General features: G+C 41.4%; 7 protein-coding genes across 18 annotated transcripts in view; 4 read left to right on the top strand and 3 right to left on the bottom strand.

Moving 5' to 3' along the window:
* Positions 1-3,642: 3,642 nt before the first annotated feature.
* Positions 3,643-22,866, top strand: kitb (KIT proto-oncogene, receptor tyrosine kinase b; the record flags this gene model as incomplete). The annotated part of the gene is made up of 21 exons (XM_080463340.1): positions 3,643-3,697; positions 5,790-6,065; positions 6,142-6,426; positions 7,971-8,110; positions 8,328-8,496; positions 9,002-9,191; positions 9,281-9,396; positions 9,777-9,891; positions 11,769-11,956; positions 12,429-12,535; positions 13,267-13,393; positions 13,479-13,583; positions 14,792-14,902; positions 15,674-15,812; positions 15,922-15,989; positions 16,105-16,196; positions 18,257-18,379; positions 19,243-19,354; positions 19,594-19,693; positions 20,482-20,587; positions 21,499-22,866. 21 exons carry the CDS (start codon positions 3,643-3,645, stop codon positions 21,640-21,642), a joined length of 2,868 nt encoding a protein of 955 aa, XP_080319466.1. The 3' UTR covers positions 21,643-22,866.
* Positions 22,867-26,046: 3,180 nt separating this feature from the next.
* On the bottom strand, positions 26,047-46,061 carry clockb (clock circadian regulator b). Of its 5 annotated transcripts, none has more exons than XM_080463906.1 (24): positions 45,924-46,028; positions 43,658-43,748; positions 43,156-43,314; positions 42,615-42,703; positions 41,711-41,770; positions 40,840-40,988; positions 40,073-40,164; positions 39,747-39,836; positions 39,409-39,529; positions 38,891-39,004; positions 37,944-38,062; positions 37,769-37,851; positions 37,340-37,446; positions 37,071-37,218; positions 36,861-36,936; positions 35,132-35,276; positions 34,842-34,945; positions 33,982-34,077; positions 33,569-33,727; positions 30,461-30,661; positions 29,330-29,655; positions 29,041-29,173; positions 28,577-28,708; positions 26,047-28,224 (listed from the first exon to the last, which is right to left on the bottom strand). In XM_080463906.1, the coding sequence occupies exons 4-24, from the start codon at positions 42,629-42,631 to the stop codon at positions 27,931-27,933; spliced, it is 2,766 nt and encodes a 921-aa protein (XP_080320032.1). In that variant the 5' UTR covers positions 42,632-42,703; positions 43,156-43,314; positions 43,658-43,748; positions 45,924-46,028; the 3' UTR covers positions 26,047-27,930. The 5 variants fall into 5 exon arrangements, with proteins under 5 accessions (XP_080320032.1, XP_080320031.1, XP_080320028.1 ...); XM_080463905.1 differs by having other exon boundaries at positions 45,459-45,937; XM_080463902.1 differs by having other exon boundaries at positions 26,287-28,224; positions 28,577-28,711; positions 45,924-46,061.
* A 4,968-nt stretch (positions 46,062-51,029) lies between these two features.
* On the top strand, positions 51,030-52,366 carry exoc1l (exocyst complex component 1 like; the record flags this gene model as incomplete). Its single annotated transcript, XM_080463907.1, has 3 exons — positions 51,030-51,150; positions 51,363-51,541; positions 52,097-52,366. The coding sequence occupies 3 exons, from the start codon at positions 51,030-51,032 to the stop codon at positions 52,364-52,366; spliced, it is 570 nt and encodes a 189-aa protein (XP_080320033.1).
* A 1,386-nt stretch (positions 52,367-53,752) lies between these two features.
* Positions 53,753-63,023, top strand: smc2 (structural maintenance of chromosomes 2). Its single transcript, XM_080463203.1, has 25 exons — positions 53,753-54,053; positions 54,168-54,317; positions 54,796-54,918; positions 55,012-55,050; positions 55,128-55,238; positions 55,321-55,365; positions 55,464-55,697; positions 55,861-56,010; positions 56,146-56,379; positions 56,652-56,811; positions 56,934-57,051; positions 57,631-57,769; positions 57,862-57,981; positions 58,117-58,321; positions 58,415-58,550; positions 59,774-59,898; positions 60,049-60,242; positions 60,503-60,646; positions 60,997-61,071; positions 61,268-61,387; positions 61,477-61,677; positions 61,768-61,884; positions 62,084-62,244; positions 62,359-62,506; positions 62,606-63,023. Exons 1-25 carry the CDS (start codon positions 53,886-53,888, stop codon positions 62,789-62,791), a joined length of 3,603 nt encoding a protein of 1,200 aa, XP_080319329.1. The 5' UTR covers positions 53,753-53,885; the 3' UTR covers positions 62,792-63,023.
* Positions 63,024-63,718: 695 nt separating this feature from the next.
* ecpas (Ecm29 proteasome adaptor and scaffold) lies at positions 63,719-80,940 on the bottom strand. The gene is made up of 49 exons (XM_080463202.1): positions 80,885-80,940; positions 80,038-80,168; positions 79,679-79,795; positions 79,185-79,303; positions 78,839-78,988; positions 78,551-78,722; positions 78,128-78,267; positions 77,824-77,902; positions 77,603-77,722; positions 77,219-77,304; positions 77,054-77,129; positions 76,919-76,968; positions 76,765-76,831; positions 76,517-76,639; positions 76,327-76,430; positions 76,089-76,212; positions 75,905-75,985; positions 75,554-75,770; positions 75,238-75,329; positions 74,941-75,075; positions 74,673-74,835; positions 74,319-74,491; positions 74,079-74,180; positions 73,660-73,783; positions 71,835-71,980; positions 71,417-71,471; positions 71,192-71,306; positions 71,013-71,081; positions 70,749-70,866; positions 70,476-70,643; positions 70,310-70,389; positions 69,662-69,767; positions 69,411-69,458; positions 69,194-69,312; positions 68,681-68,831; positions 68,512-68,577; positions 68,300-68,389; positions 68,131-68,197; positions 67,955-68,046; positions 67,775-67,841; positions 67,435-67,632; positions 66,987-67,198; positions 66,848-66,891; positions 66,551-66,743; positions 66,304-66,451; positions 66,030-66,135; positions 65,844-65,932; positions 65,689-65,760; positions 63,719-64,989 (listed from the first exon to the last, which is right to left on the bottom strand). Exons 1-49 carry the CDS (start codon positions 80,904-80,906, stop codon positions 64,850-64,852), a joined length of 5,526 nt encoding a protein of 1,841 aa, XP_080319328.1. The 5' UTR covers positions 80,907-80,940; the 3' UTR covers positions 63,719-64,849.
* A 3,300-nt stretch (positions 80,941-84,240) lies between these two features.
* kdm4c (lysine (K)-specific demethylase 4C) lies at positions 84,241-117,731 on the top strand. 8 transcript variants are annotated; one of them, XM_080464261.1, is made up of 22 exons: positions 84,241-84,363; positions 86,170-86,336; positions 86,758-86,933; positions 89,269-89,383; positions 90,279-90,472; positions 95,463-95,512; positions 96,243-96,346; positions 96,602-96,739; positions 97,000-97,193; positions 97,372-97,598; positions 97,818-99,814; positions 99,917-100,028; positions 101,113-101,318; positions 101,879-102,122; positions 104,147-104,223; positions 104,910-104,965; positions 105,094-105,202; positions 111,119-111,313; positions 112,548-112,718; positions 115,382-115,501; positions 116,369-116,461; positions 116,647-117,731. In XM_080464261.1, exons 2-22 carry the CDS (start codon positions 86,193-86,195, stop codon positions 116,812-116,814), a joined length of 4,890 nt encoding a protein of 1,629 aa, XP_080320387.1. In that variant the 5' UTR covers positions 84,241-84,363; positions 86,170-86,192; the 3' UTR covers positions 116,815-117,731. The 8 variants fall into 8 exon arrangements, with proteins under 8 accessions (XP_080320387.1, XP_080320389.1, XP_080320388.1 ...); XM_080464263.1 differs by having other exon boundaries at positions 116,369-116,446; XM_080464262.1 differs by having other exon boundaries at positions 97,818-99,805.
* A 6,367-nt stretch (positions 117,732-124,098) lies between these two features.
* ptprdb (protein tyrosine phosphatase receptor type Db) overlaps positions 124,099-143,439 on the bottom strand; it is a 168,477-nt gene continuing 149,136 nt past the window's right edge. Inside the window, exons 31-40 of the mRNA XM_080464251.1 lie at positions 142,231-142,406; positions 138,772-138,891; positions 137,987-138,141; positions 135,947-136,232; positions 130,758-130,936; positions 130,526-130,652; positions 128,932-129,057; positions 128,621-128,775; positions 127,693-127,828; positions 124,099-127,591 (exon numbers count right to left, since the gene is read on the bottom strand). Of these exons, the coding sequence (XP_080320377.1) occupies positions 127,523-127,591; positions 127,693-127,828; positions 128,621-128,775; positions 128,932-129,057; positions 130,526-130,652; positions 130,758-130,936; positions 135,947-136,232; positions 137,987-138,141; positions 138,772-138,891; positions 142,231-142,406 (1,529 nt within the window). The 3' untranslated portion in view covers positions 124,099-127,522. The remainder of the gene's footprint in view (positions 127,592-127,692; positions 127,829-128,620; positions 128,776-128,931; positions 129,058-130,525; positions 130,653-130,757; positions 130,937-135,946; positions 136,233-137,986; positions 138,142-138,771; positions 138,892-142,230; positions 142,407-143,439) is intronic.

The following is a 143,439-nucleotide window of genomic DNA, read 5'->3' on the forward strand; positions in this document are numbered from 1 at the left end:
GAGTGAGTCATGCCACACACACACACACACACACACACACACACACACACACACACACACACACACACACACACACACACACACACACACCGAGTCACGGTGAGTCAGGCCAGATCTGTTAGACGCTCACCTCTACAATGAATAATGGAATAGGGAAAGGCATATAAACTGCTCAAATGACATGTGAACTCGGCGGACAGCAGACATATGGATGATCCTGATGAGACAGACACACAGCGACATCTTCATGGAGCACATGAGCAGCTGGACTGTGAGCAGGTGAACAGGTGGATTGTACGTTGACACCCTGAGATGTGGGTTTTGTTAGAGACGACCCATATTCATCATTATAACAAAACACTGACATGGTCACAAAACTTCAACATTTTTGTGTAATACTTTAATCATCGTGTGTTCTGCAGTTTGAGAGTCTGTAATGACAAGCTGTCAGTGTCTGTTACTTTGCAAAAAGACTGTAAACAGCAAGGAACACCGGTTTCAGCTGTACCTGAAAACCAAGACATCAAAACCTTATTTATTGGCTTGCAAATGAACATGACTATAAAAATCTCCATCTCAGGCGACACTGTCCTCAGAAACATTCTTCTCAAGCACTTTCATGGCCTTGTGACCCCGCTCATTAACACAACCTCCCACCCCCTTGCTACCATCCCCTTTCCCCAGAGGTGAAGGTCTGAGAGTGATCATTACTAATCCTCACTTTAAAGTCCCTTCACACACAACCTGAGCCAACAAGGTGAGGCAGACACTGTAGTTCCACAACCACAAACAGCTTGGTGAGCGAGCAGCTCGCCCCGCTTTTCTGCACAAATGATAGAGAGAAGCAGGGCAAGTATAGCTGAAGGGTTTTTCACACAGTAATTTATCTCTCTTTTCTATTCTAATCTGGGACCACCGTCACTAGTCACATTTTTCCCGAAAATTCTTCCACAAACAAATTATGGTTTCAAAAATCTCCATGGAAGTGATTTTCTACTTCCGTTCTAGTTTCTGCAATCATGTGCTGAGGAAGGCATGAACAGCTCGAGGGTGAAACAGTGAGGTTAGAGAGCGATCCCGTGTGAGTGAGAAAGAAAAGAAACAACAATCCCACTGTATTCCTTTCTCATATTTTCGGAAACGTGGACGTACACAGTCCAAGAGATAAAAGCACACATGAACAACTATCACACACACACACACACACGCACATGCATGCATGCGTGCACGCACACCCCCACCCCCACCCACACACACACACACATTTAAAAGCATGAAGCAAATTATGTAGTTACTTTGGGTCTTTTAGCCACAAGGGGACGACAAAATTATTTCAATCTGCAAATGTGCGAAATTTAGTAGTATCCTGTATTAAAATGGCCAATATGGCTGCTGTTTAGGAATGTAACATTTAGAAATGACCGACTATGTTTTAGATTTATTTACAACATGATATCGCCCGCTTCACCACGAGACAGTACAATTGAGCAAAATTCAGTTTTTTTTAAAGTGCGCAGGGTTTTCCAGTTTGTAAACACCTGTCTTTCAGGTTTGTAATGCACAAGAAAACAAAATTGGAAAGCTAACATTTTAGATCTGTAACATATGAGACTTTAGACTCTCATTAATTTGTAACTATAACTAGTGATAGATGATGGAGGCCAATCTGCTGTGGAGGCGTGTTTCCCTGGCATTAATCCAAGAACAAGTTCCCTTAGGGGACAATGAAGTGTGATGTATTGTACTGTATCATATACATTTCTAAAGGGATATGAATAATTGTGGCACTGTAACCAACAGAAGGCACAAAAAAAATTTGGTGAATAAAGCGCTATGTAAATGTTGCCTAAAGGCTGTCAGATAAGTGCTTTTGCTTAAATTATTTTACCAATCTTTTGATCAAAATGTGTAATTTCTGTTATAAATTATAACAAGGCTTTTATAAAATATATGTTTTAAGTCTATGTTAAAACAATCAGCTTATTTTACTATTCTATATTCAGATGACATGGGGTAGCAGTGGCTGTCAAACACAGGGCAAATACAGAGGGGGGAAAAATTGTTCACACATTTTTGACGGTATGTAGAAAAACTGAGCATGCAGAAGAAAAATAATACACACACAGGGAGAATATGCAAACTCCTAAATGTACTTCCGATGAGGTGCGAGAGTACGCTAGTGTGTACAGGAAAATGGAACTGGTATGGAGTTTGTATGTTGTCCAATTTTCCCTAGATAGTTATTGTTCCTGCCATAATCCAGATTAGTCATTAGTTATAACTGGACATGTGTGTGTGTGTGTGTGTGTGTGTGTGTGTGTGTGTGTGTGTGTGTGTGTGTGTGTGTGTGTGTGTGTGTGTGTGTGTGTGTGTGACTTTGTAAAGTCATTTCAAACAATCTTAAACAGAAATTCCCACTTTGCATTTTCCTGGATCATGTTCCATTTGAACCACATCAATATTAAAAATGTATATATACTTGTATATGTTTGAAAAGACAGCTGTGACTACAGCAAATAATTGAAATCCTGTTATATCTGTTTGATACAGGGGGTCAAATACGGGCCATCTCCTGCACAGTTCCATCTCTCTAAGAGTTGTGAAATGCTGGATCCGACCTGACCAGGGCCAAAGACAAAGAACACCCCCTGGACATGTTGACAGTCCAACACGGGGCAAACGCAAAGAGACAAAGACAAATTGTGATTGATTATGAGTCACCTCAAATGCACATTATTTGGAATATTGGAGGAAACCAGAGTACCTTGAAGAAAATATATCATTGGTCCTGCAAAATAAACATGTTCTTCTTATGTCGGTGTGTGAACTGTCGGTTCCTTCACCTCTGACCCTAAACTGGATAAAGCTCGAAACCCCCTCCTGAAAAATGTACATCCTGCTCATCACTACATTTTGAGGGTTTATTACCTCATGCTGAGACACAGAGTTGATTAAATCTGGGAAAAGTGAGACCTCTATAATGCTGATTACAGCTGGGAAACCTGAGACTGAAGTGCATCACAGCCTGAATGAGCCTCTGCAAGGAAACTCCTGCCTTAAAGGAGAGCGAGAGCTGTCATAACCTCCACAGGACACACTTGTTCCAGTCCAGAAGTGTGAGATCTGCTATTTTCACTCTTCACTGTGATGTTTTTTGGTGTAGATCCACAATCCAGCTACACAACGGGGCTCATTTTCATGTATATTTAAGTATTAGTCAGCAGTTTTGTTTCTGGTGACTCTCTTTACAATATTTCTGTCGCAATGACTGCGTAAGAAACGACGAGGATGGCTTGGAAACAAGCTTCTTTTTTTTCCCGGTAATAACAGACTCATCGTCCTGGCCAGTGTCCAGCCAATGCGGGATACAGAAAGGAGTGGCAAGGATCCAGGGGAGGGAGGAAAGGCGCTGCACTGTGTCTTTAAGCTCCAGTGAGATCGGTCAGGGGGAGTCGCATCCTGCAGGATCGTTGTGTTTGTGCGCTCATTACGCTGGAGGGACCTGCGCTGTGGTGTAACCGTGGATGGGGTCTGCCGTCTCTTAGCACAGGATGGTTATTTTTGCACTGGAAACGCATGGAGTAGAGTAACCCCCCCCCCCCCCCCAAAAAAAAGAAGAAAGAACGAAATAACTGCCTGATAATGAGGTCCGAGTGGGCTGTTCTAGCCTCGTATTTTATTTTGCTGCCACTTGCAGGTAAGAATTCCACTTGTTTAATTATTACTGTGCGTGATGATGGACGTGTACTCACTTTATTGTGCCCTATTTTTAATCTTTCATTTCAGTTGGGAGGTTAATTAACATGTATTCTCATGATAGGAGCGGGAAAACTTTATTTTACGCATTTTTTACGCATGACGTTTTTTCCGGGGAAGTCTGTGTATTGTAAGACTTTTAAAGTGTATTTGTTTCGTTTTGTTTGTTTGTTCCACTTCTGTGCTGTATATTCTCTGGCTTGCCAATAATAAATGCATTTTAGCATTCAATTAGTGTAAACAGCCGAGCATGGATAAGTACGTGTTTTTGGAGTACATTTCCTGTCTTCTGACTTCACGCGGTTTGTGAATAAAACGTGGCTGTCGATAACTTTAAGTGAAGTTTAACGGTGCTCAGGTTCAGGTCCGCTCATCATATCCGGGCTCATTTGCATAACCACAGTTTGTTTGAGATGCCTCTGTGCTGCCTCACCCTGCAACAGGTGTGTGTGTGTGTGTGTGTGTGTGCGCGCGCGCGCGCGCATGGCCCAGGTGTGACTTCTGTGTGCGTGTGCTGGTGGTGTGTTTTTGTGTGAAGATGATCAATTATTTACTCCTGCAAAATGAAAGGGAGTAGGTCTTACCAAGGCAGTGGAAGGAACAAAGAGAGAAACACGTACACACACGCACACACGCACGCACGCACTCTGCACCACCCTGACATCCAACAACTCTCTGTGCTGTGATGAAAACTTTTGTTTACAGCCTCAGGTTTTTGTGCTGAACCTTCAACTCATTCTAATGACACTCACTCTTGACTGCCAAATATCCACTGTAAGTCTGCACAAACACAGATATTGATGTTTCGGGAGGGGGAGCATCCACATGCTTCCCTTCTTTGCTCTCTGAGCTGCTCTTGGAGCCCCAAGGCACAACAGTCACATGAAAACCCTGTTCTTGAAGAGGGATTCATCATGTGGGAAGAACAGTGCAAAAAAAAAAGAGTTGGAGGCTTGCCGGGGAATTAAACTGGTGCAAAAATCTTTATTTTAGTTTACTCATCTTAAAGGACTAGATATAGGGGCTTTAATGCATGATTACTAAGAGGCTGGTCAGCTCATATCTATTGATTGTTCAATTGAGCTGTGGTGGTTAGATAGCACTCTCTCTTGAGAGGCTCTGCACCAATCATAACATCCAATTTAACCATCACATAACACATGTGCTGCATTCTGTTCACGTTTATCATCTTATAAACGTGAAATGAATAATCAATTAAATGGTTTGTCAATTAAATAGAAAATAGATACAATTATAATTTTTCCATCACCTTCCACTCAAAATACCAACAACTTTTGTTTTTTAGATGCTTTTTTTTTTTTTTTGTCTTATGTGTTTTTATTTTGGTGATTTTGAGTGTCGACAATGATAATTTGAGTCGTGATGGTGTATTGGTTATAGCACTTTACCTGATAATCTGTCAGAAAATCCCTGCTTGGAGTTTGGCCTTGAGAGCAGTTTGCATGTTCTCCCAGTGCATTAGTGGGTATATTCTAGGTATACAGACTTGCTTCCATAGTCACAGTAAAGTGGATTAGTATCTCTAAAGTGAGTGAGTCCGTGAGTGTGTGTGTGTGCTATGTCTCTCTGCGTTTGAAGCTGTGATGAATTGCTGAATTGAGGGTGAACCTTGCCTTTTACCCATTAGCAGCTGGGATTGGCTCCAGCACCCTGCAACCTGGGATGGATGGATGGATGGATGGATGGATGGATGGATGGATGGATGGATGGATGGATGGATGGATGGATGGATGGATGGATGGAGTCCTGATCAGCCATATAAGACAAATTGATTGCCCTGCACTAGCAACAGAATTGTCACTTAAGTAGTTTGAGCACAAACTTGTAATCCAAAGAATATTTTGCCGCAGAAAAACCTTTCATCTTAATCTGTTTTTACTGTTCTTATCACTGTCGTAGAAGGCAGCAGTAGCTGTGTTCCTTTTGTTTTGCATATTTACCCGGACAGAACCCATCTCAGCCTTCAGAAACAGAACCGCCGTATGTCAGCTTTACTGTTTCTCCTCTTCCAGTGTGGGCCGAGCCAGTTATCTCCCCCAGGGGGCCTCACATTGTGGTTCCCAAGAGGGGCAAGCTGGAGCTGCGTTGCTATGACAACAGCACCACGTCTGGATCCCTGTCCAGGTTGAGGTGGCAGAGGGAGAAGGCTCGCAGACTGGAGGGAGAGGTGGAGGAGGGCGGGGTGGCCTATGTCAAGGTGTCCACGGTGCAGCCGTACCACATGGGACGCTATGTGTGTGTCGACAACAGCACGCTGGAGCGCAGCTCCATCTACGTCTACGTGAAAGGTGGGCCGACGTGCAGACGTGCGTGCGTGTCAGTCACACCACCAGTTTATTCACATCATGTTTTTAATCTCATTAGACCCCCAGAATCCTTTCCAGCGCACCATGGTGAACGTCATTCTGGTGCGGGAGGGTGAAAACGGCATCATTCCCTGTCTTGTGACTGACCCCGAGGTCACGCTGCTGAGTTTGGAAACGTGTGATGGACACCCCTTGCCCTCTGGTATGAGTTATCGCAGCAGCCTTCAGAGAGGGATCATCATCAACAGCGCCAGAAAGGAATATGAGGGCTGTTACGTGTGTGTGGGACAGCTCGGTGGAGTCAAAGTGACATCCAGCCAGTACACCGTGGATGTTCGCCTCGGTAAGTAAGATGGAACAGAGACACCTGTAATTTTCTTGTGTTCACAAACTTTGGTAAATGTTTGTAAAAAGAAAAAAAATGCTTCCAGGTGAATGTAACATTGAGATAAATAGTGACGAAGACAAAAGGAGTAAATGCTCGATGCCGTTGACAGGAAAGAGTAATCTCTGTATTACTTATATAGCTAACTTTACCACTTCAACATTATATTTTTTTTCTATACGATCAGTGTCATTCAGTCATTCACACGCACGGTCACACATTCTTTCAAACACTCCCACTCATGTGGTGACGGCATCAATGCAACTTGTCATTCAGTGTTTTACCAAAGAGCACTTTAACCAATACAGAACTGGAGATGAGGGATCAAACCACAAATAATCGAGATTGGGAAACAACTTATTCAAAAAGGTGGTAAAGTTACAAACCCTCTAAACTAAATGTCCACCAAGTATCAGAAATCTTCAGTCAGATCAGTATCGTTTGTTGCTGCCTTGGATGATCATGGGACACTATTGGGTTTGCATTTATTTTGTTAGTGTTCATCTAAGTTCATTGTTGTTTTTACTGCAGTGAAAATTGAACATTAATATTACAGTTGCTGCTTAAAAACTCAAACGTTCAACAAAGTATAATTCCTCTTTTGGGCTCCGAAACGTTTCATGGTGATATACAGTATCAATAATATGTCGAGTTTAGGATTGACCACAGTTGTCTTCTGTGGCGCAGTTTTTATGTTAGAGAATTGACATACAAGTCTATACAAGCCCTCACTGATCAGGGATGCAAAGTCCAGTCCTCTTAAGAACTATGTGTAGTCAATAAAATATAGCATACCAGCCTGTCGAAGCGATGTCAGTGGAAAGTGTTGGCATTTCTGTTGTCTGCACTACCTCAGCATTTTCATGCTCGTCTGCAGTGGAAGACTAGACTCTCTGCAATGTCCTCTGGACTGATGGAGAGAGCGAGAAGAGAAAGAGACACAAGGGAGGGGGAGGTAGGATGGAGCTGAGGGATTTCAGTTTCATACAGAACAAAGCCTTGTAACGGAGCATGAAGCCTGTGTTTGGGTTAAATAGAATTACCGCAGCACAAACACAGCAGCTGAAGTGACGTCTGCAGGCCACTAATGCTGGAGATTAATCATGTAGTGGATGTGCAGGCCAATATCTGCATATGTACATACTGTGTATCTGTGCACAGTCCTGTGTGTATAAACATGCATCAGTGTGTTTGCACAGTGAAGCATTTCTCACAATTGAGAGCCTTTTTTTCTCCCTTTAATTTAAAAATCAGCTTTTTTCTTTCAGATAAAATCTTCACATTTCGCCTGGCTTTTGTTTTAATGAGAATTAACTGGTCACTGCTGGAAACCGATTTAATGTGTTAGACATCCAGAGCACGCTGTGAAAAACAATGAAGTGATCTCAGACTCATAAATGACACGCAGTGAGAAGAGTCTCTGTGCTGTGATATGTTGGTGTAGTCGATGACCTCATCAATAGACCCCCTGTAATAATTTTGCTTTTGCATCTTTGATCCAGTGCCAGAAAAGCCTCCAGTGATCTTGTTATCCAGAAAAGACACCGTCATCCTGAGGAAAGGAGAGCACTTTGAGCTAACCTGCAGCTCCACCAATGTGAACCCGGACTTCAGTCTCACGTGGGATTTCCCTTCGACAGCGGTGAGACGACTGATGCCAGGATTTATTTGCATTTCTTTGTCCAATTGTCAGTTTACCCATGTCAAACACGCCGCTCTGCCTTTTGTCTTTCTAAGAAAACTTTAGAGTCAATATTTAGATTTCTACTGGCCGTGGAAAACACTTTGACACCATTCACACGACGGGAGGAATATTTCCCTCAAATCTTCACTCACCTTTGCTTGCTGTTGCTTGACAGCGTCCCAAGGAGTCGCAGAACTCACACATACTGGCTGGCTCCCGTGGTTACCATCGCTCCACGTCGCTCACGATCGCATCTGTCAACCAGTCAGACTCAGGCGCTTACCGCTGCCACGTCCACAATGAGCGAGGCCGCAGTGAGGCAGAGATCCTGCTGGACGTGCACGGTAAGAGTTACAGATCGTTTGCGTGAAAGTCCTATGGTCCTACAGGCAAGACTGCTAACCACAAGGGCTGCATAATGTACTACATTTGCATTATGGTGATAACGCCATCTTACATTGTCATAGAAAAGAAGTTGTATGCAAAAAAAACTAACCAAGAAAAAATGACCAAGAACAACAAATTTGACAAACTGCTTTGTTTTTGAAGCAGAGTGGTTCATACAGGTGTCGCTGTGCTGAAGGTGCTCAGAAACATGCTCAGAAAGTGTCTCAGGTAGTTTTTGGAGCCTTCATAAGGATCAAAGTTGTACATTTCTGCCCCAGGAAAACTACCGTTTCTATTCTCTGTGGGTTATTATAAACTGCAAACGATACCTGCACCAAGGTTCTTCTGAAGCTCCCAACTTTCCAAACATTAACAAATAGGTGTCACATTTTCAAGTATCATCGATTGATTGTTTATGGAGAAAAATTAAGTAATAAACCAATAAATGTCTGCTCTTTTCAGATAAGGGGTTCATCAGCATGTCCGAGGGTCCGGGTCCAGTCCAGGCAGAGGTTAAAGAAGGGGAGAGTCTGAGTCTCAGGGTGCAGTTCGAGGCCTATCCTTCTCCGAGCTCCATATCCTGGTCTTACAACGGCAAACGTCTCCTCAACACCTCAGAGCACGTTATCACCATCCATCGCCACAAATACAGGTATGGAAAGTTTACAAAGTGCTAATACTACACAGTCACTGCATGAGAAGATTTTTTTCCTCTTCATAAATGTGTATTTGTTTTGTCAGATACAACAGTGAGCTCCGGCTTGTGAGGGTTCTTGGCTCAGAGGGTGGGATCTATAACTTCTCAGCCAGCCATGACGATGTTTCTGTTATTCATTCCTTCTGCGTGTATGTCAACAGTGAGTACTTCTCACCATGTTTGCATTGCGCTACCTTGTAGAAACTCAGTTGTTTGTTTAGTTATGTCTATAATTATATCCACGCCTGTTATTGTTTTGATTTCCTGACTGTAGAATTGTGAAAAACATGTGTGACGATCGAATCGTTTATCCTCCTTTCTCAGACAAACTTCAACTTTGATTATCTGGGAGTTCTTCAGCATAACTATGTTTTTGATTCTTCGTATTACAGATGCATGGCAGGCTTGTGAAAGTTGCCTGCAGATTTTCCTGTGACCACCATAATGATTCTTATATAGTCGCAAAGCTCTGTTGTGTCGCTTCACACTGATTGTAGCTTGTTTTTTATTACTAATGTCAGTCCATTGTCTCTCTGCAAGGTAAGCCTGTTATTGTTGCACAAGAAGGACCTGTGGACGGACAGGTGAGATGCATCGCCGCAGGTTACCCTGTCCCAAAAATCAGCTGGTACTTCTGTGAGCTGCCCCACACGAGGTACGTCACAGGACTATGATCAGGAACGAATCCTCCTCCGTGGCGTTTGATTACATTTTGGTTCCAGGACACAAGACAGGACAGATGATGAACTGTTGCTTTTATTGTCTTTTGATTATGACTCATCTTTAAAATGGAGCTTTGTTGTTTCAACATCATCTGTCTGTGTTTAGTCATTTCTTTTTACAGTGGGATTACAACAGAGTCAAGTCTAATGAATTATTGATGAGTACAATAATTGAGAAAGTTGTGCTGATAAAGAGTAATAACTGTCTATGTAACTTTTAAAATCAGTTGATGTTATAGTTTCCCGCAGTATCTTGATTAATATTCCTGTTTGTCAAATTTACTTGTAACAATCAAAGTCAGTGAAGAAAGCAGAAGTACTTGTTCCCATTGTATTCCATCGTTGGTTTTCTTATCTCCTGCTGGTTCTTCACTTTTTACTTTTCATTTTGATGTCTGTTTAAAAAAAAAAAAAAAAAAAGCTAACAAAAAAAAAACCTGTTAAATATGGAAATTGATACGCTGGCCATCTGACGACAAGACCATTTTTCGTGCGATGATCTCAAACATGACTCATTTTCAGCTGTTTAGTCTCGCAGTTCTTCTGAGAGCAGGGCGATGCTCTGAGGAACAAACTGAACAAGTCGATTAACAGGTTTATGCTGCTTAATGCACTCATTAGTATTCAGACAAACAAACCAGAGCCTGTTTTGACAGTTGGTCAATATAAAGAAAAAAACAATGCGGGGGCATTGAAGGCTGGACGCGTAGGAATTTGTCTTGATTGGATGGATTGATAGAAACGAATCAGCAACTTGAAATAAATTCAACACATATATAGTGATGATTTTCCTCAAGATCACAAGCAGATTATGATATATTTTCATTTTACAATGCACAATGAAAAGGTATAATCTAATGATAAAGATGATCTTCTCATGGAAACACGTTTGAATAATGTATGATAATATCTACTATATCAACGAAAAGTAAGAACAGCCAATTGGAACAGAACAACACATTTGGGATTTAAAACCATTAAAGAGAGACAACCACATCAATGCTTTATAGGGCACTCATCAAAACACTTAGGAATTAAAGAGGGTGTGATTAAATGGTATTTCAAGACTTTTGGACCACCCTTATGTGCCATTATATAAAATAAAGCCTCTTGAAAATCATTAAAGTTGCCGTCAATATACAAATGAACATTTCTACTGGATACACTCTATTAAGCACCTTGTACCAATGATAATAACAAATGAGCCTGAAAATGAGTTTCTAAAAAAAAGGCCACATGTGTGAAAAGGTACTCTTGGGACCCCTTTTTAGTGCCAAAGCATGGGTTTTTATTTTCTTTTATATTTTCAGTTTAATGCATCAATCGAGTGCAGACTGGGAGGAAGCACAGTTTGTTTCACCAAATGGAATGGGCCAAAAGATTACAGCAGCATCTGTCCCAGTGCTTAGGACAACCACTTCATCATGTTGTCTGTGATTGTCATGCATTGGCAGTTATTATTTGGAAGAAACACAAGAGTTACCAAATATAGTCACTCACTCAATAAAGGCTAGACCAAGTAACAGCATCAGGCACAGACAAAAAAAAAAAAGAATGACCTCTACAATATATCGATATTTATGAATATGGATGGAGAAGATGGCTAAAAGGAAGAGGAGAAAATGAAATGAAGAAATGTGAAGAAAAATGTTCCCCTGAGGATTCACATTCTGTGTCAGCTCACCTCTCTCTTTGATTTCTTTGAATTGTGAGTGCTGAGATCTGCACAGTACATGCTTTAAAATACTTTGTTGATCTTTTGAATCGTTTGCCAAAGTATTTCTGAAAAGCTACTTTAACCTGTCAACAGGTGTTCCCTCCTTCCTAATGCCACCCAGTGGGAGAGCCCAGAGGTGGCCATGCTGACGGAGTCTCCCTTTGGTAAGAGCGAGGTGGAGAGTCGACTGAATGTCAGCAAGGAGCACGCTCACTTCCACACCCTGGAGTGTGTGGCCTCTACGGAGGGGGAAGAGGCCTACACACTGTTCTCTATCAGTGGTACGAAACACACACACACACACACTCACTCACACACACACACACACACATACACACACACATACAGTATAGATTATATACCCCCACAGACAGAGCTAATACTTTGTGTCTGTTGAGGGGGTTTATCTCTTACACTATACCATAAACACGTTGCATTAGTACACACAGACATACAAACCCATTGACCCTATGTCTGCTGAGGCCAGGTGTGTGCTAACTGGGTACAGATTGAATGAGATTAGAGCATGCTGACTATGCAGGGTGGGATTATATGGCGTAGACTTGTTAATCCCTGTCACACAAACAAACACCACTGCTGCAGATGTCTGTCTTAATTGTGAAAGAAGGGGATGTGGGTGTTTCTCTCCATGCATGCATGCATGCAGAAATGTTTGTGTAACTGCCAGAGAAAGCCTGCTCGTACTCCCAATCCTCCAAGTCATTTCTCAATGTGGGTTTGTTGTGTGTGCAGAACGCATCGTCCCCCATAAACTCTTCACGCCTCTTCTCATCGGGATGGTGGCTACTGGCGCTATACTCAGTCTCACGCTGGTGGTGCTGATCTATAAGTACATGCAGGTAAGATAGAGAAGAAAAAAATAACACACACGCTATTCAATTACTGTTATTTTAACCTGAGTGACCGTACGGCCATAAATCGAACCTAGGTTGTAGAATTCTTTGGCCGTCAATTTCTTTGAAACCCATGGATTACCTTTAAAGCTCAAGACATAAATATTGGATCGGGTTCATGGAGCGGCATTGATGTTCAATTTGCATCATGGAAAAGTGAATGGCTGCACTTGTTTCTGGCAACGAGCCCATTCTCATTTACTAATGACTCATGCCTCTGTCCTGTTAACAGCAAGGTAAAGTTAGAGACGCCGTTCTTTCTGCATCGACATTGTACGGAGAAGAGTTAATGCGTGTCTTTTCCATCAACATGAATGTGTCCTAATGAATTTGGAACGAACCAATCAACCATTTGGAGCACACTGTATTTAAAGGGCGTTTTGACACTCCGATCGCGCCTCGAGCCATTAATTCACTTACGTTAATGTATCCCCCTCCGATCCTGCCGCTTCCACTGCACCCAGATGAGTCAGACTCCTTGAGAACTGGTTTATGAATCTGCAGATTGATCATCGGGGGGAAAGTCTCAACATAGGCAGACAACTGACGCGTACAGGGTGATATAAAATGGGCTGAACGAGACACGGGAAAATGTCATAGACATGAATTGTCCAATAAATTGTCGCAATCCAGGGAAGTGTAAATCTGCATCCTGTCGTCTTCCATATCTTCAACAGAAACCAAAGTTTCAAATCCAGTGGAAGGTCATCGAGAGTATTCATGGGAACAACTACACATACATCGACACCAGCCAGCTGCCGTATGACTCCAAGTGGGAGTTCTCCAGGCAGAAGCTACGTTTTGGTATGACAGATTCCATGTGTAGTTATATGAGCAACTTGTACAGGGATATTTCACTAACAACCCAGTCCTGTCTGTCTACTTCAAGGTAAAACCCTTGGCTCAGGAGCGTTCGGGAAGGTTGTGAGGGCCACAGCGTACGGACTGTGCTCTGCAGACACTGTTACGACCGTCGCTGTTAAGATGCTGAAACGTAAGTCTGAAGTTCAGTCTGTCCCCTTCACTGCATCCCTGTGTGGGAAAATAATAAAGACAGTGTGTGATGTTGTATTCAGCAGTTGAAAGTTTAATTACTGCCACGGTGTCCTCTCTGATTTAACGTTCTCAGCCTGATTTGCCCCTGGCAGTTAACTAGCCAAATATGACTACAATGTATTATTAAAGTCAAGATTTAGAATTGAATAATGGTGCTTTAAGGCCAAACTAATCACTTTTTGGTCACTCGAAACACTCGGAGCCTCTTTTTCTTGAGGTTTAATAAAAACTTCAATTGGAGGAGACAAATGAACTTCATGTTGTCTTCTTTCTAAGCCCATTCTTCCCCTCACAAGGCAACTGCTCTATCTTGTGACAGTGTGTAGGTGCTCGGGGCAAGGTTAAAGCAATGAAAACTAATCAGCTGAATATGTCTGAATGTAGTGTAGTGGTCAGAACTGCCCCCTCATAGCGAGAATGGTTTCCTCCAGGTATTAATTAGCCAGGGTATTTGAATCCAACTGTCTCTATATGTGGGCTCACCACCTGCAGGAAGGTTCTTAATCGGTGCATTGTGATCTGGGTGACAGTGCTCAGACTGCCACCCCCGCGACCCGGAAACGGATAAGCGGAAGAAAATGAATGAATGGATGAATGTCTCTATATGTTTGTAATGTGATGGAACGGTGCAGACGTACTCTGTCTTCACCTAGAGTCAGCTTGTTTTAAGCCATACAGAGGATAGATGGACGTTTGAACATTTATTGACGTGTAACACCTTGCGATGATTCGTCACATTTTCAAAAGCGGCCTCTCCTGAGAAACACAGAGCGTCTGATCATTAGATAATTGAAGGATTGGAAGTTAGTTTAACATCAATAGACTAGCATAAACAAATGTCGCAATTAAAAGGCACAGCTTTACGTGTGTAATAATGACATCAATAAGGTCTTTTCAGACTAAAATTGAAGAGGTGATCAATCCAACAAATATTAGTAAGCTGTTTTAGTCTGGAGGATTTTGTTTTCTTTTTTTTCTTTCTTTTTTTAATGGCAAGTCTACCAATCATCTGTTGTGACAGTCTCTACCACTATCTGCTCGGTGGGACTTTTCGCATGTGTTCAAAACGATGCTCCTTGTAAGAGTTTGACACGGTTGTATTTTGACCAGTTTTTGCCACTGAGAGTGTTTGTGTTGTGACTCCAGCCAACGCTCACTCCACGGAGAAGGAGGCGCTCATGTCAGAGCTGAAGGTCCTCATCTATCTGGGAAACCACATGAACACCGTGAACCTGCTGGGAGCGTGCACCATCGGAGGTGAGGGCTGTGAAAACACACCGCAGGAAATTCAGACATGAGATGTTTTTGATTGAATTTCTACTCTCGGTTGAGAGGTTTGGACTTCTCGCATCAGCACTCTGATGTCATCTAAGCTGTTGTTGGTAATATTTACCGATTGACTGTTTTTAGTATCATCTGCGAGACCGACGAGCAACAGTAGACACAAATATGCCCATGTGCTGACTTGCTGCTTTGCACAATCAATGCAGGCCATTTATTAAAAGCCAGATATTGGACAATCAGTACCATCCGACTCTGGACGTAATGCAGTTTGTCTTGTCAAAATTTTACAGTACTGTCGGTCAATATTATTTGTCTGTCTAGACAGCGGTATTGACGATAATGCAGCATTTTGATTGGATTCAACACAAATGTATGCGAGAATGTCTTTAACGGGCTAACACTTTCCCACTGTATGGTTGTTCTGTGGCGACAAGGCATGACAAATCCTGATTCACAGGTTTCAAAGACTGATTGGTATGTTCAGTGAGTAGCAGCAATAGTATTGACGAGCCTTGAAACAGCGGCGATAACCAAGCAAAGTGAATCTCTGTCACACCTTCTTCCTTGTGTCGAAGATAGTTGTTAAAAATCAATTGTTTCCGTCGTGCTTTCAGCACAGCTCAGCAGATACAGTACTGTCATGTTTTGTGTCATATCTCATTGTTAGACGCTGTCATTATTTGAAAAACCCAGTGCCTGAGGTTTTTTCTTTTTTTTGTCTTTTTTTTCTCTGCATCCTGCCAGGCCCAATTTTGGTGATCACCGAGTACTGTTGCTATGGCGACCTCCTCAACTTCCTGCGAAGAAAACGAGAGTCCTTCCTAAAGTCCCAGGTTGGAGATGGTTACTATCGCAACGTCCTGAACCAAACGGAGAATGCAAGGTGTGTGCACACGCTTGAACCCATGATGGCAGCTGAAAGTTGCTCCTTTCATTACTTACGTGTGTGTGCGTGTGTGTGTGCGTGTGTGTGTGTGTGTGTGTGCGTGTAGCCGAGATGTGGCCGGTTCAGATTATATGCCCATGCATCCCTCTGAGAAGGAAAGGTCGTCTCATTCAGGTACAGATTCTCCCACTCTGCATTTCCATATTCCAATACAATGCACGGCAACATTAAGACGTCTACATGAACCCTGGGTTGGTGTTTCACTGCTGACTGTGCAATCTTCATCTAGACGACATTGATGAGCTGTCTCTGGACTCTGAAGATCTCCTCAGTTTTTCCTACCAGGTGGCCAAAGGGATGGAGTACGTTACTTCCAGGAATGTAAGGCTTTTACACACTCTGTTAATATTTATAGAGTAGTTATAGAATAGATTTTAAAGAGCTGCTGCAAGTATGTAAATCATGTTGTGGCTTAAAGCCAGTGTTCATGAAGAAACCCTGCAGTCAGCACATGGTATACTGTAGAAACAGCCAGTGAAGATGCATTCACGGTCACTCTCACACTCCACACTGAAAACTGCTCAATTTGATTATTTTTAGAGTAATAAATATGATACTTCTGGTCAAATCGACATTAAGAGTATTAGTACAGTAACGGTTTGGGGATTCCTATAGCAGATGTGTGGCTGTTTTGTAGTTTGACTGCTCTCATCTCATGAGAAGAGGTCTGATAAACCCGCTGTGCTCTAAATGTTCAGCTCCAAGCAGCCAAAAGATAAAATTAGCAACTATCTGATGAACATAATGGAGCATTTGGCCGCTAGAGAAGAACTGGTGGAGATCCAAACAGAGCTATAGTAGGAACAATACTGTGAGAGTAAAGCCCAAATTGTGAGAATAAAACTGAAATACAATTTTCTTAGCAAAGCCAAAATACTTGGATTTTACTCGTTCTCTACAAAATGTACACTCCATTTCATTCTCCGAATGCAAAACATAAATCTTTATAAACGAGAGCCAATTCATCAATACACGTTGTTTCTTCAGTTAAAAGGAGATGTATGGATAGTTTCTGTTCAGTGCTATAGTAAATATGTATTAAACAATTAAATAGATTTACATAAATAGAAGGCACAATACACACAGGATAAGTCATCAGTCCATCGCAGGACAAACACACACTCTATATAGAAATCAGTCATTAATTAGCCTGAACTGCATGTTTATGGTGCTATGGAACTGGAGTTCCTCTCCATTGACACACCCGGAGGAACGACATGCAAATTCCACACAGAAAGACTCCTCGGCCAAACCACAGTCTCACAACATCAAAGTGATGCTGCACACATCTCAGTATTGTGTTCACATCTTACACAAAATTTCTTAGTGAAGTTCTTTAAACTTGAAACTACACCTGAAAACTTTGTCGTCTCCTCTGATCCTGTCATAAATTGGTACTTACATTTCTTTTATCGATCGCTGAACAAATTACGTGTGGACTGATTTCTAAGTGTTGTTTTCTTTGGCTGTCGGACCGTTTGTATATTTCCCCCTGATTTCCATGTGAGACAGGGAGGCCATGTATATTCTTTATTAACAGTCACCACCCCTTCTAGGAAAAATCATGTCATATTATGACCTCGTAACATTTCATCATGACTCCTTTTTGAAGAAAGGCATACAATCCTTGGCCGCTATGCACAGATTACAGTGCAGGGAAGCTGAATTTAACACTCAGGCGAATACCTCTGATTAGTACTCTGACCCAGTCCAGGCAATAAAACTGACGTTAGCTACTTTATTCAATCGAACCAAACCAGATTTGTTTCTCACAGACACAAATGGGCGGCAGACGTAGAGAACTGTTGAGATTTTTATTTTTTTTTTGCTTAGACAACAGCCCCTTTATTAAACAGTGTGAGAAACATCCTCAGTCACAGAGCAAAGAACAGCACACATTTATGGTTTTTTTGCCTAATGAATAATAAACAAAAGCTGCTAAAATGTTTTACTTATTTAATAATTTGAAGCAGCTTACCTAATTACTACTTGCATATTACAGTTGGCCTTAAAAAAAAAACAGCCCCGACACTATTCTCAAAAGCATTTTATATTGTTTTCAATTATGTTTGTATCTACTTTCTTCCTAATCCACTGCGTAACAATGAAAATACACAGACAAACCTAATAACCGGCTTCACTGCTTCATCTAATTTATTTTTGCTTTTGTGGTCACACCCGATGTCGGTTTTTCTTCTTTTGATAAACATGTCAGTTTGCTTTTTGTGTTTGTGGGGGTTTGCAGCAGCCTCCTCTTGGCTGACCGTTAGTGTGTCAATACTCATTTCCATGTTTGTTTTGCTCCTATGTGTGTGTGTGTGTGCGTGTGTGTGTGTGTGTGCGTGCGTGCGTGCGTGCGTGCGTGCGTGTCTGCGCCACAGTGCATCCACAGGGATATCGCAGCCAGAAACATTCTGCTGACTCACGGCAGGGTGGCGAAGATCTGTGACTTTGGCTTAGCTCGAGACATCAACACTGACGCCAGTTACGTGCTCCGCGGCAATGTGAGTCTGTCCTTTTCTCCCCTGTCTCCCCCTTCAGCTTTCCCTCTTCCACCGCCTCTTCCTTGCTCTCTTCGTTCAGTCTCAGTCAATTGGGGAGGGGACACACATTTGTGTTTGCAAATCGAGAGTCAAACTGTTTCACCTCGCTGGGCCTGAGCAACACTGCTCGCTCTCCTTAGATGCAAATAATTGCACATTCTTGCTGCTAAACTATCACAGAATAGAGCAAAATCCATTTAGTCTTGTCTTAACAGCTTCGTTTTGCTTGTTTTGTCGTTTCAAATAATGTCTTTCCAATCCCAATCGACTAGAGGTGTTAAATTCATTTAATAATGCAGTAATGAAAACTAACTTCATTACTGGCAAAATAACATCAAATCCTTTCTATGGGGGGGGGGGGGGGTCTGTCAAAACATGCATCCAGGCTGTGTGTCCAAGGAAGTTACAGCTTTAGTACTTTAGAGAAGTACTGTGATAGATACGAATTCAGATTACATTTCTTCTTTCTCTGAAGAAATTCCTGGATGTTAGTGTTGGGTTAAAAAGTTGATGAAATTCAAGCATTTTCAGGAAGTAATTTTGCACATTTGCACAAATATCAAGAGAGAAAAATTCGGAGTTGTCATTGTTTATTGGCTATCATGCCGTCTTTTAAACTGAAGTTTAATGTGTCATTAAACTAAAAAGAGACAGAAAAAAAGAAGCACATTTTCTTTGTCCTTCTAAAGGTTGCAATTAGCAACTCTATTTTACTTAGAGAGAGAAGCTTTATTTTTCAGAACACTATTTGCAGAACATCCATGTTTTAGACAGTATACACTGTGTATTTCCATGAGCCATGGTTAAAGCTCTCGTTCTTGCAGGCCCGTCTGCCGGTGAAGTGGATGTCTCCCGAGAGTATTTTCGACTGCGTGTACACCTTTGAGAGTGACGTGTGGTCCTATGGCATCCTCCTCTGGGAAATCTTCTCTTTGGGTAACATTTCCCATTAGAGATGAGCTGTTCAGTCTGTTTCACATTGTCCGAGCTGACGTTATCATCCATAAGCGCTGACCGGGGCCTTTATTAGGGGCTCTGCTGCAGCATCACTTTGTGAAGTGAATCATACAAAATCACATTAGGCAGCTGCAGAAACTAGTAGCACTCTATATATACACATACAAATATATATATTTATAATGCTGTTCCTTCATGAAGTGTGTGTTTTTGTTCAGGTAACAGCCCATATCCTGGGATGCAGGTGGATTCTGCATTTTATAAGCGGATTCAAGAAGGCTACAGGATGAGCAGACCCGAATTTGCTCCCAATGAGATGTAAGTTTATATACATATATCAAGTATTTGCAGCAAGGCATACAGAGAGTAATTTCTACCATTCTCTTAATCAGTTAAGTGGGTGTCATGAGGGTTGTTTACACCCAGGGATTTAAAAAAATTCACAAGGATGCAAATGTCTTAGAAAATCTAAAACCTTCATTAGGATGAAACCAGCAACATGTTGAGCTTGGAACGTAGTTAGAAGGATTGATTGGTTATAAAGTAACTGTCAATTAACTTTATTATAATTAACTAATATAAAGACCGGTTGTCATTGCATTTCTAGCCGAAATAGGCCTATGTCACATAAAGAATTTAATTTCCATTTTTAACCTTGGATTAGGATTTTCACCAGCTGGATGTGTTGTAGGACTTTTAGTGGTGTGACGACAATGTGCATGATGCAAATATAATACACAGAAAGTCTAAAACAGTAGAGCTCCAACAGCTGGATGACTCGGTGAATCATAATTCAGATATAAATGTCTAAAAAAGAAAATTAATGTGATGAATTTGACCATTTCTGGCATGTAAAACAGGACATTTGAACAACACTTGTGTGGATTAATGTTTTTTGTGATAATTAACAGTCATCTTAAATTGAATAATCCCTAATACCTGTAGATGGCGTATCAAACAAACATCATGTCCAAGGAACTTATACAGTCATACATTGACATTTACCGGCTTGATTTGATTGTCTTTGTTACTTTTGTGTCTCTGTGATGAGTGGATGCCCTCACATTCCCAGATATGCAGACTCATGTATTGTCTCTCCTCGGTAGATACGACATAATGCTGTCCTGCTGGAGCCACGATCCTCTCAAAAGGCCTTCCTTCAGAAAGCTGGTGGAGAGGACGGAACTCCTGCTGTCAGAAAACACCAAGAACGTAAGAACTACTCTGTTTTAGCAGTTTGTCAAGCTAATAAGCAGTTTTTGTTAAGAGGCTTTTTAACCCTTTTAACCCCGACCAGTTATACTTTTCATAACCATAACTCCTAGACCAATGATATCTAGAAAATAAAAAATGACCACAAATCAAAGGAGTAGTGTTTTCTGACCATATTAGTCATTACAAAAGCATTAAAGTCACAAGACTCGTGCAAGCCACACCATTTTTCTCTTACATAGTTATAAACGTTTGTTGGATTTCACTTTTCAAGACAAAAGATATTCTGTGTGCTAACCGCCACTTGACTCATTGCGAGAATGTCGTGGGTTTAAATCTGGGCTGTTCCTGTCTGTGTGGAGTTTGTATGTTCTCCCTGTGCGTGCACTGGTCTCCTCTGCGTACTCCAATATATTCCCACAGTCCAAAGACAGGCATTTAAAGTTACCTGGAGACCCTGAATTGCAGAGTGAGTGTGAGGTTGTGTGGTTATCTGTCTCTCTTTGCCCATAGTTAGCTGGGATTGTCTCCAACGCCCTGCCGCCATAAACATTGGTATAGAAGATGGATTAATGGATGAACATATCATTCTCAGATGCACAGACAACAGATGCTTGTTAGTAACTTTTACTCCTAAGGCTGTCACCGCCGAAACAATTTGCCCAGTGTATTTTTTCATATCCATAACCTTTAGATCGTTTATGACATCTAGAATATTCAAAAAGTAAAAGAAAGCATAGAAACTGAGGTTTGTGCCCATTTATCATTTATTACAGTGGCCTCCAATAATGAATAAGATATTAAATTAGATATTAAATTATTTTAACAGCTATAAAATTGAAATCTAGCAATTAAAAGGGTTATAAAAAAAAACCAACATGCCTGCAACATAAGCCTGTGTTCTTCTCCAGGTCTACCTGACCTTGAGCAATGCCCCAGGTCACCCGGAGCAGCAGAGGGCGCCGTCGAGACGCCTCAGCTCAGTCTGCAGCACAACAGCCCCCAATCAGCCTTTACTGCAGCACACAGCCGACGTCTTCCTGGACTACGTCTGACATGAACACACCCCGCCATGACACAACCCTCCCCTACCTCCCCGATCGTTCTCGCTGGCTGCCACACCAACACTAGACCCCCCCCCCCCCCCATCCCCCCGACACTCCACTACTAACAACACTCGGACTAACTCCTGAAGGCCGGCCTTGCTCCATCTCTCACACAAACACGCACATAACACGAGCCTGCACGGGGCTCTCAGTCTGCATCTGCTCCTCTCATCGGTGTATTGATGTCTGTGGTAGGTATTTCAGGTGCACGTCTATATATAAAGCTGACTCCTCACGCGCAGCGTCGCCCATCAGCAGTGGGAGGAGTTCTGGCTCACGATCGGCCTTAGGTGACGTCTATAAGATGCCTTGTGGAAAACAAAAGGCTACAAGTACTTGTACATAAATGACTGAGGAGAGATTGAGGAGTGCGGCGATGACAATACTGTATTATATGTCTGTTTTGGATTTCTTTGCTACTGTTTAAGAACGTTATTGACATTTTTGGAGGTATAAACACACATGTTGACACTCGGGTGAGAACATGCAGTCTCGTATTATTGTTCTCGTCGACCTCTCAGTGGAAATATTTCCCTAATTGTCAGAAATGTGGTTTTGTGTTCATAACCGAATTAGTGGCCATTTTCGCACAAACAAACGTAAAAAAAATGTGCTTTTGTAAGGCCATGAAAAATGAATAGCTTCTGTCATATGTCACCTTCAAGAAGCTTAAAGTGGCTTTGAATAGAAACAAATGAGCCATAATAAAGAGGCATGCACGTGATAATCAATAATCAAAAAAGAAAAAGAAACACCTATAGAGCCGTAAGTTACATGAACACTGAATCCCACCTGTGTGCTGAAGCTTTAAAATGCTGTGACTTATCGTAGGCTAACTGGCTTATCGCTGTATGTACAGTATGTTATGGATAAATTTGTTGTCTTTAGCAAAGCCACCATGGCCAGAGGATTAGGACTGTTAGAGTGCTTTTTACTTGATTTACATGTTGGACATGTATGCAATGTAAATACAATAGAAATGTGCCTTTAGATTTTTTCTTTTTTCTTCTTTTCGTTTTTTTTAAATATTGGGTCCGTTCGTGACTGTAAATGTTTGACAGGGTGGGAAGAGGAGCGCTCCTGCTCTCTGGTTTTGAGGTTCCTGCAGTTTTGATACGGTTGGTTTTGACTTGTAATAATAAAGAAAGTGCCTGTGATGGTAGAAAACAACTGAAAAGTGTCTGCTTTTGCTGTCATTTTCTCTTTTCCGTGAAACAGAAGAGGCTCTCTTTGAATGATGTTACCGTGAATTATATACATCAGCACCATAACATGCTCGCAGTGATGCACAGATGTTTATCACTTTACCACATTTGTTAACTTACTCATTTCTCCTTGTCCACGTGCAAGTAGGTTCTGGTGACTTTTACACTTTCCAGCAGATTTTTGTATAAATGGCAGAGAAATATGTTGATTTGAGTTGGAAAAGTGACAAAAGTCCTAAATGTACACTTAAACAACTTCAGGGTTGAAATTCACAAGTATTTCAAAGAGTGACCAATAGAAGACTGATATATCAAACTTAAAGAGCTGAGGTCAGGATGTTGTGCAGGAATATTTCCATTGAATATCTGCATCAAACTCAATTAGTTATTCAGGAGAAAATTATTAGAAAACGTTGTGGGTGTCAATATACTTTTTTTTGGGGGGGGGGGCTGGAGCTCTCAGTGAGCAGTAACAACAATCGAACTGCCAAAACTCTGACAAGCGTCTCAAAGGAGCTGGACTGAAGAAAAGCTGAACACTGCAATGACTCACTACTGCCACCTAATGCATCAATGTGGCTACTGAAAGTTTACATACTGCACCTTTAAAGCATAATTGATTAAAGCCTGTGAATATTTCTGGATCTATATGATTGAGCTCATTGGATTTTGATTCGAATTATATTTTAAAAGTGTTATTACAGGCCTCTTAACAAATAAAGTGAAGCGTTGGTGAATTGTAAATAAAACCATTAACTGCAGCCTTGGCGATTATATTATTATTATTATTTGATGCAATGGTGCTGCAAGAACAAAAGTCGAAGGACCTTGTTGTGCAATATTTAATGTGCTTTCATTCATGCAGCAGAGCCAAACACAACAAATTTCAAGTTACACGATATATTATGGGCCCCACCGTGGTGTAGTGGTAAGTCTATTTGAAAGGTTGCTTCTCCATTTTTCCAAACAATTATTAGATGTTTGTTCCATTTCATTTAACACGAAGTTGAGGATGGAGCGAGAAGGCTTAGAGTGTGGGCTGGGCTGGGGGGGGGGGGGGGCTGCTTTAAACTCCACATCATCTTCATCACTTGTCAGAGAGTCATTGGGCAAGATGGTAAACTCTTTAAGATGGTTCAGAAAGTTTAGAAAGATCTATTCCAAGCGGTGAACAGGTAAAGAAATGCACTTTGTGATTTCTTCTAAATCATAGTCTATAGTTTTATAGTTTGAAATGTGTGTGCAGAACGCAAACTCACTGTGGTGACTGTGGAAAAGAAGCTAAATCCTCTTCGATTAACCTCTGGTATAACAGCAGATATGTATAATTTGACCCCTTTCTTTTCTTCATAATCCACTCCCAAAACACACTTTCCCTTTACCTGAAGCTCTCCTGCACCCCCTAGAGGAGTCCTGCCCCACAAGAGTCAATTTACTGCAGTTCAGCTTCACAAGCAAAATACCACTTGGCACCCAAAACAATGTACAATATCTCACCTTTTGACGTTGTTCCTACACAATTCCACGACTTCAGTGCTGCCAAACGGATTGAAAAACGCAAAAAAATTTAAATAAAAAACATCACAACTGCAGCAAATGTCACGTTTAATATTTGCAACTGTTTTTATTTTTCAAATTGACCAAGAGGGGAGGGGAGGGGGTTATAATAATAGCAAACATTTTTGCTTCAAAATATTGATTATTATGACATTTGACTTTGGGGTAGATAAAGGAGCACAGTCGAAGAGCATAAGAAGGGATTATACATACATACAGTACAGGTAAGCATAGCACCATTTTACACTGAATACTGGTGTTTTTTTTTTTTTTTAGCTTTGTGTATGTGTACAGTATTATACTAGTACTAGGACTTTTTAGAACCAAACTGTGTAGTGGAAAGGTGATCTGTGTATCTGTGAGAGAGGGGAGGACCTCGGTGTCTCATCAATGGCGTCCCATATCAAATGTCCTAGACCTTAACGTTCAACAGTTTCCGAGCTCTTTTCCAACCCGATGTCGTCAGAAGCAAACCGATGAAGCTTGTAATGGAGAAACATGCAGGTTCTATCATGATGTAAAGCCCATGATTACCATTGCTTTCAGGTTTTTTTTTTTCGGTTTTTTTTCATGTGGAATCTTGCAGAAAAAGTCCAGTTTGTTCTCCTCCATAATAATTTCACACCCTTCTATTTCCTTCATCTTTCCTTCGCCTGTCAAATGTTTTCCATAATCAACAGTTACAACATCCATTAGTCTCTTTTATAACACCTTTACATTCTTTGGGCTGGGTATCAGTGACACAAAACATTTCAACACTACCCATTAGAGTGACACCTTGAACACAAACTAGTCTATATAGAGGATCTATATTCGCTATGTGACGGGTGGAAGACCTGGTTTCAAATAAAAAGACCCTCCGTGTTAAATTCCTTTACAGGTCCTGGTTTGTGGACGAAGCAGCGATGATGATTAATCCCTGCTTTGTCACACAAACGGCCTTTCAATCTGAACTGAACGCATCTCCGAGGGTTAGTATTTGAGACTTGTCTGATGCGTCGTTGCTGTGATAAATGTCCAGCGGGCTGGCGCCCGTGTTCTCTATTATGGCCTGACAGGTGAGCAGTGCTCCGCATTGCCTCGCGTCCATCCTCTCCCAGGCACACATCTGTTTCCATATGAAAATAGAATGGGTTTCAGTGACAGCTAACACACAACCAAACTTAATTTCACACACACACACACACACAGACACACACATGCACACACACACACATGTATTTAGGTTGAGCCGTCCCTCAAACGGACTTGCACAATATCGAGCTCAACCCAGGAGGACGTTTCATGAAAGTTACAATTATTTCTTTATACTGCAACGCAAGAACTGATTGGCTATCGCCAGGGGAAACCAACGCTGACACCCCCCGAGTGATACAAGAAGTAGGATCAAGAAAAGGAGATGCTATAATCACACTCACATTAATCCATTCACACCATCTTCACTACAAGCCGAGACGGAAAAAAAACAACACATTCGAGCTGCTCCTTTGCCAAACCGTTCCCCTTCCTCCAATCCAAGGCTTTTCTGTTTGATATGGCTTATCACTGTAGCACACAGGCTGAGCTCAAACCCATTTCTGCTTTTATTTTTGTAATGAACCTGGAACCCAGTCCCGGTTTCAACTGCTGTTTGAGAACTGAGATAGATGAGAGAATCGAACTGCATGAAGATTTCTGAGGCCAAGGAAGAGACGCAAGGATGACACACTGATGATACAGCAGACCACGGGGCTGTTAGTAGAAATGCGCAATTGCTGGTATAATGGAGTCAGCCGACTCCAGTCAGGGGGAAAGCTAAAGGGTTTTGCCTTTTTTTTTTTTTTTTCCTTTTCTGCTCAGCTGTGTCTCAAAAACTCCCTCCACCCTTCACAGAAAAGCATATGTTTTTTTGCTCCCGTCAGGTAGACTCTGCTTCTATTTTGATAAAGGAAACAAGAAAGGCTTGGGGGGGGGAAACAAAAGAAAAAAAAGTAGGTCAAATTTGATTCAGTCGCCACACCCTTTCTGACACTTCTTCCCCTGGTCTTTGCAGCATCACTGTATAATCCTTCGCAGTCTAGTTCCAGACTGAGGCAGAAGCTAAAACTTTCCACATTCCTGAGAATACAAGTACCGTCCAGCAACTTCAAACCCTTACTAAGTCAATTATTGTAAGACACGAAGGGGCGACAAACACACACACCCGCGCACGCACACACACACACACACACACACACACATATATACACACACACACACACACACACACACACACACACACACACACACACACACACACCCACACACACACGCATACACGCGTCAACCTCAGACACACTCATGCATACAAAGATTGTATTCTCAAAAACTCACAGAATCACACCACGGATTACAAACAACTAGGGCTCGACAGTGATTTACTGTACACAACCACATCAAGTGCTAAAGTTTCAGGAGGTTGAGGATATACTGTTTTTTTTACGTATAGGGCTCTCTGAGTGTTAAAAAATAATCCCTAATATATACACACGCATGATCTTCATTAGGGGTAATATCTTGTTGGAAAATATATACGCCTTTGAATAGTCTGTTTGAAATTAAAAAATCATAATTGACTAAGTTATTGGCACTTGGAATCACTAAACCCGTTATACATACAGTAATCATCCTGCAAATAAGTCAGTTAAACTGTTATCTACTTTCTTGCCAAATATAATTTGTGATTAAAAAGTTAAAAGAGCCATATTTGTCTCAGAGACACAGTGTTCAAAAACACAACTTCCACAGAGTAAAACCCAAGCCCAACCATATTAGTTTTTTTAAAACACACGGACAGAGCTTTAAAGCCTCAAACTGGACTTCTCTCTTTCTTTTTTCTTTTTCCAGCATGGGGGCGGGGATGGGTATGGTCGAGGGGCGCACGCCGTTGCGCCACCTCTGACCGGAGAACACTTGAACCAAGTAAAAATTCAATTTTCAAAAGCAACTAATAAAAGCTTACACAGTTATTCTTTCCATGCAATCATATAAAATACTACATTTCTGTTTTCTGTTAGGCTATGCTGGATATTTACATGTTGTGTTTGTTTCGTTTTGTTTTTTTATCATACAGTCAATCTGTACAAGGTCAGTCCACTTCGCCTTCAAAAAGTATCCATTGTTATCAGGGGCAATAACATAAGTTTTTTTTTTTTTTTTCTTCCCAGGTTTCCACGGAGACCGGAGCTCTCCCCCCACCACGGGGATTTTAAATCCATTCTGTTGCCATAGTAACAATCTTTGGTGAGTTCCTGGTGGGCTCACAGACGTTCCTCGTTCCTATGCTTCACTTCTTTTAGATGGAGGAAGGAGGGTAACGACTCCGGGGAAGAGGGAATTTGCTTCAGCCACACGAGCAAACAAGCCTCTGCAGTGATCCCCCATGAAGAGTTTTAAAGCCCTAAACCCCCCCCCCCCCGCGCCGGGCTTTCTCACTCATTGTCTTCTCCTGCTGGCTTCACTGTGGCTGGCTGCTCACGCTGTCAGTCCTGTGTGACGACGAGGCTTTCTGCTGTTTCTGCGGCTGCGGCTTCAGCTGCTGCTGGTGCCTCTGGTGGTGGGACTGTTGCTGTTGTCGTTGTTGCTGTTGTTGTTGCTGCTGCTGTTGTTGTTGTTGTTGTTGCTGCTGCTGCTGCTGTTGCTGCTGCTGCTGTGGATGCGCTGCCTGCGTGAAAGTGCCCTGTTGTTGGAGTGGGAAAGCTGCCTGCAGAATCAGCTGGGTAGACTGGTTATTATGGAGAAGACGAGTGCCCTGGATGGAAAAAAAAAACAAAAAAACAACAACAACACAATAATTAGAAAACTTATCACCAATTTAAACAACCATAAAATGTGCAACAGAATACAGAATATCAAACTGTAAAACTTGCTGCCAGTCCAAACATTAATCCATGATTACTCACTGTTCATCGCTGAACTGTTCATGCAATTCCGGTCATAGTTTTTGCAAAAAGTTGGTAGCACACATACAAACCAATAAATAAATACACGCGGACAAAAACATAATTTTCGCCCAGAACTTTCATTGGCAAAGGTAATTAGACGTTAAAATAAAGACCGAATGAGCCTCCAAACTCCCTGAAGCCCCTGCCCCCTCCGGATACCTGTAGGAATTGTTGTTGTTGCTGCTGCCCCTGCTGGCTGCTCTGTGCCACCACAGCAGTCTGGTTCTGGCCGTCAGCCTGGCCTTGGGGAGGCTGGGCAGCTTGCAGAGTCAGAGTCTGAGTCTGCCCTCCCTGCTGGAGTGACACAGGTGGTTAACAATGAAGAAGAATTCACTCCACCCTCGTTTTGTTTTTAGCTTCTCTCGGCTAGACAGACAAGGTTTTTTATGATCCCTTCATAATGAAATCAACTTTTTGGACTTTTTGGAAAGATCAAAAATGTCAATGAAGACAACACAACAGCTCTGTTTTCTTTGTTCTATTACTATAACTTAAACAAATTTCCAAACACTTTAACCCAATTTCTTCCTATCTCGAAAACATGTATCATACTTTGGCATCAAACTTTTCATAAATAATGCGACACATCATGAGACGACATTTCCTTGTTGAGACATGCTTACCTGCTGGCCACCGAAGGGGTTGTATGCAGTAACCACCTGCCCCATGAACATGGACGTAGGCACCATGACTGCACCACATGCATGCATAGGAGCCGTCACTAGCTTGGTTACAAGCTGCTGCCCTGCTGGGAATCTAAAGAGGGTGAAATCGGCATAACAAAACAACAAGAGTTCAGAAAATTGCCAGTGGACAGTTATCCTTTGTCAAAAAGCACTATTCTAAAATGCCTCAACAGCCTCAAGTGTGAGCAGTTTCACCATGTATCAGGTGCAATCACTGTGTACTTGCCGGATCTGTCGGTCCTGTGTGAATGTTGCCACTGCTGTGCCTTGCTGTGCGTTGTTCTGTGGTAGGCTTGTGCTGATCTGCAGCACGTTTGCCTGACCGGGCTGGGAAATCATCATGGTGTTATATAGTGGACCAGATACGGAGCCCTGTGCTTGAGGCTGAGCCTGAGCAGGCTGCTGCTGCTGCTGCTGCTGCTGTTGCTGCTGCTGCTGCTGCTGCTGCTGCTGCTGCTGCTGCTGCTGCTGCTGCTGTTGCTGCTGCTGTTGTTGCTGCTGCTGCTGCTGTTGTTGTTGTTGTTGTTGTTGTTGCTGCTGCTGACGCTGCGGCTGCAAAGAAACAAGGGGGAGGAGAACGTTAATCAAAAATTACTCGGAACAATTAAGATGATCACTTTGTAAGAGCCTGTGGTCTTATACAAAGATCGCAAATCCTATTAGAAAGAACAGTTAAGAAAATGAACACAAGTGAAGCCACTCTCAGATTATTGTGTGGTTACTACTGATACACAACAATGATGCTTTTGTTAAGCAGCCTGCTTTAAAAAAAATTACAATTGTGAAATGTTAACTGTGGAGGGTCATCATAAGTATGGCTGGTATCCGTAACCACAGCAAACATGGTCTGTGTTGTCTTTGTATGTTTTATGATCCTTGACTACCACACAGGATTTCCTGTGGTTTGACATGATTATGAGCTCAAACCTCATGCCCTGAGGCTTTTTTCTCTCATCTGAATGAATGTATCATCACAGTGCAGTCCCGCACTGTGGCGTTCTCTACAAAAATGCAAACTCAAGTATAGAAAGTTTGAACAAGATTAGTGTTTTCTGCAGACCTGGAATACAACTCAATTACAAATTATTAGACACTTTTCATATACAAGTGACATTTATGAGGGATCTCTCTCTGAATTCATGGACCTCTTACATACAGAAAATTCAGCTGTAACTAGACTCTAATGATGTTTACATTCTATAAGAGGACTTGGAGTTTTTTTCCACACAAGGAATACACAGTAAGTCATGAGTCATTGACACACTCTTTCTCTCGCTCTCTCTCAAAAAACAAAGTAAAGACAATTTTAACAAAACTAGGAACATAAGAGTGTGTTTTGTATGCTTATGTGTCTCACCTGTGTGAGGGTGTTGGTCTGCTGCTGTAAATTCTGCTGAGGGGGAGGAGCCTGCTGCTGGATGGTCAGCTGTTGGCTTCCCGAATGGACGGGGTTAATGGTGGCTTGCTGGACCTGGTTGGTCAGAGTATTTGTTTGCTGGACCGACCCAACCTGAGGGAGCTGTACGTTCATCGCTCCACCCTGCTGCTGCAGCAACATCTGTCACCACAAAGACATCAAATGTAAGACAGGTTGACTTTTGGACATTTCTCTGTCCAATCCACTCGGTGTTTAGAGCAACAACATGAAGGCCACCTGTGAGAAAATAGACTCAATGGATGAATATTCAGGCTGTGAAAGTTTATTATTGCCGTTTCTTCTAAATACATAATGCATGATTCCAGTCCTGATCTAGGTCACGCTAAATAAGTACAACACAGCAGGAAGAGACAAAGCACCATACGCCTACTAGTCTATTAAAAGGAAGAGAGGTTGCAACCAAGTTTAGTTGGCTAAAGAGATTTTCTAGATCTGGAAAATACTCTTAGCAAGAACCTTCATGTTTGCTGTTTTCAAACCTTAAAGGGGACATATCATGCTAAATCCACTTTTTTAGCCCTTAAATGCATTTTGTTGTATATTTAGAGTGTTTAGAAGTACAGAAAAGTTCAAAGTAGTCTCTTCAGGTGCTCCGTTGATATCTTTATATTCTGTTTTGGTCATATTTTGCGATCGGTTTCGATTTTTCTATTCTCTATTACGTTTTTTGAACAATGACGTCACATTATTCTCAGCGGAACTGCCAAATTAGGACATCGACATTTCGAGCAATCCGCCATTTTTGTTTCTCGCTGCGATTTTGTAGTCCAACCGAAGTTACGAGAGGATAAGTCGAAATGTTCGGTTGTTGGATGTAGTAACCCACAAGCTTCGTTACACCGTCTCCCAGCATCAGAACCTTTTCGAAGTGCCTGGTTGAGTTTTATTTTTCACAGAAATGTACCCACATCTGTGGGTAAGGTCATTTTTGTGTGCGCGAATCACTTTAAGGACGACTGCTTCAGCAACCTCCGCCAGTATAAAGAAGGATTTGCCGAAAGACTTGGTCTGATTGAGCGGTCAGATCCTTCTATCTATGGAGACGACGAACAGAGCACTTCGGTAAGCTGTATATAACGCTAAAAAGTGTGATGATAAGACGTCCCTGTCATTGTTTTGTTAGCATTAGCAGTTGCACCGTCTTCATATGTTAGCGCTGTGTGCTCGTTTTAGATTATAATGTAACTTCTGTGTTAAATAGTCGTTGTAATACAGGCAGTATTGTAGTAGTGGGCATGGATGGAGAAGTTAGTGTAAATATAGTAACACACCATTGCGTTACATCCATATGAAGACGTTGTTCTGTAGGTGCATCATCGTCATTTTCATCTCGCTCCGCCGGGTCCGACTCTGGCTCCAACATGTATGGCTGGATGGACAAATCTTCCGTTGTTGACATTTTGTAAATAATGTGTGAATATAAAGTTTCTGCGCCGCTAGATAATTGTATCTGTTCTATCAAACTACAAAGATGGCCGAACTGGGTGACGTTGAACCGAGTGTCACCTCTGCAACCTGGAGAGGAGGCGGGGTATGAAGTGTCTCATTTGCATTTGAAGAGACCGCCCCAAAACGAGTTGCTCTTAGAAGCGCATCAGAAAAGGGGTTGAAAAGGGGCCTGTGGAGCTATAATAATGAGGAATTCAGACCCAAGCATTGCAGTTTCGCGTTGTATAGACCACAACTGTATGATTTATATGTAAAAAGGAAGGATTTAAAAGCATGATATGTCTCCTTTAAATATTACAAAAACAATCAAATCAGAACAAACCTTGCTGGTTTATTGATTTCTGCACCAGTATCAGAAGTGCAGTTTTATCCAATACAACCTTTTATAAATGAATAAAGACAACTAATCTGTAAGAGGAAATATAGACAGAAGGATATAACAGTCAGTGTGAAGCCTTTAAGACTTAATTCAATAATGAATTTATTTCTATAGCACTTGGCCAACTTGAACTGTAGCTCAAAAGGAAAAGAGGAATTCTGAACTTTAAATCATAAAAGCTTTTAAGAGACATGATCAGAACAAATATACATAAACAACTACAATCAAAATAATATTTAAAATCTATTTGGCTGCTCCCAATTCTTTTACGCTGGCTGTGTTTATATGGCCACTTTTTTGTCAATCTGATTGAATTCTTTGATGGTACTATTTACATAATCACCGAATGAAATAATCGGAATGTCATCCCAGTTCATACGCACCAAGATGAGACCCGATTCATTTCAGTGGATCAGTCCCATAATGCTGTAACATTAGTTGTCTATGACATGCACGCAGGATCACACATCCGGCATTACCTGGAAGCCCGCACGTATCAAAAACCGAATTAACTAGCGTGAGTATGCTTTCAACGAATCATTCTCTGGGCTGAAAATATTATCAGGCGGAGGCAAAAACCCTTTTTTGCGCGATATGGCACGGATTACATGTTCCTCAAAACACCAGCGTATGTACGCAGTCACATGGACTATGATCGGATCAAAATCCGAACTACACCATTGCCCGAGATCCAATCATATATTCAATTGAATGGTGACTTTATAATCAGACTGAAGTGTTTACATGGTGAAAACTTAATGGGGCCGGCAGATTACAACAGCTACTGGCTGAAAATGTAAGCAGTTTAAACTGACACAAAATATTGGCTGATATTTTCTACACTGGGTGCTTGTTTCTGCAACCAGGATTCAAAGGAGTCCTCCAGGCTCAAGGACATGATTTAACTAAGAAAAAGCTATTGCCAATAAAGAAAAGATTTTAGCTCCTTTTTGAAAATACTAACATACGGTGCCTCGCAAATATCAACAGGTAACATAACATTCAATAAAGCTGGATTGGCAGGGCTTTAAGAGGAAGGCGTTAATTCATTGTGATCTATAGGATATCATGTAGCCCACGGTCTAATTTAGTCCTCAATACTGTAATCATAATGTGCAGAATCACATACAGTAAAAAACAATCATCTGCTACAGACTGTTGAGACGTGCTGAACCTGTTTCTGTGTGTCCACAGCATACCTGGATGCCTTGTCCCTGGACTCTCTGCAGCTGATCCTGGATGTGTCGGAGCTCATCCTGCTGCCGTTGAATGTTGGCCTGGATCAATCTGGTCCTCTGCTCTAGCTGGTCCTTTAGGTGCTGCATTGCATTCACCTGTGCTGAGAACTCCATCACCGGCTGTGGGGGGAGAAAAGAAGAAAGTGAACCTTTGATGCTGTCGATCAATTCATTGCCAATGATTATAATAATGTTCGAACAATAATCCCAAGGCATAAAAGTTGCGCTACTTATGAAACTAGCAATCATTATTACATCTGAAGCCTTTTTTTATTGAAAAAAATGCAACATTGGTGAATAATTTGTTGTCAAAATCGTTGACAAAAAAATCAGTCAGCAAACCGTAAACCTATTCTTCCATGTCATTGTCTCACCTGAACATTAGTCTGGAGTTGCTGTGCTTGCTGTGGCTGCTGTTGAGTGATCATGCCCGGAGTCACACTCTGTCCGGTGGTCTGGGAGCTCATAGACTGCAAAAAAAAGAAAGAAAATCCAACATAGGAATGAGAAGTTAAGTGCTTTAAAATGCCTTGATTGCCCAAACAATCCTTCTTTTAACGGCGCACCTTTACACAGATGGTATATAATCTAGCAACACCCATTCATGTTTTTCACAATTAACTTCTCATCCTGTATGTTGACACAGCAATGAAACCCCATTGTTGGCTTCTGGCCTACTTCGACATCATCAGCATACCATCCCCACCCGTCTCGTGACTCAGGGTTGAAAAAAGGGACGGCGCAGTAACTCGCAAGCTTAGTTTTCATTTGACTTTAGCAGAAAGAGTTTTTATTCCGTTTCCCAATCATTCTCTGCTCATATTTCTGATTTATTTGTTTAGTATAGTAAAAACATTTTCTACACCAATAAAAAAACCACAAAAAAAACCAACAGTGGAGACATGTAGCTATGTTGACCTCATCGGTGGGAATGCAAAAGTTACAAGAGAGTTTTGACATTCTGAAAAAGAAAGAAAGAAAAAAGTGTGTCTAGTCTTTTCTGATGCTTTCCAGCAGGACTTTGTAGTAAATTCTGTACATTAATAGAAATTCTACAAATAGTTTTTTTGTAGGTCAGACTTGTTCTCCTCGGTCTAGCAGGTCCTTCGCCCACAATTACAGGTGATTTGAACTAAATCTCTATTCACATTGCTTGTGTCTCATACAAAGGTTTCTGCGAAGTAACAAATGACAGGTTGCTATGCAACACTGTTTTAAGCCAATCATGTCTCACCTGGCTGCTAATGGATGAGCGACGCTGTGATGTCATCTCCATGGTCGAGGCCAGTGACTGTCGGGGCGGCGTGGCCGTGTCCATGTGCAGCTTGGAAGCTGTTGCTGCAGAGACAGAATCATTAATGGGTCTTTTCCAGAGCCTGCTGATCACATCGTATCGTCTTACTGCGGGACTTAGTCGTCCCAATAGACACCAAGATGGACGAGTTACTCACTCATTTTTGTAATATACGTCATGGATAATGCATTAACGATGTGCATGTGCATGCAACTGTGTGTGTTACTTACAAGTGCAAGTGTTGTCAGAAACATGGGATGAGGACTTGCGCGAACTTCGCGAGGAAGTTGAAGGCGTTCGACTGCGGTCAAATCGCTCCAGAGCCTCTTTTAGGCTGGATGTGTTCAGCTGTGACTCCGAGCCAGAGTCCTGACTCTGGAATGTAAAGACAGCATATAATTGTGTCAATACTTTTACTCAGTATACATACATATGGTGGAACACAAATAAAGCAAACTGTGACTGAGCCAAATATCCTCCAGTATAAAGCCTGTGATGGATGAACCTATTCAAACATGTAGACATATATTTTAGCCAACTGTTCAGCCAGCTATGATAAATAAATAAGTAAAGATTAAAAAAAAGCAAAAAACCGTTTTTTTAAATTATGGAAGATTTTTCTTTTTACCTGTGAATTCTTCCCAAATTATAATTTATGATTTATTTTAATTTTTTTAAATTTAAATAAATCATTGACTTTATCTGTGATTCAAAGAAAAAAGAAAATTCACTGAGACTATAAAATGGAACATTTTATCATTGGTCTTGGGCTAAATGGTACACAAGTAAGAAAATGGACATTGTCGGTGTTGGTCACATCTTGGATTGGTGGGTATTTTCACTCGGTCTTCTCCTGGTCTCAGATCAAAAGTCCCAACTCCGCATACATTCCGCTTTTTGTCTGTACCTTAGCGATAAGATTACCAAAGGACCCCCAAAAACAGCTAGTAACCCTGAAAATGTGTTCAGAAAGTTTTAGGTCAAAAACTGCATTGCACTGTAGGCCTTCAAAAAGTTTTTTTATTGTGAAAATTTGAAAATATCATTGTATTGAACCTGCAGAGGAAATGCTCGTGAGAGCAGTTAATTACTTAATATCTGCCAACTCTTTATGACTAAGTTTCTTTCAGTCTAATCCAGTAATTTTCTTTCAATTGCTTGTATCTTTGATCTCTGAGGCTGAGAACTTGAAGGACACCAAACTGAGATTCACCCAGTGATTCACCTGCAAGTCAAATTCCCACACCTTATTTCTCAGTGCCAGGTTCTCAGAACAGCACAGCTCAGGCCACATTTCAAGCAACAGAACAGAGATCAGTAAATAGTTGGTGAGATTCTGACGTTGTACTTATCTTCTCAGAATAAAACCATGACACATGTTGAGAGGGTTGTTAATAGAAGAGGCATCACTGTAAAACTCCACAATGCTCCAGTCTCCAAGTTTCAGAAATGCAACTAAGCTTTTCTTTAAATCATCATTTCTTTTAATAGAATTGGACCTTGCAGTCCTCTGCAAAAAGCCCTTATGGTTTTCTTCCCGGTGTAGCATTCTCTCTTTAAAGAGTGTTTATTAACCACATGTTGTTTAGGCTTTGCATTAAATAGTTTTCAATTCCTCATTAATTATTTCAAAAATGAAAGAGTAATTGTTGATAAAACATTGTTGAGATAAGATTTTTTAAAAGCAAACTTAAATTTCTAAATCACTGAACTAACATGGTTCATTTTGATTTTCCTTTAATGAATTTATTATGGTCTTGGTTTTGTCTGGTGTGGTCGCGACTACAAAACTAGTAGAAACTAACAGGTATTTATTTATTCCTTCAAGTTGATGATACCAATTCCTAAATGACAAATTTCAACAAATTTTTAAAATGTTTTGGGTTTTTTTTGTCAGCATTTGATGAGTTGGGTTCTTTTAATTCATAAGACATGTGATTATAGCTGTAATTTTCTCACCTTGTCAACAGTAACTTCTGGGTTAGACTCTTCAATGCCCAGCTCTCTGCGCTGTTCAGCCCTCACCTCTGCATAGCTGCAATTTAAAGAAGAACAAGGTTTTAGGGAGCAGCCGGCAGACACAGGACTGTAGCAGATGCAACAGATAAAAATTAGGTCACAAAAAAAAGATTTTGTAATTGTACTGTTGATTACTACGTTCAACTCTACCTGACTACTGTGTGTGTGCAGACAATGAACTCGGGTCGCGAGTTCCACTGATGGTAGGTGATGTAGTAGTGTGTCTGCAACCAGATCCACTGTTGACCTTTCGTTAGGAAACGGTAGTAGCATGACTTCCCTTTACCGTACTGCATCACTACAAACAAGAAAAGAAGGGAGAGGCGAAAGCAAACACATTACACACGACAAGAAGAAAAAAAAAAAAAAGGTTTCAACAACTAAATCCAAGCTGAATTTGAATAAGTGTGAGTACTGACAGTGTTCGTGGCATTTGGCTAGCGTCTCGAGGTCATCCACATGGTAATAATCGTACCCTGACGTTCCCAGAACCTCAAAAGGAAGGTAGCCTATGATTGGCGGTGCTCTGAAACAAAATTAAGGAGAAAAAAAAAAGAGATACGAGTTAAGTTTCTATTTCTTTTTGTAAGATTTATTAAGAATCAACTGTTACTGAAGTTAGCAGAGGTTGCATAGTATCAAAGATGTTTGTTAAAAAGATGGAAAAGAAGCATAAATCTCCCATGAGGTTTATGTTTAGTGTATTTATTAATATTAATAGTGTCTAGGATGCTTTACGTAACATGAATCTTTTTTTGCACCTTTTCTTTCAACTCTTGTAGATACTTCACTTAACGGAGAATCTTAAGCAGTGACGGCCATTTAAATATGTGTGTCTGTGTTTTTACCTATGGTCTAAGAAGAGGAATTTCCATTCTAAACTGTGCCGAGAGGTAAATTCTTCATTGGGCTCCTCCACCGTACACATTTCCTATAAATATAAAAGAAGTAAGACCAGCTTGTAAGACATGTGTTAAATCAAGTCAAATGAATGAAGGAAGTGGGAGCAATTGTCGACAATACCTTGATAAACTGGGGTTTGGCCAGACGGACGGTGGCTACGAAGCACACCTGGTCATCGAAGGCAGGTTGTAGCGACCGCTGTAGCACCCCTGCCAGACCATTCCTCGTCACATTGGGAACTGCTCCGCAAAGAGTGAACGGATGACACAGAAGGAACACGTTATCAAAAATAGGTCCACTCACGTTTATAACTTAGGTGCATTTGCAGCTGCATCGACTTGTACATAGCAGCTTGAGTAAGAGTGTGCGTTTCTGCTGCTCCCTGACAGATCGCCACAGGTTTTACACTGGATGCAGTTTTTTGATCCAACCTGAGCAGTTGGGAGTTGAGGGCTAACCTCGAGACCACAGGTGTCAAACATGTTAGTTCAGGGGCCAAATGCAGCTCAGTGTCACCTTGAGTGGCCCAGACAGGGGAAATAATACCATAATAACCTTTAAATTTAAACTTTAAAGCTTTTCTTTGTTGTGGTGCAGAGTATAGGTGATGAAAATGTCCATATTTTTGCAAAACCAAACATTTACTATTGAAAGTCTTAACATAAAGCTATTTTTAATGAAACTTTCAGGTGCAAAATACAGTGAAATGTCGAGAAAAAAATGTCTATAGCTGTTGCACTATGCATGTTTTTACAAACTCACCCTGACAAACATGGCTTTGAGCAACGAGACAGCTAATTTTCATGGCAGCATCACCAATATCTCAACAAGGGTTTTAGTGTTGTGTTCGCTACACTTAAGAAATGTGTTAAAAAACAATTGCGTTCCTTGGAAACACTGCTGGCCAGTTTTGGCCCACGGGCCTTATGGTTGACACCCTTGCTCAAACCAGTTCACACAAGATTTTCACTTTTAGGTGAGTTCTGTCTTGTTGTATTGGAATTTAGCAGAATTCTACAAAAGAGAGGTTCAAGTAAATCCCATTACCGCATGACTCCGAGACATACCGTTGTTAAGAGACTTGAAGTTGCCGATGAATTTAACATATTCATAGACGGGAGGTTCTTTAGGGTCGATGGCTCCTCGCAGCATATGACAGCAGAACTCCATGTGATTTTTAGCTGGAGACAAAAGAAAAAGTTTTAAAAAAGCGTGTCATGGTGCTTGTAAGGGAATCAAGACAAACCAGTGACAGTGTCATTCAAGCATCAGGCCAGAAAGTAAACATAGTATTTTCTATTGCTATAGTTTGACCAAATATTGCAGCCTTTTGTTTAGCTCCCCCAGTCTCAAAGAATAGAAGAGCACATGTTGGGGTTTTTTATTTGTTCAAATGTGTTTTTGAAAAGACATCACCAACTAGTTTTATTAAGTAAGATTCCTTGATTATTAGTTCTCTGCTTTTGTTTCCATCCCTTATGATAAAAAAAAAATAAATTGTAGAAAAAAAAAAAGTGAAAAACAAAAAATCACATTGCATCATCAGATAGATGAGGTAGGAACAAAATGATAGGGTGTTACTGACTCTTCAGGTAATCAGTGCTAAGGCTCTCCGAGTCGGAGGGATGTGTGGACAGAGCCTTATACACCTCGGAGTGTTCCCCAATGGGCAGGAAGTTTAACAAGTTCTGGTCCACCAAGTCCGCCTGTTAAGCACATACAGAAATGTGCATGAGAACGTACACAAGTCAAGAAAAAGCCAATCCCTCTTTTCTTTGCATGTAGGTCATTCTGACATATTTAATCTCAGCCACACAAAAAAAAAGAAAAAATCCTGTTTAAGCTTGTTGTTCCACAATGCAATGTATGACTAATACGTTGACTAATTCATCCCACACAGGAAGAACAACATGAGATACTCACTGGCAGGTGTTCTAGTAGAGAGGTGACACTCTCAGAAACATAGAGGATGTTCCCATCAGTCATTATTGCTATAAAGAAGCCGTCCAGAGCCTAAGAAAGAGGGCAAATAGTGAAACATGCTACATATCAAAGCCTTAAAATTGGATCTCACTCACAAGATTAAGTGTTGCGAGGGTGTGACATATCTAACCAACCCCTATCTAAATACATCTGTTATAATATATAATTTCATTATTTAATGAAATTTAAATAAATTCCCATTGCATTAACATAACAGTAGCGTCAGTAAAAAAGCAGGATTACAAACAAAAGATGACATTTCTTACCTCCAGCATGAGCTGAGTGAATTCCTCATTGCTAAGAAACGGAGGCTTCCAGTCCTGCCTGATTTCACTCGACTCCGACTGGGCTGCGATTTCTGACGAAGGAAGCAAACAAAACATAGCAAAAAATGTCAGCGAATATATAAAAGGACTTTCAGGAAAATGTTTAGTAAACTAAATATGATGTGGTGAAAGCGGAAACCATAACAAAGTAGATGCAAGGCCCACAAAGAAAAGACAGGCGCGAAACTGAACAACCAGATATCAGAGGGCATCAAGAGCACCGGGGCCGAGCGGCTGATGTTTAATCATTTTGCAAGGCAACAATAACAACTTGAACCTGAGGAACTAACCTCGGCCCAGGCCTGCACAATAATTTTTTATACTTGAATAAGGTTTTTTTCAATAAAATGTTTCAAGTAAAAAAAATAATTTATCAGTAGTTTAGGAAAAAAAAACCTGTAAAAATGGTTTTCTTCCTCCACGCCTGGAGCAGAGTGAAGTGAGCATCTGTGTGACTCGAAGGGACAAACACTCTACTCTTGTTCAGTGGATCTAGCAGAGTACACTGCACTCTGTTGACATCTCGGAGCGTTATATTTTAACATGCCACCTGTTTATAGAGTTTTAATGACAAAGGTAAACAAGTTCTAAAAACCATGTGCACCAAAAGTTACCAATCCACCTGATTATGAACAAAGAAACCTCGACTCTGTGAGTTGTTGGACATAAACACAGGAAGAGATGTGAGGACAGTAGGGAGCTCTAACCTTTGTGTTTACACAGGAAGTCGATGCTTTTCTGTAGGATGGTGGACTTGTCCATCTTCCTGGTGTTTCCCGGCAGCATTGTGCCGAGTTCCTTGATGAGGACATTGAACTGGTCTCTCCGCTTCTTCTCCGACTTGTTACGGGACACGCTGTGAAGAAACAGACAGTTAATCTGCTGCCAACAAAGCCAAGACCGCACCTAATAATCTTATAAAACAATCCCAGCAATATAATATCAATCACATAATCCTTGCAGTGATGAGCTTCCTTAAGCAAGCCACCGAGCTCCCCTGATGAACACTGACGTTAGCCACTGTCACTGATATCAATGTTGCTCACTAATAAAGTAACCTAGGTGAATAAGTGCTGTCTAGCGCCTGTTGTGGTTTGGTTTCTACACTGACAGCTGCCAGGTAAACATGCAGTCAGTCACGACAGCTTGTCCGAGTTAACAACGGGGGGTGGGGGGGGGGGGGGCTCAATGCATGAAATTAGAGCCAGAGGAAACATGCAAACTCCACAAAGAAATGCAGGGACTGGACTCGATTCCATGAACCTAGAATGCTAATGACTACGCCACTATATAATTCAGTTTCCACATATTTGGGTTAATTACAAATAAGTAGATATATTTTGGGCCTTTTTGCTTTATTCCTCATAAGTTTACCTCAAACGTCATAAAGATACAGTATCTCAGACATAATTAGAACAATTGACATGATCAGATAGTTTTTCTTTTTAAATCGAGGCACATAACTTTCACAATTGGAAAAATTGAAAAATGCTTGAGATATTTCAGTTATTTTCTGAGAAGTGTCAAATTGAATGAAAAGACAAAAATTGAGATACACCTGTATAGTCCTCCTCTTACCGTTTTGCTTTGTCCTTTTCATCTTCTTCCATCAACCCATCAAAGATGCTACAATCATCCCTAAAAAAAAAAAAAACACACATACACCACACACACACACAGAGTCACGTTACGTTTTCCTGTGGGCGCGTCTCTTGACAGCACATATGCACTGTTAATAATAGCAAACGACGAATGTTGACTAATGAGAGGATTCCTACTACACATGCCAAAAGCCGGTTTATTTTTGGGTCAAGTAAAAAAAAAAAAAAGAGTGAAACAGAAAGAGCAGGAAGGAATGCATTGTGCTTGCCAAGAAGGTTAATCGTATTTGTATAACTGGGTGTGTTCTTACGCATGTTTTAGTGAATACCAAACAAAATGCTATCATTTGTACTGAACAAATCGATGCGAATGTAAATGTTTTCAATGTCTGAAAGCGAAAGATTTGAAGGAATGCCAGAGAAATAATAATTGTGTTACTTAATCCAACAGACACTCAAAAAGCCGGTGCAAGATAGCGTAGTATTGTAGTTTACGCAACATCATAAGTCAAGTTCATAAGTGAGGTCTTTCCTTTGAAGCATTTGCAGTTTTGTAACTGATCCATTTTCACACACCACTTTAGTGCGTCTCTTTCACCCAATCACACACTGTGAGGCTATCAACTGATCTTTTAAAAACATACGGTGATATTGGTTTTTTAACTCATATTCCCAGATTCTCCACTAAAAGTCGGAGGCTTCCCCGAGGCGACTTCACAATTAACTTTTTTCTTTCTTTTTTTTTTAAGTCAAAATATTGTCAAAGAAAATCTGTTAATGACACAGTAACGAAAACACTTTGCACGATCACTTAATGTTGAGACAAACAGCTTGTATTTATGAGAGCGTGATTCTTCTTTGAGAGTGTGCTGCAAGCATACCCTATGCTTGATGTCATGGTGGCTGCTGATCAGGGCTGTGGCTGCAGTGATTTGTTCTTTAGGCGTGAGGTAGGCATTTGGAAGACCACCTGGAGGGAAGGAACAGCGTGAGTTTGAGCATTAGCCACAAGTTAATGCTCCATCTCAGGGGACTGAAAACACGTGCTGTCACGCAATGCACTGCAGAGAGAGTAAAACAATGGTGTCTCTTTTCTATCCATATCACTTGTAATTGACTATTTATCCTATCATGATCTTGTGAAAATTGACAGCCTAAGGTTTTAGGTTTTATTTTACCTTTTTTTTTATGTGCAGATGCACTCTAAAACCCATTCTGGAAAACTGATTAAGATGAAGCTCAAGATTCAAGTTGCAAAGTTGATTTAAATGTCCATGCTGACAATGCAAAGCATTCATGTGTGCATTTAGAAGCTTTGTATCTGTGAAATTAAAAAAAAAACCCTAAATGGATTCACTCACTCAATAACCATCAAATGCATCACATTACAGTTCTATGTGTAACGACATGATCACTTCTCACCCCACTGCAGCTTATGCACGCGCTCAGTTGGGGTCTTCTCTCAGGGGTTGTACAAAGGGTGCGGGGTCAACGCTGACTTGAGGGTCAAAAGTGGTGTTGAGGTCATTGAGGTCACGAGAGGGAACCAGAACACGGGAAAGACATGGTGGTCAGTTGAACCTGGGGGTTGAGATCAGAGCAGAAAAATTCGGTCAGTCACAAAAAGGCTCATCGTGTCAGGATGGTCCAATGACCATCATTCTCTTACGTCCTCTTGTACAAGCAGAAAAGAATTAATGATTTCACCAGGAGAAGAAAAACTCCTCCAACTCCACTTCTTGTATGAATCAAGATGTGAAAACACAAATTATTGACATGAAGTTCCCCCAAACAAAGTCCCTGGGTTTTCTAAGAACTCTGCTGCAACATGTTTACAGTGAGACTGACGTATACCCCTGCAGCAATGGGAACAAGTTATGAAAATATTTATTACGTGAAAACCCAGTTTTGTGTTTTAACTTACTTTGCGGAATGCGTTTTGTCTGCCAAACGAGCTGTTTCAGGACCTGGCCTTCCAGGTACTGACAAATCCTCATGTGCAGGCCACACCTCTCCTACGACACAAAAGACCCAGGAGTCATTCACAAACCCGCCGCAGGCTTCTGTTTAACGTTAACCGTGCATGGAAATACTAACGATAAATAAGTCGCTGAATTGAATGTAAAGATGGAAGAAATGGCAGCAATTTATTGAGTGTGTAAACGGTCAGGTAAACTGAGACCTGGTAACTTGGGAAAGTTGGCATTTTTAAGCTGAAATGGAATAATGTATCCGCAACAAATAGTCTGATGCCTCACAAAACTGTCTATAAAGTTACTGAATATTCCAAAAACATATTTTTCTATCTTTAATCAAACCGATTTAGGTGGATTTTCTTTCCAAAACGAACCTTTTAACTGTTCATTGTGAGAAAGTAGGAAAAAATGTACACACTGTGGGATAGTTTATTGTTCTACAAAAGAGCTAAATGTAATGATTCTTTTGCAACTCGGGTGGCTACAATTAAACTGTCAGACATCACCAACATGTTACATTCTCTTGCTATTACGCTTTTCTATATTATTCAGCTTGGTGACAGGATCCACTCGTTTATAACTAATGATCACATCTCAACTATTCTTGTCTTTTAAATCTCTGAGAATCTGAGATTTCTTGTTTTGGCACAATGAACAATCCATAACAGAAACACACTTCATTTATCAAGAGAGATTTAAGGAAGTGGAGAAAACGAAAGCCATTCAGGAAGAGACTACATGTACTGAGCATGTGTACAGGGCCCCCTAACCTCCAAAGGTGGCCCCATTCCTCACATGCTAATTCGAACTTGGGGCACATGTTCCACTTTTTAAACCACTTTTTTCTCCCTCGTTTATAAACCTATTTGCAATGTAAATAAACCTCTCTAAAATATGTGCAGAGCATCATTTGGTATTCCACATATGTGGCACACTATGCAGATTATTATTTTCCTCATGGATATGGACAATAACAAGAAAGAGAAGAAGATCCACAAACAACATCTTTGAAACGCCAAGTAAACAACCCTTCTGGAGTCTCAAGACACATAATATAAAAAATTAACCACTTAAATAATAATAACTATCCATAATGTCTGACTGATTAAGACTCTTGTCAATTACCATTATCTGTACAGGCTCCTGTACAGCATGTAGAGACCATCAGCTCTCTCTGCTGTCTTATTATGATGATATGATGGTATTTTGGCGTGTGGGGGGTCGTGGTGGTGGTCCCGGGGCTCTAATTCGGGATGCTGACCTATAGTCGAGTATTCCTGACGGCCAATAAGTGCAGCCTCATTAGACTGAGCTCCTTCATTGGGTGAAGGAGAAGCTCTACACACTATTGCCAATGAACCAATTCTCATGTTTAAGCAGCACGGCCACGGTGTGGAGCCTTGCAGTGGGTCCAAATAGCCGTTTGGCTGCCCGGTACCGTTAAAGAAACCTTTTTATAACGCCACAGGTGTGAGTTATACAACCGACAGAGAGCAGCCGTGTGGCTAGCTAGCAGGCTAACTAAGCTCGCTGCCGAAAACTGCTCATTTAACTCGGGAGATTTAAGGCTCTTACTGCCCCGGTTTTCCTCCCCGCTAAACTCCAGTCGGCCCCGAACGGCAGGTAAAAAAAGGCATTTCTCGAAAAAGAGAGGAGAAATGAGTCCCTATATCACAGCGGGCTGGCGCCGAGCCCGAAGCTGTCACGCAACAACTGACATTGAAGACAATATAATCTCTAAAATATTACCTCAAACACCGCGAGAGAGCCGAGCCGAAACATCCGAGCGGGGCAAGGTCCCGGCCGCAGCCGGCAGCAGCGTGAATGTCGGCGACGGAGAGAAAAAGCCCAAAAGCTGCGACGGTGGAAACATTTTCGCGGCAGATGTATGTGTACATACGCAACACACACACACACACACATACACATCTACACACATACACGGGCAGCTGGGCACGCGCGCACACACACAGTGGCAGGGACGCGCGCGCGCGCACGCGCTCGCCCACTCGTACACATAGACACTGGCTGCTCTGAATGTGGGTCACTGGGCCTTGCTCTCCCTCGAGCGTGCGGAAACAGTGCCGAAGCCTGCGCTGCAGTCCGACCGCTTCCGCAAGCCGAAAACACCGTCCACAAATCACCGCGGGACGCACTCGCTGGATGATCGGCCGCCGCCACGGGCTTCGTGTGCGCATTAAAAATGGGCCTTACCTTTACGGACGATCGACGGCGCTCTCCGTGTTTTGCTTACTTGAGCGTTGCATCGAGACGGTGGGGGCCAGGAGGACTCCGGGTTGGGGAGAAAAACAGGAGGCCTACTTCATATTACGACGTACAGTCATGCGCAATGGAGACAGTAGGGCGCACTATTTTGCAAGTACAGTAAGCAGCAGAAAAACGGAGGGAATCGCTGAGTGATCTTCGAAACGGGGAAATGACTTCGCATTTCTGTGGCTTCCACATCATCCAAACTATTTCTCTGGCTGTGCCAAAAATATGCAATCAATATAGAGAATGAGATAACGAGGTGAATACTGTGCGCTTTGGCACTGGAATGATGCGTTCAAGGCGAAAATGATGGACGCACTATGAGCCACACACACACACACAAAAACAACTGTTTCCTCGTGTTATGATCTGAAAATACTAAACCTTAAAATATACATATCAAGATCCAGATGCCTTCCCAGCACCGCTGTATGACATCCAGGTGAAGAGTGTTTGGAGTGAATGTGACATTGGATGGTGTCCAGGAGGATGCAGTAGGGTTGGGATGGCCCTGCCTGATGGCGAGGGGTTTCCCCTTAAATAGACATCCAATCACAAGCTTTTTACGCCATGACGTTGAACATACATTGTATCGAGGTTCCCCGAATCTTTTCAGTTGTGCTCTTTTATTTCTTTACATCACAAATATCATTTTTAGAGGCAAGATGTCAGTGCTTGTTTTTTCCCCAAAAGATTTCTTGAAATACAGAGTTAAAATCTGAATATTTTATTGATCCACTGCATGCAAGAGTACAAAATGTACTGTAGTAAAGAAAATGATAGAGGGATGCATAGATACGGGCAAACCTATGAAGGCATTTGAATAAAAATGTACAATATGGGCTGTATGCAAATGTAGATTGGTGTGTGTATATATATATATATATATATATATATATATATATATATATATATATATATATATACACACACACCAATCTACATTTGCATACATATATATATATATATATATATATATATATATATATATATATATATATATATATATATATATATATATATATGTGTGTGTGTGTGTGTGTGTATATATATAAATATATATATATATATATATATATATATATATATATATATATATATATATATATATGTATATATATACATATCCACGAACTGCACAAAAATGTCAAATGATCATGTGAAAATACCCAAGGGCTACTAGCCCATCTTTGCAAAATTGTAAAGAATAAAAAATGTTGCTGACATTGACATTCCATGTACCTTCTTCTTAATAAAGTTATCTATCTATCTATCTATCTATCTATCTATCTATCTATCTATCTATCTATCTATCTATCTATCTATCTATCTATCTATCTATCTATCTGTCTATCATATTTGGAAATGTGTTATTCTCTATGCATAACATAGAAATTACTGGCAGGCACATAGCAACAGGCTGTGACTGATCCTCAGTCATTAGTTGAAAATAGCATTTACAAGTTGCATATAGATTCATTTCGTTCTAACATTTTAAGACGTGGTGCCGAGTCATGTCAAATCTGACCTCAGGCAATAATTGGCCCTGGTGCTGAACTTTGGACACATCTAGTGAAAGTCAACTTTGACCGACCATTTCCAGGTATTTACAACTCCAGATAAACCAAAAACAGGGCCATCATGTCAGCACTGCAGTGAGAGTGGAAAGTGTTGTGGCTGCTCTCTCGGAGATCCACTCTGATGTCTGGTAATAGGACTCAAACCATCACACGTCTGGTTACAAGCTTGCTTCCCTAACCTCCAGGCCACTGCGTCCTAGTAAACATGTTTCCAAGAGCTTTGCAGTACGGTTTATCAACAATCCATTCACTTGCACAGGTTTATTAGAGCATAGGACTGTGAGGGACGAGCTCTGATTCTCTTATAATACATGAATGCAATGGTAATGGTAAATACATTTACCACCGTGCATTTGAACAGTGAACACTATTGATACGTTTCCAAACTCTGATTTAAATCTCTCAGAATGTGAAAGATGTTCCAATAGATACTAAATCTATAGTTCTCTGTGGACTTTCTTTGGGACAATCCGGTAGCGTCATGAGGAGCCTTTCTTCATTCTCCTATAAATCAGCACAAAAGTCAGTTGGAGAGAATTGACCTATTATTTTATGTCTATGTCCACAGGTGGAATGAATACGGAAAGCCTGTACTCAAGTACTCCTACATTGGCTAAATTGCCTTAGATTCTAAGCTAAAATACTGTTGTTAAAAATACTCGGGTAAACGTTTTCTCACAACTACTCAGTGAATTAAGTTACTTTTCAATGCGTGGCTGTTTTATTGCATCCACAGTGGTCGGCTGCATTAAATATCAATGTTTAAATCTCAGACAATAATGTATGAAAACAAATACATTACTGCATTTCATTTAAAGAAATGTATATAAAATCAGCATTTCGCTCTAAGGAATCAGATTTGTGTAGTAATTCAAATAGTGTGTCAGAAATATAACATCAGAAATAGTAAAGCAAAGTGAAAAACTGACAGTGTGAGACAAGCATGAGTCATTTTGTGTTTGTCAAGGTAAATGTACCGGTACATGGTATTTTCAGATTGTCATTCCTCTTTATTAACTATGAGTCATTTCTAAATTGTATACTATCATCTAATGCAGCTCATCTGGTTGATAGACTCTTTATTTCTCTGAGCAATGAGTCCCATGACGGCAGTATAAGTATAATCACAATGCAGGCGAGGACAAAATGTAATTCCTGTTTGAGAAAGATGTTGTATGTCTACATTTCCTCCAAAATATCAAATGTGATAGCATTTAACTGATTAAAAAATGCAAAATAGAGTAAAAGTTGCCCAATTTGTGGTTTCACAAGCCAATATAAGAATCATGCCTTGACATCAGCAGCCATAATACCGTCCTCAGACTTTTGTTGTGTAGTTTAAAACAATGCAAGCTTCTTTACTACCTTCCTCCTCTTGGTGTCATTACACTCGTGCTGCTTTTTTCTTTCTGTCTCCTCCCGCTGTCGTCAGTCTTCTTCCTCTGCATGAACTCTGTTCGGTCCTTCCTCTCTGTCATCATTTTCAGTTCTCCTGTGGCTTGTTGAGATTAGTTCCTATCCGCTTTTAGAGTATTCTCCTTATTTCCGTGTCTATTATGTGCTTTCCTTTCTGATCTTTCCTTTGCTCAGCACCTCTTTCTGCATAATCTGTATTATTTATCCTCACTTCATCTCCACTCCCCGGTCTCCTCTTCTCATTTTCATTGTGAGGCCTCATTTATTTTTTTCACATCTTTTGTTGCATCGCTCTATCTTTGCTTTGTTCTTTTGCATTTTCCATTTTAAGATTTTCCTTTTTTAGTCCCAGCACTTAGTAGTTCTCTCCCTCATTTCAAGTTTCTTGATAACTTTCAAATGTATTTGCTCTTCTGTTCACCTTTATGTTCTTTCTATTTCTTTTTCCTAACCACCTCTGCTTTATCCAGGAAATAGATTTATTTACTTTATCCTTACTGCTGGCTTCTCAGACCTTCCCGTACCTCTGTGCACAATGCTTTTCAAAACTCTCAGCATTCCCTTCTCACGGTCTTTTCTTAAAGATTGTCCAAGTTACTCATCTGCATTCCTTCTACTGTGCAAAAGAAACATACCATGAATGCATACATGGACATTGTACATGACATTTTTATTATGAATACAATTGTGGATGTCACAAAAGAAAATGTCAGAAAGTCACTGTTGCTTTTTTTTTTTTTTTTTCCCCTAGAAGAAATTGTTATTCCAGCTGATATTATGGATATCTCAAAACATTGTGTGAATGATAATCCTTTCAGAGCGCATGGCAGATGCACTGGGATAAAGTCACGATAAGTAGGTACAATAAACCTCATGCGTTATTCATAGGATTCAACACTTGTATATTTCCTTTCCTCCCTACTTCCTGGCCATCCGCTCATCTTTCCATCTCAGAGGCAAAAAGCTTTTCAAGTGAACACCCACAAAAACCATCAACGTGAACAACAATAAAGCACTTAGCAGTGGAAGGACCCGTCTTTGTTTTCACAAATGTGACAAATCCAATGGAGCTACACTCTTTGATGCAAACAAATCCCATCAGTGCTTTTCTTTTGTATTTTGGCTTTTAGAAAAGTCCCCCGCACACAGCCCGGACGGGCATCTGCTAAACTCGCAAAACAAACTCGGATGATGCAACATCGTGTTCCCTATGCCTGACAGCAATTATCCTGTGGATTACGATCACTAAAGATGTGTATTATCCTTTTTGTGCTTAGAACCCCCCCCCACCCCATATAAGGATATAAGTGCTTCACCCTACTTGTACCTATTCTCAGAGATTAAATTACTAAAGGGTAATGGAATCCATGCAAAGTGCTGTGGGCCTTCCTATTCCCACACAACAACCGTTTAATCACAGATAAACACTGGGCACCGTGCCCATGTAAATATCAATGTCTATCTGTATGTGAGTGGAGGACAGACACAAAGACCACAAATATTGAGGAAAGAGACCCTGAATGTGTGAGGGAACATGTAACCACATTCAACCACAGAAAAACACACCCAGACACATTTCAGCTGAGACAATATGAGAGCAAGAGTGTAATCCATATTTGCTGGAAACCTGCACAACATCATAATGGATCTTAATTGAAGCAGTAAAAAGCTAAAATGAAGACGAGACTGGCCTTTAATTGCCTCCTTTACTTACTCCCTGTTGGCATGAGAGCAGTACTTTAATCAACGATTAAAACGGATCATCAAATCTGACTACTACAGAGTGAAATGTGTGTGTTTGTGTGTGCAGTGTGAGCACTCACCTCACCACATAGTTTTACACGGTCAGACTGGAGGAGACATTCCCCACCTCCCGCCCCATCACTGCCAGATATCAAGGAGTCGTGATCTACAACATATTTTTCCACATCCCATTTTTTTTTTCATTTGGGATTTTCTCATCTGCTGTCACTCCTCGTTCCCTTCTCCTGCCATTTCTGTTTTTGTGAAGCCTTTTTGTGAGGTTTTGATTCCTCTCTTCCTCTCTCTGGTGATGTCGTCTCTTCTGAGGGAGGAGATGCAGAGAGTTTTATTCCGACCTGCAAAACAAAGACTCGTGGAGTTTATAGAGATTGAAGAGCCATGTCACGGAAGACATTTTATCTGTGTATCAGGTAAACAGCTCTCTTGTTGACCGAAATCTATCTTCAACCAAGCCATTTATATTCCAAGGATTCATATCATCACATTAAGTTTTTTTTCTCCAGCAGCATTTGGAAACTGCGCTACTGTAATGAACAGGGGATGTAAAAAATGACAAGGCTTGGAATTATTAGGATCATATAGTACTGCACCTTTTTTAAAATGTTGTTCTTTATTCTTTCAGTTGCCAAAAACAAAGTGGTGCAGTTGAGTATTGTACAGTGTCAAATATCCAAGACGCCACTGAAGCCTGGATCCAAAAAGTCTCACACCAAACGTTCCAGCATCCAGGATTGTTACAGGAGGACGGAGATCTGGTCCCTGTACGACCTGACTCTTGTTGATGGTCGGGACCCCGATGTGGTAATCATTTTATTTCATATTAAGCTTTTTATGAAGTTTAACATAAATGAAGTCAGTGTGTCACTGAATGACAAAATAAATACCTTTCTTATGATTCAAGCTTGATAAGCCAGTGTAAGTAAACTATTTTTAATTACTACTGTTTGTGTCAACCGGAAAACAAAAAGTGATTCTCTTGAATGGCTAAAATAAAACACACAATTAAGCTTAGAGTTACAGAAATACTTGTATTTTGGCTTTGAGCTGCAAATAACACACAACTCACAATGGTAATATTTCAGGGTTGGAAAATTTAAGCATTGAATAATTTTATCGAGTTATTTAAATTAATCAAATGGCAAATGTTTTACTTAAATGGGTCAAGTCGGACGTTCATCATTCAACTACACAATTTCATGGGACCAACAAAAAAACAAAAAAACATTGGTTTTGACATTCAAGACGTTTGTTAAGATAATACTATTTGCGAACTATAAAAGCGCCTACATTTCTTTTGTGTACCACAGAAAAAACCTGTTCAAACACTGAATTGCAAATCTTTTTCTTTTTTTTCAGGATGACCCATGTTTCCTGCTGCATTTCGACAAGGTGCGCACAATTACAGCCACCAGCTGCTCAGCCAAATACTCTTTTGTGCGTGCCCTGGTTGCCCTCAGCGACCAGCACTGTCAGAGGTCACTGAACCTGCGGAACTTTGACTGGACGTACATCAAGCCCACCTCCTTCTACTCCAACAGAGGGGACTGCATCGTTCTTTCACAGATATGCTTCTATGCTTTCAATCTGGTGTGTCTGTCCATGTGTCCAGTGCCACTGGATGCATAACACCATGATGATATTGTGTGTCTGTGTGCGTGTGTGTGTGTGTGTGTGCGTGTGTGTGTGTGTGTGTGTGTGTGTGTGTGTGTGTGTGTGTGTGTGTGTGTGTGTGTGTGTGGTTGTGTGTGTGTTATTGTCGTTGTTGTTGAGATTGTTGGATTTACTGTATGCAACTTGTATCAGCGAGAAACTGTGGAGTAAATGTGATCTTGTGGCTTCTGTTGCACTACAAGGGCTCTAATGAAGACCTATACACCAACTATTTTTGTTTTGAAATTTGTTGTATAACCAACTTGTTGCTGTCTGCGTCATCTACTTTTGTGAATTTTGAATTAGTCAATTGTGGAAGTATTCTATTGTGTGTGTAGTTGTGAATAAAAATAAACTAAACGGTGGAAAAACCACAGCTTTTGGTTTTCTTATTTTTACCTTTCAACATCTATTCATTTACCTTCTATACCTCTTTATCAAATACAATCGCACATACACTCACATGCATGGTTTTGGCCCGTGGTCCAGGTGTGGCGCGAACACAGAAATTACACAGGAACGCCCAGCATCAACATATATGATGAAATGCAATTCACTTATATAGCGCCTTTCAGCTGCATGAAAGGCGCAGCAGTTTTACATGGTTCATCATATTCACCCATTCACACACCATTGGAGCCACGCAATGGGAGCAGTAGTGGGTGTGGACAGGCAGATATGGGAATTGAACCTGCAACCTTCTGATTGGGAGATGACCACTCCCCATGAGCCACCTAATCGGTAAAGGACAATAAAACTTGAAAGCATATCATTTGGTAAAGATGTCCGCCCTGTGATTGATTAAGTTGATTACCTTATGTTAATACATCGTCAGGATTTGATCCTACAGAAAAATGTTTTTAGACAATATTAAGTACAGAAATATAATAGGTATCGAACGAAATGTATCGAAAATATACAGCCCAAATATTATAGAAATATACAACATGAACTTTTGTGGGATAGAACTAATCTTAAGACATTATATTAAAATATTCTCAGTAGATCTTACGATTCAAAATTACATGCAAAATGTATCCTGTCATCCTGTCAAATATATTTTGTTATAAAGACATACTGATTGTGTGTTTTCCTGGTACTGTATTGTTTATTTTGCAGCTGTAGTTTACTTTTGTGTCACCAGATGACGCCAACACAAGTCGTGAATGTTTAGTATCCCGAGAATTGCCTGATTGCAAATAAATATGCATCGCTATAAGTGTAAAATAACACACTTCTCAAAATCACGTTTTGTATTTGAAATTTAGATGTATGACTTATCTCATCAAAACTATTTATAAAACTATATAAAAGATTTCATTTATTTTTAATTTTGCTTCGGGCACAAAGAGGACATTACTCGTTTCGCATGCCGCCAAAATTCAATTGAAAAGAGACGTTTCCCAGCCGTCGGTTGTAAACACGGACTGTGACTCTTGTCTCTCGGATTCTGAATTTTTAAACAACAAGCCCGCGAAGGGAAAAGAGTTCCAAGATGCACATCAAGTCGATTATTATCGAGGGATTCAAATCGTACGCGCAGCGGACGGAGATCAACGGCTTTGACCCGCTGTTTAACGCCATCACCGGTCTGAACGGCAGCGGGAAGTCCAATATCCTGGACTCGATCTGTTTCCTTCTGGGCATCTCCAATCTCACTCATGTAAGGGCGGAAAATCAGTGGCGATCACTAAAATCGTAGCAAGGATTTACCTGAATACAGTTCATTGTGTGCATATTCTAACTTTGGATCGCTTGGTTTTGCCCAACACGAAAGGTCCGAGCCTCCAATCTGCAGGATCTGGTTTATAAGAATGGACAGGGAGGCATCACCAAAGCCACCGTGTCCATCACCTTTGACAACGCCAACAAAAGCCAGAGTCCCCTGGGCTTTGAAACCCACGATGAGATTACTGTCACCAGGCAGGTTTGTACAGCTTCACAGTGATTTCAGGGTGCTATTTTGCTGTGAGACAGTGTTTGCCTGACTTTAAATGCTGATGGTCATACATTAACATGTTATTACAGCCACTCCAATTGTGGTGAGCTAACTAAGAAAATATCCATCCGTCTATCCGTTGTTTCTACTGCTTTGTAAAACTAATTGTCACAAGAGCTGATCCCAGCTGATCATTATGGACCGGCCCATCAGTGCAAATACGGAGAAATCGACAACCTCACATTCAGTTGACCTCAAATTCATGTTGTTGAACTGTGTGAGAAAGCAGATTATTTATTTTTCTTTGTAAAACATTGAGATTGAAATAGATCATGTTATTGGTATGTTGATTATATATGTACGTATAAACTAATATCACATTGAATCTTCGCTGATATGGACACGGGCATTTAGTTTTTGCAATGTTCGAACATCGATCTGATGTATTGAGTGTTTTTCCTTCAAGGTGGTAATTGGAGGCAGGAACAAGTACCTCATCAATGGAGTCAATGCCAATAACACCAGAGTGCAGGACTTATTCTGCTCTGTTGGTCTCAATGTCAACAACCCACATTTCCTTATTATGCAGGTCAGTGGTGTTTCTTCTTCACACTTGAACTATTTTGTAAATTTTTGAAAGTCCTAATAAATGTCATAATGTGTGGTGTTCTTAACACTTCAGGGAAGGATCACAAAGGTTTTGAATATGAAACCACCAGAGGTAAAGCATACTCTCTTTACTGATTCATACAATTTCCTTTTGTGAATTTCTAGTATTGACCCTCATTGTTCTTTCAGATTCTCGCTATGGTTGAGGAGGCAGCAGGTACCAGGATGTATGAGTGTAAAAAGATTAGCGCTCAGAAGACTATTGAGAAGAAAGAGGCCAAACTGAAAGAAATCAAGACTGTATGTTGGACACACATAGCCATTTTCAATTCTGTATTTTAAGTCTCTCGGGCTCTAAGTAGCTCCTTTTGTTTAATTTCAGATTTTGGATGAAGAAATTAGTCCAACTCTGCAGAAATTGCAAGAGGTGAGATTATTATATCAATTAGATACTCCTCTCATCTTTTTGAAATGTAACCCTATTTCTTGCCCATGTCTAATAATTTCACGCTTCTCCATCAACAGGAACGTCTATCATACCTGGAGTACCAGAAGCTGATGCGTGAGATCCAGCACTTGTCACGGCTGTATGTGGCTTGGCTGTTTGTGTGTGCAGAGGAAACCAAGGTGAAGTCTGCAGAGAATCTGAAGGTGATGCAAGATAACATTGCCAAGATGCAAGCCGGCATAGCGGAAAACGAGAGCAAAGTACAGAAGCTCACAGCTCAGATTCAGGAGCTCCAGAAGAAAAAAGATCAGGTACTGTGACTGGACAATGCAAAGGGGGGGGGGTCTCAAGTTGCTCTGTAAAATCAAATGGAAACTTTTTTTATTTTAGTTTGTAAGCAATGTTGTCTTGTGTATTTAAACAAATTGAAAACAGCTTTTTATTCATTTTTCTCTCTCAATACTAATCTGCTAGGAGGTGAATAGCATATTAAAGACCCTGGAGGAGACACTTGCTGATGCGCAACGTGTGGATGCCAAAGCTCAGAGTAAGCTCGACTTGAAGAAACAGAATCTTAATGATGAAACCAAGAAGAGAAAGGAGCTTGTGAAGACTATGGAGGAGGTAATTGATCAATTTATTTTGATTTCATCTGAATGAAAGTATTGGATTTATCCTGTCAAAACAGAATTTAAATGAAATTAAAATATGATCTATAACGGAAAAGGGACCTCAACTGTTGTTTTCCTTCATTCTCAGGACAAGAAAGTGGTTGTGGTAAAGGAAAAAGAGGTCTCAAAGTTGAAGGAGCAGCTTCAGGCTGTACAGGAAGAGGGGCAGAATGACAACAAGGCCCTAGAAGCAGCTGAGCAGCACTTCAAAGCCGTGTCGACAGGTCTTTCCACCAACGAGGACGGAGAGGAGGCCACGCTTGCTGGGCACATGATGGCTTGCAAGAATGACATGAGCAAGGCAGACACTGAAGCCAAACAGGTAAGGAAAGGAGGCTTGTAGGCCTGAATGGTTTACTTATATAGTGTATGTGTTCTACATGATCAGTTACATCCACATATTCACGCAAATGATACATGGAACTCAAACATGATCTGGGACCACTTGGGGTTTTAAGGCTTTGTGTCATTCCCTGTGATATTCTGACACGAGGACATGGTGAGATGGAGGAAGACCACATTTTATAACTGAGTCGCACCTTGTGAACACTTCCCGAATTTCCAATTCTCTAACTTTTGTCGCTTTCTTCCCAGGCCCAGATGACTCTAAAGCATGCCCAGGCTGAGCTGAAGACCAAACAGGCAGAGGTGAAAAAGATGGACAGTGGCTATAAGAAGGACCAGGACAACCTGCAGGCTGTCCGAGGAAGCAGAGAGAAACTTCAGGCTGAGCTCACTAAACTCAACTATCAAGGTAGTGGTTGTTGACATCATGTGGGGAATCCCTCATAGTGGAGTATGGGGTTTCTTTTTTTTGCTTTCTTGTCCAGACCTCTTTTTTTTTTTAATCATAGATTTGTGCTTGTGTTTGTAAAGATGGGAAGGAAGAAAGTCTCCTGGAAACAAGAAGGCAGCTGTCCAGAGAGGTCGCCAAACTTAAAGAGACATATGACCGCCTCGTGTCGCGCTTCCCTAACCTGCGCTTTGACTACAAGTAAGGACTTTCATATCTTCATGCAGGATGTGTTTTATAAATTGACCGACTTAGAGGCCTTCTGACTTTAGATCGACGCAAAAGAGAAAGGAGAAAAAGCTGTATTGACAAACTTTCTGACCTATGTCAATATAATAACCAGAACAACACACATTGCTCAAAAAAGCTTGTATACATCTTGAGATTCACCCTGACGGCTTTGATTCATGTTGTCTGTTATTTAAATTAGGTGGATTTGAACCGCTATTTTTCTATATTAACCTTGAATGCAATAATAATAGTAAATGAGTCATCAAATTACAATTTTTTTTTAGAATCTGAAACGGTTTCGATGATTACCAACAGTTTATCAGGGCTGAATGTCTTTGAATATTTAGGCAGCTTGAGTAGAAATTGAGTGTCAGAAATGTAAATACTTGTCCTTTTTATGTGAGACAACTTGTAGTTTTTTCACTTTTATGGATCAGTCGCTAGTCCGAGCTTAAATCCCTGGTCCGTGTTGCTTTGAGAGCTTAATTATTGCCACTTTATCCAGTGGCCCACATGTTTAATGCATATGTGTTGTTTTCCCTTTGGTAGGGATCCAGAGAGAGGATGGGAACGTAGCAAAGTGAAAGGCCTGCTGGCAAACTTGATTACAGTCAAAAATGCTTCCTGTGCAACGGCGCTGGAGGTTGTGGCAGGAGGAAGGCTTTACAACATTGTTGTTGACACAGAGGTACGCTTCAGTGAACAGTCTTTGTCCGAAGTGATGTCTTTGTATTCCTGAGAGCAGTGTGACCCAACGTGGCCATTTCTTGTGTACATCAGGTGACTGGTAAAAAGCTGCTGGAGAAGGGAGAGCTGCAGAGGAGGTACACAATCATTCCTCTCAACAAAATCTCTGCCAGGACTCTCGGTGACAGAGTGGTCAACGCTGCCAAGAGCCTGGTGAGTAAACGCCAACTCTCTGATCTTCATGAGGAGAAGAGTGTACTAATTTGGTTCATAAATTGTCTTCGTCCTTGCTGAAACTCCTTTTCTGCACTCTGTCTTTACACCGTTTGCCCTTTCCCTTTCCGTCAGGTCGGAGAAGATAATGTTCACACGGCGCTGTCTCTGGTTGGCTATGAGTCTGACCTGCACAAAGCCATGGAGTACGTGTTTGGCTCCACACTGGTGTGCGACACGCTGGACAACGCTAAAAAAGTGGCTTTTGATAGACAAGTGATGACTAAGACCGTCACTCTGGGTGGAGACATCTTTGACCCGCAGGGAACTCTGAGCGGAGGTGAGAGCAGCGAGCAATCGTGTCCTCGGTTATGTCAATGAGTCGGCTGGCTGGCGAGGCAACTAAGTTGATGTGGTTGGTTTTGTCACGTAGGAGCCCGATCTCAGTCGGCTTCAGTTCTGTTGAGCCTTCAGGAGGTGAAGGAGGTTCAGGACAGCCTGAATGAAAAAGAGGCCCAACTTCAGGACACTGAACGACAGCTGGCCGGCCTGAAGGGAACTGCAGAGAAGTATGCCCATCCAAGAGAATTAAAAAAAAATAAAAATAAAATCTGCAAAATAAAAAGAAATTTATAGTGAAATACCAGAGTTAATATTGTGTTTTACACTGAGGACAAACTATAAAAGCATTCAATGAAAATTCTAACACAGAAGTAAGCGCTATAATGTATTAGGCAAGGCCAATTTATTTATAGAGTACCATTCAAACACAAGACAAGTCACTCTTTACAAAGAAATAAAGGAAAGAAATGTATTAAAGCAAAGCAGTTAGTTTCCTTTTCCCCCCCTTTAATTAAAGTAAAAGCTTTAATAAGAAAACGGTAATAAAATAAGTAACCACATAGATCCTTTGGATCAGTGGTAGTTTGTGTTTTCCAAATATTGGTATTTGGCTCAAATCGCCAACAAAATCACATCCCCTCCTCTGAGAACCCCTCACTTCATGCTTTTCTAGGTACCTTCTCAAACAACACTCGCTCTACGTTCCAACATAGAAATAGTACATTTCTACATGAGTAGACTTTAGAAATTAGACCAAGATTACTTTTCGTTCCCTTGATTTTAAGTTTCTTGTTTATTTGAAAGCCTGTCAAAATAATGAATAAAGTATAAGCTTTATTAAGATAGAGGTAATAAAATGGGTAAAGTCTGTTGTTTATTTGAAAGCCTGTGCAAATAATAATGTTTTAAGTCCTGATTTAAAAGTTTACTTCTGTTATTAAGGCATCATTTGAGGCTGGTGAATTTATCTTCAACTTCATCGAGGAATAATAATATTTACTCTCACTGTGATGTGATTTTTTTTCTTTTAATTCTTATTTTGAAAGATGTTGCGGGAGGCCAAATAGATTTTCCTGTTAAACTAAACTAAACTCCAAAACTGTTAATTTACATCTCTTTTTCTATCAATACATTTTCTACATTGCTTAATCCAAGTCTGTGTCGTGGGGGCTGCAGCTGATCCTACCTGGACCCTGCACAGGCCACTGGTCCGTCACAAACATAGAAACGGACACATTCACACTTATGGTCAGAACAAGAGAAAGGTTTGTCCACGCAGAATGTCCACACTCCACACAGAAAGGCCCTCCAGCATAACCCATTTCTATGAGGCGACTATTCTAACCACTACACCACTGCGTGTTTTCTCGGGTTGCTTTTAATAAGTTCCTATTTTTACACTTACCCACTGAAATGCCTTCATCCGTTGACCGCATGCTTGGTCCCTCAGGTACCGGCAGCTGAAGCAACAGTGTGAGCTGAAGGTGGAGGAGGAACAGATTCTGCAGGCCAAAGTGCAGCAAAGCTCCTTCCATCAGCAGCAAGAGGAGCTGGAGAGGCTGCGCAAGGCAATCGGTCAGAACACTAAAGCAAGGATGAACAACAACAATAATTCAATTCAATTGGACAGACTTTTTTTCCCCCAATATCAAGAATTATTCATTGCATTTAAAATTCCACCAGTTCATCAAACCATCTCATCCAAATGTGTGTTTGTTGAACCAGAGGAAAGCGAGGAGACTTTACGCGTCACCAAGGATGTGCAGAAGCGAGCCGAGGAGAAATACAAAGTGCTGGAGAACAAGATGAAGAACGCCGAGGCAGAGAGGGAGAAAGAGTTCAAAGCCGCCCAGCAGAGGCTCAACACAGCTAAGGCCAAAGCTGATGCCTTCAATAAGAAGTTGAAGCAAAAGCAACAGGTAAACCCGCTGACCTTTCAAACAAGGAATTTAATGTCTCCCCAATCTTTTTTTTTATGTGGGTGTGTTGCCTCTCTTGAATGTTCATTTTCCACTGAATGATGTGTGCTCGGGATAAACTGTATACATCATTCATCACTGATATGGCACTCTTAATTATAGATTTTGCATTGCATTTAAAGGAATTGGAAGCCGCTGATAGATCTGGAGCACAGGTGAAATGTCTTTCTTTCATTCTTTCTGCTGTGACTCGTGCGCAGGAATCCGATGCCGTCACTCTGGAGCTGGAGGAGCTGCAGAGGGAGCAGGCTGGTTATGAACAGCAGATCCAGGCTGTGGACGAGGCCATGAAGGCCATCCAGGAGCAGATCGACAGCATGGCCAGCACTGTATCCCAGAACAAGGTATTTTGTTTGAAAGAGAAACTCTTAAAATGCCTCGTAAACATGTAACAACACAGCGCTTTATGATATCTCAGACAAAAACAATGCAACTTGTTCATGCTCTTGGTTGAGCTATTTTTACCTTAATGCAGCTTCAAGAGGGAAGAATAAAGCTTCGCTACTTTATTGTTGAAGATTTATCATTTTTCTCACACATGTTGAGAAATATTTTGTGTCCATTGGTCATTTTCAAAGGTTGATTGTTTTGATATTTCACATTTGCGATGGCATTTAAACGCGTAAACACCAAAGACGAGAATATATGTAAAGCACATTGAACATCTTCCACAATGTCCTTTTTTGTTGTGTAGGAGGCGGTGCGTACAGCCCAGGAGGAGCTGGCCAAACAGAAAGAAATCATCATAACACAAGACAAAGAGCTGAAGGTGAATACAATTACTGCTTTAGTTTTTAGCCCGATTGGCTTAATGCATGAATCAGGATGTTACGATTGATGATTCATGCCACAAGGAGTCGAATGGGAAAAATTCCTGCTGTATAAAATTGAAGCACTGTTTTAAAAAAAAAAATTGAATAAGATATTTTGACTGCATGTATGTCATGTGCTTCTGAACGATCCAGGCAAAGAGCTCAGAAGCCAACAGCATTCGAGAACAGAACAACGAAGCTCAGCTGAAGATTAAGGAGCTCGAACACAACATCAGCAAGCACCGCAAAGACAGCCAGGACGCTGCTGACAAGGTCCACTTTTACTTTTCACCAATTCTCCCCTCTGAAGCGTCTTTTGTTGTTTTGATCTAAACATCCCGGACATGCTTTCTTCCCTTCAGGTGTCCCGCATGCTGCAGGAGCACGACTGGATCCAGTCGGAGCGCCAGCTCTTTGGCCAGCCCAACACCTCGTACGACTTCAAGACCAACAACCCCCGTGAGGCGGGCCAGCGGCTGAAGAAACTGGAGGAGACCACCTCCAAGCTGGAGAGGAATGTAAACAAGAGGGCCATGAACATGCTGAACGAGACGGAGGAAAGGGTGAGAGACTGTTCGGGATCACAAAACCAAAAACAAAAAAGACATTTATAACTCAAAGTCCTCAACGAGTTCATGTCTCTCTGTCTGCAGTGCAATGACCTGATGAAGAAGAAGAGGATTGTAGAGAACGACAAAGACAAAATCCTGCAGACCATCGAGGAGCTGGACCAGAAGAAGAACGAGACTCTGAACTTGGCGTGGCAGAAGGTCGGCACTTAACGGAACCCTTGTTCTTATACTTAGTTTGTCCTATTGTAGCTGAATGTGTGCTGTAGGAAGACGTCAATAGGGATACCGCGCTGCCGCTAAAGCACCGCGGTTTGTTCCTCTGAGGATTTCTCTTGGTTTAGTAACTCTGTAAATCCATCGTCCCAATCTCACCATCAGCTCTCACATGTGTCTGTAGGTAAACAAGGACTTTGGCTCCATCTTTTCCACACTGCTGCCGGGAGCCACCGCTAAGCTGGCTCCACCCCAAGGCTGTGGGGTCCTGGATGGCCTCGAGTTCAAGGTCGCCCTCGGCAACATCTGGAAGGAGAATCTTACCGAGCTGAGTGGTGGGCAAAGGTCGGCAAAGGCACTTCAATTATCTTTGACTGTCAGGTTTTTGTACCAAAACAGCTTTAAGAGTGAAAGTGTTGCATGTTTTTGAAGCAGAGCCTTTTCTCTCTTGTGTTCCAGGTCCCTGGTGGCCTTGTCGCTCATCCTAGCGATGCTGCTTTTCAAGCCTGCTCCCATCTACATCTTGGATGAGGTTGACGCAGCTCTGGATCTGTCGCACACGCAGAACATCGGACAGATGCTCCGCACACACTTCCGACACTCTCAGGTAAGATCAAACGTTTGCAAATGAAGAACTGGTGTTTGTTCTCCGAGATCCTTTTTTACAGCCGAGTGTCTTCACTAAACTCTTTAAATCCGTTTACAGTTCGTGGTGGTGTCCCTTAAAGACGGCATGTTCACAAACGCCAACGTCCTGTTCAAGACCAAGTTTGTTGACGGCATGTCCACGGTGACTCGTACGGCGCTCAGCCAGAGCGACGCCAACCTCGCACAGAAGAGCGTCGACAAAGCTCGACAGAAAGACAAGAGGAACAAGCAGCTCATCAGCTAATCGCTGCACTGACGAGCTCGGTCAGGTTCAAGCCGCTCTTCCATCACGTCTTTTACAATCCCTTTATCTCATCAGTTGCGAGTTGTTATCGCCCTTCATTCTGCTGTTACAGTGAACCTGTTTCATGCTCACTTTGTCCTTCATCTCTTTGTTCAAATGTCAAGTCTTTTCTTTTTCTTTTTTTTTTTCTATGCAGCTAATGTGTCCATATTTAAATAAAGAAACCAGATCAAACATTTGTGTTTTTGACTCTTGATGTGGTTCGTTGTCGAGGGGAACAACAAGCAAATTGAAATTGCCCCTGGATGTGAATGTGTGTGACACACTGAGCACACACAGGTGTGGTCAGTTCAGTGCTTTTATACTGCATTGAATATTCATTGCTAACTCCCTTCTTGCCATGAGGCTGCTCTGTTCATACAGTATAACACATGAGGTATTGAGGTACTGTGCTTTGAGTTGTCCAAAATGGTCTGTTACAGTCATGGCTTCCTTTCAAGACACCCCATATTTCATAAGTTGATGACTAGTACTATTTTAGGAAAAGTCACTGAATGTGTGGCAGTTTTGAATATAAGTTAGATGCAGTTTAATAGACTAGTTTTAATATCACTCATGCAATAAAATTTCAGTTCATCTCATTGTTTCAATATGGACGGGTTATATCTGATTGTTTCACAAATATGGTTATGAATGGATGACCTCATAGAAGAGAAATACTTCATCAATCCCAGAGTATAGCTCTACACAGAAAAGCTAAAGGTAAAATATCAATATAACGGAATCAAGTTAAATAATATTAACTACTAATATATACAGGGCTAATTGATGGCTGGTATAAGCACTTAAGAATGAACAGAAGAGGAAAACTATTTACAGGAAGGAGTTATAGTGTTATCACCAGAGGAAGAAGGATCTCTTGTGACTACTGCTTTATCATCACTTTATTTTTAAGTCAGAAAAACATTTTCACATATTTGAACCAAAGTTTTCAGACTACGGGCTTCAGTCCCTGTGAGTAAACAGCTGACAATACTAGCTACCTCTGCACTGACAATCTCATGGGACTCCATATATAACCTGCATTAGAGCCTCATGAAATTCACTACTTGGGATTAGGATTTTCCCACAAAATTAGTCAGGGTGGTGCTCTTGTTTTTTTGTAATGCCATAGCGGTGGCAATCTGCTCGACAACAAATTGTAGCCTAAATGACAGATTAAGAGAGAACGACCTTGGTGATACTAAAATCCCTGGCTTGTTTTCACACTCCTCACTTAACCACAAAACTCCCTGTGGCATTTTATATTGTTTGTAGAGATTCTCACTCAAGCCCTAATGGTAGTAAAAATTCCTCTTGTAGGTTTGTCTCATGTGAAGCTCACTTTGTGGTATGGTAAAGAAGTCACGGGTCCAAATTGCCAAGGAGAATTTATTTCATAGGGGACAAATTCAAACAACTATAGCAACACTTTTTTTAGTTAACAGCAGGGTTCCAAGACTTCACAAAACACGCCGACTTTTTCTTTTTTTGCCTCATTCATCTGTCAAACAACAAACCACAGCCACACTTTTCAGGACACAACTGGTCTGCAGTACCTCTCTTCTTTCACCAGCTGAGGTTAATAACCTGCTGCTGACGTGTTGATATTTAATGAGTTGGTAAACCCACAACAGTAGTAAAAGTCCCCATTCTGGGGCTATAGGAATACAGTGTCCACAAACCCAACACATTGATTTATATAGCATTTGTTATCGACTTTCTATCCGTCTGAATGAACCAGATAAATCTTGACACATTACAACAATTTTCTTGCCTTTTGACCGTGTTGCTCTGGACTCAAACCAAGAGCAAGCGATCGTTATTGTAGCGTCTCCAAACGTCAGACAAGCGAAGCAGTCGTCCGTTTCACCCGATTACAGGTCGCTGCTAGTATAGATATGGTATCAAACAAGTCAGACGGAGTAGTGTGCTAATGTTTTGTTGGGAGTCACGGGCGGTTAAGGTGATGATGTTGTATTTTCTTGTCTTCTTTGCGTTCCAGTGAGCGGCGCACGCTCACGGCTGGCTCTGGATGTGCCTGCGCAGCTCCTGGGCTTTATCCCTCAGGTCGGGTCTGCTGTCGGACTGCAGCGTGGACAGAGAGCGCTGCAGCTGCTCCCGGCTCTTCACTGATATACAGTCCCACTGCTCGCTCTCTGTTCCGGTCACACAATGAATTAATGGCATATCAGTGAACAACAAACAAAAAATGAAAACTTGAGAATTGAAGATCTGCAGCCACATCTACTACTGTCACATTTCAAAACATTATGAAAATACTGTCAGATCATGCTTCCTAACATGTGAAAATATCCCCTTCCTGGTCGCTAACAGTTTGACCATCAACTATGCGAGTCAGATTCTATACAAAATTCAAGAAACTGAATTGAAGAAAAACGGCATCAACAAGCTTATTTCCTTAGCAGACATAAAAATCAAAGGGGAAACCCGGGTGAGGTGTAAGTCTTTGAGGCTACGACAGCCAACAGTGCTTTAAGAAAAAGATCTAAATTCAATCAGTGTGCAGGCAATGTTTTCATGTGTAAACTGTTGCTTCTTTTCAGTCAATAAATCAGAAGCCAATCAACTGAAGAAAATATAACTGTAATCTGAGCCATTCAAACATAAAACATCAAACTTGATGGTGATGTGAGTAAAGATCAGATTGTCTTTAAACTATCAGCATGATCACAAAATTACATTTTGGCTTAAATATTTCAATCCTGACTGACGTGTTGTCAGAAAACCTGATAGATCAAAATATTAGTTTTTCGATTGCCAAAGTACATAGTCATAAATCAGCCCGAGACAACAGGAAAAGTATTCAAACGAAGAGTAAACATTGAGACACTCACCTCCAGTTCTCTTAACTATCAGATCAACAACCGACAAGGCCTCCGTCCTCACCGAGGAGTAACTTTTATTTTCTGAGTACAATCAGCACAAACACAGAGGTTAAATGTCTGCAGATCACATCATCCAAAGTATTTTAACATCGTTAACCTCTTACCTAAAGGATATGTGAGGGCGGCACAGGTTTCTGTAAGGATCTGTGACAATGTACCGACATCCTCGCTGTCCTTCTCCAACAGCAATAACCTGCAAAGACCAAACGCAGAAACATCTGATAGTTTCTTTTTTTCTGTCAGGGTTGAACGATCATTGAGATAATTCGGCCGCTCTGCATTCTCCTCACCCCTGAAAGTAAGCCTTCATGGACTGCAGCACAGCCAGCTGGACCTTCCAGGTGCTCAGCTTGAGCTTCTCACACATCAGACTGCACACCTCCACCTGGAAACGAGCTGCGGGCAAACACAGGGTCACAACGTTATGTCATCAAGCAGCAACAGCTTTTTGTAAGAGCATCTTGACGCTGAAACTGTTCAAATGACAGGAGACGTGTCGAGTAAGCACACGATAACTCACCGTCTAAATAAGTGCACAATTCGCAAAGTGAATGTGGAACTCACCCTGGGTCTGTGTGTTTCTGGGCCAAGTCTTTCCAAGAGTGTCAAAAGCACACAGCACCGCTTCAGTCTGCAGCTCCCTCTCTTTCACATCTCCGTCGTCGTCGTCCTCCAGCGATCGCTGGGATGCCGCGCCGCTCTGTGGACAGCTCTGTCGAGTAATCGTGAGGACAAGCTCAGCACAGATGAAAGGATTGTTGATGTATTGGAACCTGACACAGAGTGGAGGCATCAGATAACGGGACGTCACCTTCTTAATGAGCGGGAACAGGATCTCGGCCACGTCACTAAAACGGTCTTCCTGACTGCTGTGGAGTACGTCTCCAGCACAACGCAGCGCGGCCATTTTGTACACCAAACTTTCCTTACGGCACTCCTTCAGCACCACCTCCAAAACCTGGGCGATGGTCGGCTGGCCGCTGCAGGGCTTCTGAAGCTCTGCACTGAAAGACAAGAGTGGGAACGGAGGCAAAAAAAAGGGTCAACTCACAGTAAATGGAAGTCACATTAAACCGCTCTGACCACGAAAATGTGCAAGACGCCTCACCTGCATTTAGACACAACTGACCCGATGGCTTTCAGCAGCTCCTCCTGAACAAACAAAATTATATGAAACCACAATTCAGTTTGCTGAAATCCTTAATCCCTGATACTTGGCGCTTTCTGGCCGTAATGGAAATCGTTACCTTGCCAGCCCAGGTGCGTCCAGAGAGTCCCTGCAATAAAGCCGTTAGCACCAAACCAAGGTGTGGCGCCACCAATGAGCCTGTCTGCTCCTTGGCAACAGTTGCCATGGCAGCTGCACCCTGAGCCTTCATCTTCCAGGACTGGGACTGCAGTGCTTTTTGTGTGATGGCGATCAATTCGGTCATGTAGAGTCTGATGCCCCCGAAGCTTCCTGACATCGAGGAAAAAGAAGGTGATCTTAGCAACAGCGTGCATGGGATTTGAGAACTGTCCTGTCCAGATGATATTTTGATCTGTATTTTAATAACTACACCTTTGATTGAACAAAAATTATGACAAAAGTCTTGTGTCTTAAAAGCTTTTGATTAAGCAACACACTGAACCAAAATAACAAACTATGTATGGATTATATATTAGTATTACTTTTGCTTTATTGGTGATGCTCACCTGGAACATTTTCCTGCCACACTTCAGTCCACAGTGTGGCATCATGGCTCTCTCCTTTCTCCTCGTCAGGACCTGGAGCCTGATGCATGCCCAAGAAAGCCAGCGGCAGAGCCACCCCTGCGTGGCCTTTCAGCACATCTGGGCTGTAGTGGCTGATGGCATGTACCGTCATTGCAGACGATGACTTGTACACAGGTTCTAAAGGGGGGAGGGAGAGAGAGGGTGAGCGGGAGAAATAGAGAAAGAGGGTGATCAGCGGAACGTGTGGTCTGATGGATTCAATGAAGTCAAGGCACAAACCTTTGTAACTTTCTACAAGATAGGTTTTATACAGTCTCACCTTCTTTCTCCAAGTACCAGGTGTTGAGCTTCAGTAGTAGTTTTTCTACGCTGCTGTCTCTCGCTGTCTGAAAGGGAAGAGAAATGAACCAATGCTTGAATGAGCAATAGTTTAAAAACACTAAAAATACCAATTAATGTAATTACTATAAAGATTTTATGAATGAATATTAGTGCTTACTCTGACTAAATGTCCTAAAGCAAAGGCAAATGCCTTCTGTACAACAGTGCTTCTGTCATGAACACCGTTCAGCAGGGCACTCATCAGTTTACCTGGAAAACAAACAAATATATTTGTCTGTGGTACCAATGCTGAGGGGGAAATTCAGTAAGAAGAGATTAGAGCTTGTGTTGTACCTGAGTATGGGGTGAGGTCTTGGGGACACTGCACGGTGAGGGAAACTATTACACTGGCGCAGCCACCCTATGGAAAATAGTCAGAACATGAAGGTGAGCTCATTAAACTGCAAAAAAGAATATATCAACACAAAACAAAGGCAAACCGTATGGAATCAGTTAGCGATACCTTTGTGCCCAGGCCAACTCCACTTTTGAGCAGCTCACAGAGCCGCGGGACGAGCTCTCCGAGCACAGAGACGTCAAGGTGCTGCAGACACTGAGCACAAGCACAAGGACTTTCTTTAAAAACACACCTCACTGACTTTTCTAATGGTTTGAAGACTGGGAAAGAACAGAAATCAAGGTTAAAAACTCAAAAGTATATTAATATAGCCTTACCATGTTAACAGTCTCCATCATTGGAGAGGATTTGGCAGCACTCAGCCTGGCAGCATCCATGGCACTCTGCAGAGGCAGAACAACAAGGAAAAAAAACCCTGTGTCACTGTGAAGTCTGACATAAGACAGATTTACTGCCACTGGCCTGAACAATGACAGCGGACATCACCTTTTCCTGCTCTGTAGCTCTGAGGCTGAGGTAGTTTAGGACCTGAGGCTCCAGGGTGCTGAGAGCCTCCAGCAAGGCCGGGATCAAACGGGAAGCGTGAGGCTTTAGCCTGGCACCAGCTGTCTTACTGATCTTCACCAAGGTCTGGATACTGACGGGTGAAAGGACAGGTTGAAGAATGAAAAGAGACAGCCATGGAGTCCAAACAGCTACTGTGGTGAGTCACAAAAAGCCGTTCATCTCAGAGTCTCATTTTAGAAACACGATGCAGCACATTCCTCATACACTGAGGGAGTCCAATAAATATAGATTTTTTTTTTTTAAGAGACTGAAAACCACAAACATGATCTTGGTTTCTAACTTAGTCAGAATCACTGCATAGAAAATTTTCTGGTAAAAATGTTTCGTTTTTGGTTTTTTTAAACACATAATTCACACTCATAATTTGCCTCAATATTACAAACTTGAGAGAATCGCCACACACAAACGCCACATTCCTGGGGGAGATATTACCTGAGTGCGCGAACCTCTGAGACACTACTAACGATGCCTTTTTCCAGCAGGGTGGGTAATATCACTGCCACAGTCCTCTGGGCTCCAGAACCCGAAGACTCACACATACGAGTGCACACCTGCACAGAAACACCGTGTGAGGGGAGACTACGCGCTATTTGGATAGGCAGACAGGCAGCAGATACAACTGAAGCAGTGTTGTGACAAACCTCCTTACCTTACTGAGTGTTTTCAGAGTCAAGTCAGCAGCCTTCCTCACAGACTCCTAAAACGAATTAAGTCAAAATATTAATCGAAGCATTTAAACCCATTGTAAGATTGTTATTTGTAATAGTTATACTGTAATAAAACATATGCTGTTTATTCAATATGGGATGGATATAAATGAATTCACCAATTTAAAGTGAAACTTTGTGAGCCTATGAAAAAAAAAAAAACATTACTGATTTGTGATAGTTGGTTTCTCACCTTGATGTCATCAAGCACTCTGAATAGTGTCTCCCATATTTCTGCCAGGTGATCGATTAGGTCGTCGGCCTGACGACCTCGAATCAGATCATTCAAAGCCAGACAGCTGAAAGTAAGGAACATTTTTTTTATAAACTATTTCAACAGCTTCGAGGTCACAGTTTAACAACTGTACAGCATTACATATTTTCAGTCGTCACCCTGGAATATTATACCGTTTTAACGACAACAGTTACTGTAAAAGGTATGATTCCCAGCCATTAAAGACCTCAACAGAAACATGGAATAAAACTTAATTGCCGTTTTATCTTATTATGCCAGGAAACCTTCCAGCCAACTGTACAGCACAGGAAGTGGACCTCTTTAAAAGCCAATCATTAAAAAGAGGTGAATGCAGGCAAACGCTTCCACCAAGGACAAATGGACTTCAAAAGTGAGTGAAAAGTACAGCAAGAAGCAATTGATCCTCACTGTAAAGGTTTTAAGAATAATACAAAATATATTACAACCAGTTAAGCATTCATTAAAATGTAACACTACACAGGTAGAGACCCTGGTTTTGAGCATCTGTTAAGTAGCCTCTCAAGCAGTGAATACAAATTTTTTGGGGAGAGTTTTATGATTAATGTGCATATATCCCTGTCGTACCTGGACTCGCGCACTCTCCATGTAGGACTAGTCAAGTTAGAAATGACATCCTGCAGGATCTCCTTCAGATATTTGTCCACCTGGATGAGATAAAACATACTTAATAGTGTTACAACTTCAAGATTTGTCTTAATACATAAAATATATGTACTATGCAAACCCCTACCAGAGTTTTATCAGTGACTAAGGCATCCCAGATGCTGGTCATGGCCTGACGAATGCTCAGGTTGGGATCAAACTGGTAGCGATACAGGCGAGGCACTAACTGGGGCAGGAAGGGAGCCAGCTGCTCCCCGGCTTTGGCCGCGATCATGTGAAAACCAAAAGCTGCTCCCTGAGTGGAGGAAAGAATATTACAAATTATTTGAGAGAGAACAGACCAAAGTCATGCAGTCATAAAGAGGCACTTGTCATAGATGTGGAGGTTTGAGCAGAATACCTTGCGCGAGTTCCACATGGCATGGTGATTGGCAAGGTTCATGAATTTGTATACGAGATCTGGTTGGTTTAGGTCGCTGGCTAATGAGCAGAGCTCCTTGTAAGTGGACAGGCCGTGACTGTAAAGAACCATCAGTTAATATCAGCCATATAAAACAGGTTACACAAACTGAACCTGCATAAAAATACAAAGATTTCAGATAATTTACTGTATTTTCTCTACATTGGTAACAGAAAATAGACTGATGATGGTGACATGACTTACCCATCAGGAGTTTTCCCTAAACCTTCTCCTTGGAAGACCTCTGTGTCTTCTGAAACAGCATGTTTCACTCTGCAAAGATGAGAAAGTATTTAACCTTCCCTTCAAATCTCAAAGTTTCTTCTGCAGCAAGGATGTCCATCAGTTGACCCTCTCCTACTGAATCAAAACCATTCGCTCACCGTTTGCCTGTCATGAGTGTTTCCACCAGAGTGGACACCAGTTCCTGCTGGTCACCCTCTCCTCCCATCTCATAGACGAGGCCCAGGCCTTTAGATGCCACATCCTGACTCAACTCTACAAGGAACAAATGATGAAGAAGCATGATGACTGTTGGTCTTGTAAAAAAAAAAAAAAAAAACATTGTGTAGGAGAAGTTGATAGGCTGGACTGAAATTTGATCTTACCATCCGGGTCTGAGAGAACAGAGATGAATGCTATTTGAATTTCCTTTAAATGGGACTGTAACAGACAAAAGTAGAGGTAAAACGTTTATTTAAAAAAAAAAAAAATCAAACAAAAGTGATTTGACAAACAAAGGAGTTTTTCATTCTGTGACAAAAAAAAATAAAAGCTGCCCTCTGTAACATACATTTTTTCTTGGTTATAAGGTCGGTTATAAGGTAAGATGTTGCACAATGAACAAAAAAAAAATTCAACAGTTACAGAATTATTTAAATAAAACACTAAAACTAGCTTCTAACAAACAAAACAACAGAATTTTCATTATAAATAATAACTCTCAAGCACATAATGCTCAGGTTGCCACTAATTAGACATTAAGTCTTCACATTCATGTTTATACCGACTGCACCAGATATGCACCTTGATTTCCTTGTGATGGCTGAGTCTCCTGACAAGTGAGAGCAGCCAGATGCAGGCCGCCTGTCGGACGTGGGGGTTCTGGCTGGGTATGTACTTGGACAGTACGGACTTGAGGACCCAAGGAACCACGTCATTGTTTTTCACGTCTGAAGGAAACAGAAAGAAGGTATGAATACCAGAATAACTACAATGCCCATTTTAAATCGTCTTAAAAAAGCATTTAATTTAAAGCATAACGACTCTTCCATGTAAATAAATTCAAGTTCATTTTACATACGCTCCCGTCCAAACGTATTGGAACAGTGAGAACGATGCTTTTATTTTTGGTGTGGACTAAAAACATCTCAGCTTTTATCTCAGAACAGTGAGAAAACATATTCGAACCCGTGACTGACAGGTGTGTTTGGTTGTCCGGGTGTGACCTATTGGTTAATCAAACAATAAATATCGCTGAATGTCTACGCTCAGTTTCAGGTTTGATATTGCAAACTGTTTATTTATACTTAGAGTTGTAACTGACATGGGAACCAGAGAACTGTGTGGGTGGAAACACAAGCAATTGTGAAGCTGAGAAAAGATGGAAAAATCAATCACATCTATTGCACAAACAACGGCCTGTACAACCGTTTGGAAAGTCCCGAAGAAGAAGGAACTCACTGGTGTACTAAAGTAACAGATGACAAACAGGTAGAGCAGAAAAAACCAGCAGGTGACAATAAAACTATTAGAGACATCGACAGCAGCCTGCAGAGAGCAGGAATGAAAGTATCACAATCTGCTATTCAACAAAGATTTCGTGTTCCGAGGTTTCACCAGAAAATTCAAACCATTAATTTACAACACAACAGGAAGTCCAGACTGGAATTTGGCAAGAACTATAGAACCAAGTCTCAGAAAATCTGGGACAAAGTTTATGGACTGATAACGATTAACTTTTACTGGTGACAAACAGGTTAAACGTTAGAGAAAGAAAAGATCTACTCATGATGCCAAATATACAAGCTCGTCTGTGATCATCTCATCTGTGTTGTGTATGATGGCCGCCGGCCAATAAACTCATCCACAGACACTTTATGCCTATCACTGAAGAAAGACGCCACCAAACTGATCGGGGGATCCTTCGTCATAAACCAGGATAATGACCAAAAACAGACTGCTAAAACCACAAAGGAGTTCATTGTGGGCAAGAGGATGACAGTTTTAGACTGGCCAGTCTTCAGACTCCATGTAGAATTGAATATTCATGCGTGATCCTCCAAAAAACAACAATTGAAAAACGCTGCAGTGGACGTCACAGAATAAGAAAGAAAAAGATTAGTGTGTCACTGGGTCTCAGGTTTGGTGCATTCATTGCAAGCAAAGGATTGAAACAAGTTTTATTTACTTTAATCTATTCCAAGTTAATCTGTTTCAATACATTTGCACACCAGAGAAATGGGTGAATTCAAACAAAATCTTCTCAACTGTGCATCAGATTGAGATGCAAGTACCTGGATATAAAAGCCAAGGTGTTGATGTTTTGTCTCATTTCAAATTTTTGTTTTTTACGTCAACTCCAAATGTTTTCAGTCTTCAGCAAAAATAAAGGACCTGGTCTTCCAACACTTCTGGAGGGGAGTGTATGTCTAAAATCCAACATGCAGCTGGTACATGAAAATTGACAGCATGCGTTTCACAATTAAATGCAAGTTATAATCTAACAAATCTTTTACTTAAAAACCAATAAAATGCCTTTGCATCAGCTCAAAGGAAGACATGTAATACATAAGCTTGATCTAGATTGGTTCATTTTCCAGAAATACAAAGTCCAACTTAAAGTACTCACACTGTGGTGGACTGTACTGGTCCTCTGTACAGGTCCATGGGTCTCTGGCAGCTCCAGAGCTGCTTCCTATCGCAGCACTGGTGATGGCTTCTCCAACTGTGAACTGTAGTTCCACTTGTTTGGCCTGAGAAAGTCAAAACAAGGGGGCAACAAAAAACACACATCAATAAGCCATACCATAACTTTCCTTTCAAAGAGCAGTTAGAACTGTCAGCATCCTGGTTAAAACTTTTTCTTTTTCTATCACAAGCTCGAATATGCAGCAGCAGTAGGGTGAGCCAAAGGAAGTGTAAATGTAGGTAGATAATCATAGCAGCCCGAGCTTTTAACATTGCTTCGATCTGCAATCGAGTTGGTTCATTTTTACCCGAGTGTGTAAAAACCCTGAAACTTCACAATCCCCCAAAAATGTTTTATACCTCCACAGAGTCCATGAGTCCCTGAAGCAGCTTTTTCTGGTGAGGGAAGTCTCCATCTCCCACTGGTAGGTAACCCAAGGTCATAATCGATCGTTCCTTCATCTGGAATTGCGTTCAGGTGAAAGACCAAATCATTTAGCTGAAGACCTTAGGATCATCATATGTAATGTAGAATATGCACTACTCATGAAGGCCTCAGCTCAGTAACTCGCGTCAGTCACAATTAGACTTCCAGGGTACCTTTGTGCTCTCCTTTCCCGAGGGGATCCGTGCCAACAGGTTTTCCACCATGGAGAGTTTGGTGAAGCCTTCACCATCAGGTGGGATGAGCAGGGAGCCATTTCGCCCAATCTCTCCCAGAGCGATACAGGCTGCCACAGTCAGCAGCGCGCTGCTGCTGTCCAGGAAGGAGCCTGAGGGCCACACAGAAACATAATTTGGGTCAGAATAAAATCTGTATTATTAACAAATATTGTTTTGTTGGAAGATAAACATATTTTTGTATTTGAACCAAGATTATAACATAGAGATACCAATACAATGTACTATTTTAATTACAAAACATGGTAAATACAGCCTGAAAAAGTCAAATACCAATTGTTTTAGTTGCCATGGCAACAAGTTCATCATCTTTCTGGGAGGCAATGCTCATTTGCTGCCCCGTCCCGTTTGTACGGTCGCAAGCTTTATTTCTACTCATGTTCCTTCCCACCATGTAGCCGAGAGCCAAGATGGCACCGTGCTGAGTCTCAGGACTCTGTGAATCGACAGAAACATTTTAGAAATTTCGTCAGGATGAAAATCCACTTTTTAATAAATATAAAAAACACTTTAAGCACTGCAAAAACAGTAAGAAGCATACATGGTTGTCTTTGGTGATTTTGACCAGGTTCTGCACAGCAGTCTGTAGCTCATTGCCAGTCATGGTGGAAACTACCAAAGCGTACAGCTGGGCTGCAAGTTCCCTCATGTCCTCCTTATTTGTGTTCATCAAGCTCTGGAGAAAAGGGTCCCATGTTACAGCAATTAACAAGGACATTGAAATACTTATTAGGAGTCCAGTTTTCACAGCCTAACTAGACAATGACTGCTTATTTAGTTGTTTTAGCATTTGTCTTCATGCCAAACTGGACACAGACTCATAAAACACACTACTTACTTTAATCCAGTCAATTTTACCAACGAATCTGGGAGCCAGCTTCTCCGGGCAGACAGATATCACCTCCAGTAAACAGTACATGACTGGGATTCCTGGTGAGAGTTTACAATGAACAATAAATTAAATGTCCATAAAAATTAAAAAGGCCTGTACTCATACACACAGCTTGATGAATACAAGTTGATTCTAACTGAACTCCTACAGAAGGTATAACCATGATTTACTGGCATTTCTCCCCGTTATATTCTTAGAGAAGGCATTGCATTTCTATTACTGCTCAAACACGAACTCCAAAAGCATTTAAACATTTGTTCACCTCCTACAGCAGAGAGCAGCTGTTGGAGAAGATCCATGTAGACATGTACAGGATTTGCCTCTGAGCCCTTTGACAATGACGGTGGCGGGTCAGAGGACAGCAGTGAGTGAACATAGCGGCCGATGGCAGGCGCGTCGTCTTGCATGTCCGACAAGCGTGTGGACATGGGTGTGGCACCAGCACTGTGGGCTAAGCACATCCTCAGGTAGAGCATGATCTGGAAAAAATAGAAATATATTTGCTTATGAGAAAAGGTACGATCAAGGTCCAAACATCGGTGTCACAAAGTCAGGATGGGAAAACAAAAAGGCATTCAATATCCAGAATAATGGATTAGAATCAATTCTTTACCTCTGCAAACGCAGATGGGTTGAAAGGAATTGTGGCAGTTCCAACAACACACTTAACTGGAGTCTTGATCCTTTGAGCTGCCTAATATTGAGAAGAGTAAGAACATTAAAAAAAAAATCTTTACTTCTTATAAGAACAAAGGTCACATTTTAATCTCGCTATCTTGCCATGTGCAGAACCTTACTTTTTCCTGGACATAGGCCACCATATCAGGGAAGGAGGGCATTGTCTTTGGTCCCTCTTTCTCTGAGCTCTTGGTAGAAAAGGCTCTCAGCACCTTCTGGGCCTCTCCAGACACCTCTTCCCTTCTACAAGACAGAAAGCCAAGATCATCTTTTCAAGACTCATTAATGCCAATAGTGTATTTTAGTTGAAATTTTTCTATCCCTGGAAGAACAATGATTTGGGTTTATGGAACCTACGGGTCTCCAGCAGCCAGCAGCAGCAAGTATCTGGATGGCACGTGATCAGAAGCAAACACGGTGCTGGCAAACTTCATGGCAACTTGACGGACTTGTACCTCCGGCTAAGCCAAAACAACAACAGGAAGGGTCTCATGTCATGTTCTTAAACTTTTCATTCATAAATCCAGTTCATTTAATGCACATTCACCTTTGTGATGTATGCAGCCACCAGAGCCTCCATTAGGTTGAGCAGTGCCCCCTGAAGGTTAGCATAAGCTCCAACCATCATGGACAAAGCCTCCTGAATGGCAAGACGGACGTCAGCCTCCTCCTAGAGAAGACAATACCACATTTTAATGAAGATGTGTACTCCTAAGGAATAAGTGTAAGAGGCAGGTCCTGTAATGAACTGATGCGTGCGGATTTCAGCACAATAAAGTGCGATCTCTCACATACCTTGCACATGGACTCAAAAAACTGCTGCACAAGTGCAATATCCTTCGTGAAAAGCTGTGGCATGCGACTAGAACAGAGAATATATGAATCATTGTTTGTTTTTACAGTAAAAACCAACTCGACAGCTATAAATATAAGCTTTGTATTTTTCTACCTGGACAGCTTTCCAACTGCAGAGTAGGCAACACAAAGCAGTTTAGGATCCTGTAAAGGTAAATATAGTTTAGTAAGATTCAATGAAACCCAAGTGTATGGAGGGAAGTTTCCATGCAGCCATTTGGAGTTTTACCTCTTTGTACTCATTGATAAGCTTGGTAAGACCATTAAGGAGCATAAGACCCAAAGGCTTATTCGTGTCAGGGCATCTAGAAAAGAACAAGAACAATATTTTTCAAATGCACTCCAAACATAGGAACTAGTTCTTGGCTGTACTGGAACAATGTAAATGTCTTACACCATGCAGATGTGATGCACAAACTGTAAGGTAAGGGACAGCAGTTTGTTGTTGGTGTTGGCTCCAAACAGACCGTCATACACAACCTTGAAAGAGAAGCAAACGGGTGAGAATGGTTGTATACCTCCTTCGGCTGTTATGTGATGGCCCACAAAATAGGGACAGGAAAACATAATTTATTGATTGCCTTGGGGAAATGACTTCTCTGCATTTAACCCATGGAAAACACAGTTAACAATAACTACACATGGATTGGAACTGTGGGCACAAGGTTCATCAGGGAGCCACAGCAGCAGCCTGTTGGCAATGGGATTTCGTTTTTCCCCACTGCTATAAAATAACTAGATGCGATATCAAAATTAAGCCATGACAGAAAGATCTTACCTGGATATTGGCAGGAAAACACTCTGCAGCTAGGCGTGACCGTAGAAGATGTGGCAAGATCTTCAGTTTGACTCTTGTGCTCACTGGCTCATGTTTTAGCTCCTGCTTCACACTGCCACCCTTCAAAATACACATAACAGAATATTTCAAAGTTACAAAACGATGAAGAACCACTACCTGCACAATTAATGTACGACTAATTAAATGCTAATCTTACAAACCTTTGTTTTCAGAGGAACATCTCCCAGATACACCTTGAACATCTTGTTGATGATTAGAGGATTATTCCAGTCAATGATGCTGGAAAATTAGAGGGAAAAAAATGATTGTGTAAAAAAAAAAAAAAACTAAGTTTAGATGTTCACTTTAAATAGACCCAGGTTATCAACTCATCTAAAGATGTACAGATCCTTTACTCCAACGTTTACCACAACATATTTACTGACTAGTTATTGTCAAAGTTACTGATCTAAAATGGGAGTGGATGAGCACAAGACTCGACAGCTGAAGGCATGAACTACCAACCTCTGTTTGCTCCTCAGCTCCAGGTCAGCTGCAGTGGCCACGCTGTGCCTCGTGTCACTGGATGCCACCACCAGGTGCACCACCGTTTCCACCTCCGGGACCTGCTTTGCCTCGATGAACTTTACTATACCCAGCTTACACTGTACAAAGTAAGCAACAAGAAGTTAGTAACTGGTGCTGAAGACACACACAACACTGAGCACGACCACCAACATTTAGATCCAAGCACTGTAGTGTCGCTAAAGGGCAGGGGCTCAATCGTAAACTGGAAATTGGTTTGAAAAGCTATGAAGGGATGCTCAAGAGACGACTAAAGATTGAGAATAAACTTCTAGAGACAGAGGCAAAATGATGCAACAACTTTGTAGAAATTTGTCATTTCATAACACTTTGGAAAACTTCAGAAGTTCAGATATACCATACCTGCTCCAGCTGCTCAGCGGTCCACTGGGATTCTCCAATCACCCTCTTGGCAGCATACACACTCATCCCTGGGGGAGGCTGGGGGAGACCCTGACCACTTGATGTCACTGATCCATCACCTCCCTGAGAAGAAGAGGGAGCCGGACGGGTCGGCGATTCATTCAGCACAAACCTAGACAAATGGAACAAAGCAACAGAAAGAAGAGAAGCTTGCACGCTGATTCGACTAAAGGGAAGTCATAGGTGACCCCTTGGTCATAATACTCGAAGGACATAGCAGGAGCGCACCCGTAAGGCATCAGCAAGACATCCAACATGAATTCCAGCAGCAGGTGCACCGTCTTCGGCCGCTCCGTTAGGTTAAACAGAGAAGCATTCTTGGAAGAGTCTGCAGGATACTTCATGTAGTAAAGTGCAGGAATCAACAAGTGCATCAAACTGAAAAAAAGGAAAGGGACGTTGGAAGACACAATCCATTTAGAAAGAAATTACATTAGTTGAAATAAAAAGAATTGGGTAATAGATGGTTGAGACAAACAATAACTAGCCTTTTCTTAAATTTTTTTAAAAATAAAACAACTTGTCTTCACTTAATGTTGGTTTAGTGGTAAATACTGTGCATGTGTCCACTCACCTGTCCTGCTGAGGCTGCGGCTTTCCTTCCATGGCAGTGAGAAGGGTTGGGGCCAGCTCACATTGTTTGCCCACCTCCAGACGAGGGTATCCCATTTTGATATAGATGATGGTGAAATTCTACAAATTTAGAAAAGAAAACAACTATTCTTATTCACAGAACTAGCTCAATTAAATGAACGAACATGACCACATAAACATCTAACCAATCCCATTTAATTATTTGACAGGATAAGACCGTACTAAAATGTTAAATTTATAATGACATCAACAAAAAACTACTCTGAATTCAAAATTTACTGAATAGAGCTATTTGCCCACATACTGGGTATCATGGTGACGCCCAGAAATTATCTTGAGAAAAAAAAAAAGAGAAAAGGACTTTATTTATAAATCCAGTTGACGGGGTGGCAGAAAAGTTAAAACGAGGTCAAGAATAGATTGTGATTTACACTTGATATTTTGGCCTCCACCATTGATCTATGATATTCTTACCGTAACAAAGGAAGCCGCTGAAGGGTCTTGGTACTGTACCAACAAGGTTTCCACTGGAAGCTGGATTTTGGGTCGGCTTTTTATCCTCTTATTCAAGTGGACCAATAACTCCATGACCTAGCAGATGAGTCGCGGTGTGAAAAGCAGTTACATAAAAAAGAAGCACAAACATTCAGGACAAAGAGAAAAGGAGCTTGACAGGCAAACGAAACTGAATCTGTATCAGAACAATACAATGAAATGTACTGATGTCATCGTTTAATAAAGAGGACTTTTTTTTTTATGGTTTAACTTAACAGAACAGACCCCAGAGTCTCTGTAATCTCTTGAAACATATAGATAAGCAACACCCTTCTTACTTTCTTTCGGACACCCTCCTGAACGCTGGACAGCTTGAGGAGAACTGGAGGCAGGAACTTGGAGATAATATCCTGCAGTTGATCATCTGTCTCTGCATGGCCCAGGCGGAGGAACACCCGTTCCAGTTGATCTGTCAAAACACAACCAACACCCTTCGTCAGCTGCATTGGTGGCAGTGGTCATCTCCTGATCCTATCACCATTATTCTGAGTGTCTCTCCACACCAGGGTGGGAATGGAACCCACGGGGTCTCTGCGACCACAGGCAGTACGAGCGACCTTCAGCTCAAAGAGCACAAAGAGAGGGCAAAGATTCAAAACGCACTCGCCTGCATGTAGCTCCAGTCTGGCTGAATAAACTGGTCCTGTCAGCGGTTGTGTTAGTGCAAAACCACCGGGCAGCCCTGCCTCATTTCTCCGGGCATGGCTCTCCGGGCAGCTAGCACAAACTGATAACACCACACACGCATTTAACCGCGTCTCCGTTAAAACTCCGGCTGTTAACTAGCCGTGACACCGTGCGCAGTTTATTCCAGTCACACTAAATATCCAGGCTGTAAACGCACAGAGTAAAAGTTTGCGGGCATTTCGAGGCGACGTGATAGTTTCATTTCGACCATGACTGGGCAAACGGCCTCCTGACGTTAGCTCCTGGAGCTAGCACTGGAGCTGAGCGACTAGCAGGCTCGTTTAATAGGGTTTTTAACGGGAAAAGACGCTTTTTCGTTCCCTCAAAAACACCCCAAGCCGTCGAGGTGGATAAGCTCTTTACAGATATGTTTTTTGACACCGGCATACGCAACGCTTTGTGAGAAATGGATCGTTAACGAGGCAGAAAGAAACTTACTGAGTTCATCCTGGGCAGCCATGTTTGCCGAGAGACATCAGCGACCCTCCCAGTTTAGGCTGAGTCACTGCAGGCTGCACTGCCACTCCTCGGCAAGCCTCTCCTCCTCCAAACACATGCACAACTCTCCTCTCCTCCTCCAAACACATGCACGCTGTCCAAAAACATAGTCCTGTAGCACGTGATGCACGACAGTCTGATCGCGTGTGTATAATTAAACTCAATTTTGTTCGCGGAGACTATTCTTTCATTTTGTAATCATGGTGTATGTGACCTCTTTAGTTCCCACTATCAACATTGTTGGAGCGTTTGCGTGGAATTTGCATGTTCTCCCTGTGCATGTTTACACGGTCATTCTAAGTCGGTGTGACAGCCTCTCTATGTTTGACCTGCCCAGGAAGAATTACTGGTCTCCTCATGTAAGCTGCAGTCACGTCCATCCATCCATCCATCTTCAACACTGTTTTATTATGTTCAGGGGGAGGTTGAACCTGCGGTACACTTTTAGCAAACATTGATTTTATGGAGATTTGCTCACGCAGAAGCATGAACATGATCCTTCTGAGTGCTATTGTGGTAATGTTTGATCAATTGAACAAGTCTAACCCCCATGTATGTACACCCCCCCCCCCCCCCCCCCCCTGAAGGTTTGCATCCATATCATACAGAAAAATTGTACTACCATATGCAACCCTATGCAGCTATTGTAGGTACCTAATACTTTGTTTGTAGAGTTATTCTAGTCAGATGGGGCCAGCATGGTCAGGGTTAGGGTTAAATCCTACACACATTGTCATCTCCAGTGTGTCTGTTTCTACTGAACAATTTTGTCATAACCAATGGTTATATAAATGATAGTTAAATACTTTAATTAGTTGTGTTTTGTTTTTTAATAGTTGCTTATGTCATTAGCAAACTTCAGTGGATACATAGATGGGGGTTAGAGTTGAATAATATGCCAAATATTGGTATTTCTCTCAAACAACCACATACATTCACATCAATTTAGGGCCATCAACAAACCTCACATGTATGTTTATAGACTGTGGGAGGAAACCAGAGTAGCCAGAAGAAATCCAAACACACACACACAGAGAACATGGAAACTTCACACAGAGAAGCCCGGCCAGTATTTGAGCCCAGACCATCTCACTGTGAGGCAAGAACACCAACCACTGCTCTACCCTGCAGTGGGTGTGAATGAATATCCCTTCAGTTAAATTGTTCTCAGACATCTGCTTCTGCAGTGTTGTTTTTACAGTGATGGAAATCAATAACATAACAACTCCTATGGGTCTGTTCACATTACTTTTACTTCATTTAAATGTTAATAACAGTTATTTTTACATGAATAAAGGAGGAATACCTACATTAAAATTTAACTATACCCACTGGAGGAATTCATTTAATCATTTTTCATTAGAAATAGATCACTTTCCACTTTATGTGATTAGTTTGATAATTTTGGAAACTAAGAAATACTGTATTGTGTCTCTTTACCATGTAAAAATAACTTTTAAGGTGCTTGTCTTTCTCTAAATAAAATATTGCTTTACTCACATCTAAATACTGGCATTTGTCTTGACTGTGTTAGGCACTGGAAGTTTGAGTAGGTTACTTGTTTGTATTTAAAAACAATCGTACATGAAATTACATTTGCTCTGTTTTACATGTCTTCCTGACTTTAAGCATTCATTAAAAGAAAACATTTCATCCAATAAAGATCATAATATGTTTTATGCAGGTTAGGGTCATTTATGACTGAGTCTATCTAAGATAACGAGGATGAATTGCACCTGAAAGACATGGAAAAATGCAGATTTATAAGAAATAAAATATGCCTTGGTTGTTTCTATGTTGATAAAGAAAAAAAGGTTTCATCTTATGTGCAGATGAAATGAAATATGAAGGATAACAGACCTTCACATGCACATCCTTAGAAATATCAGGATTTCATAAAAGCATCACATAAGCAAATTTATCTAGAATCTAGTGAGACAGTTAAAAAAAAAGTGAGCTTTCATATCATCCATCTTCCATATACAGTTTATAATGTTGTCTAATTTCGGCTCTCGGGGGTCACCAGTTCATCTCAAGGCAAACATTCATGAGCAATCAGCCACTCACACGTTTGTACCCACTGGTATGTAAAAGTCAACTTTTGACCCCAAAAAATTATTGCTAAAGGAATATAGTACCAAGAAAAATCCTGTGCAGCCACAGAGAGAGAATGTTCAGTCCAGATGTATGATGTGCGAGTGCAGCTAGTAACATTTCATTTCATTTGAGATTGTATTGTGACTTTTACCATCTGGCCACAGTGGCTCACTTGGTAGAGCAGTTTGTCTTCCAATCCCAAAATTGGTGGTTTGATCTCCCATACTCAGACTCTCCATGTGTTCAAGTGTCCTTGAGCAGCTGTGTGGGTAAATGCCAATAACGGAGACTGATGCAGAGGTGAAAATGTGCTTTATAGCCAGAGTGAAGTCAAGTTAATTTTCTTTATCTGCCAATGTTCCATCTGGTAAAGATTTGACATGAAAAGCATTGGTTTGCAGACTTATATCCAACAAACAACCCCAGATTGTACCTCTAAAAAACCTTGAAACCCTTCTCTGATCTTGGAGTCGCCTTATCTTAAAACTTTACAGTGAAGCCACGGGTCGACACATCCACTCCAAACACACAAATGTGCAAATGTTCAGAATAAAGACAATGTCTGGTTTCCACAAATCCATCTTCTCTATATTTTCATATGACTTATGGTTGCAGGGTGCTGGTGGTGTACACCCTGGACAGGTTGCCAGACCACGGCAGGACAAACATAATGAGACAGACAACCACACACAATCTCAAGCTGTGTTACCCTGAACTCCCACCCCCACCCCATACACAGAAAGAGGATGCATACATTGTTTGAACCCTCTATATTTTATTTGGGAAACACATAGGAATTGTGAGGGCATGCTGGTTATGCTGACAGCTATAAAATGATATGGAAAAATTACATCTTGTCCTGGTTCAAGTTGGCCAACTGTGAGGCTGATGAGTTTCCCGGGCCAGGTCTGTGAGAAATGTATTGATTGTAGTAAATGTAAAAAAAATAATAATGATAAACCTGACACAAACGGGGACTTGCTAAGATAATATATAAAATTACAAATACTGTATTGAGGCTGATACATCCAATATATATATGTATGTAAGCAGTTGAAGATGCAGGTGCACTTTGGAGCAACAAATCTGGCTGCGTTCCAGTTCTTCTTCCCTGCAGCTGGTCCGCAGATCTCGCAGCGCCTGGATGGGGCGCAGCACCGCGGCCGTGCCTGGTAGCACGCCGCCCAACGCGCACTGTCGCCCGGAGTGGAACGCAGCCCTCTCTCTCAGGCACGAAGCATCGGCAGCAGCTGTCATGTGAATCAGCTGGACGAACAAGGAAGGGGATAAACAACAACACGGCTCCGTCTTTTGAAATCGAGGTAAGAAAAGAAATTATTCACTTTCACCGACTCCGCGTGTGATACATTGAGCCAAACCGTGCAGGCTGGGTGTGTTTGTAGCAGTTTGGGACGCAATCGGAGCACACTTCGTGACTCCTGTGTGGAATTAGCCGAGCTATCAACAGCTAACGCTCAGCCCTGCCTCGGACATAGTGTAAGTTAGCCCGCCGTGTTTCTCACCTCCGCTCGTTTTTATGAGGCTAAAGCTGCAAGACACCAACAAGTAACCCCGCCAGCACCGCAATGCTTTGCTGAATAGTTCGTGCAAACACAAACTAGCACCAGTATGGAGCTACGGGGCCTGCGTGCAGCCTTCCTCGCGAGGGGCATTTAAACCCCCGTTGACTCCTGCGGTACGAAGTTAGCTAACGGTGCAGCTAAGTTAGCTTATTACCAAGTTATGTGCTGCTCTGGATGGTGGCTACACACATGCTGTTTGCTGCTCCAGCGGGATCCACAAACACGCGTGAAATCAGAAGGATCGCCGCGCGAGTCGACGGTGCAAACACGAGCGAGCTCGTTAGCTGCTCGAGCTGCGCTGCGTGCAGCCATTGCTTGGCATCATAACAAAACGTAGGCTAGTTGGGCTAGTTAGCCGCGCTGGCAGACAACAAAGATGAGCCAAGCTACTGACGCTCCTGCAGCGTTAGAACCCACAAAAGTGCGCTACAGTCTGGAGCTGAATACGCCGGAGTTTCGATCGAGTGTTGTTGTTGTTGCAACAAACAGGCCGCGCGTGCTAAGTGGAGATTGTTCATGCTTGCAACACGATCGTGGACAAAGCGCGAAGGTGTAAACATGCTGTGTTTATCGAGCACCGCAGCTGATTTAAGAGGAACTTGTTTCAGCTTGAAATCGCCTGTTACGTAACGGGGTCGCACGGAGCTGCTGCGAGGTGGGTTTTAGTGGAGCTGTCGTGTCGGGGGAAATAGGAGGTCGATTGTTGTAACAGCCTGTCTCGGAGGAGGTGTGTGAGCCTTTGTCTGAACGCACACAGTAAAGTTGGGAGTGGGATGGGTGGATGGGACAAAAATCAGAAAAGGGTTGTTGGCATCAGCAGGGATCAAAGGATCAAATCGACATGTGTTGAAGCTATACCGCCATCTAGTGGTGAACCAGCCGCACAGCTGCTCCACAGTAAATCATTAACTTTAACAAGCACATAATAAGCTTTGTGCATTAAAACAAAACAAAAAAGTCTAGTAATTAATAAAGTACCTTATTAATTCAGAGACCACACAATCCTTTTTGAGTTCGCTTTTATTTAAACAAACTGCTCGGTTGAATCCATTCTTATTTTTAGTTTAGGTCTACAAAAAAACTGGTTTTATTTCTGTCATCAAGTAATATTGACAACACGGGAACCATACGATACGCTTCATGGATATAAGAAAATTCACTTGAAATATGGTGACAGAAAGGGAAAAGAAAATAGGCAATTAAACATGTTAATCTCGTAAAACACAATTTTTCTTGTGTGAAGGCAATGCACTTCTGCAGGTCTCAAACTATAGATAGTTTAAACAATGAATATCTTAGTCATGAAGATAAACAAATTTTATTCAGCATAATGTTATGACATGACACCGAAAAAGAACAGTATTTTGTTTTTGTCAGTGATTTGATTTAAACTCTGCTTTATATATTAGAGAGAGAGAGAGAGAGAGATCAGTATTAAGCTGTTTCTTCCTCAAAATATACAGTTACATTCACAACTATATTCATCCTATATAATTAAAAGTATTGGTGTTTGTGTTGATCTTTCTCTCTGTATGTGTTCCCCAGGTTCTAATTGGTCAAGTTGCAGGATGGCGGGAGCAGAGGTATACACCCCTGCAAACCCCACCTGCAAGATTATGACCTTCAGGCCCACCATGGAAGAGTTCAAGGATTTTAACCAGTACCTGGTTTATATGGAGTCTCAGGGTGCACAACGCGCAGGCTTGGCTAAGGTAGGAACTGTTTTCACGTTCACATCCTGTCCTTATTGTGAACAAAGTTTCAACACATTATAATTAGTTTGTTTAGGTTCGTAAAGTTAGGGAGTCATATGATCGATCAGAATGATGAAGCACGGTAATCGCAGTAGAGTTTCCTCTCTGGTGAGCATACAGTTGGATGATGGTTGCAAATGTTAACCATAAATTACTTCAAACGAAAGTGTAAGAGTGGGAAAAGTAGACAAGGACATTCAGTCATATAGTTTGACTGATACAAATCTCTAAGTAATCAACCCAAGAGCCTGTTTGGCTACGCACTATTTGCAGTCCCCTAAATTACACAAAGGCGATCAAAGGGATTTGTTCATACAAAGTGATCCTGTTTCCACATAATCTCCAACAGTAAGTCCCCACTTCCCTGTTTGTCTTCCAGGTAATCCCCCCTAAAGGCTGGAAGCCGCGCCGTACCTACGATGACATCGATGATTTGGTGATTGATGCTCCCATACAGCAGATGGTGGCCGGCCAATCAGGGCTCTTCACTCAGTACAACATCCAGAAGAAGCCTCTCAGTGTGCAGGAGTTCAGACGTTTGGCAAACAGTGATATGTAAGTATTGCGTTTTAAATCTTCTTCCCGCAAAAGACGACATGTGGGCTTTTGTTTTGCCTTCAAAAGATGTTTGATAGTGGTGAATAAAATTTGGGGATTATTTCAGTTTTTATTACGTCCGCCAACGACGTAATAAAATCATTGGTGTATGTTTGTCTGTTTGTCTGTTTGTCTGTTAGCAAGATTACATTTTGGAGGTGATCTGGAAACACAATAAATTTTTTTCCAGGTCATCCTTTGGCGGCCATCAGAAATATCTGGTTGCTTTTGTTTATTAGATTTAATAAATGTAGTTTCCTCTACTTTTGTATCGTTTAATTATAACTCTAAGAGATCACATGTTTGAGTCGAAAACAATCATTTTTTTCATGCACTGATACTTTTCCAATGATAAAACTTTTTTTTTGAAATGTGTATTTCATTGATATATAAATTGTTTCTTTATATTAAGATTCATAGTTTCTGTGGGGTGAAAAACACACGAGTGATCTGAAATTGAAATATTTAATACGATTAAGCTAAAACAGTGGACAATGACTTAATCTGATATTTGTCCCCAGTAATGAGAAGATGCAGGGTAAACTGTATTGTTGCATAAAATCCTTGGATTCTGTGTCAATCATCATCAATATGGAAGTTAAAATGAGAAATATTAGGAAGTTTGTCATCTTGTATAAGAATACGATAGGAATTCAGAAAATTACAGAAAGCATGAGGTTGTTTGCGTTGGTGGATGACGAGCAGATGATGAGTTTAGGCTAAATATTCAAGTATTTGCCCCTTTTTCAAATACTTATTATTTGAATTATATCTACCACTTAAAGGTTTAAGACCATCAAGCTAAATAAAATAACAGACAAAGATAACAAATGTGAACAAAATGCAGTTTTTAAATGATGATTTAATGTTTTAAGGGAAAAAAAACAAAGTTTTCCAAGTCTACCTGGCCCTGTGTGAAAAAGTAATTGCCCCCTTGATCAATCATTAATTAACTGTCGTGGTTCAAATTCACTGACCGGGCCCACACCTGATCATCTCCAGACCTGTTCAATCATGAAATCCTTTAAATAGAATCTGTCTGACAAAAAGAAAGATCTCGAAAAGCTGCCAACAAATGCTGTGCTCCAGAAAAATTCAGGAGCAGATTGAGAAATAAAGTCATTGACATCTATCAGTCTTGAAAATGTTCCAAAGCGATTTGTAAAGCTTTAGGAATCCAGTGAACCACGGCGAGAGCCGTTATCTGCAAATGTAGAGAACATGGAGCGGTGAACCTTCCCCTTACCCCACGAGTACAGCGACCACTGACGAATGTGTCTCGTTACAACCTGGTGTGAAAGTAATACAGCGTTTCATCATACCAACAATCAAACACGGTGCTGGTATTGTGATGGTCTGGGGCTGCTTCGCTGCTCCAGGACCTGGGCGACTTGCCCTGATCGATGGAACCATGAATTCTGCTCAGCCAGAAAATCCTAAAGTAGAATGGTTTGGCCGTCAGTTCAAGACCTCAAGCTGAAGCACGCTTTGGTTCTGCTGCAGGACAATGAGCCAAAACACACCAGCAAGTGGACTTCTGAATGGCCGACAAAAGAAAGAAAATGAAGGTTTTGCAGGGGCCCGGTCAAAGTCCAGAATCGAATCCAATCGAAATGCTGCGGTATGACCTTAAATAGGCCGTTCATGCTCAGAAACCCTCCAATGGTGCTGAATTCAAACAATTCTGCAAAGAAGAGTAGGACAGATTATCTGAAAGACTCTCTTCCAGTCAGAGAAAAATGCTTGATTTCAGTTGTTCCTGCTGAGGGGGCCACAGCCACTTATTATGTTTAGGAGACAATTACTTTTTCCCACAGGGCCAGGTAGCTTTCAATCATTTTTTTCTCCTCCCTTAATAAATAAAATCATCATTTAAAAACTGCATTTTGTGCTTACTTGGGTTATCTTTGCCTGATGTTTAATGTTTAAGATGATTAAACACATGTGAAGTCGGGGAAATATGCAAAAAAGAATAAATAAGAATTTGAGAAGGGAGCATATATTTTTTTGCCGTATCAATGAAATCACACACTTTCTAATTTTTAGAAATTTGCTAGTGGACCTGAAGCGTGCGGCTTCATGCGGCTTCATGCGGCTTGCCACATGTTCATGTCTGCCGTACAGTGTGTTTGTTTGATTGCATTCAAGAAGTACTCAGCAGCAGCGTCAATACATTTCTCGGTGTCTATTCAATGCAAAGAGCAGCGTCCTAATTATTGAGAACATTCTTATTGTCCAAGTGTTCAGATCGATAGATTTCAAAACCGTTCATGTCATTTCCTGCCCTGCCTAGGTACTGTACTCCTCGCTATCTGAATTACGAAGACCTGGAGAGGAAGTATTGGAAGAACCTCACCTTCGTCTCACCCATATACGGTGCTGATGTCAGTGGGAGTCTCTATGATGAGGTAGATGGCTTTTTTTTCTTGACATGCTCATCAATGTTGCTTATTATTTGTTCTCCTTACAATTAGACTTTATGTTTATGTGTTTTTCTTGTTTCTTCAGAAACACTGTTTTATAGTTGGTTTTAGCCTTTGGCGAATCAGAACACAGCTGTATGTTGTGTCGTTGCTTCAGTATTTAAATATTATACCCATCTAATTTTTCGATGAGGTTTGAAAAGGCCAGAAGTCACAATTATTTAAAATTTACTAAATTGATTTTTGTCATACATCCATAACCACAAATGAGCAGGAACTCAAATGATTGTCTTCAATTTCACAGTTGATTTACTGCACTTACTTTAAAGGCATCATTGCAATTTAGATATTTCGGTCGGAAAGACATGTTGCAACACAAAGTAATAAGTAATCCATGCTCTACTACGTATTGGGCTTTGTGGGTTGTTGATGTATAGAGAGTAATAATCTGAAGAATAGAAGTTTCCAGTTCCTCACGTATTGAACTTAAATATTTTTTTAATCCTGGGCAGTAGTTCCCCACAGTGATGCTTTAGAAGCGCAGTACACTTGACATTTGTCACTAAAATAGAAGCAAAGTGACCATACTTAGCCCAGAGAGGCTTGTTGCTCATCTCTTAGGTTCCTGCTGTCACGGTGTGGATTTTATTATCTGTAAATAGAGCCCCCCACTGTTCACCACTCGTGTATGAAACCGCTTGTTAGTGACGATCTCTGTGTCCTAATGAACAGCAGTAGAGGTGATGTGACAACGAAGAGCACAAAGCGGCCTCATACAGCCGCTCCTGATTGGATTCCATTGGCTGCTGCAACACCTGCAAGGCTGACTTTGACTTCCAGGCTGCGGTCCAGCTCTTAACCTGTGTTCCTAATTCTCCAGGATGTGGATGAGTGGAATATTGGCCACCTGAACTCCATCTTGGATGTCATCGAGGAGGACTGCGGTGTTTCCATACAGGGGGTCAACACTCCGTATCTGTACTTTGGGATGTGGAAGACCACTTTCTCCTGGCACACTGAAGATATGGACCTGTACAGCATCAACTACCTTCACTTTGGAGAGCCCAAGTCCTGGTGAGTGTGGACCTGGGCTTTAGGTACATTAAGTGAACAACAAAAGAATACAACACAATTTATACAACCTTAAATGTAGTTTTGACATCAACTATATTATAATTTACATTAACAGCAAAGCTGTGAGTAATGTTTTGACAGTGTTTTTTTTCCTTTTGGCTCACACTACTTTCTGGCTCCTTAAAACAACATTGACGACACGTTTATTGTTGTTCTGGTTATGCATGAACTTTACTTTACATTGAAATTTGTTCACTATCTATTAGAACTGTGTGGACAAGACTTGATGATATCTATATACGTATGTGCCTGTCGTGGTCATGTGTCTGAAAGGGACAGACTAAAGACAGTAGAAGTGCCTCACTGTTCACTTGACTTGTTAAAAACATCATATCTTATCGTCGAAGAGTGGGTTTAATCAACTAACACAAACGGGCGCGAGTCCTTTTTTAAGTCATTCCCTCTTAACTACAAGTGGCTGCGCGCTATCCTGAGCCTCGCCGACTGCAGCAGGTCCGCAGGGATCGGGGCTATTAATGTCACAGTTTATGGGACCAGTGTGACTCCAGATGGCTAATGCGCTCATCTGTCAGATCGATTTCCTTTAAACTGAACGTTACATTGCGATCACCCTTTTCCCACAAAGTAGACGATTTACACCTTCTACTGCAAGCAAGCGACACTTACAGTAGATACACATGTTTTCTGAGAGAAGGCAAAACTGTTAAATTATCCATCTCGGTATCTACTAGAATAAACATAGGATCTTTACTATTTAAAAAAAATGTCAAATGTTTTGAAAGATTTGGAAGGTTGTAATTGAATTCGGGGCCTTATATGATGCTTGGCAAACATTTGGAGACGCACATCCTTTTCATAATCCACTTGCATATTTGTATCGGACATTAAAAATCCATTTCAACAGCCTGCATTGGATTTCCTGATGCAAGTGGTTTTAAATTGTGAATTACTTGCGACACCGCAGGTTTAATTTGATTTGGACAACAGTTCTGTTCCAGCCCGGGGGTCTTTCTCCCTTCGTTCAGTCTCTCCCACAGAGGAGGAGGTCTGCTGCAATAAGTGATTATTAGGAGGGTCTAAATACATATGAGACAGCGATACTCCGGGAGGCAGTGTGTACAGAGCTGTGCTATTCCCCAAGGATTAAATCATCTGGTTGGATATTTTTAGAGGCGTATTTGTGTGCACAATGAAGCCAATCAAGCAGCACAAATTTAATTTAGTAAGTTTGTCACAAACGCATCAAGAACCATTGGTCAAAAAGGCCTATTTTTAAGACACTGTCAGGTTTAATGAAAAGTTTTGACTTTTGTCACTTTATAAAGTGAGTAAACATTTTATTTGAGGCCTTTAATATTTAGTAAAACATGTGATAATATGCAATCAGTCTTGCTATATGTTACTTGCTGGATTTTTGCAAATGTTATACAATATTAATTTCTGAAGCCCAACAATTAACTTGGTTTTCTGTAAAAAAAAAATAAAAAATGCCCTACTTAACATTTTGTAGTTGTGATTTAATTTAGTATCACAATGTGCAGGATGTAATATTTTGCAATAGTACCGTATTGGTCTGGTTATAACACAACCCCCATTGAAAGACAACTTGTAAGGTTACAAGGCTCATTTAAAAATAAATAAATAAATGTTTGCAGACCAACGATTGTTAAGGAAAAACCTATATTTTTTAGAATATAGATGACGGAAATATGTTGAATTGAACATTTGTGCAAATACACAATCAAATTTTTCAGAATATCTATAAGGACACACGCGCTCCATACAGCCCTTTTCCTGCATGTATGATGATGATGCCTGCCGGCCTCTTTCAGAGCAGCTATGTGCTTCAGGAAAACATACAAATTAAGTCGAGTTCTGTCAGTGAGACGCGCAGCATGACTGACTCTTTTTATCGTCACTGGACCTCATGGTCATCGATCTGTCCCCTTTTTGTTTACACCGAAGGGATCTGATTGGTATTTCCTCTCTGATTTAGCTGGTCTGGGAGTGTTTTTCCTCAGATTAATGACATAACGCTGAAAAGACGGCAGTTTCTCCTTGTAGTCCAAGTTCAGGCCGGACCATATTTATTCCTCTCCGTGAAGACAGCCGGTTACACCGCCTGACTCTTCTACACCAGCCCCGACTGCCTGCAAACTCTGAATCAGGGATGTTGAGCTCTTTGGAGACTTTCTGTGTCTTCAGCTGTAGAACAGCTCGGGTTATGTTCATTCTGTCTTTATGTTTCTCCTATTTTATGTTTTAAAACCCACTTTGAGGATCATGGTATGATCTCCTCTAACTGTTTGTGTTTTTTTCGACTTTATTTTTGTGTTCTCATCTTCGTATATTGCACTCGGTGACACTGTATTTATTTTTTATGTTTAGCAGCTTGACAGTTACTATGGGTATAAATCTCCGCTTGAAATTACCCATAACTCCTCCTGTGTAGCTGATGAATTTGACCGCTTTTGAGCCACTTTGTCTACTTCTAAGCACATATTGCGGTTATCTAGATGTTGGGGATATTTTTACTTTCTAATGGGATACACACTGTATCAGATTATGTTTATTGGCATTTAAAAGAAAAAACAAAGTAGAGCAGCTTTCTCTTTTGCCCCTAGAGCCCACATATAAGACAACTTCACTTTTTTGGACTCAATTTCTGGAAAAACAAACTTGTCATATATTTGGTGGTTAATGTTCTTCTGGATGTTAAACCAAGTAAGAGTTACTTTAAACTAATGGGCCAAATGCACAGTGTTTGTGTCATTATTAGAAGTTTAAGGGGCCATAATTTGTCTTCATTTTCATAAACTCTCAAAACCTCACCGGAGTTGCACATATCTTAATGTTTTGTATAATTAAACCAAAATAGGGGTCATTTAGAAAAGGACAAAAAAAGCCAAAACAAAATCCAGGTCTCTTTCCAGACCAACAAAGTCCTCGTAGCCAAGCTCTGATTGCTTTTTTTGCATTTAATTGAATCCAGGTAATCAGCAGCAGGAGCTCACCAGAGGATCTCAGACTGCATTTTGAGCTGATTATAAATTAAACATTGCGTCAGATACTCAAACACTATTCCTGCGCTTAGCATTTGGGTAATCACAACCTTAAAATCTACTCTGAAATGGACGATGAAACTAAAAGTGCGGCGATGTGTTTCCTCTTTCTCAGTGTCGCGGTAACATTTTGGATTAATTGGAGTCTGGATAGGTTACTGTCCCCGCTAACAATGTGTTGCTGTTCCGTAGTTTGGTGGTGTGATATCTTGGAGTATGTCATTGTTTTGTTTTTTTCATATACTATATTGGGGTTTGGGCATTGTTTACTTCATATTTTCGCCTCAGTGTGCCCAATCATAGTCTCTACTGAGATGCCTGTCCAAGCTGATAAAATCACTTTTTTTAAAATTTTTATTACGGTGCTGAGATTCACAGTTTTCTAACAAACTTTTTTTTTTTTTTTTGCCCTTTATCAAAAATTTGTCTGAGCTGGGCTTGTACAGTTCTGACCTTAGTCACGGGTAATGGAGACATCTCTGTGTAAAGCCACCTACCTAGAATCTACCATTAACCTGCATGTGAGTGTGTGCGGGAGACATTTAGGACATGTCTGTAAATTGTGATTGCAGAAAAAGCACTGTGTTCCTTTTCCTCTAAACTATGTCTGTAAGCACACCGGTTACCTGTCACACGACATGGAAAAGATTTTTCCGATGTGATAAAGTTGCTCTATTAGTGATGACGATGACATTTGTTTTAAAGAAAGCGCATCACTACACAGAGTACGAGATTTCAAAACACAACCGATAAGAAAGCATAATCGCACAGGTGTCATTGGTGTGTGTGAAAGGATTTAGTGTGTGAGACATGTTATTAGGAGGTCACAGTTAAAATAATGAAGGTACGAAACGCAGGTAGATCAAAATAGAGTTTGCTTTTTTATTTCTTTGTCAGCTTGGCTTGCTCCATTTCCCTCTCTTGCCCTGGAGGGAGTTTTGCTCATTAGAGCAGTGAGCCCTGCAACCCCACAGGGATCAGTGTCGCAGCCAGACAGTCTCTTACACACACACACACACACACACACACACACACACACACACACACACACACACACACACACACACACACACACACACACACACACACAGAGAGTGGTGTGCAGGCTTTTTATCTCACTGCTGTTTTGACATCTCGTCCCCGGAGGGATGCAACTTAAAGATGCACCCCTCTCACCTCTTCTCAATCTCCTTCTCCCTCCAACTCCCCGTGTCACCGCTACCTGAGGTTGCCCCCCCCCCCCCCCCCCCCCCCCCCACCCAACTCGTCTCACTCTGCTGTGTTTAGATGACAGGTTGATATGATGATAGAAATGCCACAGACCTGAGGGAGGGTGGTACGAGTCAAATGGAATGCCTAGTTGAACCTTGAGGGAATTTTGTCACACTTTCTTGGGCTTTTTGTGGATAACTTTGTGAATACTTTGCCTCAGCAGCACTGTGAAAAAGCAAAAGCAGAATAAGGCTAACAAACCACCGCTAATTGTTGTCGAATTATGAGTTTATGGTTAATCTGGTCTGTATCAGAGAAATAACTTGGTATGTGTGAGCTATTTGGGAAATATTATACAGGAAGAAGATTCTGAAAGGTCAGCATTTTCCTGAAAATGCACGAGCAGCAAATTAGGGAAGGGTACTAAAGGAGGTATGAACATAGACCGGGGATAATATATAATACCACTCTGTATGTTGTCACACTTAAACTGGGAAATGTTGGAAACGCTGTATCAGACCTTCTGCTATCTTACATCTATCCACCACTTGATGGCAGTCTTGAAATAGTGGAAACTCCTTTCAAAACGTGTCTTGCTTATGCTAAACTGTAAGAATAATTAACAACGCATGTTCAGAACTTCACATGCACGGTGGAAAAAATAACTGTCTGTGCCACATTTGTTTTTCTAACAGGTATGCCATCCCTCCTGAGCACGGGAAGAGACTGGAGCGTCTGGCTACAGGTAAAAGAATCATTTATATTCTCTGGGTTGCTTATATGAATTCAGTTGTGCAAGGAAGTCAAATAATTATTGCTTTACAATCTCATTACACAGAGGCAGGTCTGCACCAAACAACAAAGTACAACTCATAAATTAATCCCAGCAATGAGAACGCACACATGAGGAAATGGCAAAGCCTGAGATGCAGCATACTAATGATCTCTGACTACATGCGAAAACTGTTTTAGTTGAAGTGGAAACTCTCCAAAGACTAAACACTGATTGCATTTGCAAATACACACATTCATCCACTTATACTTTGAGTGAACTGTAAACTTATAGTTTAAACATGAAATGCTAATTCAGCCTCAGAATATGTGGAAAAACAACAGATATGATCATTTAGTCACCACTACTTGGAAGATGATTCACCAAGTGGCCCAACAGCCGCCCATGTGTTACATGTCAGTACCGACATTCTGATGAAAAAAACCACAAAAACAGTGCCTGAAATACATTTTGTGAATAGGAATATTTTCATTTGAGTATGTTTTATTCTGAGAAAATAGATATGCTTAGTGTAAATGAATTAAGCTAATAGATTTAATCACATGCTGCAAATAAGGAGGTATTGTATTTTTTTTTTTTTACTAATACTAGAAGCTATAGCATTAAACCTTTTTTTTTTTTTTTTTTTACAAAGCTTTCAAGTTATTTCTCTCTCTAATGATTGTGTGTGTGCTTGTGTCAGGTTTTTTCCCCAATAGCTTCAAGGGTTGTGAAGCTTTTCTTCGTCACAAGATGACTCTAATCTCCCCTTCCATACTGAAGAAGTATGGCATCCCCTTTGATAAGGTATGCTCTGACAGCCTTTGAAACATTAGTCTCAGTCTTCTTTTTCTTCCCATTTACACTCTTGCTATTTTCCAGGTTTGTGAAAAGACCTTTTACTGTTTAGCCAATAGTTCGATTATAGGAATCTGAAATGGTTTATTTCTTTGATATTTATTCATTTACGGTAGCTTTTTTTTTAGTGACTCGTCATTTATTCCACTGTGTAATCCAGCCTGTTGTCCTTTGTCTTTTTTTCTCTCTTGGATAAACTGATAGATTACTCAGGAAGCTGGAGAGTTCATGATCACTTTCCCTTACGGCTACCATGCTGGGTTCAATCATGGGTTTAACTGTGCAGAATCCACCAACTTTGCCACTGTGCGCTGGATAGACTATGGAAAGGTGGCCACACAGGTAACGGTACACTTTGATCAATCTAATTAGTATTTTTCTCAAAACTATGTATTTGGTATTAGCAAATATATTGTCATTAACTTAAGTTAAATTGATGGCTGTGTAGTGTCAAAAATGACTAGATATATTGTAATTGGGACTTTAAAAAGTACACAATGCGTGTAAACTTAACCACCACCGTGCATGAACCAACCCATTTGATGTTTTTCTCAAGCGAAAGGAAAAAAAAAAAAAACTATTTTCTTCTTTTCCTCCTCTAGTGCACGTGTAGCAAAGACATGGTGAAGATATCCATGGAGCCCTTTGTGAAGCGTTTCCAGCCTGACCGCTATCCTAACTGGATGCTGGGCAAAGATTTAACGCCTATTGACCACACTCACGCCACTCCCAGCACAACGCCAGAGCTGCAGAGCTGGGTGCAGGGGCGCCGGAAGGCCAAGTCTGCTACTAAAGGGTAAAGCACTCGTCTAGTTACCAAATGGTCACTGGTCACCTTTTCCTAACAGCAAAACTCAACGTTTGTTTGCCTATTCCACATATGTCTACAATTGTATTTGTTGGTTTTTTTTTTGGTTTTTTTCATTTGATCAGAATTGTGAGTTACTTCTTGTTTCTCTTTTGTTGTCATACAGCGGTGGCCACTCCCGCATGCGCTCCAAACGCCTCAGAACCACAGAGGAGCCTGTTGGCTTGGATGGCAGCTCGACATTGAACACCAGCAAGAGGAAAGGTCTGGGCGGTCCGCCTGGTGCCAAGGTGCGAAGGTCGATATCAGGGACAGCGTGTAAGGAAGACAAAGAAAAGAAAAAGGAACCAGAGTCAAAGCACAACCTCAATCAAACCTCTGCCCAGCTTCCTGGTAAGCTGACTGATGACATTTGACGATTAACATATCTATTAATGCGGAAACTGCCCTGATGATGAGTTTCTCTGTGTGGATTTCAGATTACTGTCTTTTTTCCTTATGAGTTGGCAAAAAGTTGTTTTTATTTTTTTAAACACCACTCATTCATTTAATAGTATTTACATGCTCTATCTACAAAAATAAATTATTATCCGCACTTTTATCCTTTGGCAGGTGCTTGCAGACAGATGTGTGTCGTCAAAGTAAATCGAGTGGAGAGTCAGAATTTGGGTTTTTCCCAAAAGGAGCCATCACATGAATGTCAATCCAGCTCCTCCATATCACAAATGAAGGATGACCTGAAGGCAGAAACTCAAATGGATCCTCAAGTACTCTCAGGGCCAAGGGTCACAAGCAGTACTCCTGAAGGACTCAGACCAAGGCCAGAGGCTCTGGAAATTAATGAGCCAAATTGTTGCTCCTCTGAACCACGAGACCTCTCAACCTGTAAAGACTGCTCGATCAGGATCCCTCCTCTGGATGCCAGAAATCTCAACTCATCCCCCCACACAAGTACTTCCTCTGAGACTGTCACAGCCCTGTGTCCCTCTGACTGTAAAGCTCAGAGTTTTAGTTTCTCGTGTAGAGGAGACACTTTACCTTCTATCGCTGACAACAGCATGGACACAACGGCAGAGAATGACGCTGACAAGACTGTGAAAACTGAGAAAATGGACACGGTTGTTGATCCAAAACATAGCAATCCTCACTCCACTGCGGAAGCACTTTATGATCTCAAAAGTGAGCCAGTAGAGGGGGGTAGTTTCCCATCATGTAAACCGTTCTCCCTCGCACAACACAATTACAGTTCAGGGAATAGCGGCAAAGAGGGAAGTCTATTTCCTCCTTTCCTACAGACAAATGCTGTGGAAATGCCACGACTTACTCCTGAACCCACCGACAAGGTTGGAATTTGCCCTTTGCCACCCGTATTAACCCAAGAGATGCCCTCACTCACCCCAGCTCATGATGGGCTGACGGACTTCCCCAAATCAAAATCGTGCCATCTCCAGATTGCACCTGTGCTTCAGAGGGAAACATCGACTGGTTCTCCGTCCTCGCAGGAGACCAAATGGGAAGAGAAGGAGTCTGACTCGATGGTGTCAACAGAATCTGGTGTGGTAGAACACGCCAACAACTGGCAATTAAAATCTCCATTGCAATGTGAAGGGGCCGCAGTGTCCAGTACAGAAGGAAATAAAGCTCATTTAACCTCCAGTGGTCCACACAAAATAACATCTGGTGATGCCCAGGAAACACTAATATTGTCTGCAGCTGCAGCAGAAAAGGATCATTCAAACCAGCTAGTTCAGAGCGCTGCAGCCCCAGAAGAGAAGGATCCTGATTTACCACTCCCCAAAGACTCAGAGTCCAAAGACCCAGCTGAAACAGATAGTACATTCAGTCTAAACAGTGCTGGCTCACTGTGGACTAGTACTTCAAACAATAATGTTCCAGCCCCAACCCCAGCATTATACTCTGAGAGTGAGAGCCACTCAACGCGGCACCCCCTACATCACACTACATACTCCCCGTCCCATTCCACCTCCCACAACACCTACGTGGAGCCCAAAACCTTCTCCAGTAGTATCTGGAAAAACCTCAACTCCCCAAGTCCTGCTGTTCTTATTCAGAGTCTGCACCCCGAACTTCCTAATGACTTCAGCCATGACCCTCTACCTTACACTATGTGGACGGAACCTCAATGTAAAGAGGTTACAGACCTGGAAGATCCAGATAAAGACCTCCGTGAGTCTGGAGACCGGGACAAAGAGGGTGGGCCTCTCACCTGGGCTCAGCTTGAGCCCACATCCCTAGTTTCAGTTGGTGCTATTGAGCCTCTTGGACTTTGTGGAGATTATGACCTGCAAAGGGATGAAGTGGACGGGACTGAAGCGATGTCCCTGTGCAGGGAGCTGGCGAGACAAAGTGAGGCAGAGGAGAGTACACATTCAGGTCCTGCTGTTTCACCTCTCAGGATAGGAGGGGAGCAGGATGAGGTGTCTGATATGGAAGAAGAAGGATCCGATGGCGAGGAGGCAGAGCAGCAATGTAGTGCCAAGGGAGAAAGCAGTAGTGACTCATCTGATGAGGAGGAAGAAGAGGAGGAAAATGATACAAATAATTATGACTGTGATGAATCAGGCCTGGAACCTGGGGAGGTTTGTGCAGTGAGTGTTTCTCACACACATTTATAATCATTTTCTTACATTTCATTAATGCGGAGGTCACGTGCACACTAAATGCCTTCATATCGTGTTTTTCCATGCCAGTATCCGGCCCTGTCAGTGAAGCGGACCAGTAAAAGCTGGCGTCACCCACTCAGGAAACCCACTGCAAGGGCTGTACCCACTGCTGTGAAGCAACAGACCACTAGTGATGACGGTGGGCACATTTATTCTCTCGCATGCACGCACGCACACAGTTCACACAGTTCACACAGTTCACTGAAAGGTATTGCTACAATTTTACCTTTATAAAAATGCCATTATACAGGCAGTGAAACAAGCACATAGTGCAAGCCCAGAGTCATTTCAATAAAGAGCCAGGAACATTTCCTGTAGTGGTTACGGCTGCAAAACCACTGGCACCTGGCCAGAAACCATGATCCTTTGACTTCTTTGCTTGTATTGTAGGGCGCCAGAATACAGTTACCATATCATTTTTGTTTTTAAGCTTATAAAAAGCTTTTAGATGAAGGGCTGTATTATTTTCTTTGTAAAAGTCGTGTTTGAAAAATGAAAGTTTAGAAGTAACTTACCTCACTTTGTTGCCTCTCTACACCAAACATAACACATGTTGAGAATACCACAGTGACCCATTTGGTTCTGTGATTCCCCTTCCTTTCATCAGATTTTATGCCCCCCACCACCAAAAAAAAAAAAGATTCTTCTGCCGTCAGTGCACTCATAAACCAAACTTTTAATTCTCAGGGCTACCACAGTATAATGATCCCGTGATACACTTTGTTTTCTTGGTTTTAGGGGAAGGGTCCTTCATTTTCAAGTACTAATGTGTTTATTTGCCAAAAGTAGCATTCGCTGTCTACATGGTTGTGATTAAGACTGAATTATTCAGAAATTGTGGCTGTTTATCTTCAAGTTAGAAATGACCATGGCTAGAAACTTGTTTTATGAGATGAGTGGGTTTAATTAGTTTTAGGCAGTATATAAACAGACAGGCGCATTCAGTATAAATGATTAAATCTGGCTTACAAGCAAGTTCATGCCGGTTTATCAATGTTGCAGAAGTCAATTATGAAAATGACAAAGTTTTTTGGGGAAATTGAGGTTGTTTAGGTTTTGCTTTTTTTCCACATTCACAAAAGGATGAGTTAACAAACCATCAGATAAGAGTTATGCTCTTGGCGTTGCGTGAATCATTATCTTCACCACAGTAAAAGAAGCAGCATTTAAATGGATAAGTGATTGCAAGGTTGTAATGCTTTATTTATTTTTTCTCCAATTAGAGCCCCCTGAAGCAAGCCTGGCAGAGGAGGAGGAGGAGGAAGAGGAGGAAGAGGAGGGGCAGCGAATGGAGGCCTGGGCAAAGCCACTCATCCACCTGTGGCAGAGCAGAAAAAGCTGCTTCACGTCAGAGAAGGAGTACAATGCTCATGCAGCCACCATGCAGCCATACTGTGCTGTCTGCACACTCTTCATGCCCTATTATCAGGTAAAGCGGGTTTCAGCACAAGTCTGTGATTAGAGCTATTCAGCATATGAATAATCTCGTTAGAGCATTTTACAGTTTACGTTGCAATGTGGCTCTATTGACGTTACTCAACATAATGAAGCGTTATCTCTATAACAGTGCTGGTCACAGGCTGTAATTGGAGCAATCAGCATTTCACAATATTATTGGGTGATCTATCCGTCTGCCAGGTTGTACTTTACAGGAATTAAATCTTGTATGGAAAGGAGCACACATGTTTATAATTTGTCACCAACCACAATTATGCTGATTATTACAGCTCATTTGTTGTCCTGAAGAGGAAAACTTGCATGTTTATTTAGGTTTGTATCAATCTTGGTGCTGAGAAGGCACACAGTGTTCTTCTCAATGTGTGTTGATAAAGTCAAAAGTACTATTTGAGTTGAAAGAAGTACAAAAAGTCAATATGCAATGGAAGCAGATTTACCTGACAATGCTTAATGATTTGCAGTGCATTATTTCCCTCGTCTGTAATAAGATCAGCGGGAGTACGTCTAAATTGCTGTCCCTTCCTGCCATAGGCTGAAGACAAAACGGAAGACAATAAAGAAATCAATGAGCAGGACGCCTCAAAATGCTCCTCTCCATTGGAGGGTCCTGCCCCTCCCTGTGGGCAGTTGAGGAGGACCAAGCCCCTCATCCCAGAGATTTGCTTCTCTTTCCGGGAGCAGAACTTCCCCCCAACTCCTACTCACCCTCTGCTGCAGGAAGATGGCACCTCCCCTCTGCTCTACTGTCAGAGTTGTTGCCTGCAAGTTCATGCAAGTACGTATACACAAGAGTAAGATAGCACGTGTACTTGACAGTGCAAGTAGTAGTCCATCCTCAGATATATGATGCTGTTTACACCCACAGAGCCTTGTAGTTTCTCTTGACTTCTTAACCAAAACAAGCCACATTGTTTGTTGCCACATGTTGTGCTTGTCTCACTGTTGTAGTCAGAGGGTCAGTGGGTTTAAGTCTTGACTCACTCTGTCTCAATGTTCCATTTCTTCTATTTCTTGCCCCCCCCCCCCCCCCCCCCCCCCCATGCTTCTCTGTGGCTTGGAGTATTTTATTTCCCTCGTCAGCCAAATGAGGGTGAATCCTTTGCCTTCACCACACATACTTCCTGTTCAAAAGCCCAAAGCCAACAGGCCCTCACACACACAGTCTTAAAAAAAAGGCCCTTGAGCTTGCTTTTCCATTTTATGCATGGATGCAATATATTTTGCGTTATCACAATCCCTCCTTCACACATTTATGGGCCGAGATCTCTTTCCCAATTGTGTGCATTTGGCTGATATCTTAAACCTCCAGCCAGCCTTGCAAAACATCTGCTTTTTGCTGATACATTCTACTGTTGAATGTCTTTATATATTGTCCTGAATCCATAGCTTTGAAATGACGTTGCTTCTTCTTAAGTCAGTTTGAATCACTGACACCACTGTCAATTCTGCTGTCGGTGTACTTTACGGGGTTTAGGCCATCATATGTATACTGTGTGTGCCTAAACGCTCTACTACTATTATTTACTTGGTTTTTGTAAATGTGTGGAGGTAGAGCAGTGCGAGATGGAGTCGATGTCATTTGACACTGATGAAAAAGCCACAAGTTTGGTTTTGAGACCCAACAGTAAGTACACGTTGATGTAGCTTTCTCTCTGGGATGTTATTCGAACTCTGCAAAGGAAACGGAGGTGAGCTGAGATTTATTTTTTGGTTTTGTGATGGATAGCGGAGGAAAGGAACAAAGACATACACACATATACAGGCTCTAAGTGTTTTTTACAAATAAGAATTCCCCCCAGCTTACATGTCTAAAGCCTCAAGCCTGTGGATTGTAACCAGCTGCCGGCTTCGACTACAATCACATTTGTTTTACTTAATTCAATTCCAAATGTTCTTCTGTTTCAGGCCACCAGCATTTATTTTTCTTTACCTCTGTGCTGTTTTCCCACACACACACACACACACACACACACACACACACACACACACACACACACACACACACACACACTAGCAGTATTTATATTGTGTTGCTGTTATGAAAAGTTCTGCTCTTGCACAAAGAGCTGGTTTTATATGGGATATAGTGACACAGTAAAGTAACTTTTCCTCCTGTGCTGTCTGCAATTCTGTCTTGACCACACCAACATTCACGTTCACAGAGGCCGTAGAGCTCTCGATTTCCACTTAGTCGGCAGTCCTGCGCATTCTTGTATGGAACAGAACCGCTTTTCAGTCAACTATCTGTAGAAACAATGTTGATGTGTCAGTTTGTTCTGCTCTTTGGAGCTAACAATAGATTTTACATTTCCTGTCAATTCTGCGGTTGTCTGTTGGTCCACTGATACCATGCAGTGAGCTTTTAGTGATGGTTTGCTACAAATTGAGAAGAGAGCTTAATTTATATATAAAAAAAAAAAAAAGAGGACGTATGCATCAATGGTTGTGGTGGATTTGGTGAATGAGTTGAATGATAACTGAAACACATCCATCCATCCTCTATATGTCTTTATATGATGACAGGCTCCATTAACACCGAGGAACAAGTCATTACTTAACCTGAACTGTATGTTGTTTGTTTTGTTCGGCCTGTGAGAGGAAACCGGAATACACAGAGAAAACTCAAAAGGAGAACATACAGATTCACAAAAAATCTGTATGAGCAAAAAAAGCTCTCTTCTCAATTTGTACACAACCTGTACTCGAGCCTGAGACCTTCTTGTCATGAGGCATGAGTGCAACTCCACTACTGTGTTGGTGTAGATAAATAAATCCATTATCTGTCCCTCTCTCCTTTAGGCTGCTATGGTATTGCTGCTGAGGCCGTCAGTGAAAAGTGGTCATGTGATCGGTGTGCGGAAGAAAGCTTCGCAGCAGTAAGACACTTTTTGTTTTAAGTTTTCTTTTCTTTCTTTTTTTTACAAAGTAGAATTCTCACAGCTAAGCTGTTAATTCCTGAACGCTCACTGAAAACTACGTATGCAACAGGGACAGCATTTCATTACCTCATAAATTTATAGCCTGGTAAAGACAAATCTTCCGGAGATATAACTGGAATCCACATATTTTTTGTCTTGGATAAACCTGAACTTTAGGAGCAGCCATTTATCTTTAACAGTGTTATCTTACCAAATACAGGCTTGATAGATGACTAGAAAAGAATGTGTGCTTCATTGAGAAAGAGGGAAGTCTTTGACATTTGACATTCCAATCATTTTACATGAAACACAGAAATAGGATCTTTCCCCCAACTGTTCCACAATCTTCTTTGATTCCCATACTTTTACTCATTTCCAGGTTGTGGCTTGATCCCGTTGTGTGCATTTGGCTTCAGGAGAACATGCAGGATTAGATTTGAATTCAATTAATTGATATGGTAAAATATAATCGCCTTTGTAACATAAGATGTTTCACACACAGCTTCCCACCAATTTCACCCAGTGCCACACAGGAAGCAGCTTTACATGCTGTCGCCGTACGCGGGCTTCTGCAAAGCATTTGGCGAAAGGAAGTAAAGTACTTTCTCCCTCTGTTGCTCACTTGTCTGTCTTTGTTTGCTCAGGAATGCTGTCTCTGTAACCTCAGAGGTGGAGCGCTGAAGAAAACCCAAAACGACAAGTGAGACAAACTTTTGTTCTGTGATGAGCTCTGCATACTTATCCCTGATCTCCAGAGCTCAGCCCAATAAATTGTCTGCGTGTCTCAATCATCACAGAGTAATATTTTGTGTGTGTGCGTGCGTGTAGATGGGCTCACGTGATGTGCGCAGTGGCGCTGCCGGAGGCGAGGTTCGGCGATGAAGCCAAGAGGAGTCCCATCGACACCAGCAGAATCCCCATGCAGCGATACAAACTGGTGAGAAGACAGAAACATACACACAGACAATCCTTCAGGACCGGGCCGGTCTAATTAATGAAGTGTTCACAGTTCTAATTAACAATGTGAGACGTACATGCCCGCAATCAAAGCTAGATAATTAACCACTGGTGGGTGTGAGTGGGGGTTTGTGATTGCAGGGCCGTACGTGGGCTCGTGTTTGTCTATAGATGTGTAGGTGCACGTTTTCCTCGTGTGTATTTGCGCGGGTGTGTGTGTGTGTTTGTGTGCATGCAACTTTTGCGCATTTTGCGTGTGCATGCATGTTTGCTTAATGAGAGAGCTGGAGTGTGTCTCAGCAGACCTGACATGTTGCCACTATAGTTAGCTCTCTGCTGCAGGCACCGTGATAGCTCAGCAGAAAGTGAAGTGTTGGAGAAGCACATCTTAACACAAGATGGATCACAGAGACGGAGCTTGTCCAATCGCAGTCATTGCTTATTGTTTCAGGTCTAAATGTTGCTTCTGTGCAATACATTACAGTTAGGGCCCTTATACAACTCTCTGGGTTTTTATTTTTTTCAAGGTTTCGTAATTATGGAATAATTTTTCATGTGTATTTTTTTAGAGATATAACATATTTTTAGGCTGTAATGTCTATTAGTGAAGTGCATTAACAATTGATTTTCTCTCCAATATGACACAGAAAAACCAAAGCTGGTATTCCTGATTAAAGTCTAGGCTGTTAGGAAGGAATTGAAAAATTGCTTGTTCAAATTATATATATAAAATGAGATGAAAAATATGCTGTTTGTAATATTGCAAACGTCCCACAAACATTTTGTCTCTGTTTTCAGAGCTGAAGAGGCTCCAACTGCTTACTTAAGTCTGCCACCAACAAGCCTCTCCGCCTTTGATTAGATGATCCGAGTGCATTAGCATAGGGCGTTTATATAACCATGCTTTGTAGGAGCAGGTGGGGAATACTTATTAGAAATTGCACAGCTTGTTGTGTGATGGAGAACAGACTAAAAGTACCACTTAAAACAAATAGTATATTTGAAGTATCATTTTGGTGTCAATCTGGAGATCCCTAGCTTTTAAACTCTGCGAAATTTATAGGTAAACAGCTCAATCAATCAAAATGTGGAAGACTCATCGTGAACTAGTCTTCAAAAGTAGTTACAACATTTCACGTGAGAATGGGTTCAATAAAATGTTTAAATAAATTAACACCAACTCATTGTTTGGATTCTACATCTTTCAGTTGTTGTCCTGATGAGAGTTTGGGTAGATCCTATTTTACAATGGAGAAAAGGAAGTTCCACTGCTTTGCAGAGGGACTGCAGCTCTTTCATAGCTTCTTATGAACGTATATTATGTTGGCAAACCTGCCAGCAGTTCTGACCGAAGCCCCATGAGAGACCAGCTCAACCGCAATGGTTGAATTGCGACAAATGTGGTTCAATGAGTGTTTGTTGTGGCTGTGTACAGTTGTTCCACATATTAATGACACTCCTCCGTGGTAAATGAATAACTTGTGGAATTGCCAAAATGCCAAAAAAGGTCGTAGCAAAGAAAAGCTGTTGGACATTGGCAGAGAAGATTTGGCAAACTTTTCATGAATGCAACCCAAATACTCAGCTCTGCTGATCATCCCACAAATGCATGTTCCTCCCAACTGTGGCATTTCAAAGGAAAATAAACTGGCTTTGCAGTATTTTCCAAAGATTTGTACGATTTTGCATATTTGGCTGTGTGACAACCTTGTACTGCAAAAAAGTTGCATTGTTTCTTCAATGTGATATTCTTATTATTTTGACTTAAAACTAATGTAAGATACCTATATTGGAGTTCTTTCTAGCATTTATTCTTAATAAGAAGAGTAACCCTTGTGTGACAGGGTTATCCAGCCAACCTTGAACTGCAGCTTAAAATGGGTTTATTTCCAGTTTATGCCCCTCTGTGCGTACTCTGTCTTCTCCTCAGCATTTGAAGCATAGTTTGCTGTATTGCGAGTCTATGAGGCTGAATTCATCTCTTCCTGAGAGACTGAATAAAGCCTTCATCAGTGACAGACTGCACCATAGAGAAATCATCCAGGCTACGTTCCTACATGAGCGCTCACACAAAAATAGTGCAGGGGATATTGCTGTGCCGACACTGAATGGGACACAAACTTTGTGGACACAGTGACATTACCCACAGGGTATTTACAGGGATATGGTTCATATCTTCTCACACCACATTGAAATTAAGCTCATTTGGATATGAAAGCACAAACCACAAAGTCAGTTTCCATATCCACGGGCCAAAATCCGAACAAAATGAAAATTGTAGTCCAGACTGGAAAGGGCGGGACGCTCATAAAAGCCTCTGACATGACCTGCGCGGTGGCATAACTGTAAGGATCGAAAGGACCTTTTTTTTAAAAAAACAAAAAAAAAAAAAACAGCCTCGAGCTGTAAAATGCTAAGTCTGTCACAGTGCCAATTTATGCTTGACAACACAGATTACACTCTTTGTAGCCAGAAAGCTGAAAGCAGATCCTTTGAAAATCAAGTGCATATACGTTAAGTATTCCTTCTCTCACAAGATGACACAAAGTAGTTGTTGGTTTTTTTGGGGGCATATTTTCCCAAAATAAAATGCCTACATAAGTAATTTTAGATTTAAATTTATAAGATGGCGCTTTTTAAATAGCCACTTTGAGTTTTGTGGTGAGTTGCATGGAAAACAAAAAGATAAACCCCTACTTCGATACACTGTGGGACAAAAGTTGCGTAATTATGACAGAGTTACTGTTTATCGTCATTTAAATTTGAGTCCATTTTCACGGGATGGCTCACCTTTTTTTCTAGCGCCTCCACTCCATCATACGTGCATCCACCCCACGGGCCACGTGTTTTTCAAGTTCGTATTGGACCCATCGCCCCTGCAGCAGCCCTGTACATTTATAATTCACTATCGCACAACACGCACGAACACGCACATACACATTCATAATTTACTGTGGGAATGTTCTTAACGCATGGCTCAACACAGGCACCCAAATACACCCTGCAGAAGGCGTGGAGAAAAACGCTCTCTCTCTCTTTCTCTCTCACACACACACATTTTAATAGAAAACTCCATTTAGTCTGAGTTAACATATACTTTTTGTTTTCAACTGACGTCTTCATAAATGACACTGAGACACACAAATCTTACAAAAAACAAAACAACCCTAAAAAAAAAAAAATAAATCACTGGCTTTGTCGGTTGTCACTCAGAATCTCAGTCAGGCTGGCCTCAATAGGTGGACGAGACAGTCAGTCCAGTTCATCAGCGCCCTGCTGTCCATAATAAAGGAGGTATGAGAAAAGGCTCTACCAAATGTAGGGCAAGTTAGTCACTGAGAAAAGGACTGACTTTTTAAAGTCCCTCAGTTCAGAAATGGAGCAAGAAAGGCTTCATTAATCGAAAAAAAAAAAAAAAAAGGGATAAAGTTTGGATTTTCTTCGCCCATTTTAAATTAAGCATTTACTTTGCCTTTCGGGTTGACTTGCAAGAAGAAAAGAGCCGCCTCTCCGTTCACAATACCCGCTGATCCTCGGCAGATATGTGAATTAAGGGGGCTAAGCTGATAATTGTGAAGTCGAGGCCAAACCCTGCAGAAGAGGTTACATTTAATTATTGCCATGTAGGTTAAATAATTAGATCAGTTATTGATTTTTCAAAGAAATGAACAAAGGGCATTTATTTCCGAGGCTTAGCTGATAAGGACAGACACTTGGAACTGAAGTTTGGTATTCGCTCAGCGTCACCTTCTTTTCCGCCTATCAAACACTCTGATGCTCTTCCCGGGACCATCAACGTTTTCCGCCACAAATATCAGAGAAACTTTTCTTTTGTTAACTTTGAGAACTTTATGTACCGACAAACAGTTAATAAGACTTGTATTCAGCGATAAATATTGACGCGACAGGTTACGTGTTATCGCATCATTATGAAGGAATTTGCCGACCAGCTAATTCCCAACTGAGCCCCTCTGCCACAGTCGTGTAGCCGCAGTGGAGTTTTTCTATATATAGTGGTATGATATGTCAACACGCATGGATATTTAAGTATGCATTTCAAGGGAATAATGAATAAATTACCTTCAAAGAGAGATGAAACATAAGAGGACAGCAGGTTGGGAAGCAGAGCGGGGGAAAAAAAAAAAAAAAAAGAATGTAGATATTTTTATTAGGAAGAGACTGAAGGAAATGGAGTGAGATGGGAGGCGAGGGGGCGAAAGAGGAATAGGGAGGGAGCGGGGTTATAATGGGAGGATGTCGTCACTTTTTTTCCCCCTCTAATGGGAGAGCGGAGGATTTGTGGGAAGAGGAGGAGGGAAATGGACTTGATGGGCTGCTTGGTGCAGAAAAACCGAGGGCTGGTCTTAAACATTTAGGCACGAGTGTGTTTGTGCAAAGATGCATGGCCATGTTTGTGTGTCAGATTGTGTGTCAGATTGTGTGTGTGTGTGTGTGTGTGTGTGTGTGTGTGTGTGTGTGTGTGTGTGTGTGTGTGTGTGTGTGTGTGTGTGTGTGTGTGTGTGTGTGTGTGTGTGTGTGTGTGTGTGTGTGTGTGTGTGTGTGTGTGTGTGTGTGTGTGTGTGTGTGTGTGTGTGTGTGTGTGTGTGTGTGTGTGTGTGTGTGTGTGTGTGTGTGTGTGTGTGTGTGTGTGTGTGTGTGTGTGTGTGTGTTAGTCTGTCCAGTGTGTGCGGTTGCATATTGCACACAGACCTCAAGCGAGAGGAAAAACGCCACAGCATGCAGGCTGAAGTGCTGATTTGTTGTGGAAAACTCAAACGATGTCATATGATTGGCCTTATTTGAGAGTTCCTTGTATTTTGCAGCAGCACATTAACGTGTTTCTTTAGTTTGTTACGACTGGAAGCTCGCACTGCATGAGTTTTTTCTCTCACATTAGTGATTTTTTATTTTTTTTGCTGCCGTATCTAATAATGCTTTGAGCAGATTTCACCAACGGGTTTATTTGAGTATATAAATCGCTTAAAATGAGCACACAAGGATGAGAAGGAAAAAAAAATGCTGTTATTTTGGACCACCTGTCTTTAGTGTGAGTAAATGTCAAAGCGAACACACTTGTTCCTCCACTATTTACCTTCTACTTTCAGCTAATGGTACGTAGTTTGTGACTTCAAGCTGAATGAAGCTTTCCACTTTTTTGAGGTGTGATGTTTCAAGCAGAATTGCTGATTGGGGAAAAGATACAGCCAGTGTTTACCATCAGCAAACTCTGCTTAAGTTGATACCTAAATATTAATCAAAAATAAAGGAGAAAAAAAACATTTTTTCCTAATTGTTATTTAAATGTTTTAATTATTCATGTACTGCAGGGGTGTCAAACATAACGGCCTATTTCTGGCCCTTTTTAATGACGTTTCAATATATAAAGTTGGTCATTACCATTATTTTCCAATAACAATAAATGCTGGCATCGAACAGACAGGTTTTTGTTGTTTTGCTGACTGGAATTCAGATCATTCAGCAAAATGATGATTCAATTAATTCCTTGTATGTATGGATACAACAAATTCAAACCGAATCAAGCTGTAATTTTCACTTTTATGAAGGAAATGTCACCATTTTGAAATTACTTATTTGAATATGTTAACTTGTTCAGGTTTTGTAAAAACTCTTTTAAAATGTACTCAAAAGGAGATATCAAGACTGACTGGATATTTATTTATTTATTTATTTTTTTAAATTAATTTTCATGCTGTTATTTTACTCATCAAGACCACATTGGGGTGTTTGTCGCTTCCCGAACTGAAACAGGTTTGACACCCCTGATGTGTAACGTTGAAACTTCACCGGTTTGCCGTGTGCAGCTTCAGTGAATTCAAGCTGTTGGCGGTCAGCTTTTTGTTCTTGACAGTTTGGTCTGGTCTGTATGTGTTTACAGAAGTGCATCTATTGTCGTAAACGCTACACGGGAAAGCGGCAGGCAGGGGCTTGTATCCAGTGCTCATGTGGCCGGTGTCCCACCTCCTTTCATGTGACGTGTGCCCATGCTGCCGGTGTAATCATGGAGCCTGATGATTGGCCGTATGTCGTGGCAATCACCTGTCATAGACACCAGTCACGGAGTTCATCAGCTGTAAGTTTTAGGACGGTCGTTTACTCCGGCTGACATGAGCCACGCTCTGCTCAAGCAAGAATGGACATGTCTAAGTGTGATGGCGCTTTCCTCATCTTGCACGAGACTGACGGGATTCATTGACCCTGTCGTGAACAACCTTGTGATTTTGCAGTAACATAATAAAATGCAGTAAAAGTTACAGTCGCACGCTTGTTGCACCAGCTGAGTCGAAAATCAGTTTTGGATTCAGATTGAGACTCGGTTTGAATCTAACCTCACACCTCTTGTGATTTGCACCGTCATTCAAACGGAGCATTCAAAACACTGGCGTAGAGAGACGGGTTTATTTAATGCAAGCATGCGCTAAGAGCAATTTCCTCTCGTAACAGTAGCGTATGCGTGAAACGACGGCAGCAGAGGTCGAGCGCGCTTGAAGCCGTGTTGCACATTGTAGAAAATCCTCCCGGGAAGTGACGGCAGCATAAAGTAAGACTGCGCTGTAACGTAATAGCACAGTGGCGTCAGTGCACGTCAAGGCTGTGAACGTGTTGGGATGTAATTTCACAAGGGAGGCGGTTGAAGAAAAGCTCTGCTTGGAGCAGACACCACAGGAACAATTCATAATTTATGACTTACACTCCAAGTTTTAAGGCTTGTCCTGATTGTACACCGTCCCTAACATGCAACCGCTTTCTGCTGAATACAAAGAACTGTTTGGAGCCTCAATTTGAATATACACATTAGCTGGTGCAACAAGGATTTTAAAAAAAAAAAGAAAAGAAAAAGTGCAGCAATGATTTATTGTGAGACTAAAAATGTGTGTTGTGTTGGGATTGATTGGGAACAGGTTGTACTTGAATGGTGCATTTTATTTTAGCTTAAAAGAGTAATTCTCTAAAAGACTGAACACATCTTCACTAATTGTTGCTGTTCAGGAATATTTATAAAGCCTAAGGTTACATGCAATGTACTTATAGTGATCATTCAATTAATGTGCAATATTATATTGAGGCAGCCGCCACGACCTCACACGCATTTTTAAAACCTGAATGTAATCGAACCCAAATCTATTATTTAGTGTGGAATGAAAAAAAAAGAAGAAGTAATAATTACCATCTTGGACTCATTAAACTGTTACAGTACAATTCGCACGAGTACAGTAATCACTTCCCCTGTAAGAGTGAAGTTGTACTTTAACCTGTAATTTATTTCGCTGGTCTAATTGCGGCTGTCTGCCCCGTGTCTACACTAGAAGCAGCAGGCGTGTCAAGCCTCCATCTCTCTGGGCCAGACGGTGATCTCCAAGCACAAGAATCTGCGCTACTACAGCTCAAAGGTCACGCAGATCAGCTCCCAGATGTTCTACGAGGTCATGTTTGATGATGGCTCCTTCTCCAACGATACCTACCCCGAGGATATAGTGGTGAGGATATGTTTAATTAGACTCGTGCTCAAGAGTTCACTTCGCAGCCGTACAAGGTCATATCGGATATTTAAGTCCTCATTGCACAGGAGCTTTTTTCTTTTACTTTTCTTTTCGTTTACTTGTTCTGAACGGTCTCTCTTTAAAAAAAAAAAAAAAAAAAAAAAGAATCATGAATCATTGTAACATTTGAAGGAAATAACAGGGATGCAGGAAAAGCCTTTCAAATAACAATGTCATACGAGATGCCGGCTGTGTTGTCAAGGCAGCAGTGTTATTGACAGGATGTTCGAGATGAATGGTGAGCACATTCACACACTTATGTGTCACTGTGTGAATGAGATCATCCAACGCTGAGCCTTGGCATCAAATGAACTAGTTTTCTTTAAATCTACAGCCAACTGAACACCCACTTCCACTGAAGTCTTTTAGTTGCTATTACAATGGCGTACACTCCACAGAAGTAATAATGGAATTCTCTTTATGTCATAAAACATGAGTATTGAATTTTTTTTCAAATTTGATTTGATCGGCTTTCATCAACATTTCATCTTTTGATAAATTTTTTATAACGTACTGTGAACATTATTTAGCGGTAAATCTGAAATATAAATATCTATGTATATTTGTGTTTTTATATATACATACACACACATTATGTCTTAATGTCCTTAACACAGCGTGTACCAAACACAAGCAGCACATTTTGCTTTGGGATCCCACATATATACATTAGCCGATCCAAAACAATAGATCTATTATAAATTTTGCCCGTTCAAAAGGTTATAAAGTTCAGTTTAGCATGAAGCTGTCGGATACATTACATTATTATTTTAAGCTTGTAGATTTAAGCACCATCACAGGCAGTATATTAGGACCACCATTCAAAATGAGACGCGTCGGTTTGATATCGCTCACTGCAACCCTCAACAATCAAGATATAGAAGCGTTATTCTGACTTTCTTAGTACAAACTGAAAAACTGACGGATTCATAATATAATCCACTGCAGATCTACTAACTAGGATCACTGTTAAGAAACCTGCGAGTGTAAACAGAAAACGTCCAAAACTGAATTCAGCTGGACTGTATTTGAGACGAGACTTCAAATGTATTTCATTCAAAACTCCTGTTAAGTTGAACTAGGAAATGTAATTGATTATTTAACCCGACGATGTCAGGCTAAGTTGAGTTCAGGTCCCACACCACACCACAGTTTGATCTCGGGTCTGCCGGTTCGATAAAATGGTTGAGATCCCATTCATTTTAATACGACAAGGTATGAAACACCTTTAGAAACCCTGAAAAGTTCACCTCTATATACAGCAGTCATTTTAAAAACTAAAAGGATCAAAAACCATGTTTTACAGTTGTGGCGCATTGCAGTATTCCTACATGCATGTTTTTACAGTTGAAGTGGCAGTATGGCTGCTTTCACTGATGCATCACTGATCTCCTGGCTCAGATGTCAGTTTTGCTTTCGGTCTGCGGCTAAACGGTTCAATCTCCAATGATTCCATTCCAAAAAGGCTACTGGAAAATGAAACATGCTGTTTTCTTTGCAGTCCCTCCACTTTGTAAGGTCATCTTGTCAGCTGCAGGGGGGCTGTTGTATGATTAACACCCTGGACTTAACTCCGGTTTTAGGGCACTCATTTAAATATTTTAAAAAAAAGGTATTTTCTTTTCTGGGTGTTGATTTGGCTATTTCAAGACGTATTTTTACAACCTCTAAAATTCACAATCCTGTCCATGCTATTAGCTATTATACACTATTAGCTACGAGTGTCTTGCACATTGGATTTATTGTGACTAATATGCAACATAAGAAAACTCATCATTTCTGGTCACTTGACTGATATTTGATTTAACCCTTTATGAATATGATTTGTCTGAAACTTCGAGATTTTCAAATACACCTTTTTAAAAAAAAAAAATATATATATATTTAATTGAGCTCAAAGAAGCAGTGAACAGCAAAAGAAAGAGCGCCTCACATTGAGATACCAGCATCCCTCTTTAGCAAGAATACAAACTGAAGGTTGCTGCTTTCACTTTCCGTCATTCAGCGTTTATTCAGGTTTGCTGCGATGACACTTGAGTGCAGGATTGATTCACGTCTCCATTCATACGTTCAAAGAACCTTTATTCACCCCAGACACAATGTCGTAATTTAGACTGGCATTCTTCCCAGTTGTAAAGAATTATTATTCAATAAATAAATATATATATAAAAATGGAGGCTGTCTGACCGGCTGCTCCCTGTCATAGGGGGTCACTGCAGGTTAGTTTTTAATGTTCATCCGACTGCAACTGAGTAAGGAATGTCATCCAAAGCCAAGGAGTTTAACATTCTGCACCACAATGGGAAAGAGAAACATCGATTTGCCTCGCATATCGAAAATAAGTTACGAGATGTGTCAAATTCTCCGTGGGCCATTTCTGATTCGATATTTCGTCATCAAGTCATTTAGAAAGAAACTCAATTCAGTTCAATGGCTGGAAGAAAGGCTGAGTTTAAACAGTGCAGTAACACAAACAACTGCAGCAGCAGGTTTTGTTCCCCCCCCCCCCCCCCCCAACGCGATGCCAACTTTGAAGGACTCCTAAAGAAACCCAGACGTTTACACACACACACCAAGCGTTCCTCTCTCGTGTTTACAGAGCCGGGACTGTGTAAACTCGGGTCCTCCTGAAGTGGGAGAAGCCGTTCAAGTGAAATGGCCTGATGGGCTGTTCTACGGTGCCAAATACCTGGGATCCAGCGTCTCCTACATGTACCAGGTAAACAAACCAGCCATGCAGTGGATAAATACTCAGTCAGGGTTGGAAGGGGAAGTTGTGTGTGTGTGTGTGTGTGTTGGTGGGGGGGGGGGGGGGGGGGGGGGCATGAAAAAAGGAGAAGAGGTGACCCAGATTTTCCTGCAAATGTGAAATAAAGTTGCAAGCACAATTGTAGGTCAGAGCAGTTCCGCAGCAAACTTGTTGAACTCCGGAGTCATCGTGACTCCGCGGACACTCCCGGGGTCCGCCCGGGCTTCTTACGTATTGGAGGGAGGAAAAGAGGACGTCCGAGCGAGAACGAGGTGGAGGTGCTGATGTCATGGTGACTAGAGAGGAGATTGAAGGTGATGGGAGCGTAAAAAGACAGATGTATAGGAAGCAGAAAAGCTGTACGAGCGCAGAGAGCGACGGCGAGAAAAGAGATGGAGGAGCGAGGACGGGGCGGATGAGCAGGAGGTGACAATCTGCATTATTCAAACTCTCTGAAATATTCACCAAGCCAAGAGTCATGCGGCTCCCACTTAAAGCTTTATTTAGTCGAGCTGGGCGTCAACCATTAGTTATGCACAAATGCATCTGTGACGCACACAGTCAGTTTATGAAAGGTCAGATAAAAAATAAATAAAATGGGGGCCAAAAACAAGAACCTTCCATTGTCAAGGTGTGTTTGGCTATGAAACGTGTTCAGTCTTTTATTTCAAGCTCCACACAGCGAGCAAAAAGTCTTTCAAATGCAAAGAAGATGTTGAAATGGGCATGAAAAAGGATTGTTGGTATGGAGAAAGCCCCAGAGAGGAACACGCCAGGAAGAATGTGGGGATCGAGGAGAAAACCTTTTCCCAGCATCACTCCCTGCTCTGCTCTCAGGTGGAGTTTGAAGACGGGTCTCAGGTTCTGGCGAAAAGGGAAGACGTCTACACGTTAGACGAAGACCTGCCTAAAAAGGTGAAACGCAGACTTGTAAGTATTAGACTTAGCGGGTAACAGATACTCCTTAAACCATATGTTTTAGTACTTAAAACGGCAGAAATATAAATAATAAAAAAAAATAAAGAAGAAGAAAAAAAAAAACCATTAAAATATCCCCTGCCACTTGGAACATTTCCTTCTTACTCACATGTGTTTTCTCGTGTCTCGTTTTCCAGTCGACGGCCTCCAGCATGCGTTTCCAAGACGCCTTCTTCACCACGCAGGGGGAGAGGAAACGACAGAGAACACCAAATTCACGCTTCCAGAAAGACTATGTGGCCCTGCCAGGCCTCCGTACTACTGCCAAAAGCACATGGGAGCAGCGCAGCCACAAAGGGAAATGAAGTCATGGGGGAGGATGAATGACAAATGAATGCACTGGATGAACGGTGGATGTGTTGGGGAGGCTGTTTGTGTGTTTGAGTGTGTGTGAGTGTGTGTTTTCGGGGGAGCCCGCTCAGCTCACTACTTACCCCCTGTGATTCAAGGGAAGGCGATGATGTGCGCTCGTACGTCGGCGCTCCAGTATTGTGAGGAGGTGGAGGAAAGTCGCAGTTGGACAGCTGGACCCACACAAAGTGGGTTTAACGGAGGGCATCGGTGCCTCAGTGACCTCGTGCTTTCACATCCGTCAGGGAAAAATAAAAACGTGGCTAACAATTGTCACGTCGCCCTTTTTTTTCTTCTTTTTTTTTTTGAAATAACTTCTTTTTTTTTTTTTTCTTCTTCTCCTTTTGTAAATGAACAACTCTAAAGTCAGATTTTTCTAAATAGCCTGCCAGTGTTTCGGGAGGTCTGCTATTTCCATTTTATTTTATTTTATTTTTTTGAATGTTTCTGTACTTTGCTTGTAGTATTTTCTTCATGTCTTACTCGTCTCGCATGTTCCTCATCGTCTCCTAACTGCTTCCGCTAGACCGAGTCCAATCACTCGTCGATGGCTTCCTCTCTACACGTCTGCTGGAGCCATTCAGACACAACAATGATGGACATTTCATAGAAATGACATTCATCCCGAACATCAGATGAATCCAGCAAAAACAAATGACCTGTTGACAGTCACTGAATCTGGGGAGAGACTCCCGACGGGAAGCCATGCTTTTGTGTTGGAACTTGTGTCCCATTAACGTGAAATGCTACTGTTGTTATTTTGAATGAAAACACATTGTTGAAATTATTTAAAGTTTGTATTTATTTTTGGCTTGCTATAGTTAAAATATTGCTAACTGCTGTAATGAAAACAATAAAACATTACACATTTGTTCTTTTCTATCAGAAGTGGTCACGTTTTTGGAGGTTCGGGCTCGATTCATTACAAAATAATTCACATTTCTGGCTGCTGAGGAAAAGATTTACACATTTTTCGAGTGCGATGAAGTTGTGAGTGGAAGTTGTGTCCTTGAGCAAGCATTTCAATCATATTGATGTTCACCATCATACAATTTACATTCAAACTGTTGAAGTTATAGAAGCTGATACTAGGTTTCCCCATTATTTAGGTAGTTATTTTATGTTTACCATAAGTTTTTTATTATTATAAATACAACTGGTGTAGTCGTTGCTGTATAGAGACTTAATATAACTTACTGGCACACAACAGCAGACAATCATCTGTGGATCCCAAACATGAAAAATGGTGTCATTTAAACAGCATGTGGAGCTTCCTTTAGGCTTAACCTGCCTCAATGTACTTAAATGACACTCCATACATTTTAATATGTTAAAAGTATCTTTCCTCTGTGTGAATATAAATCTGAATTGTATATTTTATATATCTCTCTATAAGCAAAGACACAAAGTCAGCGATGCTTCTTACGTTTGATTTATTATGAGAAGATAATCTCTCTCACTTTCCTAAAGCTCTATTTTCAAGTCTTACTGGACAAAAACACAAATGAAAACTTTGCAGTGATGTCATGAATAACTACCCTGTTTGTAGCAGAGCTGGAGAACAAATAAATCTAGATGGTATTTTGTGACAGGCGGCAGTCAGTTTAAGTACATGTCCTTTAAAAAGCAATGAGACCAGGACATTTTAACGGATTCGTAAGAACCCCTCTTGACGTTTCACTCCAGATGTATGGGTGTTGGCAGCCCAGACCCACCTATAAGAAATGCATTTATCTGATCTATTTTGTGTGATTTTATGCCACTTCCTTCACAGCACAGCCTCACTGGACCAAGCTGCATTTGTTTCTTCAGCAAGAAGAGGAGCACACTTCACTTTCAAACACCAATTCTGTGTGAGGATATTGAACGGACACGCCGCCGATGCTTGGTCTGAAAAGGTTTCCCACAAAAGCACAACCGGAAAGATGCTGGTAAATATTCAGGAGCTTACACTGGCTGTCTCTGCTGGGGAGCGGATTCATTCTTCATCCTGGTAACCCGATTGCAGCACAGAACAGGAATTCATTCTTTTATTTAAATATCTGCCGTGACCTTGTCTGGTGGCCACGACCTTGTCTAGCAAACAACGACAATAATAGGAGTTTAATGTTTTTGTTTACTTCCCCCGAATCAGACTGAACGGTCACAGACCCTCTGAGGTTCTCCAAAAATGCAATAATTGCGCAACTTTTTGCGAATCTAAAGCAAATCTGAGGAACTTTGTGGAGTTTTTCAGGTCCGTAAACATTTTTTAAAACAATCAAGCTATGTTATGGTGAATGGACTTCACTTTATAACGTTTTTCAACTGTGTGAGCAGTCCCATAGTGCTTTACATTGCTCATCACACACACAGACACACACACACACACACACACACACACACACACACACACACACACACACACACACACACACACACACACACACACACACACACACACAGAGACTGCAGCCATGCGAGGTGCTCTCAATCCATTGGGGGCAATTTGGGGTTCAGTGTCTTAAGGACACTTTGGCATGTGGACAGATGGAAATGGGAATCAAACCTGCAACCTTCTGATAGGGAGATAACCGCTCTACCCACCGAGCTGCCAGGTTAAAGCAAATCAAACACGATTCTATCTCATTAGATCTTTACCTGTACAGCTGTAAACTACTTCATCAACGTCCATCTTCTAAAGCACAGAGAGCCGTACCGTCACACTCTCTCACTCTCACATTCACAGACGCAGACAATCCAGACTCAACAATCCTCAAATGCAACTTTCCAGATTAACAAGAAAAGCACAGACAAACCCTCTTTTAACCTGAACTCAAACTTCCCGCTGTGATTCTAACCACGACACCACTGTGCAGCACCCGAACCACTTCAATTATCCCCAATAGTGGGGGGGCATTTCTAGTCCATATAGCTCTCCTCTTGCTGCATTATTTCTTACCACTCCCTCCTATCAGGTGAAAACACTCCCCTTTCTTCCTTTCTTCACAAATTGCATCAGCGTTGAACCCCATGGCGAGTAGAATGTTGTCCATGTTAAGGATGTAGACTCCAGCTCTATCTCCTCCTGGCCCATTATTAAACTCAAGTGTGTTTGTGTGTGGTGGACAAGACATTTTTTTTTATTTTGGACCGAATATGTTTGCTTCTAAACCATTATACACACACACATACACACATATATACCACCAGAGTCTGATAGAGATGTTGACGGATACTTTTCTGTTACCCTACAACGACGAGTCAGACGTGAATGAGCACCGGCTCTCTGGCTCTCTGGCTCTCTGGCTCTCTGGTTCTCTGGCTCTCTGGCTCTCCGGCTCTCTGGCTCTCTGGCTCTCCGGCTCTCTGGCTCTCCGGCTCTCTGGCTCTCTGGCTCCACGGCTCCACTCACAGCCTCAGTCTGTTTCCTAATATGGATTCAACAAGAGTAAAACAACGGCAAGAAGCCCTGTGAGGCTGGAGCGCTCATTACACATCCAAACATAAAGCTGCTGAAAACTAGCTGGATGCAAAATGCTGGAATACAAAAGAGAGAGAGAGAGAGAGAGAGAGAGAGAGAGAGAGAGAGAGAGAGTGTTGCTATTCTTAGTAAGCTACCCATTAGCAGGGGAGAAAATATTTAAAGTATAATAACCGGGGGGTGGGGTGGGGGGTGGTGGGGTGTTATGAAAGGCTGCTGCTGTGTGCCGCGGCCATATCAGGACATCTCAGACTCAGATTCAGTTTCAACTTCTGTAACATATTGTGGCTTAATTATTTTCATATTATGGTTCTCAGGGCTTCCTGTTAACAGTGGTTTGTCTGGTGAAATATTTGAACAGATACGGAGGAGTTTTATTTTATTCTGGGGGGGAAAAAATACTTTGAATGGGACTGAAAATGTCATTACGTATCTCCAACCCATTAAAAAAACGGTACTTTTCTTTAATACAAGGGACCAAATGGAAAGCTCACAGGAACATAATCTTATAAACAAATGGACCAAAGTAAGCGATCATCCCGGCAGGATTTACCACCCATAGAAGGGAAAGTTCTCCGCGTGCAGCCCGTCTGCTTCTTTGATCAGGGAGGATTTGTCAGAGGTGAGCTGGCTCACAGGGACTCCACCCACACAGGGAGCAGGCTGGGTCGGGTGGAGGGGGGGCCGGAGTGGGAGGGTGCCATCTGTACTTGTGCTTTGTAGGAGTAAAGAGATCACACGGGACTTATTACAAATGTTTGTTTGTTTTATCTCCTGTGACAAGATCCAAAATGTCTGGTCCCACTCTTTTGCCTGAGCAAACATGAGTTTCGTCGTTGTGGTGGTAATGGACCTGTCCAGGGTGTACAATGCTGGGATCAGATCCAGCACGCCATCACCTTAAATTGGATGAAGTATCGAGGTGGAGAAGATAGATGGATGGATAAAACTCAGCCTGCTCGCTATAACTTTAACAGTTTGACACATGGAAGAAGTAGTTATGGCAGCCAGCAGGAAATCAGACAGAAATAGCACAGCAACTCTCAAATTGGATGAAAAGACACATTAATCTGACATGAATATTGATATTTTAACATGACAGTCAAGCCAGAAACCAGACACAGTGGTATTGGGAGTATTGATATTTTGGTATTGATCTGCACATCACTGGCAGACATGTGGCAGTCCTGCCGATGGAGAGTGGGCCACCACAGGAAAGGAATGAAAATCATATAACTCGTATAGAAGCAATCTGTAGGGAAAAAAGGAGAAAGAAGCTCTTCCTGGTGAGATCCACCACCTGACGCGTCGATGTGAACATTCCTCTCAGGTACATCCACAAATCTAAATCTGAAGGCTGGTGCCTCAACCGAGCCACAACTAGACAAAACCCATCAAATAAATATCTTTAAAAATCCAATTCATGCATGGTGGCCAACTGTCACTCACCCGCGTACATGGATTTATCCTTTTTGTTTCTCAAACAAACTTTGTCTGTAGACATGTTAAGCACATACAAATAGTTTTCAAATGTTTTCCCCAGCCAATAAATAGCAGTTGCTTACAAATGATAGACAGTTCTTATTGTTAAAGTGTAATGTATGGTCTGCAGGCCACACCAGGCTGTAACTAACCGGCCTGCGTCAGGTCAGCAGGGAAATATTGATCAGAACTTAATGCATGAGGCACGTCATACTGGGCATACATCAGGTTAGAAACTGTTACCCAATAAAAAAAAATCAGCTCACTGCTGAATGCAGAGCCCTCACAAAGATGTGGAAATTCAAGTACTCATTCACTAATTTCAAAGTAAAAGTGTGTTTCGTTGGTGGAGAATTGTGTTCAAATAGAACAATTGAAATCATCATTATCAGACAACATATGCAGAGAAATGCAGAAGCTCGTGAAAAGCACGTGTTTTACTACGTTTTAGAAACGTTCACTGACATAAAGTAGAATTTAGTTTGACTTATGGGTCGGCCCTCGAAAGAAGTCCTCATTTGTCATACCCCCCCCCCCCCCCCCACACCCCCCCCCACCCCTGGAATCATAATTGCCCAGCGGCTCTCCACACTCTGACTTTGGCAGATTGAACATCACTGCTTTCTACTGACTGACTGATGTGACGTGTTGGCCCGTAATGAATTCTGGAGCAGACGGACATGTTCGCAGCGCTGTCATTTAACCACGAGTAACCTTATAAATATATATTCTTAGTTTCACTTCTATTCATGTGATCTAACATTCTGTAATCAATTCTCTTTGCTGAATACAATCTACTGTGACCAGGAAAAAATAAAAAATAAAAAAATGACACAAACTTTAATATTTTCAATGTTTCAGCCGCTGCATGACTTCAGCAACAGCGACATTACTCGACTTCAATCGCTCCTGTTTGCTGTGAATCTCCGAGTTTTCCCCACGCCTTGTTTTCAGTCACTCAGCTATGATGAAAAGACACATAGCATGCAAAAATCATCGACGCCATTAAATATTCAAGTGAGTTTGGTCTCAGATGTCGGCGTCCTTAATTCACTGAGGGGGAGACGCTTTCTCTCTTTCCATCTGCCTCCACATCGTGACTTGACACAGAAGTGACGGATCTCGCATCCCAGCGACTTTTAAACCTCAGGAAATGTGTTTTCAGAAACAAGCGAAAAGCATCTGTAGTATTGGGAATGTTTAGTTTCTGTGGGAAAACATTCTGAGACGTGTTCAAGTCAAACCCACCTGATTCAAACGTCCATTGTCGAAGGCCTGTAATGACTCGGTGTGCTGATCAGAAGAAAGCGTTTTTAAATTGAAACACATAGTAAGTCTTTGTGTGCGGTCTGCGACTGGCAATACGTTTTGTTGTGTAGTGTGGAATTAACTTATCTCCACGACAACCGTTTCTGTCATAAAAAACAGTTTTATTGAGAATAATCTGAGTTTTACATCTCCAGTTTATTGTATATATGAAGATTTCTTCTCAGAGTGTTTTGAAAAAGATATTTTCAATATAAAGGCTCCATTCATACCATTTCAATTGGAACAATCATCTCAGACCAATCCACCGATCCTAAAGGTTTCCACCATACTGGAGCTCATGAATTCACATATTGACATTAGAGTGGGCTCGTCCATAACTGGCAAATGGGAATTTCTCTTACACTTGAAATCTTACAAAAAGTGGAACATTTACGCATGTTTGAGACATTTTTAATAAAAGTATGATGATATTTCTTAATGGTGGATTCTAATGAACAAAATCTATTTCCATGTTTGTATTATATACGGGGAAGAAAACTGTACTTGAAATAGTTTTGGGTTTTGTCTCGTAGGTCAGTTCTTGGTATTACGTGAACCCTCCATACTTCAAAGTGGGATTTTCCCGACTGGTCCATTTCCGAGCTCCATGAATGCTATGTTAGTCCTGGTCACGCCGCGTTCCAGTAGTTTCAGAGCTTCGGATTCTCGACTCTGAATGAAGTCACTCACTAGGAAAAAAAAAAAACTGAGGCGTCGAGTTTCAGTGATCAAAACGACGCAAGTCAGAAAACATCTGATAGAATAACAATGAAAACCTTACGTCATTCACAAGAACGTGGTCGCTTCATTGAAACAGTTTGAAATGTACAAGCTGTTTTATTTGATTAATAAAGTGTTTATTTCCATCATACCACCAAGTGATGTGCTTTTTTTTTTTTTTTTTTTCTTTTCTTTCTTCACATTTAGATTCACTGTGCTTTTTGCATCGTTGAACAATCAAAGTGGTCACACTTTTTTTCACTTGAGTTTATTTGTAACAAATGAAACTTGTGTCGATAAAGAACAGAAATCCATACAGACCTGTTTTTCAGTTTTCACACGCTCCGAGAACCAATGTAAGAAAAATAAAAAGCACTTGTTGACTCGGAGCAGAAAACAAAACCGAAACAAAACCAAAAAAAAAAAAAAGAAAAAAAAAAGTTTACATGTACAGACCAACTGGAGGTAACTGATCCGAATAACACACCATATTTTCATTTTTATACAATTTATAAACTCCAGTTTTATCCATCTACATGATACATTGGGGGTAAAATAGAAACACTTTTTTTTTGTGAAACTTTTCTTTTGTGGTACAACAAATCCACAACGTGTAATATTGCACACACTGCTGTGCCACTAAAACGGTGATTTCAGGTGCATCCTTTTATTATATCACTCTGTATAGCTGATAAATTTCTATTCTCTCTTTACCTATAGCATTTATTCATTTATCAACTTACTCTCGTATTCGTTCATCTATTTCATAATGCATTTCAATTACTCTCTGTGTTCTGTGTTATTTACATATACACAACCTTGTGAGCGTTGCAGGGTCCATCATTAACTGAGTTCAAGTAAGACTCCTTTTAGGGGGCGGGGCTATCGGAGATAATAGGATACTAGTATTAGTGCATAGTACAAAGAGAGAAAGTGCAAGTCTTCCCATAACAGGTGTGACCAAAGGGGCATCTCAAAAGTGGTACCATGCATACAAAAAAACAACAACAGGGTTACTGTAAGATGGTGGAAAACCGCCAACGATCCCTTCTATGATCAGCGTTAATGAGATATATATATATATATATTTATATATATAAAAAATAAAAGATTACGCAGGTCGTGTGTCGTTGGAGACATAGCACCTGAACTCTTACTCGGCCTTTTGCGGCTTGAAGAAAACAGACATAAATGTAGACACAGATGAGCGGCTTGATTTTGCGATGGGAGGACTTGAGGTGGGATCCACACAACATCCTCAGTTGACTCGTCTCCCACTCCGACCGACACAGAAAGACGCTGCGGTTCAGCTTTATATAGATTCCTACGCAGCCGAGCGACTCCGAGCCAGTTCACAGTCTTGCACCGAAGTCGGTAGTGTGGCCACAACGTCATGGCAGGCGAACTGAAGTCTCCAGGAGAAGAGTATATACACAAAAGCTTGTGCAAAGTGTCCTATGAAGTGAAGACGGAAAACTTTTGCTGTCGACAACAATCAGACCAATCCTGCTAGAAACCGACTTTGAAGCCGCACTTTTGTCCGTAGTTGAGTCTTATGTAAGATAACACTTTTTTTTGTTTGTTTGTTTGTTATTAAAAGAGAAATGATAATACAGTCACTGGGTTTAAGATGATGAGTACAACTATTCAGCCGACATAATAGAGCCTTCCACTTGAAACTTCTCAGCCGAAAACCCAAACGCACAAGATAAATTTCACACACTGGAAACGGAACGAAATCATATACAGACATTCGGTTCACGCGCACACGTACGAGCATACATACATAAAATACACACACAAAAAAAAAAACCCTTTAAAGTAACATTATCAAAATAGGCGTGTAATATAAGGCACTAGAAATCTAAAATCAAAATACTTATTAGATGCGGTTTGAAATATGAGTTTGATCATTCGTTGGTTGCCGTGACGACATCATCTACCGGAGCTGTGACGTAATAACGGGTCCACGTCCGAAGAGGGCAGACGCTCCTCGGTCCTGGACATTAAACACGTGGCGGGAACCGTATCAAGTGTAACATCCTTGTGTCTGGAAAACGATGCACCATCATCATCATCATCATCACCATCATGGCATATAACTGCAGTTAGTGACTTGACACAAAAATATATAATACATCTACTTATTGCACACTGAATCACACAAGAGAGAAACGTCGAAGGTGAGCATTCCAGTGAGAAATTTGTCCCGTACTTCCCCCTCCCTCCACAGCCCCCCCCACCCCCTTTTTGTTCTACTTCCCTTTCTTCCTCCCCCGCTCGAGGAAATCTTTGTGAAGCTTATTTGGACACATAAATATATATTTTTTCTTTTCTTTTCCTCTGTCATCTTTTGCTTTCTGTGAATACTCTCTGCACGTGTGTTCTATCTGGCTTTCTTTCAAACAGACACAAACAACTTGGCGGTATTATTCTGGGAACTTCCTGGTTGCAGCTGTGTTCACGTTGGGAACTGGGAACGCCGTCAGGTGACAGTACTGACGCTGAGTCCTGTGTGTGCATGCGAAACGTGTGAGCGCTGTTTTTCTTTAGAAATAGAGTGGGAGAGTGACACTCGGTGACATTTTTTCTTTTTCCATAGAATTGTGAACATTTTCCACAAGAGATTTGATTGTACAATTTTAAACAGTACAGTATTACTTAAAAATGGCTACAGCTCATTGGAATACACAGAAAAGTAAAAAAACAAACAAACAGATTCGCTGTTGTATGGTCAGTGGGGACAGAGTCAAAAAACAGAACGTGCCATAAGGAATACCCAGGTTTTTTTTTTTTTTTTTTTAAAAACAAAACAAAACATAATACATATTTTTTTTTTTCTAAAAAACTAAATGAATGTCTTAATTTGTGGTATGCATCTTAAACCGCTCTTAAACTTCCCTTATTTAAATCGTGAAGCATAAGGTTGAACTGGTGGTGCTTATTACTGTATGGTAGAAATAGAAATATCTTCTTTTTCATTCACAGGAAACGAGAGTCTGTTTCCAAAACAAAATTGAAAAAAAACAAAACAAAAAAAAACAAAAAAAACAACACTTCTTGGTGTCCTTTATTTTGGGATGCTTTCTTTGTCTTTATAATACTGTGTGCTCTGTGATTTCGGTCTCCTGTTGGCAATTCTCTGGTGCTCAAAAGTCCCAGTTCTTTCTTCCATTGAGATGGATTTTATAGACTCCTTCTATACAGTCCTCGTGATAAAAAACAAAACAACAAAAACAAAAAAAAAAATCTAAATTTCCTGTGACAGAAAAATACTGTAGCTGGGTCCTGTATTTAGGTTGGTGATGCTACACTGGTGGTGGTTGAGGTGAGAGTTCTACACCCAAACAACGAAAAGCAATCTGGGTGCTCACAAAAGCACTGAAACCAATAAAAACCTTTTGATCAAGTATTCTGACTGGAACAGTGGTTGAAGTTGCTTCTTCAGACTGACCAATGGGTGTGTTTGGGCTGAGGGTGGAAGGAAACACCCTTGTCAAGCAGGTTGCTATGGCTCAGTTCGAGATGCTGTTTCTGGGTACGGGATAAGCCGATGGTCCCCCTTCACTCTGCACGTGGTGGCAAAAATCTTCAAATGCACATCGCAGCCACGTGCGTTTACTCAGGTTGTTGGTGACCCAAATAAGTACACTCAGGTGGGATGTGGCATGAGAGAACGGCCACTGGGTTTATGTTGCATAGTGATCAAAGCTTCCCAGGTACTCCAGACTGGCTCGGTAGCAGAACTGGTACTGGTCCTGCAGGAGGAGGGTGGGGGGGGGGGGAGAAGAGTATGGAGTCAGTGACAGGAGGACGACAGGCTGAAGCTAAACCAGACATCAACAGAGGGAAGGTTCACCTCTGTCTGAACGGTGGCAGGTCGCTGAGTGCGCAGCATCTTGACAGTCTGGAAGATGTCCACCACTCCCTCGTACCTCATCCTCTCCAGCACTATACTGAGGGTGATGAACACGCCGGTTCTTCCAACTCCAGCACTGTTGGCGGACACACAGCAGCATGGTTAGAGTGGAATATGTCCTGAGATCCAGGAATACATGCAAAACTAATCCGACTAATAGCTGCTTCAAAAATAATTATTTCTACTTATTCAGCGTTAAAAAGGAGGCAGTTCTTCATCTATCAGGCTCCTCTCTTCTGGAAACCAGTTTCAGTCCAGGACATACAGTCTATTCTTCTAACATCAGGCGTTTGAACAGGAAGGTTGTGGTCTGAGCCTGCTGCCTCCATCACCTCTGCACTGTGTGGAGTAACTTGTCTGATGTCAACTTGACTGTTGTTCTTTGTCTTTGTCCACTATCCCTTAACCCCCCCAAGCCTTTTCAGCAGAAAGCTGCCACCTCTGAGTCGGAATCGTCAGAAATTTCTTCCCGGTAAAATGGAGTTTCACATTTTCGCTGTGTTCCACTATGTTTGCTCCTGTGGGATTTTTCTCTCTCAGTAAAAGCGCTCTATGACGACGATGTTGTTCTGGACAATATGTAAAGGAAAATGAAGAGAATCTTGACAACCATAGACATACAGATACAACGTTGTTAGTGAATTTTACTAAACATGCACACAAAGGCAAAGCCTCACAGTGAATAAATGTTGATATTAGAAGAGTTAATCAATCCATTGGATAAGGATGCCTAACCACACTCTCACTATGTTGCTTCAGCATCTATGTTCAACCAGTTTTTTTTTACATATTTTGGTTGTATCTTTTCATGTTTTTGTGCACAAATCAGAAGATGGAACAACGTGTAGTTGATTGAGAGGAGACTTGCCTGCAGTGAACAGTAATTGGACCATCCTGGCCAAATTGTTCTTTAGTTTTGTGCACCTGACCAATGAAATCAATGAACCCTTCCCCTGACTTTGGCACTCCTTGTTCCGGCCAATCAGTGAACTGGAACTGACGAACTGTCCGCGATTGGCCGTCCTGAAAGAAAGACAGACAAAAGAAAGGTGGTGTTTGTTTTTTATTTATTTTTAATTGTTTTACAATCTAGAAATTGTTTAAAGTGACACAGATGCAATTTCCTCTCTCTCACATACATGAACGCATCCACCTCTCACCCTCAGACTGGTGACTCACCCTGGCATCGGTGACTTTGAACTCTCGGAGGATGTACTGGGGCATGTTGTACTCTGCCATGGGATCCACCACAAAGTACTGGTACCTGGCTGAGCGCTCTGCAGGCCAGTACTGATGGCATTTCTCCTGCAGAGGACAGGAAAAAAAGGATTTTCTTCAGCATCCTATGTCAAATTCAAAATATTCACTGTGTGTGTGTGTGTGTGTGTGTGGGGGGGGGGGGGGGGGGGGGGGGGGGGGACAATTTCTAGCGACTTCATCCCGAAAACGTCTCTGTAACTTGTGAAATGTATTATTCATTTGAAGACAATCTTGTGTCAGAAGAAATACAATGTTCATAAAATATAACTCCTATGGCTCAGTCACTGCGCTCAGCGAATCTGCAGTCCTTCATGACGCATAACGTTTCTTACATTTTATTCATTGTTTCATTTTTGATGGACTCTCATTCAAAGACAAACGATTAGCCACAAGACAGCCATATTTTTCAGTTTCGCACATCAGGAAGCAAGAGGCCGTTGTTATTCACAGTTGAAGTCCTCTCCTGATCCAAACTACAGCTAAGAAAAGGGTCCGGCGGTACTGTCTGTAGTGCAGCGCAGATTTATCCAACATACTGAAAATAACTGTCGCAAACGGTTCTACATTGTGTGAGAGAGAATATTATAGCGAATGCGCAGAGGAAATGAATACATAATTAAGAGCACATCACTTCGAATTGACGTATACAGACAAGGTTCTATAAAAGACGCGGCAAAACCTCAAAGCAATTATTTAGTTCTGGTTTCAAGGAATTTCATTGATTCCTCGGATGGATTTTTCTTCATATCCTTTCCTCCTCCTTTCACATTTTCTCTGTGCGTTTTGGCACACAGTCAAGTTTGGAGATGTCAATACAGATACTTAAACTAGATGTCAGCTTTGATCTGTGAAATTAGGGGATCAACAAGCCCAAATGCCAGAACTATTAAGAGATTTACCTCCCGGTGGGGCAAATCCATACATGTATGTATGACCTGCATGAAGTGTGCAATCCACAAGTGGCAGTCAGTGGATATTCCATACATCCCTCCTCGTGTTGAGTTTTTTTTTCTTCTTATCATTGCGGAGAAAAAAATCTACCTCATAGTGATTTACATTACTTAAGCATCACAGGATAGGAAAACGTGTGACTTGAAAGCATTAGTTGTCAATAGTTATAGACGGTTTCGTTCTCTGCACTTGAGCTCATGCAACTACAGACATCAGGATTTCATGAGTGTGAACACTTGGAATTAACTTTTCCTGTGCTCAAGTTGAACTATCTGCGGGAGACTGTATAAATATGACAATATGGTAGGATTACTGTATACTCACTAGTAATTCCAGTTAGGGAAAAATTAGCAGTGGTACATTTTACAATCTATAGAAACTTTTATGTTTCACAAATCACACCCAGATAATGTTTTTTGTTCTGTTATATCCGTGTGTGTGTGTGTGTGTGTGTGTGTGTGTTCATTTTTACTGATGTACTTGAGCACAGTTCAGTATTCACTATCTTTACCTCGACTTCTGTTAATAATGTGAGTACTTTGAGCAACTCAATTACTCTTACCCGCCCCATTTCTCTCAGTTTGGTTAGCATGACAACTATGGTGGAGTTGTGCTCCCACAGCATCCTCCAGTAATCCTCTGTGGTCTCAGCCAGCGGGCCTTGGGTTGCTATATAGGCCTTCTGCTGCCTGCATACACAAACACGTGGGTTAGTATTTATCACATCCCCAGTCAGATGGCATTTAACAACGTTAGAGAAAATGACTGATGCTTTATTCGCATTTCCCCCCGACCTGTATCCATCAATGAAGCTGGCGTTGATATAGTCGGATCCCTCCACCCCTCTGATCGGCTGTAGACACACACGCGTCGTCTCGTAGGGCATAATATTCACCAGCCGGTTCTTGAACTTGTTGCATGGCAGATTGGCACTCACGAACCGCGATGTGTGGGCCTTGGCACTGGCCAGACGCTGGAAGAAAAAGGAAATCAATGTTTTTTTAGTACTATTCAGGCCGACCTACAAAGAAACCTGTCAGGATTGTGAGATACAGCGCGAACAAGCAGCACTGGTGGGAGCACATAGAGCAGACAGAGTAAACGTTAAATATCTAACTTTTTGTTTTTGTTTTGTTAGTATTTGTAGGCTTGATATGCACGAGAAAAGCATATTTGAGGTTTTAAGATGGCAAATCCCATCTAATTTATAGCACTGAATGCCCTTCTTAACAAGTCGCTGTGCAGCTAAGAGACGGTTTTGTGTTTGTATTTTCAAGGCACAGGGAAATCAATGACACTTTGTTCTGTCTCTTTTCTCAGTGACGCACACCACAAACAACCACAGGGTTTCTTTGGTCTTGTAGTTTGCGAGCTCGACATAAGTGTTCCTCCACATGAAAGGATTTTCTATGGACTGTTCTGAGGGTGAAAGTATGACTTGAATTTACACTGGTAGCGCTGCACTTTTGCAAAGGTTCAAACGGCTCATTTACAGATACAATTGCTGGCTGTCTGCTTCTCTCCATGGACTAACAATTCTGACATTTATGTAGCACCAATACCTGCTTTATATTCAAAAGGGAAATAAACCCCTGCCTTTTTTTTTTTTTTTTTGCAATAATAAAAGTTCATTGGGAAGAAAAGGAATAAAAAAAAAAGAAGGATTTAGACAGATTCAAGGAGGTAATTCAAATGTTTTTAGCACAAGGCTTGGTTTTCCTCTGGTACACTGGACAAGTAAAATTAGAAAATCAGCTTGACTCTGCAGGCCTAAGGATATTTAGTCAGACATCTTCAATTGGATAAACAAAGCAGGGGTAAGGTTGGGGGGGGGGTTCAGTGGTTGGGAATAGACGAGGGAATATAAAATGAAATAAAAGGAGGAAAGAGAAAATCAAGAGTCGGGGGCCAGAAAACCACAAGGCCCCACACTGTCTCAACACACATATGGGAACCAAAGTGGATTCTGCACCAGTGAAAAAATTAAATAAAAAAATCCGGGAACACACACGTTTGTATCGATACAAGCAGACAGGCAGACGTGAGCACATCGTGTACACTCTGTCTCACATTCGACCATTGGATGACACGGCTTGAAACGAAATACAGAACAACAGAGGAGGGGCAAGAGGAGAAACCGCAGACTCGGCGGGGAAACAATGGGGGCCCGTGAACCGAGCCTCGACCGTCAGCAGCTACCGGAGCTCGCTGGGAGAAACAGCACTACCTTATTTTCTTACAGATGGGTTGAGCTGGAAAATCCCACCGACCACAAGTCCACCAGTTCATCTGAGCATTGTAAAGTCAGTTTCCAGCATCAACAATAGTAATTCTTCGTGTCATTTGGTTTGAATTTTGACTTGGTCTTATCAGTAAAGTCTGGTGAACACAAAACTTCTCGTGGCTTTGATAGGTGCCAATATTTTCACCATCTGTTAAGCTTGGATAAAACCAAGTCCTGTTGGGAAGCTCTCTGAACTCCGCCAGTAAACTCTGCATGAAAGGAAACAAAAACACAATGTATTAACAGGGTGTAGGATTACTGAATGCCCCCAGACAATCTTCCCTCCTTGCCTTTCTCCCACACATGCTTCGACTTTTGAGATTTTATTTGAAGGATCTGATGCCACTCATCCATGAGAAATTCCATCCTTATGGATTTTCCTTTTTTTTCTTCTTTTTTCTTTTGGTTGATGAAGGTGGAAAGTGTTGTTTCAGACGGTGCTCTGCAATGTCCCCTCAGCGTTCAAGTGAGATGAAATATGGCGACTCGGACAACCCTGGCATATGTTTTACATCACTATAAGGCTGAGTAAACAATTCACAGAGCGTTAGGCTCATTGTCATTCAGCGGAGACCACCGCTATTAGGAGAGGAATGCCGGAGCGAAGGATGAAGGAGATTGCTTAGTGTCGTTTTGTGTTTGCTTTGCCCCCTGAGCACCTGAGCAGACTTAAGCCGTTTCCAGGAAAAAATCTTGAGCCACCTGCGTTCATACCTCCACGGCTAAAAGTGATTCTCTTCTCACTCAGACGAACCAGACAGATCTGCAGGGAACTCATTTATCAGGAAGTAAATATCACAGTACACAAAATAAACACAATCGAGACAAGGAACAATACCAAGCAGCCAGCCAGTCAGCCACCAAACACTAGGTATCCAACCAACCAAACAAACAAACAACCAACCAACCAACCAACCAACCAACCAACCAACCAACCAACCGTGTATTTCTGTGGACTTTACTTTTTTACTGAAAAGTTATGATGTGCACCTTTTGAGTTCACATTATGTGGTCATTCAGTTAGTGACCATCGAACCTTTAAAACTACGATGCATTGAAAAACCCAAACCAGAAGTAAAATCTTAGTAAAATCCAATAATCTCCTTCAAATCCCACCTTCCATCCTGAATATATGAAGCTCTCAGAGGGGGACGGATCCAGTAAGAAGCACTCACTGCACCGGAAAACATGTCCAGCAGCTGTCAAAGTCAGAACTTTCTGATGCGTCTGTTTTGTGTGTCCGTCGGGGGGGGGGGGGGGACGCTCTTTGGAAGCTTTGCAAGTATCTACTGAGGACCTTTTATTGGCTACGTGGAAACATTTCTTCACTCAAGTTGTGATAAATGAAATCTTAATAAATAGTTGAGATGCAAAGTGTTTTTACTTCACTTGAGAGTTAAATTTTCTAACAGTTTTCCTCTTTTCATTTGAACACCAAATATCTTTACTTTCTCCATGTTGCATTGTCAAACCTCATAACTGGCTCATCGCCTGTTTAAGCCTCTCGGACGATGACTTGACATAAGAGATGAGACAGCACAGAGAGGGAAAGTGAATTGTTGAACAAAGGTTTTGTGCCAGGTGCAAACACCAGCAGAAGCTTAGAAAGTAGTGATAGATCTTGTCTTAATCACTTACAAAAGCCAATCATTAGACTTCTAATTCATATCTTTATCAACTGTTTATATCCATTTCACTACTTTTAACTTTTACTTATCATATTCACAATATTATGTTTTATTTCTATTTCTAGAAGATTTCAAAAAAGTTTTTAATTCACAAAAATATATCTCATTAGTGCCTTGAATGTCTCTATATTAATATCCAAGTTGAATTATGCCCTGTGACATATTCAACCCTTTATCAACCACCGGCAAAGCCGATTTTCTTCTCGTCAGTTCATCTGATTGATTCGTTCAAAATGAAAATATCATGAATAAACTGAAAAAGTGGTCTTGAGCAAAACACTGAACACATAACACGATTATGCTTTAGTTCATGTTTTGATATATTCTCAATGCTGCAAGTAAATGGATTTCACTTATATAGCACTTTTCCATCGCTTGAGTGGTACTCTGAGCGCTTTACACTGTTAATCACATTTATCCAGTCACACATCAATGTCGAAGTCTCTTGCTCAAGGACACTTCAAGATGTGGAGATGGGGAATCGAACCTGCAACCTTTCGGTTGTGAGACGACCTGCACTACCAACCGAGCCACAGTCGCCCAAGACAGGTGTATTTATGGTAAATAAATTAATACATCATATAGTAGAACAGAGACCTTTGATTGGATGTAGCTGATCTTTTAAAGAAACCTAATCAGAAATCTATAAAATTTAATTCTTTTTAAATAGACTTGGGAGCAATAAATGTGAAATGTGTGTATTTTTTTTATCAGTATAATATTTTTCCGTGGATTTTATCATGTGTAAATGACACATTACAATTAACCACTATTATTATCTTATGTTGTTGACATCAACCTGCCGAAGGGACTAAAGATGGAAATTAGCCGCTGGCTATAATCTTGGATATTTACATGTATATGTTCATTAATATGTGTTGTCCCTGTTTTATATAAATAAACTCAAACTCAAGGTACCAAAATCACGCTTGGATATGGGGCAAAGTAAGTTGTTGCAGCGCAAACAACCGCAAAAGAACTCCCAGAAGTCCTAAAATCCCTTTTAATTTCTGCTTTGATACTTGAGTGTCTTTCAGAACTGGCTTCACAAAAGTATTTTTCTCCACTACAATAATGCCACTACTTTTGCCACCACTGATGAGACAGAGCAACATTTAAATGTTTACACAACACCAGTGAATGAAGTGATACTTGAAAGCACCACAGCAGGAATCAAATGGTCTTGAGGTGAAACTGTTGTATGTTTAATTCACATCTGAGTCATGGTTTTACAAAATAGACGTTACTCTCAAGTGGATTTTCATTCATCATTCCACTATACCTAAATGATTGATTTGGTTTTTAGGGTCAGGGAACAAATCTCATCCACTTTACTTTAAATAATATTAGTTGTTCATGGTTTCATGTTGTTGTTTTTTTGTTTTAATATTATCATTGATGATTTTCTTTTTAAAATATTAATATTATTCATATGGATACTACTACTATTAATATCAATAAAAGGTGATACTGACATATCAGTTTTTAAAGTATTCAAACGCGTTACATAGTAGGAGATGAGGAATAGTATCAGTCATGGGTGGAAAGCGAGTTACTTAAAGTAACAGTTGAGTTAGCAGAAACATTATATAATTAATACATCAAAAAGTAAAGAGACTTGGGGAAATTTTAAATTGTACCTTAAAACATCACCTCTGGGATTTATAGTTCAAATTTTCTGTTGACCTTTTATATTTGTTAAATGGACAAAACGTTTAGCTGGAGAAAACATCTGTCATTGGATCCTGTTAAATATATCCAACCAGCCACTGACTATCTAAAAAAAAACAACCATGGGATGTTTATTTTAAATATACTGTATATAGACAACTCCTAAAGCTCACGTTTGACCTTCTGTGTGGCGAGAGCAGAGAAAAACATCACTCTCTCTAACAGAGATCACTGAAGTGTTACATTATCACCATTAATCACTTTTGTGAGTCATCCTAAATCAGAGGTTCCCCCCCCCCCCCCCCCCACTACCTGCAGTTGTACAGTGACTCGTCCTCACCTTGAACTCCAGCTCCATGCCAGTGACATTTTCCCCGGGTTCGATCTGCGTGAGCCTCTGGATGTAGGAGTAGAGGTTCCTGGCGGGGACCTCCGTGTTCCCACAGGTCACGGCCTCCAGCAGCGCGTCGTGAATGAAGATGTACTGGTCCTCCGTCTGCACCATGTAGTTCCTCTGGGAGCGCATCAGCGTGACGTGGCCGTAGATGTCGATGGTCTTCTCGTGCTTGATCCGCTCTGTCATGGCGTCGATGACAATGAAACAGCCGGTGCGGCCCACTCCAGCACTGCGCCAAAACAGCAGAGAGGGGAAAAATGGTCAGGGGAACAGATGGTGATGTGATCCCCCCCCCCCCCCCCCCCCACATAACTCGGAATATGAACAATAATTTTCCTGAGTGTGTGCCGTGTCTTAACACCTGCTGCAAATCTGGCCCTGCAAAACTCCCAACATACTGCGCTTGAATCAACTAAGTATCACTAAGGTGCCAGCCAGCAATTTTTCCAACAAAGGACGTAAAAATTGACATCAGCGATGAGTCAGCATGGCCGTCTCACCCGCATTAGGAAGATATCCTCCCTATCGACACACAATCCAGAAATATAATACATTTAGCTGCCCACCCAAACACTTCACATTCTTGCTGTGCTAGTACCTAAATGGTGAGACACCCTGACCAAGCAAGTTTGTGCAAGTGGATTTAAAATTCTTTACATGGTTAAATTAATATCAGTGTGTATGTGTGTATGTGTGCACGTGTGTGTGTGTTGTTCAGGTGGAATGAGATTCGCTCCATTGTTTGATACAGGGGTTGGTTGATATGTTAAGGCACATTTTGATGGAGTCATGCTGGGATAATTAAATTTGACAGATAATCCTGTTATATACTCCATCTGACTGCTACGGGAGATTAGGAAGAGCTGCGCTCCTGCCAACCTCCTCGACACCTCCCGCCCTCATCTCTCTGCCTCTTTATCTTCCCTTTAAGCACCCCTCCAATTCTCTCGCACCAGCCCCGCCACTTTCTCACTCTCACATTTGTACGTTTTTAGACTCCATTTTCCCGCTTTTCTTTAATTCATCATTTTCATTCACCACGTCCTGGATTTGACCTCACCTTCTCTCTCATTCTGCACATCTCTCCTCCCTTAACTCCCAGTCCCTCGCCAGCAGTTCCTCTCAATCATTGTCTCAATCCCCTCTTTCTTCCTAGTCCTGTCTTCCTCCTCAGCTATACCTCACTAATTCCTCCTCCTGAGAGCTCCTGCTCCATATTCTCTGTGCTACCCTCTATCTTCTTCTGTCCTTCACTTGCCGCTGAGAGCAAATAGCAGCTCGGCTCCAGAGCTGGAGCTCAGCACTGTGCCAAGGCTGTAATGACAAGTTTCCAGAATCATCCTCCATCCAACACACGAGCCTCCTGCTGTTCAGACAGCAGTTCATTTGAATATAAACTTGTGAACCCAGAACTACCACTACCATAAACGCTAAATTGTCAACTGTGAAGGCTAATTATGGAAAACAGAGTTAGCATGGTGGCCGGCGTTGTTGTAAAAAGCTTAGAGATGATGGAAGTCGTTATGGGAGGAATGTGGGTGTTTAAGCCAGTGAGGATGGTTTGGGGTTTGCATAATGGCAGGTCAGTACTTTTTCAGTTGAGGCCCCCTCGGTGATTGTATATGAGTACCCCTGGACTGTAGTTTGATTTTTACAGACTTCCAGGATTTTGAAAATTGTGTTGCCATAAAACACAAAATAACACATAAGTGTTTCAATGCTAAAGCGCACTCATAGTCAAGGGCCTCTTTTAGTTTCTTTTTGGGAATTTTGGGAATTACTCTGGATGAGTGATCTGCCCCTTCACCATTATCTTAACCATCCCATTACCATAACCTTTGCCTTAATCTAAGTTTAATCATACCTCTAAAATTACCCTGATATACAAAAATGTTGAGGGGCACTGCATTTTTTGAATCTGCCCCCGAGCACACACGCACGTACACACGCGCACACACACACACACTCACATCACAGCCTTACCTGCAATGGACAGCCATGGGTCCTGCATCAGGAGGATTACAGGCCTTGACTCTGCGGAGGAAGGCCAGGAAGGGGGTGGGGTGTTCAGGCACCCCGTGGTCCGGCCAGGCTGTGAACTGGAAGTGACGGACCTCACGTTTCTCATTGGAGCCGCTCTGGATCAGCAGACAGAGAAGAGAGTTTAAAGTTAAACTGTGATTACAATGCACTTCTTTTATTTCACTTTCAAGAAATTGCATCAAAAACTAAAACGATGTTAGCTTATCTCCTGATACTTTCTGACCTTTCTGCCCAAGCTGTGGGACTCAGCTCCATCCTCTACTTAAGATTTGATCGTTAAGATGCCAGCAAGTAGTTTCAAATGGTTAATTCCTTCCCCCCAAAAAAAGGAGCTGGGAACTGCAGTCTGTTTCAAATATCACTGAGGCAGAGGAAGAAGCGTATTTGTTGAGGAATATATTTGTTGATAAACAACTGATTTTAATGATCAAAGGGTGATTATTTATGAGGACGGAGACGTTTGGTTTATTGACCCTGACAGGTGAGACGAAGATCGATCGAAAAAAGCTTTTTGAATTGAACAATGAGGAATATTATGTAACACACGTCTATATTTCACAAGGGCAACTTAAAAGAGAAGAAATAAAAAAAAAAAACACAAAACAACTGTGTCTTCATGTAAAACTGTAACAGGGGTGAATTCCTAATACATGAACATGTGTAAATATTTAAAGAGATCAATTCCTACAGGACTCCATTACATGCCACCACGCATAAAATGTTACCTTGTAAAGAGCGAAGGTCCTGACAGAGTATGTGGCCAGCTCCACTGTGTCCAGCAGAGTGACCTGGATGAGGCCGTAGGTCTCCGTGCCACGCGTTGGCCAGTACTGATCGCATTTCACCTACGAGGGACGAGAGTGTGGGGGGGGGGGGGGGGGGGGGAGGCACACTGTGAGATCTGCTGAGCAGTTTGATTGAAACGAGAGGCGAGAAAAAGAGAAGAAAGGGCTCAAGTGTGTACAAGTGCAAGAATAGAGGCGCTAAAAGAGGGAGTGTTGAAGCAAATCAGTGAGAGGGTTTGATAAATTCAGTTTGTAAAAAAAAAAAAAATGTGCGTATGAGGAGAAGGGAAAGTGTGTGGAGTGCATCAGAAGAAAGAATATATAGAAACAGGGTTTAATTTTCTGGGGTGTTTGATCCTGCAAGATTATTTCCATAGGTTGGCGGGCTCACTGGGATTCACCCCAGTGCTCTGAGAAGTCGTTTAATACCAGAAAATCCACCAATCACATGTTCGATACTGTACGTTGCCCTTTATTTCTACCTCCAGAATCCTCACAAAACTGCTCCCACAGCACACCAAATCCCAGTGTCCCCGAACCCACAAAACACAGAGAATTCCCCTGTATAGGGTGGTCATATTTGTAGTTCTTCTGCTCAGCCTTGGAGACCACATAGGAGAGAGGGGAAAAGTCCCGGAGGAGATGAAAAGGGGGAGGAGGACCTTGGCAGAATCAGGCCAAACCAAACGTTATGTGCTGATCCCTCCAGTCCTCACATCAAAGACAGCAGGGAGCTCAGCTCAGCTTGCTCTGCATTCCGCTGCTCCAGACTGGGGATTATGCGTTTTGGCCGGGTACGTTCGAGCTGTAATTACAGCTTTTCAACTGTTGTTTTCCCACCAGACCTTGAGACACTACAGGGATGGGAATGACTGTCCGTGTAGGGGGGCTTCACACCGCCAGACACTAAACAGGATCGCAGAAAATGCCTGGTGTGAACACTATATTATCCATTGATTTATGGAGTAACAGCGTAATTGTACCCTGCTACTGTGTGGCTTGATTGGTGCTAAAAGGAAGGATACTGGCAAGATTCCCACAGTGGGACCATCTGTGATCATCTGTGTTGTTAATGCATAAACACATAATATCATAATGTTGAGAGGTGTTAAATGAGATTAAATCATTTTCTCCAACAAGCAGCCCACTACTCCCCTCAAACAGTACATAGAGAGGTGGTGGGCTGATAATCAAAGGCTAAGTATGCTCAAATTAAATGCTATCGTAGCATAATGCTGGAAGCGTTTTATTGAATTTACAGAATTTCAAAGCTAAACGGGCATTTACAAACTAAAGACTGAGTTTCCAGGATCCCAGCAGTCTACCACGCTGCAGGACTTTAGTTGTTGGGATTCTGTGGCACACATAAAAGAATCAGACAATGCCTCATAATTTTGTGGCCAGGAAGTAAAAAAAAAAAAAAAAAAAAAACCTTCTTTAAAGAGTACATGCTATAATACAGTGTCACAAGACAGGAAAGGAGAAAAACAGTTGTGGGTGTGATCATGCAAACTGTAGACAGTAATGTGCACTGTTTCTGAACTCCAGCGGTTGCAATAAAACCCAGACCGAGTTAACTATGAGAGCTTTGTGGTGAGTTGAAAACAATTCTGCATTCTCACTCAATGCACTGGCTATTGCTCAAAAAAACAGGGAAACAGGAGTAGGAAAGGACACGGAACAGAGAAAAAAAAAAGGGTAAAGAGAAAACCATGTGAAGCGAGGTTGCATTTAAAAGGGGATTAGCAAAGGAGAGAAAGAGAGGTCTTGCCTTAGAGAAGAAATAAGAGGGCATCTGAGGGTCAAACAGACACAACAGAGACAGTTGGAAAAAGTGGAAAAGGACACAAGAGCTTTAACACAAGGCACAGGTTAGTAGGAAAAGAAGCACAGAAGGGAAGAAAGGATCATTTTCTGAAAAAGGGCTCTGGACATAATTGGTTAGCACTTAATCATGATTCATACCTCAAGCCATTCTTGCTCATTTTATTCAGACATGACATTCTCATTACACTGGATTTTTACTCAACTGCATATTCTGTTAACAACAGCGAAATGCCTTGAAGCCAAATGATTTTCTAATTCATTATCTACCCCAATTTGGCTGTACTTGTAATCCCCCCCCAGGTCTCTGTCACTGATCTTTTCTATTTTACTGTATTCTATCGTGATCTATTACAAGCAACCTTGTGCTGTCGCCTGCTCCAGCTTTTAGTTCGGTCATCACAAACATGTGCAGTGCCTTTTGACGATTTCTTCAGCAGTACTTTTGAATATACGGAACATCCTATCTTCCTCGACTCCACTGTGCTTTACGCAGGTGTAAACATCTAATGAAACAGCAATAATTCATTGTGAGGTGTTTGTCAAGCCTTTTCAGTCTTTTATCAAAACCAGTCCTGTGGCGATCGATCAAATTTCTAATCACGTGAGTGCAGTTTACAGTCTGTTTAACCGTTGTGTGATATTCCAAAGGGACGCTTCAAACGTTTTCAAGTCGAAGAGAAGTTAAATGCAGAAATAGTGCAATGATGTGCCAGAAAACCGAAGACAAAGAGAATCAATGAGAAACATCTGTCCGTCTGTAAACAAAACACAATGCTAAAACTATTTACTGCTGACCGCAACGTCTATAAATTGCATGCTTGGCCACTTCCCAAACTGTAGAAGTTTCTCTGGAAGAAATGAGCCCCTGTGCTTAGTAAACACTCAACTTGTTAAACAAGTTGGTGACGTTTTAAATCATCACCATTAAAAAGTCACCAAGTGTTTTCTTTCCTTATTTTGTTGTGAAGTTGACCCCTCACGACAATGGCTTTCCCCATTTCACCCCAATGCAACATAACATCACACCACTTTCTATCTAATCAGCCCCACCAGAGATGGACGGGTGGCGGCATGAGGACCACATGTGGTTCTTGTTCTCCTTTGGAGTGGCCCACAACTCAAATTACAAAAAACAAAAAAGGTTGTCTCACAAGTGATGGGAAGAGTTGACATTTTAACTAGACATTAATTATAATTACTCTACAACCACTGTATTATTAAGTCAAATTCATTATGTTGCTTCTTTTCATTAAATCACTCGCAATATTTCCTATATTTTTGTGGTATAATTGTTTGGAAATTATTTGGCCTCCTTTTACTACAAATTCCATTTTAAAACCCTAACAATGTTAAAACCAACCGACTCCTGATTTACATTGTTAATTTCCATGTTGCTTACATTTTGTCGTGTTCACATTTGATTGCACAATCTGATTCGTACCGTCTCCTTAATCGACACATTCCCTACTTAATTTTTTGCGTCACCAATAGTGAGAACTTACCATAGTGGTCCTACCTCATCTTTTCTGCCCCATAACGTATTCTCCATCTCATTTCAGCCCATTTGCTTACCCGTGACTTCTCCTCCAGCTTGGTCATCATGATGATGTTGGCTGTGTGCTGCTCCCAGACCATCCTCCAGAAGTCCCCAAACGTCTCGGGGAGGGAGCCCTGAGTGGCAATGTAGGCATTCTGACGGCGGTAGCCATCAATATAGTTAGCGTTCATGTAGTCGCTGCCTGGTACGCCTGCATAGAAAGAAAAAAAAAAAGAAAGAAAACAAGCCATTAAGGGAGAATGAAAGAAAGACGTGTGCAAGGTGAGGAGACTGAAGAACGATGAGGTGAAGCAGGAAAGGAAGGGAAGGGAAGGACAAACCGAGAGAAATGATGGATGAAAAAGATGCAACTAGTCTAGAATTACTGCCTTCTTTCAGGTCTGTCTGCTGCACCGTGTGCATGATGAATGGCACTGATCACACACACACACACACACACACACACACACACACACACACACACACACACACACACACACACACACACACACACACACACACACACACACACACACACACACACACACACACACACACACACACACACACACACACACACACACACACACACACACACACACACTTCTTGCCCATGTAATTTTCATAGCAGATGAAGCTGATTCTTATTGTATTTGACGTTGAAATAATCTATTTGGTTTATTTGAAGTCTACTGCTATAGAAGCTGGTTTATGTCCAAGTAATAAAGGGGTGAGGATCATTTGAGGTCATGGAAGGCAGATTAATGATTTCAGAGGGCCCAGCGTCCTTTGGTGTTGGATTGTTCAGCCGTCTTGTTTTATAATACATGCTAAGACGATCATGGGCCTAATCTGAGGATACTCTGGATGTGTCGCTTTGAATGGCAACATGACTGTAAGGCCTTCCATGTGTAAGACTCGGCTGACACTGCCTGTCCTGCAAGGGATTGTGTGTATGCGTGTGTCAATGCAGGAGTGAGAGAGAGAGAGAGAGAGAGAGAGAGAGAGAGAGAGAGAGGGGGAAAGACCGTCTGTGTGTGTTTGATTTAGGATCAGGCCTGCTCATCTAGGGCCTAATACCATAATCCCAAAAATCACTGAGTCACAGCTCAAACATGCACACATGCACTAAAACACCGAAGTACACACAGACGCACACTTTGTACGTGCATGCGTACATTCAGCTGTGACCCGATTTTACCGAAGTGGGGCACAAAACTCCTTTGGACTCTTTTGATAACATT

This window comes from Lipophrys pholis, assembly GCF_963383615.2.
Source record: "Lipophrys pholis genome assembly, chromosome: 5".
Classification (NCBI taxonomy): domain Eukaryota; kingdom Metazoa; phylum Chordata; class Actinopteri; order Blenniiformes; family Blenniidae; genus Lipophrys; species Lipophrys pholis.

What these genes read in the sequence shown, in the direction of transcription:
- ecpas (XM_080463202.1), bottom strand. Translation starts at nt 80,906, where the DNA reads ATGGCTGCCCAGGATGAACTCA. An exon ending in ATGTTCCTCTGAAAACAAAG is followed by an intron (nt 77,723 to 77,823) that starts GTTTGTAAGATT and finishes TGTATTTTGAAG; the next exon opens with GGTGGCAGTGTGAAGCAGGA. An exon ending in TGGCCTATGTCCAGGAAAAA is followed by an intron (nt 75,986 to 76,088) that starts GTAAGGTTCTGC and finishes TCTCAATATTAG; the next exon opens with GCAGCTCAAAGGATCAAGAC.
- smc2 (XM_080463203.1), top strand. Translation starts at nt 53,886, where the DNA reads ATGCACATCAAGTCGATTATTATCGAGGGATTCAAATCGTACGCGCAG. An exon ending in GCCAGGACGCTGCTGACAAG is followed by an intron (nt 61,388 to 61,476) that starts GTCCACTTTTAC and finishes TCTTCCCTTCAG; the next exon opens with GTGTCCCGCATGCTGCAGGA. An exon ending in CACACTTCCGACACTCTCAG is followed by an intron (nt 62,507 to 62,605) that starts GTAAGATCAAAC and finishes ATCCGTTTACAG; the next exon opens with TTCGTGGTGGTGTCCCTTAA.
- clockb (XM_080463902.1), bottom strand. An exon ending in CTCTACTAGAACACCTGCCA is followed by an intron (nt 39,530 to 39,746) that starts GTGAGTATCTCA and finishes TGTGCTTAACAG; the next exon opens with GCGGACTTGGTGGACCAGAA. An exon ending in GCTCATCCATTAGCAGCCAG is followed by an intron (nt 34,078 to 34,841) that starts GTGAGACATGAT and finishes TTTTTTTTGCAG; the next exon opens with TCTATGAGCTCCCAGACCAC.
- kdm4c (XM_080464261.1), top strand. Translation starts at nt 86,193, where the DNA reads ATGGCGGGAGCAGAGGTATACACCCCTGCAAACCCCACCTGCAAGATT. An exon ending in ATGGCATCCCCTTTGATAAG is followed by an intron (nt 96,347 to 96,601) that starts GTATGCTCTGAC and finishes ATAAACTGATAG; the next exon opens with ATTACTCAGGAAGCTGGAGA. An exon ending in TCTTCATGCCCTATTATCAG is followed by an intron (nt 101,319 to 101,878) that starts GTAAAGCGGGTT and finishes TTCCTGCCATAG; the next exon opens with GCTGAAGACAAAACGGAAGA.